Raw genomic sequence first — 144,179 nt, 5'->3', positions numbered from 1 at the left:
AGGCTAAACACTTTACTTTTACTTATTTAAGTCTTACAAAAACTCCACGGGGTAATATTTCTCATCCCCATCTTACAGATGAAGAAACTGAGGCTCAGAGAGGCCCGTGGTTCCACAGTTCACAGCTCAGGAGAACGCGATTAGGACTCAAGTCTATAAGACTCCATGGCCAGTACATTCTCTATCTTGACACAATGGTGTCAACTGGGATTTTAGTTGCATACAAGGAAGAAGTTTCTGGAAGCAAATTATGTTACTTTCAAAGAGCGTTTGCAACAAGGCACTGATGGAAGGGAGATATGGATGAGATGAAATTCGGTTGGTGTGACAGTGGAACTGGGGAGATCTCTGGAGCCCCCGTAGGGACTGCTCTCCTTTACTGTAATACAGCCTAGACCGCCCAGGTCTCGTTGGTGGCAGGTGGGAGGAGGGGTAGGAGACAAACTCTAAAAGCAGTGACAAAAGGCGTGTGTGTGCCACCTTTAACACTCAGACTCAATCATGGACAAAGGGCATGGTGGTGGTGCTGGAGCCTGGCTGAATAGAGGACCCAGGCTGCAGAGCCAGGCCAGCCTGGGATGGCGTCCCCAGCTGAACTACCCCTATCCTCTCTGCCTCTCATTTGCCACATTCGTGAAATAGGGTAATGCCAGTCCCTCCCCCATGGGGTCGTGTGCCCATGACGAGACTGACACACAGTGAGAGACCAGCAAATGCCAGCCCCCGTCCTTTTCCCTCTGCTGAGCAAGAGGCTAACATTTTCAGAAAGACTTGCTAAGGAAAAGGGGAAGGACAGAAAGGAAACAGAGAAAACACTTCTTTTTCAAGCCTCTTTAGTTGCAAGGGGAAAAAATCCACTCAAAAGGGATTGAGGCAAAAGGAGGAAGTGAGGGAGAAAAGGAACAGCTTACTGAGGACAAGGCGGTCTCTCACAGGATGCAGGACCCTGGGCCGGGTCTAGCAGAGCCTCACGGGCCAGAAGCACCGCTTCTCTCAATGTCTGCTTCTTCTCCAGAACTCCAATATCTCCTCTTCCTGTCCTTTCCTGCATTTCTTTCCCTCTCCTCTCTCTGAAAACCTGCTTTCTTGGCTTTTCTGTGGATAGAGTTGGACACTGCATGGCTCCCTGGTTTTCGAGCCCTTTTTCAAGGTCTCAGCAGCCTGATTGGCAACGCTTACGTCTCAATTCCAAATTCTGATTGGCCCTGCATACTGTCAGGTATACAATCTGATTGGCTGGGCCAATCAGATGTGGCCAGCAGGGAGGGTGTGGCTTAGTAGAAACATTGAGTCTGGGGCTTCTGTCCTTAGGGAACTTAAAACCAAACTAAGAATCCACTACACCCCCACCAGATTGTCTGAAATTAATGCCTTACAATACCAAATGGTGACAAGACTCTGCAGCAACGGGAGCTCACATACACTGCTAGTGGAGTGTAAAACGGCACATCCATTTGGGGAGATTTTTTGATAGTATCTGCCAAAGCTGAATATATCCCTACCCTTTGACCTGGCCATTCCACTCCTAGGTATATATCCAAGAGAAATGATTGCTACCTCCAGCAAAAGGAATGTACAAAATGACCATAGCTCCAACTGGAAAATGTTCGTAACTCCAAACTGGAAAAAAAAATCTCCACCAACAGTAAAATGGACAAATTGTGGCACATTCATATGATGGAATATTGTACAGCAGTGAAAAAAGAATGAATATTGCCACACATAACAACATCGATGAATCTCATAGGAATAACGTTTAGCAAAAGAAGCCATACACGAAAGAGTATATACTATAGGATTCTGTTTACAAAAAAGTTTATCCATGGTGATAGAGACCATAGTATGAGTTATCTTTGGGGAGTATCAACTGCAAGAGGGCACAAGGGAACCTCCTAGGGTGTTATAAATATTCTATATCTTTTTCTTGGTGGTGGTTATATTAAAAAAATATCACCAGGCTAAACATTTAAGATTTGTGCCCTTTACTACACATAATTCCTCAATAAAAAAAACAAAACTTGTGGGACTTCCCTGGTGGCACAGTGGTTAAGAATCCACCTGCCAATGCAGGGGACACGGGTTCGAGCCCTGGTCTGGGAAGATCCCACATGCCGTGGAGCAACTAAGCCTGTGCGCCACAACTACTGAGCCTGAGCTCTAGAACCCACGAGCCACAACTACTGAAGCCTGTGCACCTAGAGCCCTTGCTCCGCAACAAGAGAAGCCACTGCAATGAGAAGCCCACGCACCGCAACGAAGAGTAGCTCCCGCTCACCACAACTAGAGAAAGCCTGTGCGCAGCAACAAAGACCCAACACAGCCAAAAATTAATTAATTAATTAATTTTAAAAAAAACTTCTATAACACATAAATATAGAATCAACTACATAACCACCCCATCAGCAATACAGTCACCTTTGTCTGAAATAGAGATAAGCACAGGATATATAAACACACGTATACATATGTTGCATACATATATGTTTTCTATATTTCACTTGACAAAATATTGACACCAGTAGACTGCAAAATAAATGACATATATAGATAATGTATACCCAGAGAAACCACTAAAAAAAAGATACATCCTCAAAAACACTATAGATAGAATTCTAAAAATTGTTCAAGTAACCTACAGGAAGGCAGGAAAAAGAAAAGAGAGAAATGAAAAAAGAGAACAAACATAAAACAAAAGATGAAAAGACAAACTTAAGCCCTAACACAGCAGTAATTACATTAAATATAAGTAGCCTAAATACATCAATTAGAAGACAGAGTTTGTCAGAGTGACCTAAGTACACGCTCTCTACAAGAAACTCCCTTCAAATATAACAATTATAGGTAAGTTAAAAATAAAAGAATGGAAATATATGCATCCTGAAAATTTTAACTAAAAAATCAAGATAAAGTATAATTCAGAGCAAAAATAATTAACAGAGACAGAAGGGAACACCACACAAAGATAAAAGAATCTACCACGAAGACATAACAATCCTAAATATGTATGCACAAACAGAGCTACAAAATATATACAGCAAAACCTGATAGAATTGAAAGGAGAAATAGATACACGAGCACAATTGGAGACATCAACACCCCCTCTCAACAACTGATAAAACAACTATTCAGAAAATCAACAAAATCTTCTTCTAGTCAGAAGAACTCAACAATATCATCAACCAGCAGAATTTAGTTGACATTTATAGAACACTCCACCCAACATCAACATAATACACATTCAAGTGCTCACAAAACATATACCCAAATAGATCATATCCTAGGCGTCAAAACAAACCTCAATAAATTTAAAAGCATTAAATCATACAGAGTGTGTTCTCTGAGTGTAGTAGAATCAAACTAGAAATCAATAACAGAAGTAGAACAGCAAAATTCCTAAGCTTTTGAAAACTAAACAACGCACTTTTAAATAATCCATGAGTCAAAGTGGAAGTCTCAAGGGAAATTTAAAAATATATTGGACTGAATGAAAATGAAAACACAGTATGACAAAATTTGTGGACACAGATAAAGAAATGTTGAGAGAGAATTCATAGCACTAAATACTTACATGAAAAAAGAGTAAAACTCTCAGATCTAAGAACCTAGAAAAAAGAGCAAAATAAACCCAAAGAAAGCAGAAGAAATATAAAAACAGAAATCAAAACTGAAAACAAAAACAATAGGGAACATCAATAAAACAAAATTTGGTTCTTTAAAAAGATCAATAAAATTGATAAACTTCTAGGAAGACTGACAAAACAAAAAGTGAGAAGATACAAATTGCCAAATTCAGGAATGAAACAGCGATATCACTACAGACCCTGCAAACATCAAAAGGATAATAAAAAAGGAATAGTACAAACAACACATACAATCTACACCCAGAAAGCTGGTAACAAATAAAATGAACCAATTTCTTGAAAAACACAAACTACCTAAACTCACTCGAAATAGGTAGGAGGCTTCCGGGAAGATGGCGGAAGAGTAAGACGCGGAGATCACCTTCCTCCCCACAGATACACCAGAAATACATCTACACGTGGAACAACTCCTACAGAACACCCACTGAACGCTGGCAGAACACCTCAGACCTCCCAAAAGGTAAGAAACCCCCCACGTACCTGGGTAGGGCAAACAAAAAAATAAACAGAGACAAAAGAATAGGGACGGGACCTGCACCAGTGGGAGGGAGCTGTAAAGGAGGAAATGTTTCCACACACTAGGAAGGCCCTTTGCGGGCTGAGACTGCGGGTGGAAGAGGGGGAAAGCCTCGGAGCCGCGGAGGAGAGCGCAGCCACAGGGGTGTGGAAGGCAAAGCGGTGAGATTCCCACGCAGAGGATCAGGGCCGACCGGCTCTCACCAGCCCGAGAGGCTCGTCTGCTCACCCGCCGGGGCGGGCGGGGCTGGGAGTTAAGGCTCGGGCTTCGGTCGGAGCCCACGGAGAGGACTGGGGTTGGCGCCGTGAACACAGCCTGCAGGGCGTTAGTGCGCCGCGGCTAGCCGGGAGGGAGTCCGGGGAAAAGTCTGGACCTGCCGAAGAGGCAAGAGACTTTTTCTTACCTCTTTGTTTCCTGGTGCGCAAGGAGAGCGGATTAAGAGCGCTGCTTAAAGGAGCTCCAGAGACGGGCGCGAGCCGCGGCTAAAAGCGCGGGCCCCAGAGACGGGCATGAGACGCTAAGGCCGCTGCTGCCGCCACCAGGAAGCCTGTGTGCGAGCACAGGTCACTCTCCACATCCCCCTTCCGGGGAGCCTGTGCAGCCCGCCATTGCCAGGGTCCTGGGATCCAGGGACAACTCCTCCAGGAGAACACACGGCGCGCCTCACGCTGTTGCAACGTCACGCCGGCCTCTGCCGCCGCAGGCCCGCCCCACACTCCTTGCCCCTCCCTCCCCCCCGGCCTGAGTGAGTAAGCGCCCCCGAATCAGCGGCTCCTTTAACCCCGTCCTGCCTGAGCAAAGAACGCGCCCTCCGGCGACCTACACGCAGAGGCGGGGCCCAATCCAAAGCTGAGCCCATGTGAGCTGTGAGAACAAAGAGCAGAAAGGAAATCTCTCCCAGCAGCCTCAGGAGCAGTGGATTAAAGCTCCACAATCAACTTGATGTACCTGCATCTGTGGACTACATGAATAGACGACGAGTCATCCCAAATTGAGGAGGTGGACTTGAGAGCAAGATTTATGATTTTTTCCCCTTTTCCTCTTTTTGTGAGTGTGTATGTGTATGCTTCTGTGTGAGATTTTGTCTGTATAGCTTTGCTTCCACCATTTGTCCTAGGGTTCTATCCATCCGTTGTTTTTGTTTGTTTAATTTTTTTCTTTTTTTCTCTTAATAATTATTTTTTTATTTTAATAACTTTATTATATTTTATTTTATTTTACTTTATCTCTTCTTTTTTTCCTTCCTTCCCTCCTTCCTTCCTTCCTCCCTCCCTCCCTCCATTCTTTCTTTCTTTCTTTCTTTCTCTCTTTCTACTTCTACTAATTCTTTCTTTCTACTTTTTTCTCCCTTTTATTCTGAGCCGTGTGGATGAAAGGCTCTTGGTGCAGCAGCCAGGAGTCAGTGCTGTGCCTCTGAGGAGGGAGAGCCGAGTTCAGGACACTGGTCCACAAGAGACCTCCCAGCTCCATATAATATCAAACGGCGAAAATCTCCCAGAGATCTCCATCTCAACACCAGCACCCAGCTTCACTCAACGACCAGAAAGCTACAGTGCTGGACATGCTATGCCAAACAACTAGCAAGACAGGAACACAACCCCACCCATTAGCAGAGAGGCTGCCTAAAATCATAATAAGTCCACAGACACCCCAAAACACACCACCAGACGTGGACCTTCCCACCAGAAAGACAAGATCCAGCCTCATCCACCAGAACACAGGCACTAGTACCCTCCACCAGGAAGCCTACAACACACTGAACCAACTTTAGCCACTGGAGACAGACACCAAAAACAATGGGAACTACGAACCTGCAGCCTGCAAAAAGGAGACCCCAAACACAGTAAGATAAGCAAAATGAGAAGACAGAAAAACACACAGCAGATGAAGGAGCAAGATAAAAACCCACCAGACAGACCTAACAAATGAAGAGGAAATAGGTAGTCTACCTGAAAAAGAATTCAGAATAATGATAGTAAAGATGATCCAAAATCTTGGAAATAGAATAGACAAAGTGCAAGAAACATTTAACAAGGACCTATAAGAACTAAAGATGAAACAAACAACGATGAACAATACAATAAATGAAATTAAAAATACTCTAGATGGGATCAATAGCAGAATAACTGAGGCAGAAGAACGGATAAGTGACCTGGAAGATAAAATAGTGGAAATAACTACTGCAGAGCAGAATAAAGAAAAAAGAATGAAAAGAACTGAGCACAGTCTCAGAGACCACTGGGACAACATCAAACGCACCAACATTCGAATTATAGGGGTTCCAGAAGAAGAAGAGAAAAAGAAAGGGACTGAGAAAATATTTGAAGAGATTATAGTTGAAAACTTCCCTAATATGGGAAAGGAAATAGTTAATCAAGTCCAGGAAGCACAGAGAGTCCCATACAGGATAAATCCAAGGAGAAATACGCCAAGACACATATTAATCAAACTGTCAAAAATTAAATACAAAGAAAACATATTAAAAGCAGCAAGGGAAAAACAACAAATAACACACAAGGGAATCCCCATAAGGTTAACAGCTGATCTTTCAGCAGAAACTCTGCAAGCCAGAAGGGACTGGCAGGACATATTTAAAGTGATGAAGGAGAAAAACCTGCAACCAAGATTACTCCACCCAGCAAGGATCTCATTCAGATTTGATGGAGAAATTAAAACCTTTACAGACAAGCAAAAGCTGAGAGAGTTCAGCATCACCAAACCAGCCCTACAACAACTGTTAAAGGAACTTCTCTAGGCAAGAAACACAAGAGAAGGAAAAGACCTACAATAACCCAAAACAATTAAGAAAATGGGAATAGGAACATACATATCGATAATTACCTTAAATGTAAATGGACTAAATGCTCCCACCAAAAGATACAGATTGGCTGAATGGATACAAAAACAAGACCCATATATTTGCTGTCTACAAGAGACCCACTTCAGACCTAGAGACACATACAGACTGAAAGTAAGGGGATGGAAAAAGATATTTCATGCAAATGGAAACCAAAAGAAACCTGGAGTAGCAATTCTCATATCAGACAAAATAGACTTTAAAATAAAGACTATTAGAAGAGACAAAGAAGGACACTACATAATGATCAAAGGATCGATCCAAGAAGAAGATATAACAATTGTAAGTATTTATGCACCCAGCATAGAAGCACCTCAATACATAAGGCAAATACTAACAGCCATAAAAGGGGAAATCGACAGTAACACATTCATAGTAGGGGACTTTAACACCCCACTTTCACCAATGGACAGATCAGCCAAAATGAAAATAAATAAGGAAACACAAGCTTTAACTGATACATTAAACAAGATGGACTTAATTGATATTTATAGGACATTCCATCCAAAAACAACAGGATACACATTTTTCTCAAGTGCTCATGGAACATTCTCCAGGATAGATCATATCTTGGGTCACAAATCAAGCCTTGGTAAATTTAAGAAAATTGAAATTGTATCAAGTATTTTTTCCAACCACAATGCTATGAGACTAGATATCAATTACAGGAAAAGATCTGTAAAAAATACAAACACATGGAGGCTAAACAATACACTACTTAATAACGAAGTGATCACTGAAGAAATCAAAGAGGAAATTAAAAAATACCTAGAAACAAATGACAATGGAGACACGACGACCCAAAATCTATGGGATGCAGCAATAGCAGTTCTAAGAGGGAAGTTTATAGCAATACAATCCTACCTCAAGAAACAGGAAACATCTTGAGTAAACAACCTAACCTTGCACCTAAAGCAACTATAGAAAGAAGAACAAAAAAAACCCAAAGTTAGCAGAAGGAAAGAAATCATAAAAATCAGATCAGAAATAAATGAGAAAGAAATGAAGGAAATGATAGCAAAGATCAATAAAACTAAAAGCTGGTTCTTTGAGAAGATAAACAAAATTGATAAACCATTAGCCAGACTCATCAAGAAAGAAAGGGAGAAGACTCAAATCAATAGAATTAGAAATGAAAAAGGAGAAGTAACAACTGACACTGCAGAAATACAAAGGATCATGAGAGATTACTACAAGCAACTCTATGCCAATAAAATGGGCAACCTGGAAGAAATGGACAAATTCTTAGAAAAGCACAACCTTCCGAGACTGAACCAGGAAGAAATAGAAGATATAAATAGACCAATCACAAGCACTGAAATTGAAACTGTGATTAAAAATCTTCCAACAAACAAAAGCCCAGGACCAGATGGCTTCACAGGCGAATTCTATCAAACATTTAGAGAAGAGTTAACACCTATCCTTCTCAAACTGTTCCAAAATATAGCAGAGGGAGGAACACTCCCAAACTCCTTCTACAAGGCCACCATCACCCTGATACCAAAACCAGACAAGGATGTCACAAAGAAAGAAAACTACAGGCCAATATCACTGATGAACATAGATGCAAAAATCCTCAACAAAATACTAGCAAACAGAATCCAACAGCACATTAAGAGGATCATACACCATGATCAAGTGGGTTTATTCCAGGAATGCAAGGATTCTTCAATATACGCAAATCAATCAACGTGATACACCATATTAACAAATTGAAGGAGAAAAACCATATGATCATCTCAATAGATGCAGAGAAAGCTTTCGACAAAATTCAACACCCATTTATGATAAAAACCCTGCAGAAAGTAGGCATAGAGGGAACATTCCTCAACATAATAAAGGCCATATATGACAAACCCACAGCCAACATTGTCCTCAATGGTGAAAAACTGAAAGCATTTCCACTAAGATCAGGAACAAGACAAGGTTGCCCATTGTCACCACTCTTATTCAACATAGTTTTGGAAGTTTTAGCCACAGCAATCAGAGAAGAAAAGGAAATAAAAGGTATCCAAATCGGAAAAGAAGAAGTAAAGCTGTCACTGTTTGCAGATGACATGATACTATACATAGAGAATCCTAAAGATGCTACCAGAAAACTACTACAGCTAATCAATGAATTTGGTAAAGTAGCAGCATATAAAATTAATGCACAGAAATCTCTGGCATTCCTATACACTAATGATGAAAAATCTGAAAGTGAAATCAAGAAAACACTCCCATTTACCATTGCAACAAAAAGAATAAAATATCTAGGAATAAACCTACCTAAGGAGACAAAAGACCTGTATGCAGAAAATTATAAGACACTGATGAAAGAAATTAAAGATGATACAAATAGATGGAGAGATATACCATGTTCTTGGATTGGAAGAATCAACATTGTGAAAATGACTCTACTACCCAAAGCAATCTACAGATTCAATGCAATCCCTATCAAACTACCACTGGCATTTTTCACAGAACTAGAACAAAAACTTTCACAATTTGTATGGAAACACAAAAGACCCCGAATAGCCAAAGCAATCTTGAGAATGAAAAACAGAGCTGGAGGAATCAGGATCCCTGACTTCAGACTATACTACAAAGCTACAATAATCAAGACAGTATGGTACTGGCACAAAAACAGAAAGATCAATGGAACAGGATAGAAAGCCCAGAGATAAACCCACACACATATGGTCACCTTATCTTTGATAAAGGAGGCAGGAATGTACAGTGGAGAAAGGACAGCCTCTTCAATAAGTGGTGCTGGGAAAACTGGACAGGTACATGTAAAAGTATGAGATTAGATCACTCCCTAACCCCATACACAAAAATAAGCTCAAAATGGATTAAAGACCTAAATGTAAGGCCAGAAACTATCAAACTCTTAGAGGAAAACATGGGCAGAACACTCTATGACATAAATCACAGCAAGATCCTTTTTGACCCACCTCCTAGAGAAATGGAAATAAAAATAAACAAACGGGACCTAATGAAACTTCAAAGCTTTTGCACAGCAAAGGAAACCATAAACAAGACCAAAAGACAACCCTCAGAATGGGAGAAAATATTTGCAAATGAAGCAACTGACAAAGGATTAATCTCCAAAATTTATAAGCAGCTCATGCAGCTCAATAACAAAAAACCAAACAACCCAATCCAAAAATGGGCAGAAGACCTAAATAGACATTTCTCCAAAGAAGATATACAGACTGCCAACAAACACATGAAAGAATGCTCAACGTCATTAATCATTAGAGAAATGCAAATCAAAACTACAATTAGATATCATCTCACACCAGTCAGAATGGCCATCATCAAAAAATCTAGAAACAATAAATGCTGGAGAGGGTGTGGAGAAAAGGGAACACTCTTGCACTGCTGGTGGGAATGTAAATTGATACAGCCACTGTGAACAGTATGGAGGTTCCTTAAAAAACTATAAATCGAACTACCATATGACCCAGCAATCCCACTACTGGGCATATACCCTGAGAAAACCAGAATTCAAAAAGAGTCATGTACCAAAATGTTCATTGCAGCTCTATTTACAATAGCCCGGAGATGGAAACAACCTAAGTGTCCATCATCGGATGAATGGATAAAGAAGATGTGGCACATATATACAATGGAATATTACTCAGCCATAAAAAGAAACGAAATTGAGCTATTTGTAATGAGTTGGCTAGACCTAGAGTCTGTCATACAGAGTGAAGTAAGTCAGAAAGAGAAAGACAAATACCGTATGCTAACACATATATATGGAATTTAAGAAAAAAAATGTCATGAAGAACCTAGGGGTAAGACAGGAATAAAGAGACCTACTAGAGAATGGACTTGAGGATATGGGGAGGGGGAAGGGTAAGCTGTGACAAAGCGAGAGAGAGGCATGGACATATATACACTACCAAACGTAAGGTAGATAGCTAGTGGGAAGCAGCCACATAGCACAGGGAGATCAGCTTGGTGCTTTGTGACCGCCTGAAGGGGTGGGATAGGGAGGGTGGGAGGGAGGGAGATGCAAGAGGGAAGAGATATGGGAACATATGTATATGTATAACTGATTCACTTTGTTATAAAGCAGAAACTAACACAACATTGTAAAGCAATTGTACTCCAATAAAGATGTAAAAAATAAAAATAAAATATTTTTTTTAAAAAAAGGAACTGGTAATTTGAATAGACCTGGAACTGCTAAGAAAAGTGAATTTATAATTTTAAAATTCCCCAAAAGAAGTCTCCAGGCTTAGATGGTTTCACTGGAGAATTTTATCAAGTATTTAAAGAAAAAGTAATAATAATTCCACACAATCTCTTCTAGAAAATAGAAGAGAGGGCACTTCCAATTCATTTTATGAAGCTAGTATTTCATTGACACCAATACCAGACAAAAACAGTACAACAGAAAGAAAACTACAGATCATTATTACTCATGAATAGAGATGCAAAAACCCTTAATAAAGTATCAGCAGATAGAATTCAGCAATATATAAGAAAAAAGGACACACCTTGACCAAGTGTGGTTTATTCAAGTGACGCAAGGCTGATTCAATATTTGAAAATCAATCAACATAATCTGTGTTAACAAGCTAACAAATAGAAATCACATGGCCATATCAGTTGATAAAGAAAAGCATTTGACAAAATCCAACACTCGTTCATGATTTGAAAAAAAACCCTCTGAGAATACTATAAATAAATGGGAATTTCCTCAACTTCATAAAGAGCATCTACAAAAAAACTATAACTAATACTATACCTAATGATTCAAGACCTAATACTTTCTCCCTAAGTTCTGGAAAAAGTCAAGGATGTCCACTCTCACCACTCTTATTCAACATAGTGCTAAAATTTCTAACAAGTGCAATTAAGCAAGAAAAGGAAATAAAATGCATATAGATCAAAAAGAAGAAATAAAACAGTCCCTATTTGCAGATGACATGATTATCTACACAGAAAATGCCAAGGAGTCTTTAAAAAAAGAAGAAAGAAAAAGAAAACACTCCTAAGCCAATAAGGAAGTTTAGCTAAGTTTGCAGGACACACGGTAAACATACAAAAATGTTTAGCATTTCTGTATACTAGTAATGAACACAAAGACACTGAAATTTAAGATACTATACCATTTTCAATTGCCCTCTCCCCCTCAAAATGAAATACTTAAGTGTAAATATAATAAAATACATACAGTATGGACTCTTAACCTGAAAACTACAAAATACTGATGAAAGAAATCAAAGAGGGTGTAAATAAAAGGAGAGAAATACCATTTTCACAGATTGGAAGAACTCAACAAAGAAATGATATCAGTTCATCCCAATTTGATATTCAGTTTTAACACAATTCTTATCAAAATCACAGAAAGAGTTTTTGTAGATGTAGACAAGATTATGCTAAAATTTAAATGGCAAGACAAAGAACCAGAATAATTAAAACAATTTTGAAAAGGAAGAATGAAGTGGGAGGAATAAGTCTACCTAATTTCAAGCCTTATTATATAACTACAGAAATCAAGATCATTGACAATAATAGAGGAAAGACAGCACAATGCATAAAAAGAAAAAAGTGATACACTGAACATCATAAAAATTAAAAAACCTTTTCTCTGTGAAAGACTCTGTAAACAATGAAAAGACAAGCTACAGATTGGGAGAAAACATTTGCAAACCACATATGCAACAAAGGACTAGTATCTAAAATATGTAGGGTTTCCCTGGTGGCACAGTGGTTGAGAGTCTGCCTGCTGATGCAGGGGACACGGGTTTGTGCCCCGGTCTGGGAAGATCCCACATGCCGCAGAGTGTCTGGGCCCGTGAGCCATGGCCGCCGAGCCTGCGCGTCCGGAGCCTGTGCTCCGCAACGGGAGAGGCCACAACAGTGAGAGGCCCGCGTACCGAAAACAAAAAACAAAAAAAACCTAAAATATGTAAAGGATTATCAAATCCAATAATAAGAAAACAAACAATCTAATTAGAAAAAGGGCAAAAGACATAAACAAAAATTCCACCAAAGAGGATATACAGATGGCAGATAAGCACATCAAAAGATGTTCCAACATCATTAGCCATTAGGGAAATGCAAATTAAAATCACAAGACTACATACCTGTCTGAATGGCTAAAATAGAAATTAGTGACAAAACTAAATACTGGTGAGGATGTGGAGAATTTGGATCACTCATACCTGTGGGTGAAAATGTAAAATGGTACAGCCACTCTGGGAAACAGTCTGACAATTACTTATAAAAATACACATGTGACTACCAGATGACCCAGCAATTATACTCCTGGGCATTTATTCTAGAGAAATGAAAATGTGTGTTCCCACAAAACCCTGTATACAAATGTTCATAGCAGCTTTATTCATAATAGTGATACATTCCAGATGTCTTTCAATTGGTGAATGGATAAACAAACTGTGGTACATCCATACAGTGGAATACTACTCAGCAGCAAAAAGGAATAAACTATTGATACATGTAACAACTTGGATGAATCTCCAAAGTGTTACGTTAAGTGAAAAAAAAAAATCTCAAAAGTTACATACTGTGTGATTCCATTTACATAACATTCTTGAAATGATAAAATTATAGAACTAAAGAACAGATTAGTGGTAGCCAGAGAAAGGGCAATACAAGAGATCCTTGTGATGATGGAAATGTTCTGTATCTGGACCATAGCAATGTCAGTGTTCTGGTTGTGATTTGTACTGTGGTTAAGGAAGTCATTGCCATTGGAGGAACCAACCTGGGAAAGGGGTATACATGGGCCCTCTTTGTACTATTTCTTACACCTGCATGTGAATCTACAATTATCTCAAAATAAAAAGTTAATTTATTGTTCTTAACCGCAAGAAAAAAAAACCCTCTAAACTCCCCTACCTCACCCTAGTTCTGGCCCTAGTCTTAAACCTAGACTCAGTTTAAGGCTTTTCCTCACAATTTTGGCAAATTGACCATTAGAAGGATGACTAATTTGGGGCAAATTGTCTTTGATGACTTGGCTTTGGATGAACTAACCTACACTCCAGTTACTCAGGGTTAGGAAGAAAGAGGCTGAGGGTGTAAATTAGGACTGGATAATACCAGTCTTCAGAGCCGCTTTAAGGAATCTGGACACTGTCCTTGGGACAATGAGGGGTGTATTAGTCAGCTCATAATACCAAAACAAAGTGCCACAGACTGAGTGGCTTAAACAACAGAAATTTATGTTCTCACCATTCTTGAGGCTTAGAAGTGTGATATCAAGGTGTCAGCAGAGTTGGTTTCTTCTGAGGCCTCTCCCTTTGGTTTGTAGATGGCCCTCTTCTTGTGTCCTCACATGGTCCTTCCTCTGTGTATCTGTGTCCTAATCTCTTCTGATTGAAGACAGCAGTCATGCTGGATTAGGGCTCACTCCCAATGACCTCATGTTAACTTTACCTCTTTAAAGATGGTATCCCCAAGTACAGTCACATTCTGAGCTACTGGGGATTAGGATTTCAACACATGCATTTGGGGGGAGGGGATGTAATTCAGCGCATAACAAGGAGTTATTAAATGGTTGAAACACGGGGCTAGTGAAGTGATTCACATTTGTGTTATTTGTCTTGTCCTCTGGCTTCAGTGTGGAAAACTGATAGAAGGTAAGAAGGGAGGTGAGAAGACTGATAAGGAGGCTGTCACCATCGTCCAGATAAAAGAAGATGGGGATCTGCACTGAGGCAGATGCACTGGAAGTGGAGAGAAATTTACAAATCCAAGGTGTCATAGTCAGGGCTGCCCTAAAAGCAGACTACAGACATGGACCTGGATACAGGTAGTTTATTTGGGAGATGATCTCAGGAAGCACCATGAGGAAGGTGGGAAAGGGAGGCAAGAAAAGGAGATGAACCTATAAAGGGTATGCCAAGGAGCAAATTCCCCCTGTGGGCACCTGGAGCTCAGTCTCACTGGGAACCATCTGAAGAACCAAGTAAACTGCCCACTGGAGACAGAACTGGCCCACTGGAGGACAGGGAGCCTGAGTAATTTATCCACCAACTCTCATCCCCCATTGGTTGGAGACGGCCCCCAGGGGTCCGCACACGTCTGAGTAGTATATACACACAGCCGAGTGACCTTTGGAGGCTTTGAAGCACTGCTGTCTAATAGAACTTTCTGCAATAAGGGAAGTGTTCTACATTGATGCTGTCCAATATGGTAGCCACTAGCCAGCCACACGTGGCCACTCAGCACGTGAAGTGCAGCTGGTGTGACTGAGAAACTGAACTTTTCATTTTACTTAATTTTAATGAACTTGAATTTATATAGTCATATGTGGGAGTGGCCATCTTATTGCCCAGCACAGCTGTGGAGAACGCAGAGACCTCACAGAACACAGGACCTGGGGCAGGAGCAGGGAACTGTCCACCACAGCAGTTCTGAATCAGGCTGGCTGAGTGGGTCCGACAAAGAGAGGGAGAATCAACAGGACTTGGTATTTAGTTGGATATGGAGTTGGGGGCTGTGCTGGTGGCTCCAAGTAGGCTGTGCTACAATTGGCCAAAGGCTGTGCAGGTGGTGTTTCCAGGGGCTGAGCTAACCAGTGCCATGGGGCACACCTTGGACCCTTACTATGTCTGCTGCTAGAAAGGGTCCAGAGGGTCAAAATATGGTTCCCTCACTGCTCTTCCGAACAGGACTAAGCCTCCCTTACAAAGGACAGGGCAGTCAATCCTGAAGGAGGCAGTTTAAGGGGAGAAATATTAGTGTATTTGGGGTCTCTTGTGAATATTTTGTGGTGTTCTAAAAATGAACATAATTAAAAGCAGCATTTCTTTCAGAAAATCAAAACAAGGTCCCCACCTAAAGAAAGTGATGTGGGTAGATGCGCGTTGGTAATAGACTTGGCAGTGCTCTTGCAGTGCCTACGTGCTGACACGCTATAATTTTTTCTTGATGGTTAGACATACTCTGTTGTTATGCAATCTGACTCCTCTGAGACTGTTGCCAATAGTCCAATTAAATAGTTAGCTAAATATATTAGTGCACATTGCTGTGTATTTGGCCCTAAGGAGGTTTACAGGAAATGCATTTCCCAGGCCGCAAGGGCTCCAGAGGTGGGAATTGCTGATGGCTCTGCTCTCCTTGGCCATCGTTGCTGGCCCCAGGCCAGCTATCCCTGAGAAAGAGCCTCTGATAAACCAAGATGACAGAGCTAGAGCAAGGAGTTGGGGCGCGGCCCTTGGTTTCCTGAAGAGAAATAATCAGTCTTGGGCCTGCTCCAGCTGCCATAACAAAATACCACGGACTGGGTAGCTTAAACACAAAAATGCATTTTCTCACAGTTCTAGAGGGTAGAAGTCCAAGATCAAGGTATCAGAAATTTTGGTTTCTGTCTTCCTGGCTTGTAGATGGCCACCTTCTTCCTTGGCACGCACAGAAAGGGAGATAGAATTCTAATGTCCCTTCCTCTTCTTATAAGGACGTCAGTCCCATGGGATTAGGGCCTCACCCTTATGAACTCATTTAATTTAGTTATCTCCTTCAAGGCCCTATCTCCAAATACAGTCACATTGGGTGTTAGGGTTTCAACATATGAATTGGGTATGGGGCACAATTCAGTCCATAAAAGGGTGGTTGAAGACACCAGTTAGAACAAGCAGAAAGCAAACTGGATCTTGGTCACCTCTGCTTAGAAGGATGCATCCTGACAGAAACATCCCATGCTCACACAACCAATGTTTATTGAGCACCTACTATACACCAGACATCGAGTTGGTGCTGCAGCTACTGTGGTGAGCAAGAGGGGTTTACTTGTCTTGGAATCTAGTAGGTCCAAGAGAAAGTGCAGGACACCATGAGAACACACACATCAGAGCATCCCTAGTCCTGACCTGGAGAGCCCTAGCAGGCTTCTCCAAGGAAGCAACATTTAAGCTGAGACCCAGTAAATGATTATGGATCAGTTTTCCAGGGGAAGGAAGTGGGAATGGCAGTGGAGTGCTGTTCCTGACAGTGGGGACAAAACCTATGCAATGACCTTGAGGTAAGAGAGCACGGCTCATTAGAAGAACAGAGAAGTCAGGGTGTCTAGAGCAAAACCCTTCCTTCCCAGCCCACGACAGCACCAGGGCATCATGGGCACCCACCCTCATGGGTCGGATGCTGGATGTTGCTAAGATGTTCACTGGCCAAGATTCAGGCTTTACTTTCTAAAGTTCTCTCTGACCCTGAGAGGCTAAGACAGTTAGGGTGAGTGGTGTCCTCTCATATCAGCAAAGTTGGTGGAATCATTCCAAACAGACCCTTGCTAGCCTGAACCTGGGGAAGTGGCCTCTTGAAGCCCATAGTGACTCCCAAAACACCATCTGTGAGAGGCCAGATGTGGCCAGGTAGTTGGCTTTTATAAAGCCAGGTAAGAGGCAGCACTTTGACCTGACCACATCTTCGGTGGCATCCCAGAAAGCCAGGACACAGCCCCCAAGTCAGGGAGTTCCTATATAGTACAGTGAATGGGAACTGGGGCCCTAGAGTCAGAAGGACCAGGATTTGAGTCCTACTTCTGCCTCTTCTGGCAAGGTGACCTTGGGAAAGTTGCTCACCTCTCTGAGTCTCAGTTTCCCCAACTGAAAAATGGGAATTTATTCCACAAATATTGACTGGCTGCCTACTGCGTGGCAGATGCTGTGCTGGGTGTCTGTGATACAATGGTAAACCCAATAGACACAGGTCGCTTTTGGTCTAGCAGGGTAGCAATCAACCCACAGATGAGGATAACATGTGACCAGAACAATAATGGAAACCCACAGGGTGAGAGGATGAAGACAACAGGAATGAGGAGGAGGAGGGGCATCCATTCATACAAGGGGTCAGAGAAGGCTTCTCGGAGGAGGTGACATGTGAGCCAAGACCAGAAGATGAGCAACAGTCCCTAACTCCCAGGGCGGGTGTAAGAACTAAATGAAACACTGTCCACAAAGTGCCAAGCATGGTGCCTGCACATAGGCAGAGCTCAAAAAAATACTGACTTTATCATCAGCCACTAAACCATGAGCTCCTTTGTTTGCCAGAATACAACACATACAGAGCTGACTAAGTTAACAAGCTTCTTTTTTTCTTATGCTATCGTGTTGCTGGTAAAGTCTTTATCTGGCCTTCATTTTTGAAGGACAGTTCGCCAAGGGTTAAACTTATAGCCAACAATAATGTCTTGTACACTTAAAATTTGTTAAGAGGATAGATCTCACTTTAAGTGTTCTTATCACAATCAAATAAAATTTAAGAGTTTACCAAATTAATACATTTATAATAGTAATGGTACTAGTAGTAGGAAGAAGAAGAATTGCTAGTAGTTCTAAGAGTAGTAGTATTAACAGTGGTAGTAATAACAGTAGGAATATCAGCAACTCCTGCTACCGCTGACCCTTTCAACAGGGGCGCCATGTTGCAAGGGTAGGAATGTGAGATTTCAAGTCAGTCAAAGCCACACTTGAATAATCCTGGCCCCACTACATGGTTACTGTGAAGCACTGAAACTCACTTCCCTAAGCCTCAGTTTCCTCATCTATATATGGTAGGGATGACAGAGTGCATCTCTCAGGGCAGCTGTAGGGACTGGGGAGGTGTATGTATGGTGACTCAGACAGAGTAGGCCCACAATACGTGGTGATTCTCCACATGCCAAGCACGTCCTGCCCAGTAACTGAACTCCAGGCATCTGACACTCAACCACCATCCTTAGGGAGAGACGGGGAAGCCAGCTGGGCATGTGTGGGTCAGGCCTTGCAGCTGCCAGCAACTTATGCTCACCAGGCAGCCACTGCTAATCTGGGTTGGGGTAGCTCACTTCGCTAAACGCTCTCAGACTTATCTGGTCCGGGAACTAGACCCCTTGGAAAATTGCTAGATTGAACTAAACCAAGTAAAAGTTTTCCACTGGACTGAAATTCCAGTGGGCAGAGAAATGTTTTCTGACACATTTAACTGTCAAAATAATGCATATCTATCAATCAACAAGAAAAAGCAAAACTATAAAATAGAAAACTGACAGAGACCTACTACATAGCCCAGGAACTATACTCAATATTATATAATGACCTATAAGGGAAAAGAATCTTGAAAAGAATATATATATATAAATAATATATGTATGTATGTATAACTGAATCACTGTGCTGTACACCTGAAACTTACACGATATTGTAAATCAACTATACTTCAATTAAAAATGTTTTTAAAAATCCATTGACAGGGCTTCCCTGGTGGCGCAGTGGTTGAGAGTCCGCCTGCCGACGCAGGGGACACGGGTTTGTGCCCCGGTCTGGGAAGATCCCACATGCCGCGGAGCGGCTGGGCCCGTGAGCCATGGCCACTGGGCCTGCGCGTCCAGAGCCTGTGCTCTGCAACGGGAGAGGCCACAGCAGTGAGAGGCCCGCGTACCGCAAAAAAAAAAAAAAAAAAAAAAAAAAAATCCATTGACAAGTAAAAAAAAAGAGAGAGAAAAAAGAAAAACAACCCAAAATGGACAAAGTATATAAATAGGCAACTCACACATAACAGAGACTTTGGACCAACTAACACACAAAAAGATCCTCGGCCCAGCAAGGATCTATGAAAATTAAAGAGAAGCCCTTTCAGACCTATCAAAGGGACAAAAAAATTAGATCAAAAGTGGCCAGGGTTGGTGACAGGGTAGGGAAATGGGTACTTTCATGTACTGTTGCTAGAAATGAAAAACGGTAGCTTTGGGGAGGGCAATCTGACAGTGCCTGTTAAAATCTGAAATTAGGATATTATTTTAGCCACTGCTAAGTGAGTATCCTAGAGAAATACTCATATCCGGGCCCAAGGAGGCATAAAATAGGGATGGTCACCACAAGCATCATTTGTAAGAGCAAACAGTTGAAAACGGTGCAATGTCTATAGATATAGGAATGACTAAATTAAAATAATACAATCATATTATGGAATATAATGAAGCAGATAAAAAGAGATAGATCTAGACGAATGACCACAGACAGAAGATGTCCAAGACATAGTAAGTGAAATCAGAGTGCTATAGAATAATACATATAGTATAATCTCATTTGTATGGGAACAAACAGAAGAAAATAATGTATTCCTATAGGAATGTATGTGCATGTGTATTTGCACAAATACATAGAAGAAGGTTGAAAGAAAACACAGTTAAATGATAACAGTTGTTACTTCTGGGGAGAAAGGGGGATGGATTGAGGGGGACTTCAAGTGGAAGTTTAGTATTAGCCATATTTGAATTTTTTTCAAGAACGCATGCATGTAAGGGAAGATAGTTACAGCATACAAAACAAATCAACAAAGGATTGTTATTCAAACTGTATTAAGAATTCTTATGAATTGGTAAGAAGACAAAGCCCACTAAAAAAGTGGGGGGAAAAAGACATGAACAGGAATTTCCCAGAAGAGGAAACTCAAACAATAATATAAAAATAAATAAATAAACTAAACCCAACCAAACAAAAACAAACACACAAACACGTAGATACATAGAACAGAGTAGTGGCTACCAGAGGCGAAGGGTCAGCAGGGCAGGGGATGGGGGGGAGTGTGAAATGGGTAAAGGGGTTAGCTGTATGGTGACGGACAGAAACGAAACTTTCGATGGTGAGCACACTGTACTGTACAGGGAAGTAGAAATACAATGTTGTACATGTGAAACATATAATCTTATAAACTAATGTTACCTCAATAACTAATAATTTAAAAGATGCAAATCTGACACACAGAAAACTCTTGGTACAACCTAGCATCATTTCAACATTCAACAGATGTGTGTTGAGTGCTTACCATGTACCAGTATGGAACAAGGTCATGGCGGGTGGGGGAGGGGACTGATAATGGGGGAAGAAAGATACATTTAAGAAATACGGGGGAAAAAAAAGAAAAAACAGAAAAGAAATAGGAAATTTACAGATTAGGCTCAGCTCTGAAAATTTTTTAAAAGAAGAACTTGAACAGGAATGGAGAGTTGGCTGCCTTTAGATAGCCTTGGTCAGAAGAATGTCTGTGAGGACACGACATTCGAACCGAAGGATCCAGTCGTGTGCAGAGCTGAGGAGAGAGTGTTCTAGCCCAGGAAGTATCAGAAACAGAAAGGACAAGGCCCAGTGCAGTGAGAAGCCTGTGGAAGTTTCTCAGCAAAGTGAGACAGGATCTGAGCTGTGTTTTAAAAAAATCCCCCGGTCCAAACCCATGGGATGTACAACACAAAGAGTGAACCAAGAAATGTAAACTGTGGACTCTGGGTGGTAATGATGTGTCCATGTAGGTTCATCAGTTGTAACAAATGTACCATGTGGTGGGCAATGTTGATAACAGGGCAGGCTGTGCATGGTGCGGGGTGGTCTTTGGGAAATTGCTGGACCTTCCACTCAATTTTGCTGTGAACCTAAAACTGCTCTAAAAACATAAAATCTTCATTAAAAAACTAAACTACTGGGGCTTCCCTGGTGGCACAGTGGTTAAGAATCCGCCTGCCATTGCAGAGGACACGGGTTTGAGCCCTGGTCTGGGAAGATCCCACATGCCGCAGAGCAACTAAGCCCACACGCCACAACTACTGAGCCTGCATGCCTGGAGCCCGCGCTGTGCAACAAGAGAAGCCACCGCAAGGAGAAGCCCGTGCACCGCAACAAAGAGTAGCCCTGCTTGCCACAACTAGAGAAAGCCCACGCGCAGCAACGAAGACCCAACAAAAGCCAAATTAATTAATTAATTTAAAAAAAAACTAAACTACTGAATTGAAAACAAAATAATAAAAGTTGCAAATCATAAAAGCGCAAATTAAAACCACAACGAGATTTCAATTCCCACCAAACAGATGCACAAAATTGTTAAAGTAAAACATTCGCGGGCTTCCCTGGTGGCGCAGTGGTTGAGAGTCCGCCTGCCGATGCAGGGGGCACGGGTTCGTGCCCCGGTCCGGGAAGATCCCACATGCCGTGGAGCAGCTGGGCCCGTGAGCCATGGCCGCTGAGCCTGCGCGTCCGGAGCCTGTGCTCCGCAGCGGGAGAGGCCACAACAGTGAGAGGCCCGCGTACCGCAAAAAAACAAACAAACAAAAAATAACGTTCGCAAATGCTAGCAGGGATGTGGAATTACAGGAATACTCAGACACTCTTGGTGGGGTGTTTTGTATAACCACTTTTGAAAACAGGTTGGATTTACCTCCCAAGTTTTACATAAGAAAATCCCATGACCCAGCAGTCATACTCCCGGGCACATACCTAGATAAACCCTTCAACAAGTGTGCCAGGAGACATAAATAGGAATGTCCCGCCAAACTAGTCCCCCCAAACGAAACAATTCATGTGTCCATCACCAACAGAATGGATACATGGTCTGCAGTCATTCACGCAACAGTATACCAGACAGCAGTAAAAATGAATTAAACCTTAGCACAAAATTCAAGATGGCGCTAATTTTTGGAAAGGGAGGGAAATTGTCACTGGGGAAAAGCACCTAGGAGGTTCTGAGGTACTGAGGAATGTTCTACTTCTCAACCTGGGTCTTTATTTTACAGTTACTTTTTAAACTCTGTGTGTGCTTTATATACTATTTTTTTATTCTTTTTTAAATTTTTATTGTATATTGAAGTATAGTTGATTTACAATGTTGTGTTAGTTTCAGGTGTACAGCACAGTGATCCAGTTATACACATCCATTTATCTATTCTTTTTCAGATTCTTTTCCCTTATAGGTTATTACAGAGTGTTGAGTAGAGTTCCTTGTGCTATACAGTAGGTCCTTGTTGATTATTTTATATTTTATATAGTAGAGTTATACACTATTTTAATGTGTGTAATTGAAAATAAGAAAAAGTCATGAAGGAAAGAAGAAGAGAGACGACTCAGCCCAGTGGCACATCTGTTTCCCTCCACCCAGGAGAGACCACGAACTTACTTCTGGATCCACAGAGAAAAGTGCTCAGGTTAGCTGAACACCCCAAGAGCCAGCATGGTGATGACAGCGGAACAAGCATAGGACAGGCCCATGAGGACCCTAAGGCCAGTCTGCACCTTGCAGTCTCTTTCTCTGCTAAAGCTGTGGCCATTGTGGGTTTAGAGTAAAAAGGGAAGCCCACTTTCTTCCCCAAGTCATTGCTCTAGAAAGGCCTTCAGACATATCTGATCCAACCTCTTTGCCTCACAAAGACCCGAGAGAGGGGGTCACCAAATCAACATAGTCATTCAGTCTAGATCAGTGGTTCTCAAGCTCCCTGCCCTCACCATGACCCCCAGGGCAAATGACGTCCACAGGAGTATCCTGTCAGGGATATATCCAGCCTATGATCAGAGCATAGACAAGACAGACTCTGGGTTATGTGCAACGCCCCCAGGGAAACTTAAAGTCAGGAATGGGTCCATGTCCCCTGACAGACCCCATCTCATTCACAGAACTGGCATAGTTCCTGACACAGAGCTGAAGCTCAATAAATATTTGTTGACTGAATTTTTACTCCATCTAATTTATTTCAACTAAACTCCCTGTGCCTTTAAACTGAAGAAGAGAAAAGGAAATGCTTAAATCCACAGGGAGGTGTGGAAAGCATACCAGGGTTCGGGGAAGTGTAGGTACCATGTTTGAAATCAGAAAGCAGAGCTGAGAGGCAGCCACAGGCCACCTGGAAGCTACTCACCTTTGGAAAGTCACTTCTCTGTGGAACCTCTACTCTTCCTTACACGGCTGCCATGACCTCCTCTCTCCACTACCTGGCTTCCTCTCTGACTCAGGGGTCCAAAATGGCTGCTCCAACCCAGAATCCACTTTGCATTCAAGTTCAACTGCCACTACCAGCTGGGAATTCCCCTCTGAGTCTTGTTCAAATTCCAGGAAAGAATCCGATTGGCCAAGCCCATCCAGGCCACACAAGTGATAGGTGGTGAGCCAACCTATAGTCTGGCTGTCCTCAGGTCACATGGCCACTGCTGGTCCAATCAGCCATGACTGGGAAGAGAAAGGGTAGAGTCACTTACTATAGATGAGGGCAGTTTAAGGTGACCCAGGGCTGTGGGGAGGGAAGTTTCTTGCAGAAGGCGGGTGGATGCAGGAGAAAATTAGCATCTCTGGTCCTTTTAACCTGTGGTTCCTGAGGTCTGAAACGTTATCCTTCAGGGAACCTGCCTCCTGGGATCTGAGCGAGAGGGTCAGGGATATAGTGGTTGGCATGAGTGTCTTTTAGATTATTTATCTCAAGCTGGAAAAACGAATATGACAAGGATTAAGAGTATAGGCTGGGGCTTCCCTGATGGCACAGTGGTTGAGAGTCCGCCTGCCGATGCAGGGGACACGGGTTCGTGCCCCGGTCTGGGAGGATCCCACATGCCGCGGAGCGGCTGGGCCCGTGAGCCATGGCCACTGAGCCTGCGCGTCCGGAGCCTGCAACAGTGAGAGGCACGTGCACCAAAAAAAAAAAAAAAAAAAAAAAGAGTATAGGCTGTAGAGTCAGACAGATAGTGATCTAATCCTGGATCTGCCACTTACTCTCTGTGTGTACTTGGGCAAGTTACTAAATGTCTCTGAGCTTTTGTTTTCTCAGCTGCATAAAGTAATACTAGAACCTACTTCACAGGGTTGTGAGGATTAAAGGTGACAAAACATGATGCAAAGTGTTAGCACAGTTCCTAGAGCAAAGTAGATGCTCAATAAATGTCAGCTTGTTCTTCTGAATGGAAAGCCCTCATCCAGACACGTGGACAGACACCTGGCCACGTCACTTGAGCACCTGGATGCAGGTGTGCTTCAAGTCATTACCCTGGACTTTTTGGATAAATAAGCAAATAAACTCCCTTTTGTTTGCACAGTCCTGTTTTAACTGGTTCTGTATCACTTGCAGCCAAAAAAACGTCCTGACAATAACACTGTAAAAAATTACTCTCACTCACTTGCTTTCTGACCAGCTTTCTTTCACAGAGAAAGAAAGCAGTGGATTCACAGCCAGTCACTGAGGACTGCATATAGCCCAGAGGCTGTCTTACCTGTGCTTCAGATCATAGGCTAGGTGTGCCTATAACAAGATACTGCTGTGGATGTCATTTGCCCTGTGGGTCATGGCAGGGGGGCAGGGAGGTTGACAACCATTGGTCTAGACTGAACAGCTGTGTTGATGACACATGAAGGTCCAGCAACCCCAACCCACCTCCTGCCAGCCCAGCCACAGCACAGCCTCTGAGGGTGTGTCTGAAGTACGGGGGTCTCCACACACCCTCTACCTCCACCCACCCACCCCCCCCCCACACACACATGCACACTCGCCTTTCCTGGGCATTTCTGACAATGCCAGTCAATGGGCAGAGACTAGGGTCCTGGCTCAAGTGGTCTGGACTCCATGGGGTAAGAAGCGCTTCACTCTTCCAAAGACTCATTCTATCATTCACTTAAATACCCATTCTTCTCATGCACACTTCCTCTGTGCCAGGCTCTGTGCTGGGCGTGGGGGTGGAGGAAGTGCACAGAATGAATGACCACCATCCCGTGGAAAGAGCTCCCAGACCAGCAGGACTCTCAGCCGTGGATGGAAGTGGTACTGCGGACGGGACAGGTACCAGAGGAGAAGAACAGACACGGTTCTGCGTTTCCAGAAGCAAATGCCAGGACACACAGTCTCACAAATACAGTCTCACCCACGGGGACATGATCAGGGATGTGGAGACTTTGAGGGATGGAGTATGGCCGGTGATGAGAGTGGTTACAGACAAGGGCATGGCTAGAAAGGGGGACAAGGTCAGGCATGGGAATGTGGTCAATGGGAAGGTTCCCATGATTGTTCAGAGATGTTCAGTTTCTCTGCTTTATGTTATGTGGTAGGATTGCACTTCCTTTGACATTGGCTGTGGCTGTGTGACTTGCTTTGGCCATGATATGTCAGTGGGAGGGATATATGTCACTTGCGAATGGGCAACTTGGGACACCCCAGATGGTGGAGGCTCCGTCCACCAGGGTCCCGAGTGAGGAGAAACCCATGAGGGACACGAAGCATGAGGGAGGACGAAACCTCTGTGACTCGGAGCCACTGAGATGGAGATGGGAGATGTTTGTTACTGTAGCAGTACACAGTCTGCCCTGACTGATGTGGTCAGGGTAGGGCAATGAGGGCAGTGACAGCACTGAGCAGGGATGGGGGAGGGGAGGGACTGGGACCAGTAGATCCTGCCCCTCTTCTTTTCACCCTCCAGAGGAGTCTGGCCCCACAGACAGGGTTGCTCTCTGAGCACAGCCAGCTGTCTTTGTCTTCCTTCCAGAAATTTCACTTGATTTCCCTGGAAGGGACCTGGGGAGCTCTTTCTCTTTATTTCATTCCGAGGATTCCTCATCCCCTCTGTGGAGCCTGCGTTTATCCTGAACTCTGTCAGCTCCGCTGAGCAGCCATAAATCAGGAGCTGTTGCAAAGAGAATCTGCAGAGAAGAAAGTCAAAGCCAGGTTCCTCGGGCAGAGAAGGGGCGTTGAGAACAGAGCCCCCAGGATGATGCCAGCTCCTCCAACCCTAGCCGGCTCTGCAGGGGGTCCAGACACTGCCCCCACCCCACACACACCCAGGCAGCTAATGGTGGTAGCAAATTCTGCCTCCTGTGACCAACGGGGACCATATTTCAACAAATCTAAGATGCCATTGACTGTACGGTGCACCTTTATGTACCACTAAGAAAGAAAGAACACGGCCAATTAAACCAAGACATACTGCTTTATTAGCACTTAGAATTTTTATTTTATATGTATCCAAAGGGCTCTCTTAGACGTATTTAAATGTAGATTTTTATCATATATCACTATGGTGCCTATAAAAAATGGAAAACGTGAGCCAAATAAATTGGTCAAGTTATCCTACAACATCTTTGCCTTCAGAATTTGACTTCTGTGAGTCTCTTTTCAACTCAGAGTCATTGATTTTTGTGTTTTTCACACAATATCATCTTCTGGGACATCAAGAGCTTAGGTGATGCAACATCTCTTAAAAGAGTGTTCCACCTTTGTCCCTGAGATTTGATCTCAAGCAGACATTCATCCTTCAAGTTTTGATGCTGCCACTTTTTAAAAAATCTTGCCACAAGTTTCCAGGCAATGACAAGTGCATCACACTGCCATCAGGCTAACAACAATTGTGAAATGCCATTTCATAAGATGAAACCTGTTTTCATGGAGAGGAGAAAACACGTGTCTTTGAATCAGTGGAATCTGCACCCACCTTCCCTGATTCTGCTTCTAATGTAATAGACAAGAGTTGGGGGTCATAAAGGCATGGGTTCAACTCCCAGCCACTCTACGTCTTAGCTGTGTGATGTATACCTCATTTTACTGTGCTTCCCAGATATTGTGTTTTTTAACAAACTGAAGGTTTATGACCATCCTGAGTTGAGCAAGTCTATCAGCACCATTTTTCTAACAGCAGTTGCTCCCTTCGTGTCTCTGTGTCACATTCTGGTAATTCTCACACTATTTCTAACTTTTTCATTAGTATTATATTTGTATGGTGATCTGTGATCAGTGATCTTTGATGTTACTACTATGACTCACTGAAGGCTCAGATGATTGTTTAGCTTTTTTTAGCAAAAAAGTATTTTTAATTAAGGTATGTACATTTTTTAGACATAATGCTATTGCACACTTAGACTGCAGTATAGTGGAAACATCACTTGTATATGTACTGGGAAACAAAAAAATTTTGTGTGACTTTCTTTATTGCATATTCACTTTATTGCAGTGGTCTGGAATCAAACCTGAAATATCTTTGAGGTCTGCCTGTGTTAATCAGGGTAGGCTATGATCTGCTGCAGTAAAAAACAATCCCAAAATCTCAGTGGCTTAACACAATAAAGGGTTGTGTTCACACAAATCTACTCAAGGTCAGGACCACGTGTCAGGGCAATTGCCCTCCACATGCTAACTGCCTAGAACACATGGTTCCATCACCTGGAGTGATGGGGGCGGGGGGAAGGGAGAGACTCCATAATTATCGAAGGACATTTCCCTGCTTCAGCCAGGAAGTGACACCCATCACTTCCACCCACATTTCAATGGCCAGAACTAGTCCCATGACCCTGCCTAACGTAGGGGACTGGAAAATGTTCTTGTCTGTGTAGGCAGGAAGGAGAAAAGACCAAAATATTTGTGCCTGTAGTAAAGTCGAGCACAGTGATACTAGGCAATTTGCTAAATCTCTCTGAGCCTTTGTTTCATGTCAAAAGGAGGGTTATGAATGTGTCTATTCCTGTGGCATGGCTGAAGGATGATGCACGAGACACACACACTGCGTCCTGCCGGATGCAGGGTAAGCACTCAGTGAATACCAGCTGCGATGTATCGAGACCTCCTGCAGTCACACAGAACACCCTTCCCACCTGGAAACGACTATGCTTGCCCCACATCAACCCCTGAGGCATCTCTTCTCGCAGGTGAAACAGTCCCAGCCCCACCCCATCCCACCCCCAAGTCCTTCTCATGATTTTCTCCCCAGAAGAGACCCTCAGAATCACTCATCACCCCTTCTTTACGTCTCTGCTATCTGACAGCCCTGGTGCCTCCAAACACTTGCTTTGTGACCCTTGCCAAGTGCACAGGCCTCTCTGGACCTCTGCTTCCTCGTCCATAAAATGAAGAACGGCAGCAGAGCTCCCCGCCTCGAATGAGGGGAGGTAATGTCAGCAGGAACCTGGACCTGGAGTCTTGAGAACTCAGGGGCTCCCCCGCCCTTGTCTGGAGTCTTGAGAACTGCAGGAGCTCCCCCTAGTCTGATGGAAGGTCAGTCCTGCTCTAGCCCACGGGGAAGGAGGGGAGGATGTTAGCAGAGCTCTCCATTTTTCCCAAGAAGGTGTGAAATCTGCCAGTTTTTAAATGTCAGCAACTACTTCTTAGGAAAACAATTAACCCTAGGTATGCCAAACAACACATGTCAGTGGGGAGGGTTTGGCAAGCTTACAAGCTCTGGCTACACCTTAAGTCTTTGAGAAGCTAGAGGTGGGACGTTTTCCCTTTTAATAAATATTCCTGGACCCAAAGATCTTATTATTCCCCCTCTCAGGAGAAGAACCACAGGGGGTACAGGGAGAGAGGTCAGATTTGCTGGTGACGGTGATGTGTCTGCTTATAGGACTTGATCAAAACCAAATTCAATCAGCAGAAACATCCATGAATAAACCTATACCAGTGCCCACTCCACGCCAGGCCTGGGACACTCAGAGAAGAATCAGATCCAGACCTCACCCGTGAGAAGCTCCCACACACAGGAGAAGACAGATAGAAACACAGGCCACTGAAACGGCAGATGTGGGGATGTGTGAGCCTGGGGTGTGTGGCTGGGAAGGGGGCATCAGCCCAGGTGCTAAGCTGTTTTCCAGGTGCGGGGGTGGCGGCTGTGTATGCAAAGGCCTGGAGATGTGAATGTGCCTGTTCCTTGAAGAAAGAAGGAGCATTGCAGGGAGGCTGGAGCCTGGGGCTACGAGGGGAGTGGGAGGAAGGGAGACAGGTGGCTGGGGGAGGGCAAGATAAGTCCCCGCCCCACCCAGCTCCCTGGGGGTTCACCTGGCACAGAGCCTGGCACTAGCAGGCATCAATCAAAAAGTCTTCCCAGTTGGTTTCCACCCTAGCAGCCCATTAGAATCGCCCACAGAGCTGTCAAAAATTACCAGGGTAGGGGCCCCACCATAATTTCTGGAGAAGACCAGGTAATCGATTCAAAAGGTTCCCCAGGTGATTGTAATGAGCAGCCTAAGTGGAGAACGAGGGAACGGGAGGCGACGCTCCGAGAATCCAGCGCTCACCAGGTGCCAAACCTTGGGCAAGGCTCCTCTGTGGACCGTCACTCCATCCTCACAGCAGGCCCGTGAAGCTGGTGCTGGTGTCCTCGCTGCCCAGATACGGAAGGGGCGATGCAGAAACGTTGACAACTTGCCCAGACACGTTTGGCCAGAGGTGGAATTTGTAGTCCAACTGCAGAATCCAGAAGGAAGGAAGGAAGTGAGAAAGAAAAGAGGGAAGGAGGAAGTTGAAAAGATGGATGGATGGAGGAATGGATGGAGAGAACGAATGGACGGTGGGCGGGCGGTGAAAGAATGAGAGGGAAGAAGGAAGGGAGGAATGAGCGGAAAAGGGAAGAAGGAAGGCCGGGAAGGGAGAGAGTGAAGAAAAGTAGTATGCAGGGGTTGAAGCAATGAAGGAAGAAAGAATGCGTCAATTAATGAAGTACAGTCAGGCCCTCCGTATCCGCAGGTTCCGCATGCGCGGATTCAACCAACCGCGGATCAAATTTTGGTTGAACCAGGGGATACTGAGGGCCAGCTGTATTACCTCACTGCATACAAGGGACTCGAGTGAGCATCCGCAGATTTTGGTATCCGCGGAGGTCCTGGAAGCAATCCCCCGCGGAAACCCGCTAGGGTAACAGAAGCAGCCCGAGGTCTCAGGCCGGCGCCTTCCGCGGCCCCTGCAACCCTGAGCCAACTCGGGTCACCGCCCCGCCGCCGCCTTTTGCATCCCTTCGCCCCTTCCGGGACGTGGTCTGCGTACGCGACGCCGATCGGGCGGCCGCGCATCCGCAGGGCCCTGCTGCACCCTAGCGGCGGCGCGGGGCGCTGCAGCGCGGGGCGGCGACGGAACGCCGCGAGGACCACCCTCCCCAGGGACCCTCCGAGCCGCCCGCGTTCCCTAGCAACTGGCCCTAAATGCTAAGTCCTTCGCTCCGGCAAGCCGCGCGCCGGCTGCAAACTTTAGCATCTCTAGACCTGGCATCCGCTGGAGGGAAGAGAGAGAGAAGCGTCTCCCGTAGCTTTTTCCCGAAAAGGTTTTCTCTTCTCTCCTCCTGAAAAAGGATAATGAGGTGGGGGTGGGAGAAGGAAATGGTTTAAGTTTTAAACTGTGTCTGCCGCAGGCAACAATCCAGGAAAGGTTTTTCCCTGTTTTTAAAGAGTCACGTTTGAAGCATTGAGGGAAGCTCTTTGCTGCAGCCCAGCGGCCACTGCTAGACCTTGGAAAGTCTCTGCAGAGAACCTGCTGAGTTAGAGAGGGTCCCACGGAGGAACAGCACCGAGGTTTGGCGGTGGCCGAGGTCAGTGGAATCGCCAAGACTAGCCCAGAACCCTTGAAAGGCCGCGGCTAATGTTGACTGAGGGCTTCCTCTTTGCCAGGCATTTTTCATATGTGAGCTCATTTTAAACGCAGGGAGCCATGAGGTTGGTTTTATCCCCACTTCGCCGAGAGGAAACTGAGGCCCAGAGGAGTTAAGGGCCCAGAGCCAGTTAGTGGCAACACCCGGGTTTTAAGCCATGAAGTTCCACCCAGGGCTCACAGGCTTAAGGGCTCTACGGTAATTGCTAAAAATGGATGCTATCACCCCTCTCACCCAACAAATACACTGAGACCTCCAGAGGCTTATTCAAGGCCACTTGTGTACAGTCTGCTGCCCAGACCCTCCCTCCCACCTTCACACCCGAAATGTCCCCCTTGAACACGAGGAGCTAACCTCAGACAGCCCCCGGGGCTGGTGGAAGAGTGTTGGCAGCCGGCCTCCAAGGTGGTCCGAGGCTGTAGTCCCCGACAGCATCCCTGATGACACAAGCTGTGTGCAGGGGTCAAGGGAGCTCAGGGGCTGAGCCACATACTCTTCCCCACCTGTCTCTTGCCTCCTCCACCGTGTCCAGAGGCAGAGAACTGACACATGAGGCTTCATTTCACCCAACGACTCGTTCATACAATCAGCTGATATTCATTGAGCATCTGCAGATGCCAGGCCCAGTGCTGGACAGTGCGGGGGGCGGGGCAGCGGGGGGGGCAGCGGGGGGCGGGGTACTTCGTGATAAAGACAGGAAACAAACTAATCAACCAAGGAATGCACGAGATGATTTTGGATGCTAAGTGCTGAGAAATGAATGAAACAAGTGATGCACTAGGAAGAGGCTGGGGGAGAGGGGAGCGGAACACTGCTATCAGTACCCTTGTTTGAATCCAGCTTTGCAGTTGCACCTCTTGGATTCTGAGGTGCATGCCTCTGTCTGCACCTGTCCCCCTCACCACGTGATGGCTTGAAGGCAGAGCCTGTCCTCCCATCCCTGTGCCCCTACCCCAGGGCTGGTGCTGGGCAGCACCTCAGGGAAGGGAGCAGAGCTGATCTGGTACTTGCTGAGTGAGGGAGCCCAGAGATGGCTGAAGAGTTTACCTCATGGCATTGAACTTGACACTAGTTTTGGGAAGAGAGATCCCAGTGACAGTCAGTGTTCTGAGCCCTTGCTCTGCTCAGTCATTTGCATGCCTCATCCCCATCAATCCTTGCAATAGCCTTTCAGATAGATACCATTACTAACCCCATTTTACAGATGTGGAAACTGAGGTCACATCTCTAAAGAAGGAGAGCCAAGATTTGAATGAAGACAGCCTGGGTTCAATACCATGATTCTAACCACTGCACCCTACATTCTGCCACCCAGCAGGCCTTACACTCAGTGGGAAATGTCTTGGGGGTGGAGGTGTTACCTTGAGCGAGTCACTTCCCCTCTCTGAGCCTCCGTTTCCTCAGGTCTGTGAAACAGGGGTGAAGCAGGGGGCCTACCCTGGCTGGGTTCATTTTGGGGATTCAATAAATAATGCAAGAAACCTGCCCAGCAAGAAGCCTGGAATTCAGGAATAGGTTTTTTTTAATTAAAGGATGAAGAAATAAATGAATGAGCATGTAAATGTTAGTTCCCTTCCTTGTTCTTCAATTCTGTAATAATGGAAAAAAAAAAAAAAAAAAAACTAAAAAGCTTCTGCTGGGTCTGCTGCTCTGCCCAAATTCCTGCACACAGCAGACAGTCACATATCCCCTCAGGCGTCCCTAACAACGTGCACACGTTGCTGATGGGCTTGCAACCTCTCTCTGGTTTGTGGCTAAAGTGTAAGGCAAGAGACCCCAACCAATTCCTTCTGCACAGCGTGTTCTTGAATCAGACAGACCCGGGTCTCCAAATCCCCATCTATCACCTACTTGCTGTGTGATCTTGGGCCGATGTCTTAACCTCTCTGATGTCTGAATTCTTCACTTGTTAAGAAGATACTGCCACATTGGGCTGTCCTAAGGAGGTCATCTAAATCCCCTTTCCCTGTGAAGCGGTGAGGGTAGGCAAAGGGAACAAATCCAGAAGGTGATGTTTCCACACACACATAGCTGTGGGCTTCCTGAGCTTTAAGTGAGGTTGAAATTGAGTCGTCCATTATTCTCTTCTTCACGCTCCTTTCTCATGTGGCCTTACCCCTCCCCCACACCCAATCCATCCCATGGGTTTCACCTCAAAATATAACCCTGAGCCCATGCTCTTCTCTGCATCCTCACCACTCCGTCCCTGGTCCAATCTACTGTCATCAGCCACCTGGACAACTAGAAGAGCCTCCCAAACTGTGCTCCCCACCCTGGCCCTCCCCACCCAATCCACTCCCCAGAACTTGAGCCAGAGAGGTCAAGTTCATCCCAAATCAGATCACTCCTCATCTTAGACCCCGCAGTGGCCCCTCATTGAACTCAGAATAAAATGCACACTGGACCACCCCTTCCACGACTGGACTAGATCTTCTCTGTTTGTCCCCAGGTCACTCTCCAACCTTCCCCACACTGTTTAGTGACCCAGAGGCTGACCTGAGGGGTCAACATCAACCTTTGCCCTCTGGCTTCTGGAGGTGCCAGCAGGAGATGGGGGCGGGAAGGAGGGAGGGGGTATCATTCCCAGCTTCCTCTCTGCTTGGCCGTGGGCTGGCATGGCTGGGTCCGTCTGATGAGAGCCACTGGTGGTCTCCTACAGCCATGACTCTTTCTGGGTTCCCCTCACTGCTCCTCCCTGGCCCCGTCAGGGCTAGGGTGGCAACAAGGGCCCCACTGCTACTGGTGCCCAGGTGCCTCATGCCTCCTAATTAGTCTCCCTCAACCCCACCCAACCTCCATAAATAGTCCCCTCATTAAACTTTCATCGCTTACCTCCCTGAGTGTGCCGTCTGTTTCCTGTCTGGACAGCAACCGATGCTAAGACCCTCAAGATCTACCCCCTACCTGGCTCTCCATCCTCTTCTCACTCTTCACTGCACTCTGGCCACACCTGGCTTCTTCCTGTCCCTCCACCACAGCAAGCTTGGAACCTCCTTGGTGCCGCTGCATTTGCCATTCTGTCCAGCCTGGGACACTGTTCCAGGTCTTCACACAGCTGGTCTCAGCCCAAATGTCACTCTTCAGGGAGACTTTTCTTAACCACCTATCACACACGCCCTAAAGTGTTTTTTTCTCCAAACACCTCAGACACCAAGATGTGTTGGGTTTTTTCACACCAACAATCAATTCTGCAACTCTCCACTCACCAGCTGGGTGTCCTACAATTCAACACCATCTGACACTAAGCGCCCGATGTTAGCACAGACCCCACAGGTTAAGGGTCCTGTCCCACAAGACAGCCCCCACTTCAGACCCCAGCTGCAAGCCACGGGCCTCCTGTACTCCTGACAGACTGGCTGTAAGTCAGGGGCTCCCACAAACCCCGCGCTGGGTTTGGCTAATTGTCAAATTGCTCACAGAACTCAGGAAAACTGTTTACTTACGATTACTGGTTTATTATAAAGGATACAACTCAGGAACAGCCCGTGGAAGAGATGCACAGGGCAAGGCGTGGTGGAGGGGTGGTCCACGGACTTCCATGCCCTCTTCAGGCACATCGCCACCCCTGCACCTTGATGTGTGACCAACCTGGAAGCTCTCCAAACCCCATCATTAGGATTTTTATGAAGGTTCCATTACACAGGCATGATGGATTAAATCACTGGCGCTGGGTGACTGCACTCAAACTCCAGCCCCATCCTCTTCCTAGAGGTCAAGGGGTGGGGCTCAAAGTTCCAACCCTCTAATCATGCCTTGGTCTTTCTGGCAACCAGCCCCAATTCTGAAGGTATCTAGGCCACCCCCCCCCCCCCGCCAGTCATTCTTAGCATATAAAACAACACTCTTATCATAAGTCCCAAGGGTCTTAGAAGCTCTTGAATCAGGAACCAGGGACTAAGACCAAATATTACAACAAAAGATGCACCTATCACCCCCCATCACTCAGAAAATTATAAGGATTTTAAGAGCTCTGTGCTAGGAAGTGAAGACAAAGACCAAATATATATATATTCATATTTCTCGTTATCGCACAATATCACACATCCTAATCCATTTCCTTCACTGGATTTATACCAGTCCAAAATTAGCCCCCTCATTTATTTGTTGGCTTAGGTTTTTGACTATTTCCACCTATAAAAATGTTAGTTCCACAAGGCAGTCTTTTTGTTTACTGCTGGAGCCCCAGCGCCTAGTGCCACACCTGGAACATTGGAGGGACTCGGTAAATATTTATGGAATTAATACAAGAGGTATATGTTCACTTAGAAGAAGAGATGGAGGACACCCACTTGGGACCCTGGAAGGCAGTGGGAGCACTTGGGTATCTTTTCCAAGCCTCAAACCTTTTAGTGAATCCTCTGAGGGCCCCGCATCCCTTGTAGTTCAGTTACAATCCCAGGTGTGTTTTCTGAGAAGCAGGTGGATGTTGATAAAAGAGCCTAACTCAGGAGTCAGCCATATCTGAGCCTCAAGCCTGGCTCTGCTATACCCTGCACTTCCCTGAACCTCAGTCTGGAATAAAAGCACTGAAGGAATGTGAGCTACTGAAATCATTATGCAAGTTTGACTGCACACTGGGATCACCAAAGGAGCTTTAGAAAACACTGATGTAACGAGAGAGTAAAACCTATACTCTGAAAATTACAAAACATTGTTGAATGAAATTCAGGAAGACCTAAATAAAGGAAAAGACATCCCATGTTCATAGATCAGAAGATTAAGTGTTGCCATTTTGGCCAGACTTCCCAAACTGATCTATAGCCTCAGTGCAATCCCCATCAATATCCCAGCTGGCTGCTTCCTTAGAAATGGATAAGCTTATACTAAAATTCATACGGAAAGTCAAAAAATCAGCAATACAATCTTACAGTCTTGGAAAAAAAAGAGAAAGTTGGAGGATTCACAGTTCCCAATTTCAAAACTTACAACAGTACTACAGTAGTTGAGACAGTGTGGCATTGGCATAAATATCAATGGAATAAAATTGGGAGTTCAGAAATACACCCATATATCCATGGGCAGTTGATTTTTGGCAAGGGAGAAAGAACAGTCTTTCCAACAAATATTGCTGGGACAACTAGATATCCACACGTAAAAGAGTAAATGAAGTTGAACCCCTACCTCACACCACATAAAAAATTACTCAAACTGGATCAAAGACCTAAAGGTAAGACTATCAAATGTAAGACTATATAGTTGTTGTAAAACTATCACATTCTTTGAAGAAAACATAAGATGAAATCTTTGTGACCTTGAGTTTGGATCTTAGATATGACACCCAAATCACAAGCAACAAAAGAAAAACTAGATGAATTGGACTTAATCAAAATTAAAAACTTTGTACTTCAAATGACATCATCAAAAGAGTGAAAAGACAACCCATAGAATGAGAAAAAGGTTTTTCAAATTATATGTCTGACTTGTATGTAAACTAAATAAAGAATTATTACAACTCAACAATAAAAACATAACTCAATTTTTAAATGAGTAAAGAATCTGAGTAGATATTTGTCCAAAGGAGATATACAAAAGGCCAATAAGCACATGAAAAGTTGCTTAACACCATTATCCATCAGAGAAATTCATATTGAAACCACAGTAAGATACTACTTTACACCTGATAGGAAGGCTATAATCAAAAAGACAGAAACCAATAAGTTCTGGTGGTTGTGTGAAACAAAGTGTAAGAAACCCTCTTGCCCTTCTGGTATGAATGGTGCAGCTGCTTTGGAAAACAGTCTGGCAGTTCCTCAAAAGGTTAAACATAAAGACATCATGTGACCCAGCAATTCCATTCCTAGTATATACCTAGGAGAAATGAAAACATAGATCCACACAAAATCTTGTACAGCAATATTTATAGTGGCATTATTCATAATAGCCAAAAAGTGGAAACAATCCCAATTTGCAACAGCTGATGAATGGACAAATAAAATGTGGTATATCTATATAATGGAATATTACTCAGCAATGAAAAGAAATGAAGTACTGATACATGCATGAGCCTTGAAAACATTATGCTGAGTGAAAGAAGCCAGCCTCAAAGGACCACATATTATATGATTCTATTTATAAGAAATGTCCAGAATAGACAAATCTATAGAGACAGAAAGTAGATTAATGACTACAGCTAGGGTGGAGGGTGGAGGAAGGTGGGGGGATTTGGGAGTGACAGCGAAGGGGTGCATTGATATCTTCTTGGAGTAATGAAAGTGCTTTTCAGTTGATGGTGGTGATGGAGGCACAAGTCTGTAAATACAGTAAAAGGCATTAAATTGTAAGAGAGGAAGGAAGGAAGGAAGGAGGAGGGGGCGAAGGTGGGAAAGGGGGAAGCAGGGAAGCGGGGAAGGGGGGAAGGGGGGAAGGGGGAAGGAGGGAGGGAGGGGGAAAGGAAAGGAGAGGAAAGGAGAGGAAAGGAAAGGAAGGAAAGGAAAGGAAAGATGCTGACATTTAGACAATCTGCTTTAACTGGTCCGGAGGGCAAGTGTCTGCATCCATGCAGGCTCTGCTTACCAAGCCCTGAGCTCACAGGGCTGATCCTGCCCACAGGCATCGCCTTCTTCTAACTCACACTAAGGTCCTGTGGTGATGCTCTGGTAGCTGACTCAGTCCTGCCCTGAGGAAGGGATGGGATACTAACCTCCCCGTCTCGCTCCATGAGACTCTGGCGAGCCTGACCCTCCCTGGTCCAGGGATAAGCACATGACCCAAGCCTGGCCAGTCAGGGTGCTCCATGCACCTGGATACAGTGATTGGCTCAAGGATAAGCATGTGACCTAAAATGATCCAATAAGATTCTCTCTCCCAAGAATTTGACTCTTGAATGAAGTGACACAGGATGGAAAGTGGTCACAGCTAATCATCCTGATGGGGAAGCTGCCCAGGCTCTGCCTCCCAGACCCCCAAGCAGCTATGACGGTTCAGCAGTTCCACACCCTTCTGACGAAGCATGTGTTTTCTGCATATATCGTTCTCTTTTGCTTGCAACCGCAGACTGGACCCTGATGCTCTGATCTGGTACAGGATCTCCCCAGCCAGACACCCCTAGGCTCAGCCTACCGAAGCTTCCTCTCCACATTCTAGGAGGTATTTGTCTCTATGTGCTTCTTGGTACAAGGTCAATTACAACTTTTCAGCAGTAACGCTGTCAACTGACCAAGAAGCACTTTCTGGTCTTCCTCCCCAGAATCCCAAAGTTGACCTGATCCACAGTGGGTACAGGGAAGGGACCCCAATGGATGTCAGGACACTAGCAGACTGTGGGACTTTGGGCAGGTTGTCACCCCTCTTAGGTCCTCCATTTCCAATTCAGAAAAATGAGAGGCTTGGACTGGACCCGACAGCTCCTATTACAGAGGCAGAGAGGGGTGGGATGGCAGAGTGGCTAGGAGGCTGGAGGCTGCCTGCTTAGAATCCTAGCTCTGCCCCCTCCCTTGCCATGCAGCCCTAGCCGGTAACTTCCCCTCTCTGTGCTTCAGCTTCTTCTGTAAATCAGTTTAGAAATAGGACTTGCCTCATTGGGTTGTTCTGAGGGTCAAATGATTTAATATTTGTGCTTAGAACAGTGACAGGCACGTAAGTAAGGAGAGTAAAAAGCAGCCGTCCTGCACCTCTCATGACCCCTGCCAGCTATGGGCTCCTCTGGTCCAGAATGGGGCGAGGGAACAGGACCTCACAGGACGTGTCACCCAGATGGCTATCTGTGTTCCGTTGACTCACGTGGTCCTCTGTCCTCAGGTCGTAGGTGTTTATGATGGGGGTGGGGAAAAGGAAGCTCTGGGTCTCTGAGCTTCCAAGGAAAGAGCAGTCTTTGACCTTCCGGATTTGCCTCTTCCTCTGCACCCATCTTCAAGGGCTGTAGGATGGCAGGGTGGGACGAGCTTTTATAGCATGGTAAGTGAGACTCCTGGAAAAAGGAAGAAGGCTTCAGGAGGTAGTTAGGTTATACCATGGAAAGAGGAAGCGTTTCGGAGTCAGAGAGGCCCGAGTTGGACGTTCTGCTTCTGCCACTTTCTAGCTGTGTGACCTCGGGCAATTTCAGTTCTCTCATCTATAAACCTGGGCGACTAATGCCCTCCTGACAAGTGCAATGGCTGTCTTCATGGCTTTAAACTTCATTCAGTAGGAGGTATCTTCCCCTGCCCTGTTTGAAAACTACCCCAGGTCCCGTGGCTCTTCTGACCATGACTGTCCTTCTCCAAGGAAGCAACACTAGAATTGCAGCCTAACAAGACCAGTCATTGGTGCTCTGTTCATGGATGTAACCCAGCACCTAGAACAGAGGTCTCCCCCGCTTGGCTAGTCCATTGGAAACAGCCACACATCCATTGCCCTGAAACACTCTGGGAGTGCAGGCTAAACCCCTTCAAGCTCTCCTAGAGGAAGAGCTCCTAGGAAATGGTAGTACTCACCAAACATCCAGGTGCTCCTATGTTTCCCAGACTTCCTTGCAGTTGGATTAAAGCCATGTGACAAGTTCTGGCCAATGAAGTGAACAGGATTGCCATGTGTCCCTTCTGGACTGAGATGGTTAAGAACCTCAGAGGCTTCCACCCTCTAGCTCTCCTCCCTTGAGGGCCAAGTATTCTAGACAGCACTGCTATAAGATGGAAGAGAACAGCATCGGACTTCAACCTGAGCAGGAAATAAATCTTAGTTTGATTAAGCCACTGAGACTTCTGGGTTTATTTGTTACTGCATCAAAGACTGTCCTATCCTGACTAATACTCTCCACATACTTATCTCTAGCTTTACAATGTTGTACTCCATACACCTATCTCTAGCTTTACAATGAAGAGAACAGCGCCTTTAACTCCTTAAGACAGGGAAAGAATAAGGCTCTCAGGATAGCTTTTTGTAAAGATATCTTCCTCACAAATTGTTTGCCTTCCTCTTCATTTTCAGTTCTTTTCTATTTCTGAAGTAGGTAAAAGGGGGTTGAGAGTTGAGGTACATGTTTCCAACTATTTTATTTGTAAGTCTGCATACAGAGAATTGGCACCTCACTTTAAAATTGCTAATCTGTCTTATCCTGGTGCCTAATTGAAACCTCAGTTTTAACATCTAATTACACAAGCCTGTTGTAAGATAACAAGATTGAATAATATTACCATTCTATGAGTGAAGTTATGCTGAACAAGTAATATTTATTATCACATTTAATCCTTCCAGCAACTCTGAGAGACAAGTTACTACTGTTATGAACTCCATGTTACAGATGAAGAAGCAGGTTTGGCGAGGTAAGTGACTTGCCCAAAGACACTAGGAAGTGTCACTAGGAAGTGTCAGAACAGGGATTGAACCCAAGTCAGATTGATACCAAAGCACCTGCTGTTAAGACATATAACCCTCCCTGCCCCCAATTCCTCAGCAACAAGCCAGGGGACTGAAGTCTCCTGGTGACAAATGTCTATCTGCTGGTCAACAGTGGTAGTGACAAAACCAGCATCTGTACCCAGGTTCCTGTCCCCAAAGCTGGTGATTACACTGCCTCCATGTTTGTGAGGTACCCAGTAGATGGTAGGGACATAGTGATGTCAGCATCCCCTTCCATCCACAAGGAAATTAACCCAGTTAACTAACCTGGCAACTTTCCTTTGGAGGAGCCCCACCTCTCTGGAAGATGCAGCAGGCATACCCAAGGTTTCCTAGGATGTATACGCACACACACCCATTGCCATGACCATCCCTTAAGAAGCCCCATCTCTTTTAAGCCTCACTATCCTCAGAGAGATCTAATCCTATTCTCCCTCCTCCCATTGCCCCACGCTGCTATCCTCCATTGGCGCTCACTCCAGACATATTATTCATGGTGAATTCATTTGTCCTAAATGCAGATGTAAGATGTAATTCCTCAAGAATTCAGATGTAATTTGAAGTTATTTTCCAATATCTAATTTGCCTTTTATTTATTTAGGGCAATATTTCAGCAGGCGCCTCCCAGCCAAAGTACCAGGGCTTATTTACAGTGCCAGGCCCAGCAACAGAGGGAAGCCATGCACCCGAGACACAGACGTGACCAATTTAAAAAGTAATTACAACATCGAACACAGCCTTAAATAAAAGCAAAAAGGCAGGAGACAGGAGGGGAAGCAAAAACATAAATTGGGAACAATACTGTTTTCCCCAGACGTTCTGTAATATTTGCAGCCTGCCTGGTGCTGGCACCCTGCCCTGGCTGCCTCAGACACAAGCAAAGCAACCAGCAAGGAGGGATGGCGTGGCTCTGCCCTGTAAAGAGGTGAAGAGAAGTTTCTAATTATGATAGATTATCTATCTGCCTGTTTGCCTGTCTGTCTTAATATCTTTCACTAGTGAGACCCCTCTTAAACTGGTTCTCAGGAGACGAATTAGTAAGCTATATTATGACAAGTAACCAAACCTCAGCCCAACTCAGACAGACCTAACTAGAAAATGAGTATCTTCTGGCTCATGAAAAAACCATCAGTCATGTTAGCTTCAGGTACAGTTAGATCTAGGTACTCAAAATCTTCAAGAATCTCTCCATCTCTATGTCTTGGCTCTGCTACCTGCAGAGTTGACTTCATTCTCAGTCAGGCTTTCTCCACCTGGTGGCTACGATAGAATCCCAACAGCTTCAAGCCTACATCCTACCAGCTTAGCATTCTCAACAGGAAGGCAGTGCTTCTCTTCCCATCGTTCTAGCAAAAAATCTCAGGTCAGGCTTTCATTGGCCCTACCTGAGTCACGGCTGATCCCTGAACCAATCACTGTAGCTGGCGAGTTTCAGTCCTGTGATTGGCCAGGCCTCGGTCAGATTCTCACCCCTTGAGAACAGAGGTAAGACCAGTCTTGCCCAAACCACAGGGACTGACAGTGGGGGGAAGGGTGATTCCTGAAAAGAAAATTGAGGTTCTGTGAGAGTTGAAGAAGCAATGGGATGCTGGGCAGGCAAATGCAGCTGATTTCCACCACAGATACGAATGATTTCTGTCTGTTTCCAATCCTGTACTCTTCCTACATCATCTCTAGACCATGTTTAAAGATGTGTGAGCAGGACTTCCCTGGTGGCGCAGTGGGTAAGTATCCGCCTACCAATGCAGGGGACATGGGTTTGATCCCTGGTCCGGGAAGATCCCACATGCCGCGGAGCAACTAAGCCCATGCACCACAGCTACTGAAGTCCATGCACCTAGAGCCCGCGAGCCACAACTACTGAAGCCCACATGCCCCAGGGCCCATGCTCCGCAACAACAGAAGCCACCACAATGAGAAGCCCACACACATCAACAAAGACCCAATGCAGCCAAAAATAAATTTAAAAAAAAGAAAGAAAAGATGTGTGAGCAGAGTGTACTCTATGCTCCACTGTCAGGAGTATAATAGGACCGTCCTGAAGAACATCAAACCTTTGGGTTCCTCCCTCAACTTTACTTAAAGAGGCTGTCAATTACAGATAGCATGACTAGGAATAGAAGGCATTTTTCATCACTGAGGGTAGCCTGCAGCATAAGGATAGGTACAAAGCAAGTTGCCCTTCAAGTGGACTTCTTTCAAGATGTAACAAGAGCTTTGAGGTTTGAATGAGTCACATAATAGATAATTGTCTAATAATTAGGTCAGAGGGCAAGCGTGAGGTAATACTTATGAACTGACTCCAAACCAGTGCCCCTGGGTCCAGCTTTTACCCAAAGAGTGACTGTGTATGTGAAGTGACAACATTGACCATAGAGATGTAACCCTGGGGCCTTGGCCAAGCATAGCACTGAAGGACTCAAAACACCTTCTCTTGACAGATACCCAGAAACTAAACCCAGTGTAACCACAGAACAAATCATCCACAAGACTGTGCAGAATTTATCTTCAACGGTGACCCCTGTGGTAAGAAGAAGCAGCTGCAGCAGTGGACCTACCAGGCTCCTGCTCTTGCTTCGTCTGGGTTGGAGGAAGACATATCTCCTTGTGAACTAAAAAAATTTTTGAGGTTCAGAGAGCATTCCAGGGAGGGGTGGGGGCAAGGAAAGAAACTTAAGAGGACAGTGATAAGTGTCCTACTAATAAGGCAAGTGAGTGCTGCTGAAGCAATTGGTCAGAAAGATACAAGCACTCTCTCTTATTTATGCCGCACTTTGGTGTGGGGTCCATAGAATGTTTTCCACAAAAACAGTTTATATAGTAGAGTTGAAGTATCGCGGATAACAATGAAGCAATGAGAAAAAGTTTTAATCACAGAAGTCCGATTTCCATATTAAGACACCCTGGCACTACGTTGGATAGAAATAGGGAGACCATTTTTGCAGGAGATCAGCTGAGAAATTATGAGGACCTAGACTGAAGAAATATAAGGAAAGATGAGGACACAACTTGAAGAGGTATGAAGGAGGGAGAATCAATCGGATTTAGTGATTGATTAGATGTGGAAGGGTGAGGATGTGTGGAGAGGGAAAGAGGAGAACCAGGATCCAAGGAAGGGAGGGAATAGCATCCCCAGGGTACAGAAAGGTAATGAATGTTGAGCTGGTGTGCTTACGGTAGTAATGATGCTGATACTGACGGTGGTGTTGAAGGCTCTGGTGATGATGTGGCGGTGACTGTGATGATGATAGTGATGATGGAGATGATAGAAGTGGTGATGTGACAGCGGTGATGGTGTGGTATTGATAAAACTGGTTTAAGGAGTGATGATGGTGATGATGGAGGTGATGGTGGTGCTGATGTTAATGGTGATGATGGAGGTGATGGTGGTGGTGATGGTGATAAAACTGGTTAGAGAGGAGATCATGGTCATAGTGGTAGTGGTAGTGGCAGCCGTGATTATGATGATGATGACTATAATAGAATTATAATCAAGATGTTATAACCAGAAAACCTAGACGTGAAAGTGGCCACATTCAGCATTGGCCACTCCGGCTGCCCCATCTTGACACCAAGCACTTACTAGGGAAGATCCTACCTTCTCCCGGCCTCATCCATGAAACAAAAATCACACCTCTCTTCTCCCATCACGATGGTAGGTATCACTCTCACGCTGTAATCACTCAATGGGAAATAAACTATAAGTGAGCACTGGAACCAGCGATTCCCCCCACAGCAGGGAATATCCATTATTTACCCATAAAAATATTTCAAGGGTTATTAGCATGTAAACTGTGATTAATTAAATTCACAAAAATTGTTTCTGATGCATGCAAATGCGGCGGTTCCTGCTGGGTGAGGCTGAGACTTTACTCTCTCCGTGGCTGCTTGGGGGAAGTTGCTCAGCTTGTCCCTGACTCCAAAACTTCAGAAAAAGGAAAACTATAGGGTCCATATTAAATGAGGTTCTGCCCTGAGCTCTTCCAGACTCATCTCTCTTCCAGACTCATCTCTCTAGATCAGGTCTACACAATTAAGGGGATACGTTGGGTTGCTGGTTTCCCCATTTAGGAATTTATTCACACCCATGAGTTTTGATGGGGCCTGAAGGTCATGGAGCTTGAAGGAACCAGAAGGGAGAAAATCAGTTATCAGTGGTCCACTCTGACCACTGAGTCCAGGAAAGGGCCAAGACTAGCTCCCAGTTCTTCTTTTCTAGGGCTTTCTGTATGCCTCCTTAAATTCTTACAGGGTTTTCCTGAGGTCAGCAAGACCCTAGATTGCATACCCAAAGGAAGATGGCCCAGAATTTGTGGCCAGAAGAAAAGGGCGAAGGAAGACGGAGGGATCAGACTGAGTGGTGTTGCAGTGACCTTCAGCATCGAAAAGGTTTGTCCATTGTCTCTGTCTTTTAAGCCTCCAAAGATCCACCTGGCTGACTCTCTAGGAATTTGGTGCTACAAAGGGTCCACAAGAATTTCAGTTATCCGAGAACCCATACAGGTCCCCAGCACCCACCCTGGTACAGCCAGTCCCCAACAAGGGTTGTTCTCCCTGCAGCCTCCACGAGTTCAGTCATTGTTTCTCCAATCCCGGCAGGGCCCACCTCAGCCCAGATGTCTGCCCAGGTCAGGATGTTTGGAGAAGAAACAGACTGTGTGCCTGGGTGGAGTCCCTGCGAGGTCTGCAGCTCAGGGACACGCCCTCTCCTGCTAGGACCCGCCCACATCCAGATGCAACGAACACTTGCCCGCACCATCTATGGGCGGCCAGATGCTCTGTTGTGCGTTTTCACTCACAGCTGTGTAAGTGGTGGCGTTACTCAGGTTTTCCTGATGAGGAAATGGGGTCAGCCATGCCTTGAGGACACCACCCATACCAGGTGCCTTTGACAAGACAGGCAAACTTCCCAACACAGACCCCGATGCCCCACCCTGCGGCCAGCTATGTACACAGCAAGACAAAGTCAGATAGTTTCACTGTCCCCCAGAACACTTCCCTGATTCTTTTCTTTTAATTGAAGTATAGTTGATTTACAATGTTGTATTAATTAGTGCTGTACAGCAAAGTGACTCAGTTATACATATATATACATTCTTTTTCATTATGGTTTATCACAGGATATTGAATATAGTTCCCTGTGCTATACAGTAGGACCTTGTTGTTTATATAAATGTCTCTTTTTTTCTTTTGGCCGTGCCACATGGCTTGTGAGATCTCAGTTCCCCCGACCAGGGATTGAACCCAGGACACGGCACTGAAAGCCCAGAATCCTAACCACTAGGCCACCAGGGAACTAACTACCTTAATTCTTGAGGGCAGGTTTTGGCCCAATGTCCTGGGGCCTGATTGCCAATCCTGAATCTTCTGCACCATTTCTCCCAGAGGCTCAGGAGGCTGCTTTGAGTGAGGCAACGTGGAAGTTCTCAGATGCAACTCCCTTGGAGAACGGGGAAAGGGCTTTCTGAAGGAATGGAGTCTCAGGAAGGGTCAGGACAGGAAGATGAAAAGACTGACCCCCAAAGTCAGGACGAAGGAGTCAAGGGGAGCACAGCCCGGCACATAAAAGGGGTCATGAAGACATAACTGTCCCCGAGCCCCTGGCCTCAAGCAATCCCAACTCCACTGCCACCGCAGCCGGCCTAAGATCTGGGCGCCCAAATACCAGGGGCCTCTGGGCACCAAGGGACCCACCTGGATCCACATCCGCACAGCTGCAGGGTCTGTGAAGGGGAGTTCTGACACGTTAGGGTCTCGGGGGCCCAATGATAACACTGGGGCGACCTAATAGTTGACAGAATTGGAAAAAAACAAGGCAGAACTCAGTAGGGAAACTCTCAAGTCTCCTGTGTCTTAACAACCCACTGCAGTCCTTGCCATACAGAATGAGCCCGAAAAATTCTACACTTGCACTGTCAGGTTCCTTTTGTCCTTCTGGTGTGCAACCAATCTCTTTGAAAGACTTGACCTCTGCTGTTTATCCAGGTCATTCCTGTCCATAGTGTTTTGGAGTCCTCTTACAGGGACCCAGCCCCACTACCTCATAAATAACTTCTAGGTCACCTGGGGTCTTCACAGACTCAATACTGACATTGCACTTGACTGGGCTGGTGTCTTGGACGATGGTGGTTCCAAAACCTGGTCGGGTATCCAAATTTCCCAGGGATTTTTTTTTCTCTGCTATTAACAAATAAAGGGAGAAGTACGAGATATAAATGGTAATCAAGTGAAACAGTATCGGAGGGCACAGAGTCAAAAGGTAACTTTCCCACCTAATTCAGTCAACCAGTCCCCATTTTCAATCCCCACAGGTGATCACTGGAACAGTTTCAGGGGTATCCCTTCTAGAGAGAGCCACGAATATACAAGCATCCAGCTCCCCCAGCTTCTCCTCCCACCTCCAGAGGGAGACACACCATCAAGACTCTCACCATCTTGCTTTTTCCTCTTAATATTTATTGGAGAATATGCCATAACAACATGTGTAAATCTGTCTCATAATTATAAATAGCTATGGATACCATAATTTACTTAATGAGTCCCCGTCTGACGGACCTTTAATAAGTTATTAAATGCATCACATTTAATCCTCACAATCTCCTCTGAGACATGTTATTCCTGTTGAATAATCCAGTGCAGTTCAAAGGTGATCCGTGTACCAACTAAAATGATTAGGAATCCTGTGATATTGTGATTTATAATAAGATATATATATATATATTTGACTTTTGTCCCTATTTCTGGCACAGAGCTCCTAAAACCCTTGGAATTTCCTAGGTGATAAGAGCAATAAATGTATCTTGATATTTATAACAACCCCCTTTTGACCACACCTGAATTTATGTTAATGAGATAATGGAGCGCACCCAAGAATGGGGGCTGGTTGTCAGGGGAACCAACCTCGCGATTGGAGGGTTGGACCGTTCAGTCCCACCTCCTGACCTTCGGGGAAGGGAGAGGGGCTGGCCGTTGGGTCAATCCCCAGTGGCCAATGATTTAATCAATCATGCTTACGTAGGGAAGCCTCCATAAAAACCCAGAAAGACTGGATTCGGAGAGCTTCCGGGTTGGGGAACACACGGAGGTTTGGAGAGAGTGGTGCGTTCAGAAAGCATGGAAATTCTGTAGCCCCTTCCCCATGATTTGCCCTGAGCATCTCTTCCATCTGGCTGTTGTTGCGTTACATCCTTTTACAATAAACCAGCAATCTAATAAGTAAAATGTTTCTCTGAGTTCTGTAAGAGGTCCAGCAAATTAATGGAACCTAAGGAGGGGGTCTTGGGAACCTCTGGCTTATGGCCAGTCTGAAGCACAGGTGACGACCTGGATTGTGATTGGTGTCTGCGGTGGGGCAGTCTTGTAGGACTGAACCCTGCACCTGTGGGATCTGATGCTATCTCCAGGTAGATAGTGTCAGAATTGAGTTGAATTGTAGGACACCCAGCTGGTGTTCAATAATTGCTTGGTGTGAAGTTGGCCTCCGAATCAGAAGTCCTCAATCCTGGCCGCACAGCAGAATTACCCAGAGAGCCAGGCTGTCCCTCACAGCTTCTGGGCTGAGGTCTACGCTCCACCCCGTCCTCTGCCTTAGCTGCTGGAGGCTATGTGAGGTCCAGCCAGGCTTTGTAGTGATCAATCCATCCGTTTTTATTTTATGTTAAAGTTGTTCTTCCTGCCGACCACCACTGCCTCCGAGCTATTTCAGGACATTAACCTTTATGGCTGGCCCTCCTCTGCCACTGTTTCTTGGGGTGGCATTTTACTCCACTCAGAAGACCCGGGGACAAAGCACCTGCAGCGACAGTAACTGTGCAGTTAACACTCCAGGGCCCCTGAAGTGCCGCCTTCCCAGCTGGGACTGGTGGCCTTCGATTCTGTCCCCTAGATGGTGATGGAGCCAGACACAACTGCAGAGAAAGACACCAAGAGGGGTCGAGAGGATGGAGACAGATACCGAGAGAAGCAGAGAGACAGAAAGCTGTACCCTCGTCCCACCTATCCAAAGACGACTTGTATGAATTGGCTCAAGCACATCTTAAATCAGATAAATAATCATTTATTAAGACACTACTATCAATAAAAAGCACTACCCAGAGTGCCTACTGGATGCCAAAGGTAATACAGACCTCACCTCTGGTTCTCTCTGAAATCCTACAAGGAGGTATTATTGTGAAGAAACTAAACTGCAGCCCAGAGAATTAAGCGCCTAACCCAAGTATATCAGTCAGCGTAGGCTAGGTCATGCTGTGTAAAAAACAGTCCCCCAAATCCCAGTCATAAAGCATCAGAGAGCAGTAAACTATCTCCTTCTCAAGCTGCGCGTCCAACAAGGCACGGCAGCGACTCTGCTCCATGTCACCTTCTTTCATGGACACTGTACTTCATCCCCAAGATAGCCCCTTAGAGGATGAAGGACCTAGTCCCCAGTGATGTGTTGGTAAATGTTTAATAATAATTCTCTGGGAGAAAAAAATATAAATACACACATTTATTACAAATTTTGCTGATATGAAGAATGTATAGTGTACTGTTTATATATGATAATAAAATAGGTAACACTTTTTATTGTCAATTCCATATAGCCCAATAATTCTCACAGAATGCTTTTATTGATCTTTATTGAACTCATACATCCACAGCCACCTATAGTTGCAATTCAACTATTATTTGACTTTTTTTTTTTTTACTATTCACAATGTAACAGCTACCAGTGACATTTAGTTTAGTCTGTCTTTTTTCCATCACTTTCTCCAGTCTAGACAATCAACCAAACAAAGGAAAAAGCCCTGATGTGTAGCATTTGCCAGTTTCTGTGGTATAAATACTCCCACTAGGGTGGATCTCAAGCTGCCGAGGTCACTGAATGCAGAGCTGGAGTTGTGTGATAGCACACGCTGTGTAGTATTTCCACCATACAATGATGGAAATCAGCTCAAGAGCTCAGGTAAAATAAAATAAAACAATTAGGAAGTGATGAGTCTTGAGTATTTATTACCTTTGTTTTTAATAAAATGTGTTTATACATTTATGTAATTTAATTTTTAATGATGACTATGGTTGGCAGCTGGCTCGCCAAATTCCTGAACATTTAATAATTGGTTCTCACAGGTTGTAGAAGCTGGCTCCTTGGGGATTGCCCGGTGGTCCAGTGGTTAGAACTCCACGCTTCCATTGCAGGGGGCACGGGGTCAATCCCTGGTGGGGGAACTAAGATTCCACATGCCATGTGGCGCTCCCCCCAGAAAAGAAGCGGGCACCACTGCTATTCTACAGCTGCTGGAAGCGCTGCCCTCAGCCCGCAGCTGTGCTCCCTCTGCGGGAATTGCTCTCAGCTGAAGAGCTCCACCGCCTTCAAGGTTGCATTCCCTTCCTAGTGTGTGTTTTGCAAGGACAGGTTCATATTTTAGCCCATTTTGTGAGCCCCACTGTGCTTTATTCTGTTGTTCTATGCAGTTTGACTACTAATGAAAACAATACGAAGGCATTGTTGCTGCATTGGTATAATGGGTGGTTTTGCACTTAATAGAGGTATTCGGATGATCTAGTTATAAATGTGCACGAAAAGCCTCCTCTACTAGTCTAACTGCTTTCGGTGAGTCTCACCAGTGGCTTTACATCTGCAGAGCATTGTGGACTAGGCCGACTTTTTTTTTTATTATTATATGTGTTCATTTATTTATACTGTGTTGGGTCTTCGTTTCTGCGCGAGGGCTTTCTCTAGTTGTGGCAAGCGGGGGCCACTCTTCATCGCGGTGTGCAGGCCTCTCACTATCGCGGCCTCTGTTGTTGCGGAGCGCAGGCTCCAGACGCACGGCTCAGTAATTGTGGCTCACGGGCCCAGTTGCTCCGCGGCATGTGGGATCCTCCCAGACCAGGTCTCGAACCCGTGTCCCCTGCATTGGCAGGCAGATTCTGAACCACTGTGCCACCAGGGAAGCCCTAGGCTGACTTTTTGAGAGGATTGAAATTGCTTCATATTGTGATCCTAAATTTTATATTCACTATATTCCCTAAAGTATGCCTTTATAAATATTTTATGACCAGGAAAAACAAAAGTTCCTGGGGGTAACTTACATTCAGTGAGTGATAGATATGAAGGTATAAAAGCTCAGACCATTGCCCCAACTTGGGACATCTCTGAAGGACCACCCCAGCTTGAGAGCTCCTGCTTTCCTCCCTTCATCCATGAGTGTGGATCCCAAGAGCATTACCTGGTAAACTTCATGTGTGCTCATCTCCATCTCAGACTCAGCTTCCCAGGGAGACCAGCCTTCACTCTGGGGTCCAGGTTGATGGCTAAGCACATCTGGAACATTTTTGTTGGTCATCATGGAAAAAGGAAAGAAACGTTTCTGAGGGATCTCACTTCTGCTCACAGCCCATTGGTCAGAGCTAATCACATGATCCTACAACCATACTATCTAGTTCCCCCCAAATGGGAGCTCCAGAATACTTGGCAAACAGCACTGGTGATTACCACTGCACAGAAACACGGCTGGGAAATAGCAGCTCTGGGATAGAACTCCAGGTTTCTCTGACCACAGAGTCTATGGTCTTTCCTCCAGGCCATTTGAGGAGTGAACCTCCTCGCTAGGTCCTAAGAATATGAAGATGAGTAATATTCATTCCCTACCCCGAGCTCCACTCTGAAGCACCCACAACATGAAAGCTGATATATAGACTTGTCAGGTCAGAAATCCACACAGTGACTGAATCTTAGTACTCTCAAGAGACGCCTAAGAGACTACTAGTCTAGGTCGGCAGATACACTCCATCCTCCCACATCACATACATTGCAGACATCACTAATCCATCATGACACTTCTTCCTGATAGGCCAGGATGTGGTGAGATCTCCATTCATGGTTCCAGACAGACATTACCAATCGGTCATAGGAAGCACAAAGTTTAAAACCATTTGCCTCTCTGAAATCCTCCGATTTAAATATAAGGAAATTGAGGTCAGAGAAGAAAAGATCATAACCCACATACATGGTAAGTCAGTTTGACCACATTGTCGCTCCAGCAAAGACATATGTCCTGGGAGGACAGCTACCTAAAGCACCCTGGGTGCTCATTGCTAGGAGGTAGAAAGCCAGCCTCAGCCCAGAGCTTTCCCCCTTGCTTGGTTGATAATAACTAAGAGCAAAAAACAATGATATTTGCCATCTATAGGGCACATTCCATGTGTGACCCCAGTGGTAAATCCTTGAAATGCATTCATCATTTCTCATCCTTACACCATCCTCAGGTGGTTGTTAGCAATAGGTAGCGTGATGTCTGCCCATTTCAAGATGGAGAACCAGAGACTCAGAGAGCGATGGTAGGAAGTCTCTCCTGCAGTGAGTGTTTATTACGTGGCAGGTTCTATCTCTTTTGATCCTCACAACAGCCCTATGAATGGGGTAGTATCATCTCTCATTTTGCAGATAGAGAACCTAGAGCCCAGTGAGGTTGTGTCTGTGACCTAATGTCACAGAGGTGGGATTGGAATCCAGACAGTCTGACTCTACCATCCAGCTCATGACAGTAGATGGTGGTTAATAGAGAAGTTAGGACTTGAACCTCCTGTTAGTCTGATGCCCTCAACCACTAAGCTTTACTGGCAGTGCCCACTGCCCATCTGAGGGTGGCGCTAAGGAGAGACTTGGAGCTGGGTCTGGAATGCAGAGACCTTGCAGTCTGCAGAGCAGGGCAGAGCAAGAGAGTCGGATGGTTCACCCCAGGCAAGAGGTAACCGGCCAATAGGAAGCTGTGATCAGAGGAATGGCGTGTTCTGATTGGCCAAATCTCAAGCCCACCCCCGGGCTATACATCCCCACGGCTGAGTGCAACGCCTGGCAAAGATTAGGCGCCAGACAAATGATTGCTGAGTGATTGTTTCAGTTTACGTTTACTGCATAGAGAACCACCCCTAAATGTAGTGGCTCAAAACAACAGTCACTGTATTTAGCTCATGGATTCAGTAGATTTACTGGGCTGGCTCATTGGAGCTGGGTGGTCGAAGGGGGTTCACCCACGTGTTAGCAAGCTGGTTACCATCAGCTGGGCGGCTCAACCGTGTTCCACGTCGTCTCTGCTCATCCAGCAGGCTAGCCCAGGCTTTTCCACGTGGAGTTTCAGGGCAGCACGAGGGGACTAACCTCAGCTGGCACCGCATTTACTAACATCCCATTGGCCAAAGGCCATCCCATAACTAAGCTCAAATCCGCAATTTGGAGTAGACTTCACTTCTTAGTGGAAGAAGTGCATCACAGAGGGACTGGATACAGGGATAGGAAGAATTTGTGCCCGTTTTTGTTGCAACCTCCCACAGTGATTGAATAAACGAGTAGATGAATAAATAGAAAGGCAGAAAGGAACTAATGAGAAGGTTATGTCCACGTTGAGCCCCTGAACTCCGTCCGACCTCGGAACCTCTTATGTTCCTCTGTCCTTGGCAAGGAGCAGGGGACGGAGCACAGACGTGCGTCAGATGGGATGAAGTGGCTGGGGAGAGGCCAGCAGGAGCGAGGGGCTGAGCAGATCCACGTGCCCAGGCCCCAGCTAGCCCAGGGAGGAGAAGCAGGCTTGTGTGGTCTGCAGGTTCCTGCGTACCACCCTCCCCCCCCTCCCCCAAAGCTGCATCCCTGCCTCTTGCCCCAGCCATCCCTCTGCCCACCTGAGCATTCTTCCAAACCCCCTGTGCCCCTTATGACGCACAGTGCTGGGGTTTGTAATTGCTGTAGTGATTACTTACAGCCATTACATTAAGTTTTAAAATGCTCCCTTCAAATGGAACAATGTTTTTTCAAAGTCAACAGCTGGTTCACAGCTTGAATGCAACCATTAGGATAAATTAAATAAAAAGGGTAATAAAATCACGGTCTAAATTTAATTTCTGAAGAGTGCATAGGCTCAAAAAAGAAAGAGCATTTAAATAATGCCTGTAAAATGCAGCCAGAAAAGCTGATGTTAATTCACTCCCTGATTATGTCAGCTAATGGGCACGCTGGCACAATTACCCACATAATTGCCCTGGTGTGGACAAAGCCCGGAGCTCACTCCCAGGGTTCCTTTGTACAGCCCACAAGGTCCACAATGGGAAGGGGTTCTCAGACAGGTGGCTGTATATGCAGACATCCCCACAAACTGGCTAACACACACACGCACACACACACACACGTGCACATCTGCTATAAGAGACCAATTGTCCCTTGAAGCAAAATAACAGCAAAGATAATGTACAGGGCAGGCCCCCATCCCAAAGCATCTTCTCATTACCTGCAGCCACCTGAGGCTACCTGCTGTTACCTGGCAGGCTGGCTGGAACTTCTTTGAACTTGCTTGTATGCAAGTTGCAACATTCAGCCACTAAAACACTTTGCCTCTGAAGGGTGGCAGAATATGCCACCCCAAAATATGCCATTTTGGCATAAGGATTCTTTTGAGCTGAAGGCAACTGAAAAAAAAAAAGATACAAGAAAATCTCTCCATCCTTCTCCTACTTGCCTAAAAACAGAACATAAATTTGTAAAGGTGTCCCTACTCTCTACCGGGAAGGACAGAAGTTAATCACTGGAGACAACTCTAGAATCTTATGAGCATGGAGATGACACTAGAGGAATCTACACAACAAACCTTACTAACTAGCTCTCATCTTCCATTAGTTTCCCCATAGTTACCTCCCCACAGTTTGCTGCCCTAGAAACTCAAAGTCCTTTTCCTTCTCATGTCACTCTAGCACTATATTGTGCCTGTGTTAAGATGCTGTGTAAGCCCAAGTCCTGACCACTCCTTTGAGTTACTCAGCACTGGACACTCCCATGAGCATGCTAGACGTACATGTTAATAAACTTCTGTTTATCTCTTGTGGGTCTAATTCACAGGGCCCCAGACAATGAATCTAAGATGGGTAGAGGAAGAAAGCATTTTCTTCCTCCCCTACACCTCAAGGGCAACTTGCCTCATAACCCACCTAAAAAGACCCATCCAGCACTTCCTCCGGGATCAAGCCCTACATTCCAATTTGGAGCCAGCCTGGACTTGAATCCCACTTCTGCCACCTACTTGCCACGTGGACTTGAACAGTGATCAGCTCATTTTCCAAAGCCTCAAGTTCCTCCTCTGTAAAAAGGAAACTCATCCATTCTTTCATACAGTCAGTAAATACGTACTGAGCACCTAGTCTGAGCTGGTACCTGGGACACAGCAATGAATCAGTCGGACAGAAATCTCTGCCTGAAGGAATGTAGATCCTAGTGGACCAGACAAACAATGAACACAATCAGGAAGAATATGTATAGACTGGGAGAAAGTAATTCATGTTTGGGGGAAAATAATGTAGGGGAAGGAGGGAGGGGGTGTTGTAATTTTAAATAAGGTGTTTGGGGGAAGGCCCTGCTGAGATGGAGCAATTGGAGTAAAGCCTGAAGGAGGGCAGGGATCCAGACACATGGATATTGAGTGAAGAGCATCTGGGTAGAGGAACAAAAATGCAAAGGCCCTGAGGCAGGAAGGAGGCCAGTGTGTCTGGAACAGAGTGAGCAGGAGAGTGGTAGGAAACAAGGTGAGAGAGCCACCAGGGGAATAATAAGATCCAATTCAAAGGGCTAATCCCTTCATTCAACCAGTATTTACTGAGTATTCAGAACACACATTAGACAGGTTTGTTGTGAGAGTTAAATCAGATCCAGTGAGGGCAGTTCCTGGCACCTACTAAGCTCTCGATACACGGGAACCACTATTACTGCAGAGGGGTGGACCCCCCTGCATCCTGGGCAGGTGGAGGTGGACACACTGTTCAGGAGAGCCTGAGTCCTGGCTCTGCTTTCTGCCCCTGGCTGAGGGTGCCAGTGAGCCTGGCTCCAAAGCCAGAGCCTGAAGGTGTAAACAGCCCTTTAACAGGGTGCCCGGGTTTTTGGGGGATTTCTCCCCAGCTGTCGGTCCAGGTATGGAAGGTCTGCATCACAGCAGAACTCTGCTGTCTCCTCATCCCTTAAAAGAACCATCCTGTGTGGAGAGGGACACAGGAACTGGTCCCATGGAGGGAACCAGGGGAGGGCATGAGAAATCAAGAGAAGATGCTCCCACTCTGGGGACTGCCTTGTGCAGCCTTGGTTAAAGAAACCGGTCCCTTGTAGCAGGTGCGCACACACGTGTGTGTGCAGGCAGTGGTCTCTTTCTCCAAATCTGTAGTCTACCTACTACCCGGCAATTCCTCCTTTCCTTGTTAGCACCCAGCCTGGGCCCCGGGGTTCATTCACCACTTGAGTCGGCCACAAGCGGGCTCTCAAGGCTCCCCTTTCCTCTCCCTCCTCCCATTAATGTATCAGGCCAAGGCCCCACATCACACACACAGGCGTGTGTGCGCACACACCTCCTTCTCCATCTTCTCTCAATTCTTACTCTTGAAAGTACTGCTCCCAGGGCTGTCGTGGTAAGAGGTAACCTGGGGTCTCCCCTGGCTTTTTAAGGATGGCCACCCTGGGCTGGTCTGGTGGGTCATACAGACCACTTCTACAGAAGCACTCAGGTAGATGCTTCCTTTTTCCACTACTATGCCTTAAGGTAGTCTCTCCTCCCCTGAGTGATATAAGACCTTAAAGAAAGAGTAGCTGGGCTTCCCTGGTGGCGCAGTGGTTGAGAGTCCGCCTGCCGATGTAGGGGACGCGGGTTCGTGCCCCGGTCCGGGAAGATCCCACATGCCCCGGGGCGGCTGGGCCCGTGAGCCATGGCCGCTGGGCCTGCGCGTCCGGAGCCTGTGCTCTGCAACAGGAGAGGCCACAGCAGTGAGAGGCCCGCGTACCGCAAAAAAAAAAAAAAAGGCAAGCGTATGATTGTGACATTCTTATTGGGGCCATAGGTATGAATTGTTCTATAACTCCTGAAATAGAAGATATGTCCCATTTCTTTAGATGTCTAAATCAAGTCATACCCCCATTGGTTAGATAATAAATTCAATAGTAGTCAATTTCTGCAGTCTTCTCCTTTCTGTGGATCATACAAGGATTCCAGGATTTGGTCCAAAATAATTAGAAAGGATTCAGTTTTCAGGTCTTGTGATCATCATCCCCTCAGTTACTGCTTGTGGCTGTAGAGCACAGGGACTAAGAATAGACTCTATGGCTTATGGCCTCTATTTAAATCCCAGTTCTCCCTTTCACTGGCAGTGTGACCTTGGGCAAGTTGTGCCTCAGTGTCCTCATCTGTAAAATGGGAGTAATACTGAGACCTATAACTTAGCGTATTTAATACAATGAGACCTGGCACTAGTGAACGATCGATAAATGTTTGCTACTGACGTTGTCACCATCATGCACTATGCCCCCACCAACAACTGCTCTTTGGGATGGGTGACAGATGCCCATCAAGGGTTCTCTTCACTGATGCAGGCCTGTTTCGGGCCCCAGGGACCCCATTCCCAAAATTGCAGGACTGAGAGTCCAGCTTCCACAGCCCTCATGGAGCCACCCCACTGACGACCTACCACCTGGAGGGCCCTTTGCAAGGGCCACCACCTTCAGAACCTCAGCATCTCCTCACCCAGTCCCAGAGGCCAAAATATCTCTTTCCCCTGCAACCACCAGCCCCTTGCACCTCTGCATCCCAGATGCAGCTAAACTCCACTCCAGGGAGCCTCAGACACCCAGGGTTCCTATCACCCACATCAGAGTCTCCTGAAGTGTCTGCTTAAAATGCAGAGTCCTGGGCCCACCCCAGAACTGGGGCCCAGGAATCTGTGTTTTCAGCCAACCCTCTACCTTCTGCCCTTCTGCTCTCAGGGGGTGTGGAACCTCTGATTTTGCAGCAGGTCCTGGGGAAATGGGAAGGAACATTCCTCTCATTCCTTTCTGATGAGCCTAAAGCAGTTGAGGAAAAAGAGGAAAAAAGACACCAATTAATTTTTCAGTAATTCACACTGCTCCCTAGGAATAACTTTGAATCAGCTCTCATTTTGTTGAACTTAATCATTCTTTGACCTCGGTACTTTAATGGCTTTTAATATCAAAGGTTTGTGATCAGCCTCCCCTCTAGTTACAGCCCCCGCCCACACATTTGGGAGGCCAGGAAGAGAGTATCACTGTTTAACCCTCGGAAAACTTCCTGCCCACCGAATCTTGTCCAGAACCCTGAAACAGCGCGTCCCATTTTATGAAAATTTGCATTACGTGACTTGGAAAACGGCGATTTAAAAATATTAATAAAGACTTGCCGTATGTTCAGATTTTGAAATAATGCAGATCTTGCTTTGCATTTATCCCTCTGGGAAATTTAGTCTTGAATAATGCATGGCTTCAGGAATGAATCCCTTGCATAAATCTGATCAGAGCCAATCTGCTCTAACGTTGGGGGAGGGACCCCAACACTTAACCCTTTCTTCCCCTCCCCTGCCCTCCCCGTGTCCCCCACAGGAACCTGTAGCCCAGAGGTGGCCTGGGTGTCCATTCAGTTTTTTAGATAAGATTTCCTGACCAATCATTCTGCTGAGACCCGCCCTCTCAGCCACTCAATCCCAATATGTTAAGCACCTACTGTGTGCCCATCCTGTCATGTGGGCATATCATCTTCGTGGAGTTTATACCCTGGACCAGCCCTCCCAACAGCCTGAGATGCCAGCGTTGTTCCCAGTGCAAGAGGAGGAAACTGAGGCTCAGTCAGAGGTCACCCAATGATTATGTTATGCAGAAGCCACATTTGAAAGCAGTTTGTCTGATTCCAAAATCATCATTCCATCTGCTGGTTGAGAGGCAGGGTGCTGAAGTATCCCAGATCCTGGCCAAACACCACCACATCTCAACTACGGATCTGCAGGGGACGTCACTGAGACTGTGATCATGCTTCTGTGGACAACACTGGAGAGGGGAGCAATGCCTACGTCACAGGACTGGCCTCCTGCAAGGGAGGTCGGGAAGGCGTTTCGGCCGGGAGCATCCTGTTGATATATATATATGGGTTCTGTTATCAGAAGGGGGAATGGATATTGGGAAGGCAACCCAGAGTGTCTCGTGCAGAGAGGAAGCTTGAGGAGAGGTCTGGAAGAATGATAGGAATGTTCCAGTTGAACAAAGGCAGGGAAAAGGCTCAGCAAAGTTCAACATTCAGAGGCAGGAGAAGGCAACTGTTGACTTGGAGACCCAGAGACAGAAGAGGGGGCCTGGTGGGCAAAGAACAGGACGGAAGACAAGGCTGGAGCAGCTGCTGTGAGGAGACATCTCCACACTCTCCCATTCCAGCAGGTAGGACCCCAGGTGGGAAGGGAAAGGGGTGGGTGCTTCTCGTCACACCTGTATGGCCCATACGGACGGGCCGTCTCCATATGGGCGTGTTATGAGCTCCCACAAGTTAAGCCTCTTCTTCATAACAGTGTTGTATTTTCTCCCTCAGAAAGTCTAGATTCTGTGAAACACTACATCTCACTTTGTTTCTGTAAAACCAACCCAAGGTCCTCCGTTCCTCTCACTTTGAATTCTGCATATATTTCTGCATATAAAGAGAAATGGCTGCATGGGGTGGGAAGGGGTGCTGGTGCCTGAGAGGGTGCTGAGCTAATGACCATCTAACCTGGGGGTCTCCAGGCCCACCTGCCTGATTAACGGCAGTGATGGGGATTTACCTGCTTTGACAAGAATTTTGGCCTCCAGAGCCCTGTTTCTCCATCAGCAGTATTTATGGGATTACCCAAGGTACTCACATATACTCACAAATAGATCTGAGCCCAGCCTAGCTGCTGCCTTGCCAGGCACCAATGTCCCCACCATCCCCAGCCCTCCAGATGTCACCGCTCTGTGCCCTGTGTTGGGGAGGGGGAAGCAGGGGAGGCAAATGGATTTTTTTGTTAATTCACTGTTACAGCAGCCTCCTGTCTGAGCCCCTTGGGCCCCAGTGTATTCCAGAATGAAAGAGCTTTCTGTTTTGAGTTACAGCCATCTCCAACCCCACAGGGCGGAGCCCCCCAAAAGTCTCAGTGGCCTCTTTCGCTCCAGCCATAGAAACTTCTTGACTACAGTTAGATCCTTGGGGATACGTGCACAGCTCCCCCCAAAGTCTCCTTCCCGAGGAGACTTCCCGCCAAAGGGAGCGGATCCAGCAAGAGCGTTTGTTTCATGTAACCGCACTCCCTGGACACAGCAACGGGACAGGGCAGCTGACCCAAGCTGGGCCGTTCAGATGAATTGCTCCCAAAAAATTCAATGCTGAGGCCAAGAGACATTGGGTCTATTTTCTGTGAGGTCTGGAACTTGCAAAAATGAACCAAAACTTTGAGAAACCTCATCTGTGCTCGGGGCCAGAGAGAAACAGAGATTAGAGGCACGAGAAAAAGCACGTGGACGTCTGCCCTCTTCCCAGCTCCAGGCCTTTCCAGCCCATGACTTCCTTGCAGACTCCGTATGTCAACGCTGGTCAGCGCTTTGGGGTGCCTGCAACAGGCTCCACTCTAGTTGGTTGAGGAAGTAAAGGCATTTAACAGCAACATTCACTGAGTCTCCAGAGAAGCTAGGGAATTAAGCCCACCAAGCCAGGGAGGGTCCTCAGATGACACTGCAAAGATATTTTAGCAAAGACCCTACAGTGACCCCTCATGCTGCTGGAGCTGGACCCATGGCGCCCCTGCCAGGACCTTCCTCCTGCTATCCTGAGACCATCCCTGGTCCGCACCCAGGTTGCAAGGGGGGCTGCCAGATGGCATCCCTTGACTTCTATCTTGAGGAGGCAGGGCTACGAAGAAAGACAATTTCCCAAAGATGTTCAAAAGAAATCACAGAGCAAGACAAATGTCCACTGCCTCACTGTAGTAATGTCTCTCTCTCTCTCTCTCTCTCTCTCTCTCTCTCTTTTTTTGCTCTTGCTAGTGGCTGTTATAAGATCTTATGATGAAAGTCTGGGCTCAGCATCCTGGCCTTGCTCTGATCACTGCAGCAGCTGGACCAGTCTAGCTTCTTACCAGAATCAGGAGGGGTGAGACAAGTATAGGGCTCAGGATGCAAAATTTAAGGAGGCGCTTACTCTCAGGCTCGTGGAAGTGTGGGACCAGCGCCTGGGAGTGAGGGTCTCCTTAAATTGGATGCCGTGGGGGCAGGCCCTGCTTCTTGCTGCTTCCGAGGGGTTTGCTCTCCAGCTGTCTCAGGCCTCATGTAAACACAGATGGGGGATCCACCCCCACCAGCGTTCCTGACACATTTCAACATGCCTGAATCCACTTAGAAACCACTGGAAACAGGGACACATTTGTTTGGTTGACTGATTCACAATGATAACAACAAAAAACACTAATCACACACTGACCTTGTGCCAAGCACTTGGGTATTTCATCAACACCACAGCTCTATGAGGCTGTCATTTGATCATCCCCATTTTACAACTTCTGAGGCACAGAGAGGTTAAGGGACTTGCCCAAGGTCACACAGCTAGTAAGTAGCAGAACCAGGAATCAAACCCAAATCTCTGCACTGCCTCTTCCAAGCCCCCTTCAAGAAAATCAGCTGCCTGCCTGTGAGAACCACAGACACAGTGGAAATGACCATTTTTAACTCACTCAAACTGTTTAGAATGGCCACAGGGCTATTGAGTCATCAGCCCCTAAACCCACTAGTTATTGTTATAATTAGTAGCATGAGTGTCAGGGCCAGTACTATTACTATTACCATGACCGTGACTACGGATCAATTCTTTGTGTTGGATTTAGGCGGGTGATCTCATAAAACCTTCACTACAAGTAGATGTATTATTATCCCAATTTTACAGTTGGGGAAACTGAAGCACAAAAAAAGTCAAGTTAGTTGCCCACAATCACACAGCTGGGAAGTAGTATCAGAGTACAACGCGGGTGGAGTGACGGGGTGGGTGAGTGCGCAGAGGGTCAAGAAGAGTCCATGAAGCATATCCAACCCATCAACCCCAGACTCTTGAAATGGATTGAAATCTACCTCCTTCTGACTGGTCATTTAGGGCCAAAATCAGGCCTGCAGGCGCCTCTTCCCTCTCCGTGGCCTGTTCAGAGGAAAGATCATTTTCCTCAGAACCCCCACACAGTCTCCAAAAGACAACAGCCTTCCAGCAGCCTCACACGAACTTGGTGATGGAAACAGATTTCTCCCATCTTCTGCTTTCAGCCAAGTGACATTTAATTCAAGCTTATAAAACCCACATAACATGTGGTAATACTTATATCACCATATTGAGGCTGAGAAGTATTAAAGTCCAGTATTAAATTAGTCAGACAGGCACAAAGAGGCCTGGAAAAGGATGGCAGCAGGGGAAGTGTCCTATCTGTTGGGCCCCAGGCAAAGCCAACAAGAAATCCATGGGCTGGACTGGGCTGGGGGAGCGGGAGCTGGGTTCTGGGACAATGTTCTGGTGTTGGGTGAGCGCACAAATTTTACAAGATGCTGTTCTGTTCAAAGCAACTGTTTAGCCAGGGATAGAGGTTAATATGGCATTAATGAGGTTCCACTCAAAATTAATGATGATAACGATGGTGGACATGAGTCACACTCCCCTTCTTAGTCATGTTTACCCCTTGGCATTTAACACAAGCTTAAAATACAGGAGAGATTCATAAAGTATCTGTAACTTGTATTGCACTGTGTTGGTGGTGACGAAAATATGAGTGATGGTGACAATGAAAGCAGTGGTGGTGGTGGCAGTGATTTGGTGACAAGTAGAGTCAAGTGGTAGTGACAGTGGTGGACTGTGGTGAATGATAATGGCAAATAAGCTCACAGTATAAGGATGGTGATGGGGGCAGTGTTGGTGGGATTAATAATGGTGATAGCAATGGTGATGAAGGTGTCATATTGAGGCAGACATGGTAGCACTGATAGTTTGGTGATGGTTGGAGTGGTTGATAGATGGTTGGAGATGGTGATATGCCATGGGTGATGGTCACTGCTGTGGTCATAATGTAACCAGGACAGTGGGCCGCCGGTGGTGAGAGTGGTGGAGCATCGTGAAGAGGGATGGTTACAATAGGATGGTGGTGGTGATGGAGGTTGTGACAACGATAAGTGAAGGAAGATAAAGGAGGATGGAGAAGGGAGAAAAGGGAAAAAGTATCCTGGGGCATTGATGTCATCAGCCTTGCTGACAGGAGCTTAGCTCCATTCCCTTTGGTCGCTGGAGGTCAAAAGGCTCATTGTCCCCCAGGCTAGGGACCCCTCCCACCACCACCACTTCAGCGGGAATGTACAATCTCAACACAGGCCCTGCGGAAATCCCTTCCTAGGGGGAAGATTGGCCCAGACCAGGTTTCATAAATGCATAGATGCCCTCCCTCCATTGTCTAAATCACCAAGTAGGTTTCCAGGAGAGTGAAGACAGCAAGATGATGTGGCAGTCAAAAATCTGGGCTCCGGAGTTCACTTGGATTTGAATTCTCCATTGTGCTGTGTGACCTTGGATCCGTTACTTAACCTCTCTGAGCCTGGGGACTTCATATGTAAAATGAAGCGCATAACAGCACCTATCTCCCAGGATTGTTGTGAAGATGATGGGAAACAATGCTGTAAACACATGACTCATTGTTTGGTGTCCCGTGGGAATTCAATAATGTCAGTTGTCAGTATTATTATCCACCATTGCTGTTAGATAAATAGAAGGGGCTTCAATAAAGGGTCAGGTCCCCAGAATTCTTTGGGGCAGGGAGATTGGCATCAAGAAGCTCTCTCACAGGGGCTTCCCTGTTGGCGCAGTGGTTGAGAGTCCACCTGCTGATGGAGGGGATACGGGTTCGTGCCCCGGTCCGGGAACATCCCACATGCCGCGGAGCGGCTGGGCCCGTGAGCCATGGCTGCTGGGCCTGCGCGTCCAGAGCCTGTGCTCCGCAACGGGAGAGGCCACAACAGCGAGAGGCCCGTACTGCAAAAAAAAAAAAAAGAAGCTCTCTCACAGACTCTGTGCGCTCTCCAGTGCCATCTGTCCGTGGAAACACACAGGAGAGGCATCCTGCTTTCAGAGCAGCCATGCAGAAGTTAGAGTGGGACCCCTGTATGACCGGGTGGCTTCTGGCTGGGGATGGCAGGAATAGGGTCCCCATCAGAGCAGCCTGGTGGTGTAATTTAAGTGTTCCTCCTGTCTGCATAGCCTTCAAGTCTGGTGGTAGCCCTCTGGAAATTCTGTGCTCTATTAAATCATTTGTTATTCCTCTTCAACTTAAGATTGCTGCAGTGGCTTCTGTGGTCTTACAACAAAGAGCCTTAACAGCTGTGTTCCATGGCTTATAGCCCATCTCCTCTGACCACACACTGCCCTTGCTCAGGACACACGGCTTCACTTAGTCCCTCACCCTCTCCCAGGCACTGCCCAGGGCAGCTTTGCCTGAAAAACCTATACTCCAAGCCCCAGAGGACTGGGCACCAGCCACCATTTCCCTCCTTCATCCAATCACAACGTTTTGAGAGCCTGCTAACCCTCAGGTTATCTCAGAGTCCTGTGGAAAAGCGTCATCACAGGAGGAGTGTGGGACCCTTGCTCCGGTAGAGGCTGCAATAAGAATGGTGGTAATACCATCATCTAACACGCACTCTGCCCCGGCAAGGTAGCAAATGTTTTTCTAAGCACTTTACTTCATTTAATTCCCACAACAACACGATGAGATAGATCGTATTATTTCCGTTTTACAGATAAGGAAATTGAGATACAGACAGGTTAAGCCACTTGCCCAGAGTCTTATGGCTTTAAGTGGCAGGCCAGGACCTGAAGTCCAGCGGCCGAACCCGATCTCAGCTCATAACCACTCTGCTATCCTGTTTCTCTAAGGTTTTTTAGGAGCATATAACAGAGGCACCCAACCGAGTCCTGGGGGGCACAGGAGGAAGGGATGGTGCCTGGAAGCAGTGGTGCTACCTCAGGGCCTGAAAGGTTCGTAGGAGACCGTGAGGTGAAGAAATGGGGAAAGAATGTTCTTGGCAGAAGGGTTAGGACCAGCTTGTGCAAAGGCTCAGAGGTGAAAGAAGGCCTAAAGGAAGCCCAACTCATTTTTCTGAGCTATTCCAAATACAATAGTATACGGAGAGTTGTAAAACGATGGAGAATGGGAGGAAGATATCATTTGTTGTTTGCTTTCTGTGTACCAAGCATTGCAGTAGTTAGGATAAGTAATTCCAGATGTTTTAACAAACAATCCACAAAATATTAGAGGTCTACACAATAAACAGTTATTTCTTGCTCATTGAGAATCAGTCCAACATGGCAACTTCTGGCAGACACGAGGCCTTCTATGTGGTTACTCAGGGATCCCAGCTCCTCCTATCTTATGGCTCTGCCGTCTTCTAGGGCAAGGGTCAGCAAACTTTTCTATAAAGGGCTAGACAGTAAATACTTTTGGCTTTGTGAGTCATAGAGTCTCTATCACGATTACTTAACTCTGCCATGAGAGCACATATGCACGGCAATAGACGATACATAAATGAATGGACATGGGCATGTTCTAATAAAACTTTATTTACAAAAACAGGCAGCACGTGAGATCTAACTCAGGGGGCATCATTTGCCAACCCCTGTTCTAAGGTATCAGAGCCTTCCGCTGGAGCTTCACACCCAGCCAGCAGACAGGGGAAGAGTAAGAAGGATCTTGAGGGGGGAGGTTATAATAGTCCTGGCTTGGAAGTAAGGACATCGCTTATGCCCACATTCCACTGGCCAGAACACAGTCACATGGCCACATGGCCACATTTAACAGCAAGTGGGACTAGGAAATACAGGCTACGTGCCCAGAGGAAAAAAGAAAGGGATTTTTGTGGATGTACAGCCGTCTCTGCCACACACACTTTACATGCATCCTCTCACTCACTAAGTGGCAGGTAGGTAGCAAGAAGGTATCAGTGGTCCCAATATACAGCTGAGTATACTGAGGCTCAAAGAGGGCTAGAAACTGGCTGAGATCACAGTCAGTAGAAAAGGCCTGTCTGCATGAAACTTCCAAAAGCAGTCTTGAAGGAGAAGAAAAAAAAGTAAGAAACTCAGCCTTGGGGGAGGGGAGTATAAGTAAAAATCTGCCACAGTGGAGGATGAATTTGGAATAAAATTTGCTCAAGCCAAAACCCCAGGCATCATCCCTGATGTGTCCCTTTCTATAACCCAGCAAAAAAGGAGCCCACACCTTGGAGGTCACTGCCCCAGTCTCCCATGGCCACCACATTCTGGCACAGAACCCCAAGAAGTCGCAGAAGTCCTGATGTAAACTTGGCTTCCAGGTGCCTACAGAGAAGGTATTTCCCAGGACTGGAGAGCAGGATATATTTCACTTAATAATGGTGCTAGCTTGACTTCTAAATATTAGACATGTATGGGGGTCCGCATTTGTGCTCTTGCCCCGGTCCTGCCAACAGTAGGGGTGGGGGCCTGTCTTTACCCTCCAACTCCGCTTCTTAACCATGGCAAATATCACCTCTCCATGTCTAAAATAGTTCCCGAATCCACCCATTTCACTCTGACTCCATTGCTTCCACCTTAGCCCACGCCATCTTCACCTCTGCCTGGACTGGGGAGACAAATGTCCTCCTAATGCACTTCCCTGCTTCCCCTCGATTCTCTCTCTGTCCTTTCTCCATACAGCAGCCAGAGCCACTACTGCAAAATGAAACTCAAATCCAGCTCCTTCTCTGCTTAACATCCCCCAGTGGCTGCCTGTTGGTAATATATTATCCAGATTCCTCATCACCAACAGCCATGTCTCACGCTCATCTCTTGCCCACTGCCTGCTGTTCCCCAAGCTTTTGCCACTCCTTCAGCAAGCCAAGCCTGTTCCTACCTCAGGGCCTTTGCACTTGCTATCCCCTTTGCCAGGATCGTTCTTCCCCTGGATAGCCACGTCTTGTTACAGGATTCCCCTGCTATCTGAAAGCAGAGCATTCCTATGAAACCTTTGGTAAGCCGAAATGGCATAAAGCAAAGAAGCAATTACCTTAGGACACATCTTGCTCACGGATGCACACAATAAAACAAGGTAAAGCACAGAGGCTCACAGGCCCAGTTCAGAGCTATGGTGGCTTGATGCCGAGATGCTGAGTGTGGTTCCCAGGAAGGAGCTTGACAGGGCTGCATGACTGTATCATGAATGGCTCGCTGCAAAGCAAACACTGAATGCTAGTTTCACTTTTCACCTTTTTTTCATAAAAGAGAAAGCCCTCCTTGGATTTTTGTCGGTTAGCAAATAGAGGTCCTAATATAGGTCTTTCATAAGAGCAAAGTGGCATAAAGCAAACTTTCAAAAAATGGGGGATACCTGTACTTCCAAGGCCACCTGCTCAGGGATGCTCTCCCTAACTCTTCTCTCTAAAGATGTCTGTCTCTCACTCCATTCCCTTCGAAGCACCATTACAATCTGAAAGTAGCCAATATATTATTTGTCTCATTGTCACAATTCTCCCAGAGGAGAGTCAGCTCCAGAAATACAGGGCCATGTTTGCCCTTTCTACCCCCCAACACAGCGCCTGGCATAGTTTATTTACAAGACTGGGGAAAACCTATAAATAGAGGTTGGTGAGAAGGGGGCTTCCATCTTCACCATCAACCACCTTCCATCTTCGAGAAGCAGCCTAGCTAGGATGACCAACTGTCCCATTTTGCCCAGGACTGTCCTAAGTTTAGCACTCAAAGTCCCACATCCATCCTGGGACAGACCTCCTCGGTCCCAGGAAAACCAAGACAGCTGGTCACCCTAAGCACAGGACAGTGGTTAGAAGCACAGATGTTAAAGCCAGGCCACCGCATCCCAGCTCTGTCACTCACCAGCTGTGGGACCTTGAGCAATTTATTTAGAGGTTTGTGCCTCAGTTTCCCCACTGTGCAACGAGGATAACAATAGCTCCAACCTCATAGGGTTGTGGTGGGGATTTAATTGAGTTGACATTTGCAAAGCACTGTTGAAGCAGTAAGTAAAGGGTGCTGTGCCTAGCACTTAACAAGTGCCCTGTTAAATAAATAACCTACCTCTCCCTTCACCTGGAGGGAAATACCAGTTGAATAACGGAAGTCACAAGCTTGCAGCGATTCCTGAGAGTTGATAGCTCTCTGAGAGTTGATAGCTCCGAGGTGGCGCTTACGGTCTCTTACTGGTCCTGAGAAGCAGCTTGTTCAAACGCCAACTGCCGCGTGTCACCTTAGCTGGCGGAAAAAGTTGTTCCCCTTGGTCATAACCCAGAAGTTATGATGCTTTGCTGTTCTACATGGAAGTACAGGTCGGGACTGTTTGTAAGTTTTGGCACCTGCCAGTCTCAGCAGAGCAGATGAGGGAGAGAAAAGCCCAGGGCCAGGAGCAGCTGACGAAGAGCGGCTTTTGCACGTGGCTCGACCAAGATGCATGAAATGAGTCAGGCCTTTCCTACTCTTCTAGACCTGCCTGCCCAGCGGGCATGATAACTCCCTAAAAGGGTCGCAAGGTCAACTCCAGCCCAGCCCTAAAGGCTTTCTCCCAATAAGAGACCCTGGAGCCCTTCCCTCCTTAAGTAAAGAGGAGATAAGAATTGGTCCGTTCTGACTGAAAGTCAATGTCATAGAAGGGGGGGATAATCTGGAGCCTGAAGGAGGGTGACAGCAGCCCTGCATCTCATCCACAAACACGGTTCCTCGAGAAATATATTGGTTTTTTAAATTCTTCTGCAACCCATTGAATCTCTGACGCTTGCCCTCCGTTTTGCCGTGCCAGCATTCGAGTAAACTTCAGTCTGCTTGACTTGCCCCCTCCCTTCTGGGACAGGGCCTCGGCTCTGGGGTTCCGCAGTGCCAAGATGTTACAGTCAGTTTTGGTCAGTCACTGTCTATGTGGGTTTCCATCTTTCCTGACCACACAACCCCTTCAGAAGCAGAAACTCTCTGTAGCTTCCAGAACATGCCCCAGAAACTTCGCTCAAGCTGTCTCTGGCACCATCATCCGGAACCTGAGAACTCAGATGCCCCCAGGGACCAGACTAGTCATCGAAAGAAGAAGCCAGGTAGACTGGCTGTGACACAGCGGCAAGAGGTAGGGGCTTCGGGAAGTAGCAAGATGGTGTCAGGCTCACCCATGGGGAGGGGCAGCCTCACAGGAGCACAGGCCCAGGGCTACTGGATCTCTTTTTCACGAGAAACTGCAAATCTGAACCTGAATTTTCAAGAGAATTTTGAAATATCCAATCTCTTATGGACAAATAACTAAAAAAAAAAAAAAATTAAGACAATCCACGGGCCAAACGAAGCACAGTTGTGGGTAGGATTCAACCCAAGGGGAGGCCTTAGAGGAAGCCTCCTCTCCGGGACCTGGCCGGGGAGGTACTCAGGCCCCAGCCCTTCACCTCTCACCCCTCCCCTGCGTCAGCCAAGGGAAGTCTCTCTGCAGCCTGGGGAGGGGGTCCGTCCTCCCCACCGTGATTCCAAGACGGTTCCGAGGTGCCTCAAATCCCCAGCAGCCTCTTGGTTCCTCCGAGAGCACTCTAAATTCTCCTGAAAGAGAAGAAAAGCCAAGAAAGACTTATGGGCTATTTCTTCCTCCCCTTCTCCTGTATCCCTCCCCTGAGGCAACAGCTGCCTGATCTGATGAGAAGGGAAAGGGGAAACTGGAGGCAGGTGGAACAACAAAAAAGATAAAGTAATAGATCCAAATAAGATGCCGCTTCGTATACAAAAGCAGATGGGAGGAGGTGGGGGGAGGGGACGGAGCAGAGAGGACCGAAGTCCCTGGGACCTCAAGGGATTCAGGCCATTCCTCCCCGTGAGGCAGGGGGAGGGGATGGGTGACTGGTTGAGATGGGGTAGTCCCGGAAGGCCTCTCCGAGGAGGTGACATCTGAGCTGAAACCTGAAGGCTAAAGGAGCCGGCAGCATGGAACCAACCAGAGAGGAGGCATTCCAGGAAGAGGGAAGTACAAAGGCTCTGAGGGATATTCAAAAGAAGCCAGGGGGCAAGTGTGGCCTCGCCGTGAGGGAGGGCAGAAGAACCGGACACGTGTGCAGGACCACGGTGGCCGCAGCTTGGATTTCGGTATTAGCCCCTTTGGGAGGGTGGCGAGCATGCGAAGGGTGAGATCTGATTGACAGTTTTATGAGCTCACTCTGGCTGCTGTTTGGAGAACAAACAGTAGGGGGCGCAAGAGTAGCAGCGGGGATGGGTCCCCTGGGTGGGAGGTGACGGTGGCCCAGGCCGCGGCACTCAGGGAGGATCAGGAGACTGGTGCTTGCAGGAAAGGTATATTTCAGAGGTGCTGCTGGTCAGACTCTCTGGTGTTGGGCAAAGGAATCAAATAATAATAATAAAAAATAACAACAGCAACAACAATAAAATAGAAGAAAGACTCTGGATGATGCCTTAGTTTTTGCCCGAGCACTGATGAGTGTCAACCTGGGCCATTCAGTCATCTCTCAATAACTATTTATAGAACAACAATTTATTAAACACCTACTGTGTGCCAAGCTCTGGGCTAGGCCCTGGGGAGCTACAGAGCTGGAGAATACAGGGTTGGTGTCCCCAGGGCGCCACCCTAGGTGACCTGGGCTTTCTGTGACACCTCCCCCTGAAATTGCAGAGGAGGAGAGTGAAAAGGGCAATGTGTCCCTCCAAAGTAAATCCTTTCATCGAGTCGAAAATATTTTCTGAGCACCTACTATGTGCCAAGCACAGTTCAGCAGGAAACAAGACAGGCAAGGTCCCTGCCATTGTGAAGCTTCTACAGAGCAGACAGAAAATAAACGTTTATTTAAAATGTATGTCACGTTAGAAAAGCTGTGAGTGCTGGGGAGGAAGTCAAACCAGCGGAGAGAGGAGAGGAAGGCTAGAGCTGCAGTGTTAACTAGTAGGTTCTGAGAAGGGACATCGGAGCACAGATGCGAAAGCAGAGAGCCCTGGAGACTGGAGATGGAGTTGGAGAGCTCCAGGCAGGGGAAGCTGGAGCCTCAGAGGCCCTGAGGACAGGGAGACCCTGGAATGTTCTAGAAGCAGCAAGGAGCCAGAGTGGCTGAACAGACCAAGTGAGGCAGGTAGGAGTGAGAGAGAGTAGGGCCACATCAGCAGGGCTATGTGGACCATGGTAAGGACTTTGGGTTTTCCCCTGAGTGAAATGGGAACTCAGCAGAGGGTCCAACTTGCCGAGGTCCACTCCCCTCAGCTACGCTGCTACCCTCCCCCATATACCCATCAACCCCCTTGAGTCCCAGGGAAGGCCAGACAGAGCCCCCTACTCTCATGGGCTTTTCCAGCTCAGCTGCCATCTCTGGGGCCAGCAGTGACGTGATTTACAAGTCCCTCCCCGGGATGGTGTATTTTGAGGCATCTGTTCATTTTTATTGCTTCTGTCCAGGGCTTTGGTACTCCTTCACAGATCAAATCACTGCCTGCCTTCCCGCTAATTCAAACAGCTGGTTACCGCTCACCGGTTCCCCCGCTCTAATTGCCAAGGGAAGAATTATAAATAAATGTGTACAAGCAAACAGATGCTGTCATTTAAAAAAATCAATCCATCTAGCAAAAACGCCCCACTTAGGACTGAAGTGGCAGACTGCAGAGCATGTGTCTTGGTGGCATTTTGAATGAAATCAGAAAAACAATGACAGAGCTTCCTAATGGATTCCCAAGGAGGAAATGACCAAGGACGGAAGGAGGGATGAGGGGGTATGGACACAGTTTACAGCTCCAACATGTGGGACTCAGAGCCATAGCAGAGACGCGGGGCTCCATTGCTGTTCTGAATGTGATTCTCTCCTTTCCCCTCCTTCCAACCTTCCTCTGCCTGTTCAACTTGTTGTGACATCAAGTCAGATCATTTGTTATTACATTGTGAGTCTCAGACGCAGTTGGCGGTCCTCACTTTGTGGTTTCTAGGACCCTTAATCCGGAGTGAGGTGTCACCCTCTCTGCTGTCCTGGGCACATAGCTAGACCACCTCCCACCCTTCCTTGTGGCCAGCTTTGTACTGAGAGGCCACTGGAAGCAGAACAGAAGTGACCATTGTCAGGCCTGGCCCATAAAAGTCTCCCACATGAGATCTGCCACCATCTTTCCCATCCATGGATGGAAGGAAGAGGACTTTGAGGCCCCTGCGGAGGGTACAGCCTCAGCTGGAGGGACTGTGGGTCCCCAAATGACTGTACGGCGCAGAGCCTCCTTGTGCCTCTACACTGGGATGCAGTGAGAGGGAGAAATAAACTGACTGTGTCTGGCCAAAATGTTGGGGTAGTTTGTTACTGTTGGGATCCTACTCTGACTAATACATGAGTCCCAAAATTCCTTCCTTCCTTCCTTCATTCACTGAGCACATAATAAAAATAATATCTAATTATCTCCACCAGACATCACAGCAATCTGGAGTAATGAATGGAGAAACTGAGGTTCGGAAAGGTTAAGTAACCTGCTAAGAGACACACAGCTGATAATAACAATAATAATGGGGGCTTCCCTGGTGGCGCAGTGGTTAAGAATCTGCCTGCCAATCCAGGGGACACGGGTTTGAGCCCTGGTCCAGGAAGATCCCACATGTCACGGGGCAACTAAGCCCGTGCGCCACAACTACTGAGCCTGTGCTCTAGAATCCGTGAGCCACAACTACTGAGCCCACGTGCCACAACTACTGAAGCCCGTGCGCCTAGAGGCCGTGCTCTGCAACAACAGAAGCCACCGCAATGAGAAGCCTGCGCACCGCAACGAAGAGTAGCCCCAGCTCACCGCAACTAGAGAAAGCCCACACGCAGCAATGGAGACCCAAAGCAGCCAAAAATAAATAAATAAATTTATTTAAAAAAATAAATAATGGCTATCATTTATTGAACACTTTGTATGTGCCAAACACTGTACTATATGCCTCATCTGCAGGAAAGATATTTTTTATTCCTCATAAAAATTCTCATAGGTAGGGCTTCCCTGGTGGCGCAGTGGTTGAGAGTCCGCCTGCCGATGCAGGGGACACGGGTTCGTGCCCCGGTTCGGGAAGATCCCACATGCCGCGGAGCGGCTGGGCCCGTGAGCCATGGCCGCTGAGCCTGCGAGTCCAGAGCCTGTGCTCCGCAATGGGAGAGGCCACAAGAGTGAGAGGCCCGCGTACCACAAAAAAAAAAAAAAAAAAAAAAATTCTCATAGGTATTGTTATTATCCCTATTTTACAGATGAGGAAACTGAGGCTTAGAGAGACTAATCAAAGGGAGGAAGGGAGAAAGGAAGGAAGGAAGGGAGGGACGGAGGGAATAAATAAAAGCAGAAGGATTCAAACTTTCTAGTTTGAACAGGCTAACACTACCTGTTCTTACAATCCCAAGGAGTCTCTAATAAGTGAATCACATTGCATCTTAAAATACCAGCTTATCTCAAATCAGGCAGCCCTAGACACACACACACACACACACACACACACACACACACACACACGCACACACACTCCATAAAGGTTAAAATCATTACATCAAAATAAAACATATGGCCACGCAAATCTGCATTTATTACATCTAATTGGAAGAGACACAGTCAAGTACTTGAATATTTTAGCAGTTTCCAACATGCAAATCACTGTGCCAAGACCCAATTACTCTCTAATCAGCACATGGCTGGCTGCTGGTGGCACTGAGTTGGAAAGGGCTCCATCCTTCCCCTCTCCGCAGCAGTGTTTGGGTGGTCTCTCATTCTGAGTCAGTTTGCATTTTTTTCTGCCTTTAAAGAGCACCCCATGAACAGAAAGACTTGAAAAGCTCCCTCTCACCAGGTTTATACCCTTGATTAGAGTCTGGGGAACACAATAGTCAAGGTATTTGGCTCTAAAACGAAATTGAAAATTCAGATCTTTTCATGTAATCTCTGACTAATCAGTTTTAATGAAGAGATTCTAGTGATTGTTGTTTAAGCCCTAGGACACACAGGGAACAAATGGGAATTAACAGAGATTTATTTTTTCTGGCCAATCCCAATAAAGGTCAGAGGTCCCGTGCAGAGAGCAAGCTGAGAAAACAATGGCAGTATTTCCCCAAATGCTACTCATTTGAGTCCTTGCCCTGAGGATTTTCACCATATCTGGGTATCATCTAGCAAATGATTCACTTATTTTTCTTTGAACAAATTCACTTTTTACTTTGGTGAATTTTGCATCATTATGTAAATGAAAATCCGGTATCACTCACTCTATTTAACATTTATTAGTCTGGAAAGGTTAGGCAATGCAGCAATAACAGTTGATCCCAAGGGCCAAGTTTCACACGACACATGTTGCATCTCCACAGTGGGTTGGCAGGAGGCCCGCTTTACTCACTCAATGAGTGTCAGGCAGAAGCAGCAATGCCATCTTAGAACAGGCGACGAGAGAACAGGAGGGTCGCTCACAGGCTTTTAAATCTTCCACACACAGCCCATTAGCCACAGAGAGTCACAAGGCCCTGCCAGAGTGCAGGGGACTGAGACATAGGGGGGCGGGGGAGGAGGGGGGCGCATGCAGACTGGTAAGTAGTGACTGTCTCTGCTGCAAAGAGTGACTGCCAGAGTAAAATAAATAAATACGCTTAAGTTCTACCCAGAAGGCTGTGTTGTAAGAACGCTCTGAGCCAGAACATTAAAACAGAGAAGAAATGAGCAAGTGTTACAAGTGCTCCATTTGTAGCACCAAACTGAGACCTTCCCCTTGACCCCAACAAGAGGACTAGGAGAGTAACGAGAAGGCAGTGATTGTCTCGCACGTGGCTCAACGTTATTGAATGTGTGTCCCTCTACCAACTAAAACCATTGTCAAGAAAAACCACACCATGGGAAGAGTTTCTTTGAAGCAAAATAGAAACCAAACAGGGGTGAAAGATGTTTTAAATCAAATAAGAATCCTTGGGCGGGTAGCAGAATCACTGTCGTGACAGATGGTGTTTTCCAAAAACGATGGCACCAGTATATCCCGTCTCATAAGCTCTTACGATGTGACGGTAACAGACCTTCAACCAACAAGCGGGAAATCTGCGTTCTCTCCCCTTGATTCTGAGCAAGGCTGTGATTATGAAAGAAGAGAAATCCATGACTTCGGAGGCTATGTTTAAAAAGGCGATACACCCCAGTAGCAATGAGCCCACCTAACACCCAGATCTTGGTTTCTAGTACCATTCTCCAATAAAAGGAACCAGGGCTCCTTGGAGAAATGGCTGATTCTAGACAAAGGCAGGAAATAAACACGGTAAGTCTGGAGCATCTTGTAGTGCCTAAAGGTAAGGAAGTGCGCGTGTGCACGCACGCTCACACACGCACGAGGAGGGGAATGAAAGGGACACAATAGTCAACCTGAAAGAGCTCCCAATGGCCAAAGCTAGAACAATTCAAGCAACAAAAAAAGAACGTACCCTAGCACAAAATAAATAAGTGAGTCAATACTGATATAAATAAATGATTGCATACATAAACAAATATGGGAAACTAGACAAATCTCCCATGCAGAAGAATTTCAAATAATTTATGTTAGATACTCTGCCCTCAAGAAGGTGGAGCCCAACTCCCCACTCCTTAAGTGTGGGCTGTGCATATTTAGTGACTTCCTTCCCAAAAATACAGTATGAAAAAGGGGGGAAAGAGTAATTTTACAGTGGAGAAAACTAATAATCACCACCTCACCACATGATCAAAATTAACATCAACAGTGATCAGTCATGCTGACGGTATATACCCTTGGTATAATGTGATAAGAAGGGCATTTCACCAGTGTGGTTTTCTCCCCCCAAACCCATAACCCCAGCCTAATCATGACGAAAACATCAGACAGATCCCAGCTGAGGGACTCAAAATTGTCACCGTCATCAAAAACAAGGAAAGTATGAGAAACTGTCACAGCCCCAGGGCACTAAGGACACTAAATGTAATGTCGTATCCTAGATGGAATCCTAGGACAGAAAAAGGATATTCAGTAAAAACTAAGGAAATCTGAATAAAGTATGAGCTTTAATTATATAAAGGTATCAATATCGGTTCATTAATTGTGATACACGTACAACACTAACCTAAGAGAATAGGAGAAACTGGGTGTTGGGTACATGAAAACTGTCTATATCATCTCGGCAATTTTTCTGTAAATCTAGAGCACTTCTAAAACTGTTTTGATTTTTTTTTTTTAAGTGATACAGCTTCCTTCTGGTACTCTTTTTCTTGGGTCGTACAACTTAGATGTCCTGCACTGACATGGAGAAGTCCATCTCCCTGACACCATCCCGTTGCAGCGACTGTGTAGCGGCTGCCTGAATCCTCCCAGCCCAGGGACCAGATATGTCGGTGAGCAGCCTTTCAGATGTCTCCAGTCCTTGGCCTTCTAGCTGCCCCAGCTGCCACCAAGTGGAAGACAGGCAAGCTGTCCCCACCATGCCCAGCTCAAGTTGTAGATTTGGGCACAAAATAAATGTTGTTCTAAGTCGATTGTGGTGGTTTGTTAGGCAGCGTTAGATAAATGGAACCACTGGTCTGCAAAACCAACTTTGGTGATTGGTTGGTTGACTGATTGATTGATTTTTTTACGCATATGTATTGACCTTTGCTAGGTGCTGGGCAGTGAACAGCGATTCGCAAGACCTGGTCCCTGCTCCTGAAGAACTCACATTCCAGAGGAAGAAACTGAGCTCCATGAGAGTAAGAACAAATGATGACAATACTGGATTTGAGCAAAGGGATGGATGCAATATTTCAGAGACACAGAGAAGAGAGTGAATGACTCTGGGGGAATCCTGGGGATGTGAGCAAAGAGGAGCACCCAATGTTACGCTGTTCTAAATGTGTTACAACAGTCATATGAATTAATCCTTCCAATTAACCCCATATACATACATATACGTATATATACATACACATATATATATATACATACACACATATATATATATATAAGCAATGCCACGCAGCATGCGGGGTCTTAGTTCCCCAACCAGGGATCAAACCTGTGCCTGCAGTGGGAGCGCAGAGTCTTAACCACCGGACCGCCAGGGAAGTCCCTCCAATTAACCCTATGATGTCATTATTCTAGCCAGTTTAGAGATGAGGAAACTGAGGCACAGGGAAGTAAAGAAATTTCTCAGAGCCTGCCCAGTGGCAGAGATGGGATTTGAAGGGTCTCCCAGTTTTCCCATCTATAAAGTGAGGGTATTGGATAAGGCACACCGAGGCCATTTCTACCTCTGAGGTTGTGTTATGCATGGGTTTTGCCTGCCCAGCATCTGCTCTCCTTCTTCCAGTAACAGCACCCCAATTTTTGAGAGCTGAACTGCTCAACCTCCACTCTCAATTAAGGGGGAACTCATACCTAGCCATGGCCAATCACAGTATCACAACGACTTTACACTGTGATTGGCCCAGGCATATATATAGGGATACAAGCCAGACCAATGGAAGTCTTCTCTAGGACTTTTGCTACAACTCTTAGGAAAAAGCACTCTATTTCCCCTGGAGTTGCTAATACTAGGATGTAAACGTGGAACTGCCAGGGGCCACTATAAGAAGAGAGTCTGCCTAGAAATAAAACCAACCAGTTCAGAGGAAAAAAGAGAGGCCAAAAGATGAGGCAACACCATCTGAGCACCTAGGTCCAGCCTTGCCTGAAGCCAAAACAATCCCTGGGATTATCTGTCATGTGATTCAGGAAATGTGACCATCTGAGTTGGATTTCTATAATTTATAACCAAAATATGTCTGATACAAATCAATGATGATGATATGTGCTAGGGTTTGTCCTTATTTTTATTCTCCCTATTAATGTTTAAGTTCCCAAGAACATAAAATATGCCTTTTCATCTTTGTAGCTTCATCCCCACCACCCCTGCCAGAGCCTCACAGTGCCTGGTTCGAGGACTCAGGAAAATATTCGTGGAATTGCCCTAATGGGCATCACTGATCACTTTCACCCCAAGCTTCTCCAGCTCCTTCACTAGATGTAAGCCTTCTGAAGGTCTGGGGTACCCAAGCTTTGGTCTGCTTCTTTAAAGAACACGAGGCTCTGAGCAATTAAAGTGTCTTCCTGCAGTTTCTGTAACCAGCCAGGACTAGAGGATTGGGGCACAACTGTGCCCCAGCAATTGTGCGACCTTGGGAGGGTTACTGCCTCAAGCTTCCCTTTTCTCATCTTTAAAATGGAGTTTTAGGGAATTCCCTGGCAGTCCAGTGGTCAGGAGTCCGAGCTTCCCCTGCAGGGAGCACAAGTTTCATTCTTGGTCGGGGAACTAAGATCCCTGAAGCCACGTGGCATGGCCAGTAGCTAAATTAATTAATTAATTAAAAAATAAAATGGAGTTTTAGTATCAACGTCTCCAGAACCACCACTGTTGAAAACAATGGTAATCGCAATCCTGATGATGATGACGATGATGATGTTAAATGGCCCTTCGAGTCCCCCTGGGGAAAATCAACTAAGCTCTTTGTGTATATTTGCCCCCTCTCTGCTCGCGGATGATGGTCTCTCCCCATGGACACAGGGATGGACACAGGGCGAGGACAGGACATCCTGACTCTTCCTTCTGCTTCATCCTCAGAGGCGTCATCACACCAGGCTGGGCGCAGCTCCCAGAAACCTCCTGCAGCGGGGGCACAGCAGGGCAAAGAGGGATCCAAGCCGAGACGTCTTGGTGGCGGCAACTGCAACATTCTGTGAGGAGCAGAGCCCAGGCTGCTCCCTCTCAAGGCAGCCCAGAGACCTCCCTGGCGGTCCGGCAGTTAAGACTCCACGCTTCCAATGCAGGGGGCGCGGGTTCAACCCCTGGTCGGGGAACTAAGATCCCACATGCCCCGCGGTGCATGCCCCCCCCCCCCCCAGAAAGAAGACAGCCCAGAATCTCAAGCTTCTTCCCCACCCCACCCCGTTTTCAGTCTGCACTGAAATTGCTAGAGGAAGACAGTGCAGGAAGACCCCAGGCCTCTTCAGGTTATCGGATGGGATACCTGGGCTACTGGAGATGTAAAAAGCCAGGGGCTGGGCCTGGAGGCAGCAAGACCTGGTTCGGGCGGGTACTGACTACAGAGCCGAATGTAAAGATGGCCAGAAAGGGCCACCCCCCCGCCACATCCCTGGCCCCCTGCCACACGCTCACCCAAGCCGCGCATCGTGAGTTCTTCCCAAGAGGCTCCCATTCGCGAAAGGCCTTTGCCAGTTTTCCCATATTCTGCCAACCCCTAATGATCGTACTGTTTTCTTATCCCTCTTTATCTATTCTAAGATGCATATTCTTTTTCACATTTAACGTCTGAAGCCAGGATGCCTCTTGCAGACAATGTCATCATGTAATCGCCGTAGAGCCGGTGGTGGTTGTGACCAAGATGTCATTGCCTATACATGTGCAAACTGGGAGGACATTCCTGATGAAATGACTGCCACGATGACACTTCACTGTTCCCGGGCGTGGGAGAAAATGCCTCCCCAGGCAGCCCTTGCATCACCGGTAGGAGCGCCCATACTTTGGGGATCTTTGCTCTAAATCACCCCTATGGTCTCTCCTGCCCTGCCCCCCGCAGCCAGGCTGTTTTCTCTTCCTGGAACACCCCCTCTGCATGGAAGGTATCTGGGTTACTCCCCTTCCCTTTATTTAATCCTGAGCGACTCTAAAGCTCGTACATGTAATAACCATTCTATCTGCTTGCACATTCGATGGGGTGGGAAATGGCACGGCAGAGGCAGCTTGTCTCTGCTCCATCACATCCAGGATTCAGCTGGGAAGACTTGTATGGTTGGGGGTAGAACCTTCTGAAGGCTCATTCACTCAAGTACCCGGTACCTGGGCTTCAGGGGGGTCAGACGTCTTACATGGGTGCTCCAGGCTCCTGAGAGTTCCAGGGAACAAAGCAGAAGCGGCATTATTTTCTAAATCCCAGCCCCAGAAGTCCCATAGCGTCACTCCTGCCATATTCCATCGGTCAAAGTAGTCACAAGCCTGACAGAAACAAGGAACAGGAACTGGGGCCTGGACCAGTAGGCAAATGGGAAGTTGGAACGTATGGATTCTGGGACAAACAAGAGAATAGGGGGTATAGTTTGAGATGTACAGCTGTCTTATGAATACTCACCACCACTTTGGGATGTAGGTTCTCTTACCCATTTCCTGGAGAACGCTAGGGCTCAGAGAGGCAATACGTGGACCAGTCTGTCTGACTTGACGTCAGAGACTTTTTGCCTCCATCCCAGTGGAGTCCACTCAACAAAACACCATGTTTTTTCCTGCCCAGACTTTTAAGATCATCTTAGACTCACTAACTGAGGCAGCGAGGATAACATACCAAAGTGGAAGGAAGGCACAGAATAGGTAATTGACCAGCCCTAGGTCACTCAACCAATCAGTGGAAGAGCCAGTATGTGGGCGGTTTTCACATCATCTTTAAACAATTGGAGTAAACTAAACATCTCTTCCGTTGCCAAGCTAAATGTTGTTTTCCAGTTTGGAGTTTTGTTTGTGTGTATTTTAAATAAATGTGATAATTAAGCCGCAAACGTTCCCAGCACACTTGGATATATTAAAGTTACAGGCTGTTGATCAAATGGAGAAAAATCACAAACACGGACATAAATGACTCCTTTTGTTTGTTCAGTGCCTCTTGCAGCACTCAGATGGGTCTGTCAGCTTGATGGCGGGGGAGTGAGGGGAGGTGGTGGATTGGCAAGGAGACTACAGAAAGTGAAACCCCATGGTGAAAGATTGTCGTTCTTTTCTTTTCTAAAAACATTTCATCTGTGCCTGTATTTCATCTCAACCAGCCAGTTTTGAAAACACAAACGAGCTGGCAAAGGGCTGTTTCTCTCTGCCTGGCTGGCAGCACTTCACACTCAATGTTAAAGGCCAGAACCCCTTTCCTGATTGTGGAAGAGAATCAGAGTGTCCTTCTAGAATCAGGGGGTCCTGGTTTCGAATCTCCTTTGGTCTTTGCAGTGGGGCCTGTCTGGGCTCTTAGAGGCCAAGTGCCCCCCCCACACACACACACTGTAGTCTCTGTCCATTCACTGCCAAATAAAAAAACAAAATCAGACTTAGTAAGGGGAGACTTTGATTTGAAAGGATGATTGCAAAGGGGGAAAGGGGCTATTGTAACAGAGACAGTGCTGTGACCATAGTTCTGCAAGCATCTCAAGGATTAGGCAAAAGAATTTTCCTTTTATAGGAGGAGAAAAAGAGGCAAGAAGGAACTGGGAGGTTGGATGAAAGGGAGGCATGATGGGACAGGAGGTCAGGGAGTGTTTTATCCTGAGGCCGGTCTATTCTCAGGAGGGGCTGTCTGCAGGCTCAGGCTGAGAGTGGGCCAAAGTTCAGGGGCCTGGAGGAAGGAGAGAATTTAACCAAAATTTAGTCAACAAGTGTCAACAGGGAATTCCCTGGCGGTCCAGTGGTTAGGACTCCATGCTTTCGCTGCTGACGTTGCGGGTTCAATCCCTGGTCGGGGCACTAAGATCCTGTAAGCCAAAAAAAAAAAGTGTCAACCGACAAAAAAATGCGCAACCTAAACACTGAGAGTTATGTTTTATTCGGGGACATTACTGAGGACTCCAGCCCAGCGTATAGCCTCTCAGATAGGAACTGTTCCAAAGAAGTAAGGGAGTAGCCTAGACATATAGGAGTCTTTGTAAACAAACAAAACCTATGTAGTCAAACAGCAAAAGATTACTGCTAATCACAAATATCAGACATCTCACGTTAATGATTTTACTGCTTTTCCATGTTTGGGAAGATGCAAGAATCTGGGCTCATTAAAACGATTCCTTTGATATGCATCTTAACTATCAAGGGCCAGTATCCTGTTTTTCTCCATCCTGAACTCTCCTCAGGGTGCACCGGTAGGTGTGGCTACGGTGGCTGACGGCTTGCTGACAGGCAACACTTTTCTTATCCACACAGGAATTTTGCTCAGAATGATTGGTGGAGACAAGCAGTTCAGCTAGTTACTTACGAGGCAAAGAACAGGGATTTGGAGGCTCTGTGGCTGGCCCTGTCCTAGGTAAACGAAGTGGGCATCCATGAGTTCCCCTAAGTCACAGGAGGAATGGTGGTTCATTGCAGCAAGTACCTTTCCAGAACAGAAAAGGGTAAGGGGTCTTCCTCTAACCTTCACTGTTTCCAGGAGCACAGGGCTCAGGTAAACGTCAACGCTGTCATCACCCAACTGGGGATGATAATTATGACAGCACTATCTACAATTTTCATATTTTAAAAGTGCCTCGGAAGTGCTTGGTGCGTAGTAGATGCTCAATAAATATTTGTGAATCTCACCCGTGAGATCTGTGAGGCCTGGGTAAGTTGATTCAGTGTGTTTTCTTTGGTACCAGCACAGTACCCAAGATCCACTGATCAGCCGAATTGGCCTTGAGCAAGCCTCAGTCTCCCTGACAGTACAGTTACTTTTTTTTTGGCTACACCACGCAGCTTGCAGGATCTTAGTTCCCCAACCAGGGATTGAACCTGGACCCTCAGCAGTAAAAGCACAGAGTCCTAACCCCTGGACCATCAGGGAATTCCCACAGTTTCCCTGACTGTAAATAAGACATGATAATCTCCACCTCACAGGCTTGTGAAGAGAATTACATAATTTGGAGGAGTCTAGGGGGCCCAGACAATGCCTGACACATCTCTGGTAACCAGTGACAAAGACTCTCTCCTCAACTTAACTCTGGTCGGACTCTTCTGAGACCTCTTTGTAACTACACCTTGCCCTTGGGCTCTGTCTTTGATCTGCTTTGTCTAGTTTTAGCAAGAATTCTGCTGGGTCAGTTTAGCAAAAATCCCTTACCCTTCATATCTGATCAAAATCCTTATCCTTCACCCTTGATATCTTATCACCCTGGCCTGCCATCAGCAAAAAACCTGGGACCTTGGTTTAGCCAGAATTCCCCTTACCCATTATGTTTCCTCTTAATAAGTTTCCATCCACTGACCCAGACCCTGCTCCTTGGCTATCAATCTCCACTTGTCCTTGCTGTATTCAGAGCTGTGCCCCATCGCTCTCCCCTATCACAACACTTCCACCCCTCCCATCGCAGCAGTCCCAGTGAATAAAGTCGGACAAATAAACTTTTCTTTAACACCAGTAAATAAATTTCCCTCCTATTTCCACGTGGATTCCAAACGCAGTATGAGCAGAACTTTCTATCGCCTCTGTTCAATGCTTCAAAGGGCCTAGTCCTTGGAGACCATGGGGAGCGCGCTCAAAACCAAAACCCCCAGCGACGCCCACACCACTCAGCACCAGGCTAGCAGGGGCAGAAGGACGGACTCTGACCCCTAGCCCGCCACTCCGTACTGAAACCCTGAGTCCTCCTCACTCCCACAGGCCGTGGATGCAGCACTTGGGGGTGAACTTCGAAAAGCCAGGATCTGCGACTTTCCGAAAGTACGAGTATTTGACCACTTTATCTCCCTGAGCCTCGATTTACCGCTCTCTAAAACAGAGAGAAAAATCCGAGCTGTACGATTAGATAAAATGGTAGATGCGAAGCTGCCTTGTACACGAAGTTATCGTTACAGAGGCAATCGCAGGTGTTACCCACTTGGAAAGAGAAACCGAGGCGAAAGCCCAAGCCTAGGCCGTCGCTCCACCCTCCGGCTTTTAAACGGGGCGGGGCGGGGCCCCGGCATCGATCACTCGGCGCTCCTCTAGGCACGCCTTGGTGATCGATACTCCTCGGGCAAGCCTCTGACTACTCGGAGACGGCCGGAGTATTCGGTCCAGAAGGAAAAGTCGTCGCCGGCCTCCGACGACTCGACACTGTCCAAACTCGAGACAGGTGAGTTTGAGCAACTCGAGAGGGCGGGCAGCTCTGGCTCCGTAGAAGCGGGGAGGCCGGGCTGAGAGGGGAGGACTGCGCAGGCGTAGCGTGAAGGGGTGAAGCAGGAAAGGACGGTCTCGCGCGTGCGCTTTGGAAAGCCCAGGGCGGCCTTTCAAAGCAGCGAAACTGAGCCGGGTTTTGGGGGGGTGGGGGGGGGTGGGGGGCAAGAACCTAGGGTAGCGCGTGCGCTCTGAGAACGCAGTTTAGCCGTTCAACTCCAGCGCCTCCAGGAGGAAGGCCCTGCGCGTGCGTGGTGCACTTTTTACGCCAGTCGTTTCTTTTTGCGCGTGCGTGAGACTAGGCTGTCGTGTCCCTGCGCCGTTCTTGGTGTCGCGTTGATGCGACTCTAATGCACTTGCGAGGCTTCCGATTTCCGACGTGTTTGTAGTGGCAGGTGGTTGCCGGCTGACCCTCCCGGGCCAGTCGTCTTTTGTCGGTCTGGAGCTAGGCCGACTGGGCACGCTTAAACCATTGGGCCCCGAATGTGGACCAAGGGAAATGAAGCCCCGGGGGAGGCGCCGGGGAGGGAAAAGGTGTGAGACCTCGGGGTGGAGGGTTGGTGGGTTACGTAGAGCCCGCCCAGCCCGCTCGTCGTGGGGGACCCAGTGGGCCCTGTGCATGTGGCCGCCTGGAGGACGGGGGTGTCTAACTCGATAGGGGTTAATTCTGAGCAGAGATGGGTCACCGTGCTCAACAAGTTTGGAGTAAATCCAGGGGCAGGAGGTGGGCAGGTGTTGGGGCCACACCGACGGCCCAAGCCCGATCCTGTCTGCTCGTTACAAGACTGGGCAGCCTGGTCCCAGAAAGCCAGATTGAGGCCGACGTATTCTGGGAGGCGCTTTAGAGTTTTAAAGGTAACTTGAGAGAATTCTGGGATGACTGCGGTGGCTTCCTAGAAGGCTTTATTTTATAAACGTCAGGAACCCACTTAACTAACAGCCAACCAAAGGCCAGCTTACATAATGCCCTCTATCTGGATGGTGAATTCATGAAGTCAGGACCTGAGTCGGGCTGTTGTCTACAGCCTGTAGTTGGCTTCTTGGTGTTTAACGTGACCAGCAAGAAGCCGTTTATGAAATTCAGATTAGGCTGGTTTATAAAGCCAAGACAAAAGCCACTCTGAGAGGTTAGCTCATACAACCTTGGTCTGACCCCGTTTTCAAGATGATTTCCTGTGCCAACAAACAGTCCACTGAGAAGAGCAATTCTATGCAGCCTGTGCCTGAGCTTCCTGTGGAAGCTGTCTCATGTCATGAGACCAGTACAGACAGGTGGCACTCCAGAAGGTCAGTTTACAAAGCCAGGACACACGACCACTCAGGACACAAGACCTTCCTCTGGAAGGTTTGTTCATTTAATACAACCTTTTATAAAAGGCAATTCACCTCTACCCTCACCCCCTTCAAAAAAGCCTTATGTAACCAACAAGAAGTCTTTTAAGACCAATACCTGTCTAGCCCTAGGAGACTGACTTTAAAGTGAGGATACAAGGCCACTCAGGCTTTTTCATATGGCCTGTGATTATGGGGACCATGGGTCTCAATGTGCCTGGACTAATGCCAGTTTATGATTTGTCCCTGAAAGCTACTATCAGTACTTCCAGTATTCAACTTGTGTAAGATGAAATTCCTACGTGCAGAAATGGCAGTTCCAAACAGTGAAAAAAAAAACTTTGGCAAAAATGATGAGAGTAAAAAATTTTGCAAAAGAAAAACGTATATTTTACCAAGCTAAATAAATAAAAGCCTTATATATAGCATCCTGGTTTGTATGATAAATTCCGTAGTTAATCCACCTATACCTACTAGAAGGCTGTTTATGCAACTTGCTTATCCCTTTTACGTGGAGCTCTGGGAAGCCAATGTAAAGGCCAGTTTGCAGTCCCACTCTGAAAGACTGTTCACACAGTTTACCCTTGATTCCCTTCTCTGGAAACCTCATTCGTTTAATACAACCTTTTATTAAAAAAAGGCAATTTATTGAGGAACTCTGGGAAGCAAATCAGTAAAGCCAGGCCATGAGGCTACTCAGGCTGGTACCTTACTCCAGAAAATTGCTTGATACAATTGTCAAGAAACCTTTCTATCAGACTAATGTGTGGGGAATGCTGGAAGCCTGATTTGTAAAGCCTGGGCGTGAGGCCATTGAGAAAGGCAGCGTAATGTAGCCTCTGCTTGACCTTCAGTGGAAGGCCGTATCAACTGGTTGGTTGTTTGAAGGCTGCTGGTTACAGCCCACGTGAGGCCAGCTCCTCTGGAAGATTGTTTCACACAGCTGACAAGAAGGTGTTTCACCCAGCCAGGGAAGGACCTTGCTCCTATAAGGCCATTTCAGATGGCTAACAGGAATCATGGAACATAGGTTTGTACAACTAAGACAAAGTCCAGCCTTCACCTGGCCCTCAGACGAGGGCCCAATATGTAATGAAGCCAGTTTTTAAAACAGGTCATGAGGCCACTTTGGAAGACTTTTATGTAACACGCTGTGGCTCCTCCTCGGAAGGCTGTGTGATTCGGCAACTAAAAGGCCAAATCATGAAAGATTCTGGGAGGCCGACGGAACCAAGCCATACGTAAGACTACTCAGGTGGATGGTGGCCAGCATGGCAGCTCACCAGGTTGCTACAGGCTGCAGTTGTAAGCCCCCCCAGGGAGACTAGTGTTTAAGATCAATCGTGAGATGCGCAGGGCCATTGCAGGTGGCTAACACAGAGGCAACCTGTAAAAGCATTTTGAAAATGAACTCACAGCCATCCCGAAGCTCTCACCTCTGAAAGGCCGTGTCGTACAGCATCGGCGTAAGTCTCTCTGAAGGCTTTGTTGTAAGATGTTCACTGAGGAACTCTGGATTCAAAATAAATTACTCAGGCTATTTTATGTGGCCACGAAGAGGCTGTTCTGTACAGCCAGCTTGAGGCCCTCTCTCCCAGAGGGCTGGTCCGCATGGCCATCAACCTGAGGCCCTCCCCTCAGCCAGCTGGCGAAGCAGCACATCAGCCACCTTACCAGGCCAGTTTATGAAAACCAAACAGAGACCACCTTGGGAGGTCATTTTACAAAGCAGCACGTGGGGCCACCTTAGAAGCTGGCTTTGTAAGGCCTTTGCGAGGGACTATGTTGTAAGGTCACCCTGGGAGGCCAGTTTACAAAGGTTAAAATCTGCATCCCAGGGAACTAGTTTATAGCCCATTTGAAACCCTCCAGGAGGCTATTTTCTAAGGCCACCAAGAGACCAATTTACAAAGTTGGTACATAGGCCCCAGCAGAAGCCATTTTTATATTAAAGCAAACAAGTCGTCTTCTGGGAGGCCTTTTTGTAGACCTTTGTGAGAAGCCAGGATATGAGGCCTCTGAGGCCTTTTGCACGCTCAAGGTGAGATTTTTCGAAATTGCTTTATGAGACTCATGTGGGACACTCAGGGGATGAGCATTGAGGCCACCCAGGAAGGCCAGTTGGTGGGTCCACGTGCTGTTTTGCGTGTGGCTAGTGGATAAGACCATGCTGGAAGGCTGCACTGTGAACCTTTTTTTAAAAAATATTTATTGATATTAGTATAGTATTTTTTAATAAATTTTTTAATTTTTATTTATTACTTTTGGCTGTGTTGGGTCTTCATTGCTGCACACAGGCATTCTCTAGTTGTGGCGAGCGAGGGCTACTCTTCGTTGCGGTGCGTGGGCTTCTCGTTGCAGAGCACAGGCTCTAGAGTGCGTGGGCTTCAGTAGATGCAATACATGGGCTCAGTAGTTGTGGCTCGTGGGCTCTAGAGCACAGGCTCAGTAGTTGTGGTGCACGGGCTTAGTTGCTCTGCGGCATGTGGGATCTTCCCGGAGCAGGGCTCGAACCCGTGTCCCCTGCATTGGCAGGCAGATTCTTAGCTGCTGCGCCACCAGGGAAGCCCTGCACTGTGAAGCTCTTAACGAGACCAACACAAGACATTTATGAATCTTCTAGGAGGCTGGAGATAGAAATCATCCTGGCGGGCTTGGGCCAGGCCGCTCAGGCTCTCTGAGTCCTGTCATGCAGTAAGCCAGCTGGGAAGGATATCCATTGGGAACCAGGGACTGAGCTGGGATCTAAAGCTCCAAAAGCGGATGCAGTCCTCATGCCCGAACATGAAGAGTGTCTGAGTGGACACTGCCACTTACTGTAAAGTTTTGGACAAATTGCTTAATCTCCCAACTCTCACTTCATTCATCTGTAAAACCTCACACTGTAGAATTGTGAGGGATATGTTAGATAATGTACATAAAACATGGAGCATTGGGATTTCCCTGGCTGTCCAGTGGTTAGAACTCCGTGCTTTCACTGCAAGGCCCCGGTTCTGATCCCTGTTCTGGGAACTAAGATCCCACAAACCGCGTGGCACAGGAAAAAAAAAAAAAAAAAACCAAAAAACATGGAGCATTGACATGGCACATACGGAAGGGCACTGAGGTTGAGCTTAATCTCAGTTCTGTCTCTGCACAATCGATTGACTGTGGCCTGGACTTTTTTTTTCTGGACTTTAGTTTTCTCATCAGCAAAATCGGAGGGTGGGGTTGCAGGGGAAATGATCACATACACCCCTGTCCTCTTCACAGTATGTGAGGAACAAATACAATTCGAAAGCGGTGCTGGGGATAGACTGCAGAACTGAGAAAAACTCTGAATTACTGCACTTACTTTAGGACAGGCCCAGGAAGAGGCACCTCAAAAATAATAACAAGCGAGAAAGGTACACCCTTCTCTTATGTGAAGTGATAGGATTTTCTCATCTGTAGAATGGGGAGAATAATAATTCCTTCCTCAGAGTTTTCTTGAGAGTTAACCGAGATGTGCAGCTTCATCATGTGCTGGCTTGTGATCTTGTGGCTCTGGTCCCTCATTTATAAGATCATGGATTTGTGAGCTAGACTGCCTGAGTTTTAAATTTCTGCTCCACCTCTTATTAGCTGAATTGCTTTGGGACATCATTAACTTCTCTGCTTTAGCTTCCTTATCTGTAAGATGGAGATGATAATACAGAGTTTCTGTAAGAATTAAGAGTATACATAAAGCGCTTGGAGCACTCCTGGCTTTACAGCAAACGCTTTGTGAGCACTTTCTCAGCTTCGTAGGGTCATTGTGGGGGTGAAATGAGGCAAGTATTCTGTCTGCTGAAATGGAGCCCAGCAATAGGAATGGCTTGTCCGAAGCACCCTCAGGGACCATATCTCTAGCATCCTTCACACATCTTTGTTTCTCTATCTACTGCTAACGTCTTCACACACATTAGAGCTAAAGGGAACCATGCTTTCTCCTCCTGTTCTTTGGTGTGAGTTATAGATGGAGTCCCAGCATGTCCGGGAAATCTGGTAGGAGTGTTTATTATCTGTTGCTGCGCAACACATCACCATAAATTTAGTGACTGTAAAACAACACACATGGATTATCTCTGCTTCTGTGGGTTGGGCGTCTGGACAGGGTTTAGCTGGGTCATCTACTCAGGGTCTCTCACAAGGCTCCAGTTATGGTGTCAGGGCTGAGCTCTCATCTGAAGGCTCAGCTGGACAAGGATCTAAGTGCCTGTGGTTGTTGGCAAAATTCAGTTCCTGGAGGGCTGCTGGACTGAGGCCCTCAGTTCCTAGCTTGCTGTTGGCTCTAAGCCACCCTCAGTTCTTTGCCACATGGGCCCCTCCAACAGGGCCACTTGCTTCATTGATGCGTGCAAACCAAGAAGGCAGTAGAGAAAGTCTGCCAGCAAGATGGAAGGTCCAGTCTTATGTGACCTGATCCCAGGAGTGGCATCTCGTCACTTTTGCCATCTTAGACCAAAAAGTAAATAGCTACACATACCAAACCTACACACCTGTTGGTTAGAGGCAAGTGATAATAGTTTCCTATTGCTGATATAACAAATTATCTCAAACGTGATGGCTTAAAACAATAAAAATTTGCTAGCTTACAGTTCTATAGGTTAGAAGTTAAACACAGAACTAAAATCAAGGTCTCAGCAGGGCTGCATTCCCTTCTGGAAGCTCTAGGGGGGAATCCATTTCCTTACCTTTTCCAGCTTCTAGAGACCACCCACATTCCTTGGTTTGGGACCCCCTTCCTCCATCTTCAGAGCTGGCAACATTGCATTGTCTAACAATTCTGTAATCACGTCTCCCTCTGACTCTGACTTTAGCCAGGAAGGATCCTTTCAAGGACTCCTGTGTTAGGTTGGGGCCAGCCAGGTAATCCAGTATAATCCTATCTCACAGCCCTTATTCTTCATCACATCTGCAAAGTCCCTTTTGCCATGTTAGGTAACAGACTCACAGGTTCTGGGGATTAGGATGTGGACATCTTTGGGGGACGTTATTCTGCCGACCACTCAAGTCACAGGCCCTGCCCGTACTTAAGGGGGTTAGATAAGCGTGTTCGTAACAGCAAGCAGGGATCATTGGGCTCTCTTGCGCCTTAGGGTGACTTTCTTCCCTCACGAGAAGCGGAGCACGTGATGGGGCTTTATCACAGCAAGTCTTCGTTCTTGCCTTCACCGTCCACCAGTGGCTCTTGAGTGTCAGTTACTTTTAAGGGTCAAATAAGGTCCTTTTATTATTAACCACAGAAACCCTGGTTGACATAAGCAAGAAGAAATTTCTTGGGAGACTGTGGGGCCCACAGAATCGACGGAAAGCTGGAGACCTGGGCTTGGAAAGGACAAGAACTAAAGTGCATCCTAGGAATTGCGGACAATAATTGTGAGGCCCTAGCAAGAATAGTCTGGTCCAGAAACTGCCACTAGGACAAAATGAAATGCCAGCTATCTCTGGTCAAGTTGACCTACTTAAAGTTCACATTCAAAGGAGGCAACTCATTGTCTAGCTTGGGTCACATACCCACCCCTTGGCAACATCCCACCAGACTGATCTCAGTGGGTATGATGGAATTTCTCAAAAGGAGATGGAGGTATGTTGTCAAGAAAGTGAAGAGGATTCTGAGCCACCAGAACTCAACAAATACCCTCTACTATGTTCTCTGCCATCTGTTTCCTCAATAATAGAAGGAAGTTACTGCTTCATTCAGGGCAGGAACACTGCTGCAACAAGCATCAACACCGTAGTGGCTAAGCACAACACCAGTTTAGCTTTTGCTCCGGAAGCATTCCAGTGTGGATATTCCTAGTTGGGGGGCTGTCTTATGGCTCTGCCATCCCCTAAGGCCTCAGAGTCTTTAGCTTCCAGCCAGTGGATAGGGAAAGTGTGGAGGATCATACAGGAAGTGTTTATGGACCAGGCCTGGAAGGGGCATACATCACTTCCATTCATTAACTGGAACAAGGTGCCGTGGTCACATCTAATTACAAGTGAGAAATGGAGTCTAACTGTGTGCCCAGGAAGGAGATGGAATGGGCTTTGGCGAGCTTAAGGCAAGAGTTTGTTTTTGTAGATAAAGTTTTATTGGGACACACCGTGCCCATTTGTTTACATACCGTATAAAGCTGCTTTCACACTACAGTGACAGAGTAGTACCAACAGTGACTGTGTGGCCTGCAAAGCCTAAAATATTTGATATCTGGCCCTTTACAGATAAAGTTCGTTGACCCCCAGCATAGAGCAGTCTCTGCAAAAAGCGTGGTGGTCCCTGTTTCTTAGTATCAGATGAGATGGGGCATATGGCAGCTGTTAGTATAATACCTACAACATTGTAGTGCAGGTAAATCACCGTAAGTTGTGAGCAGTAGAACCTATTCACATGTTAGTACTTATTCCTGGAGACTGGCCTGCCATCTTATATAATGTGCAGGCTAAAGTCACTAAAGGCACCAACTGTGATAAACCTTTTCGTACAGGATTTATGTATTTCCAGGTTTCCTCCAGAGACGTTAAGATCTCATTCTTTCAGTAGTCCTAATTGAGTGCCTGCTATGAGCTTGACTCTGCAAGAAGCTCAAGGGCTGTTCAAACCCAAAACACTCTCAGAGAATCTTGGCAGGCTTCACATAGGGGATCATTTAAGTTGGGCCTTAAAGGTTGGATAGGAGTTTGCCAGAGAAGAGGGGTGTTGGAGGCATTTCAGACAAGAATAATACATGTTACTCTCTGAACAAATATGGGTCCGGTGCCCACTGTGTGCCTAGTGTTACGCCAGGCCCTGAAGATGCAGTGGTGACACCAGACAGATAGGGACCCTGCCCTCACAGGTGCCCTCACAGGGCGGAGAAGACCATTGTTGAAGAATCAGTGCAGATGAGATGTGTGTTACATGGGACAAGTCCGGAAGCCTTGGTAACCTATAGGGGTCCAGGTCTGTGCGTGGTCTCTCTCTCAGTCTCTCTCTTTTTTTAGGAAAATAGTTTATATATTTTTAAAATTTCAGTGGTTGACATTTTGGCCACTGGATGTCATCACAGATCTAGCTTGTTTTCCCCCAGTCTTATTTTATGAAAATGTAGAACTGTAAATATGTAGGCATACAACGTGGTGTTTTGCTGTAACTTATCTTTCCCCCCAGCACTCATCGGACTGAGCCGGCTGGGCTGATGGCGGGGCCGGGCGCGCTCTGGGAGGCCCTCTGGGCACTCCTGCCCCGCACGAAAGAGGAGCTGAAGCTGGAGCTGGGAGAGAAGGTGGAGGGCAGCGTGGTGACGCTGCTGCAGGAAGCCGCTGAGCTCTTCTACGGGGACAGGAGGCAAGAGTGTCTGCAGACCTGCGAGGCGCTGCTCGACTACTCCTGGGAGAAGCTCAACACAGGGCCCTGGCAGCACGTGGACAAGGGCTGGCGGCAGGTGTACTCCTTCAGCTGCCTCCTGAAAGCCGTGTGTCTGTGCGCGCCGCCGGGGGATGCTGCCTCCGTGGCCGCCGCCCTGAAAGCCTGCGACATGGGCCTGCTGATGGGGGCGGCCATCCTTGGGGACATCCTCCTTAAAGTCACTGCCGTCCTCCAGAAGCACCTGCTCTCTGGAAAAAGGCCCGCCCCCGGCCCGAGCCAGGAGCCGCTCGGCATAAAGGTATCCGGGGGCGGGGGGGTGGGCAACCGCCACTGACCGCACCCAACAAAATCCATCAGCCCTGTTTTCCTAGAAGTCACAGGTCAGCTCTCCCCTGGGCTGAAGCCCCTGGCATGCTGACCCCTCTGGTTGAAAAATGGCATCTCCATTGATCTGGAAATGGAACAGCCTCTTGTCTCAATTTTTTTTTTTCCCCAGTTTGTGCAAAAGCCGTGCCCCTTGGGGAGAGCAGGAGGGTGAAAGCTTTGTGGTTCCTGAGAGAAATGGCTCAGAGGGATTGTGTGGCCGAGCCCTGCAGCCAGCGGGAGCCCTTCTCGTTCAGCTTCTTCCTGGCCCCTTGGTTGAGGTGTCACCCACTTTCCTGGCTGCCTCTGTCTTTGTGCTGCTGAGTTTGGATGAGATACTACAACTCACGTGACTGGTCGGTCCTGCCCTTTAGATACTTGACCGTGTCCTCACTGGTGTTTAAGTGCATGTGAGTCACTGAGGGTGGTTTCCTCAGGCTTCGCATCCCAGCACTGACACGCGGACCCACTCACAGCACCTCTGGGCAATTCAGTCACCTCCTCTGAGCCTCAGTTTCCTTATCTGTAAAGTAGCAGAGTGCTGACCCCTGGAAAAAAAGGACCGAGACTGTACTGGACACTGGGTGAGGGAGTTACGGGGTGTTTTCGACATTTTTCTAAATATTTTCTTGTTTTCAGAATTCCCTACAGTGAGCATTATTTTTCTATAAGAATAATGCAAATGGATGTCATAAATACACCATACATGTAACTGAAATAAAAAGTGAGCCTGTAAACAGGGAAGAGAAATTTGCAGCAAAGCTGTCAGAGAGGAGATATCTTTATTGTATAAGAATTATACAAATCAACAGGGGAACAGAAAAAACTGGGCCCCAGGAGGTAGAGAGACCAGACACACGAACAGACTGTTCACAAGGAGGAAACAGATCTGTTAAACATGTGGGAAATGTCCAACGTCACCTCTGGTTTAAACAAACAAACAAACAAAGCAGCCGTTCTTGGCTCTGAAACTATCAAATGAGATTTTATACAACACCCAGTGCTGCCAGGGGTGCCACAGGGCCAAGGGCATGGGGTGTTGGTGGACCTTTCAGAGGGTCGGGCAGACATGCGGATCAAGGGACAAACATCTGTCCCCTTGGACCCAGGGGTTGCACCCACCCTTGCCCCGGCCAGGGCTGTCCCAAGGGATATGGCGGTGGCTTCATGGCCAAGGTGGTGTTCGCGGTCTGGAGCAGTGTATACGGTCAAGGGGGTGGGAGCTCAGGCTCTGAAGGCAGCTGCCTGGGTTCACATTCCTGCGCCACCCCCGCTGCCTGTGCCGCCTCCATTCCCCTGCCTGTAGGAGGGGCTTTGCTCAGCAGCCTTACTGAGCCCCAGCGGTGGCCCAGCTGTGCCGGGAACCAAGGGCGTGGTCCAGACGCCCGTCCTGGAGCTGACATTCTGGTGAGGCTGTGAAAGAATGTCTTCTCCCAGGTGGTGAGAAAGGTGGGGAGGCTGCTTCCGACAGGGTGGCGGGGGAAGGCCGGTCTGACGAGGGAGTACAGGGAAGTCAAAGTCTACACTGGGGACAGTGAGAAAAGAAGAGGCAAATACAAGGCCTCGCACATCGCCCGCAGGGAAGAATGTTAGCTGTCGCTGCCGCCACTGCATGAGTGTTGAGAACGGGCTTGGGGTCCAGCAGGGGGAGCAGGGGGAGGTGACAGGTGCCAGGCGGCAGTGCTGGGTGCTTTACGTGTGAGGTCTCGTCACCCAGTGGGGTTTAACGTGTGGGGAAACGGGCTCAGAGACAGTAACTTGCTCAGGTCCCTCAGCTGGGAGATGGTTAAGTAAATGATGAGGCAGCCACTCAAGACATTGCAAGGACTGAGTGGCAGCATGGAAACTACTTTAGAGAAATTATTGGACAGAAGAGGCAGAGTTGCTTATTCATCGTGAATCTTAGAGTGGATCAGAGATGCATATGTGTGGACAAAGTGGGAAAGGAACATACAGTAATGAGAAGAATCCTTGTATGTTAGATGGTGGAGTTTGGGATAGTAAGTTTTCCTCTATGAAAGCAATATATTAGTTTTATAATTAAACAAACATTTTAAATGAACCGGTAGGGAAGAAAACATCTTGGTATCGTGAAACGTCAGTAGTCGCAGTAGCAGCAGTAAAACTGACAATAAATGTTAACTGTTATTATTGTTACTAATGACACCTCAGCTGTCTTACTACCATTGATGCAAATTCCTAGTGGAATGCCTCGAATTTTGGCCTTTCTGCAGTTGTTGCCATCTTGTTTTGTCTTAATTTTGAACAGAAAGCAAGGAATGACCACGTTCCGATTCCAGATATGACGTCAGAAAGCACGGTGCCCCGGCTTCACTGTCCATCCCTCCAGTATTTCAGGAAGCATTTTCTGGATCCAGGGAGGCCTGTGGTCTTGGAAGGTGTGGCCAACCACTGGCCGTGCATGAGGAAGTGGAGGTGGGTGTCTGCTGGGGGCGGGGTGGTTCCTCTTCCCAATTTAGCATCCCCAGAGACCCCCAAATTCCTCCTCCCATCCCCAAGTGAATACAGCCCCACAGACACTTCACTGGCAGTGAAGTGAGATGGATGGCCGAGGGGTTAAACAGGCATTAAAGGCACAGTGCTCTGAAGCGATGCCAGAGGTTATAAGATTCTTAGCTTCTACAGCTTGCCGGCCCTAAGCAGTTTTTAAGGAGTGCATCGTGGAAGTCCAATGTTAAGTCCATTATGCAGTTTTGCAGGATCTCAGGAATTCTGTGGAGTTTCTTAGGGGTTCCTGAGCCTTGAGAGTAGAAATAAGAACCCAAGGGCTTCCCTGGTGGCGCAGTGGTTAAGAGTCTGCCTGCCAGTGCAGGGGACATGGGTTCGATCCCTGGTCCGGGAGGATCCCACATGTCGCGGAGCAACTGGGCCCGTGGGCCACAACTACTAGAGCCCACTCAACTAGAGCCCGTGCTCCGCAGCAGGAGAGGCCACCGCAATGAGAAGCCTGTGCACCCCAACGAAGAGTAGCCCCCGCTCTCTGCAACTAGAGAAAGACCGCAAGCAGCAATGAAGACCCAATGCAGCCAAAAATAAATAAATAATTTAAAAAAAAAAAAAAAGAACCCAATACAGCCCCACCCACTCTGCGTGGGCTCCAAGGGCTCCTGTGTTTATTCTCTCCTCATGTCTGTTTCCAGTCCCTCCTCAGATTCATGGTGGAGAGGTCAGATCAGGCAGCTGGACAGTAGCCTAATTTTGAAATGAGGAGGCGTGTCTCAGGCAGGTGGATGGAGCCTGGCTGTCTCGTGGCAGTGGTTTTGCGGAGGGAGTGGTTCCCGCTGACACTTGTGTGCTTGACCACGCAAGGCGGGCACATGCCATGTCTTCCCTCATTGTCCCCTCCCTGGTTCCTGTGCGACGGGCACTGTCATCACCCACAGTTTGCAAACGGGGAACAAGGGCTCAGAGAGGTGAAGGGACTTGCCACAGGTCCCCTGGTGGGTGACAGGCAGGGCTGGACTCGGCACCAGGCCACCAGAGCTGAGGACCCAGGCCCCTAACCACCCCGCACTGTCCTCCACTGGCCCAAAGAAGATCTCTGCTTGTGACAGGGCGAGCAAAGAGCGAAGTTGAAAGGCGCTAGGCAAGCAGGGAAATAGAGCTGCCCAGCAAGAACCAGATTCATTGGTTGTATCTGCAAAGCTGCCCAGCGCCAGGTGGGCAGGTGACCTCGCCTCTCTTGCACCTGTGTCTCCTCAGCAGTGAATTGGGTCTTCCTCCACCTCGTTTGTGCCAATGAAAGGAGACCAGCGTAGCACATTTAGCAGGGCACCCAATGGGTGTTAGCATACGATGGCAATGCCAATCCCTGTTTTCCAAATAGTCTGGAGTACATCCAAGAAATCGCTGGCTGCCGCACTGTCCCAGTAGAGGTCGGATCCAGGTACACGGACGAGGAGTGGTCCCAGACGCTCATGACTGTCGATGAGTTCATCAGCAAGTACATCAGGAATGAGGTGTGTCGTTTGACTCCTGCCCCCTAATACTTAGGAGGGAGGGGACGCGTTACATTTGGACAAATAACTTCCATGTGTCGCCAGGGGAGGTTTTGGAGGAGTCAAGGAGCTATTCTTTAAGGGCCTGTGGTCAGTAGGCTGGCCAGCACGAGAAAGGCAGGCGGGACATAAGGTTCCCATTTCAGGCCCTTTGTTTTTTGGAGGTTTTTTTGTTTGTTTGGGTTTTTTTGGTTACAATTTAGTGGGTTTTGGTATATTCACAAGATTGCGCAACCATCACCACTATCTAATTCTAGAACATTCTCGTCACCCCAAGGAAACCCCGTACTCATTAGTAGTCACTTCCCATATCCCCTTCCCCAGCATCCCCAGGCAACCGCGAATCTGCTTTCTGTTTCTATGGATTTGCCAATTCTGGACATTTCACATCATTGGAATCATATAATATGTGACGACCTGTGTCTTGCTTCTTCTATTTAGCATAACGTTTTCAGGGTTCATCTCTGTCGTAGCACGTACCAGTGCTCCGTGCCTTTTTATGGCCGAATACTGTCCCTTTGATGGATAGACCACATCTTGTTTGTCCATTCCTCAGTGGATGGCCATTTGGGTTGTGTCCACTTTTTGGCTGGTATGAAAAATGCTGCTGTGAACATTCACGTACACATTTTTGTGCGGACATGTGATTCTGTTTCTCTTCGGTGCATACGAGGAGCGGAATTGCTGGGTCAGATGGTAACTCTGTGTGTAGCCTTTTGAGGAACTGCCAGATTGTCTTCCAAAGCAGCTGCACCATTTTGTCATTTCTTACAGTGAGGGCCTTGGGTGTCTTCCTCTTCCTGATACCTGTTGGCCACTCTAGCTGCAGTTTGGGTCAGTGGTGCCCAGCATCCCATCTGCCCCGCCCCCATCTGACCCTTGCAGAGGCCCTTGGGCATCTTCAAAGAACCCCTGAGCGTCGGGGAGCCCGGTTTGTAAAGCACTGATATTTCAACTCATCTGATTGGTAGAAATTTTCACAAAATGATCATCTCCAGTGCAGGCAGTTGTAGGAAAGTGGACTCTCACATTAACTGCTGGTGAGATTGTAAATGATGTAACGCTTGGGAAAACAACGTGGCAGAAGCTATTGAGATTTAAAATCCACGTACTCCCTGACTGCATTGTTCTCCTCTTGGAAGCATGTAAACGTCAGGACCAGAGCATTCGGCTGTTTATTGAAGCACCGCGGCAGAAGCATCTTAATGTCCACCAGCAGGGGGATGGTTGAATGAATAATGATGCATCCTGTCTATAAACACGCATGCATCAAAGGAGTGAGTCACATATGCGTGTACTGACCTGAAGAGGTCGTCATGATATATCATTAGATGAAGAAAGCAGACGTCACAGTAATACATATTGTATGATTCCATTTTTATTTAAAAAAAATCCTTATGTGTGTACAGCCCCTTCACGTTTCATGTGAGAAACCTGAGCCCCGGGGCTCAGGGTGACTTACTCAGGGCGGAGGCAGGGCCAGATCCTGAGTCCCCCCATCAGCCCAGTCTTGCTGGCTGGCAAGGGATCACATTCGCCCCCGGGTCGGAGAAGGGGGTACCAAGCAGGCCGGAGACGAGGGCCCTCCAGGTGACGCCTAGGACAGGGTGCTGAGAGCCAGCCACACGGGCAGCTCTGAGGAGGTGTCCCACGACTAACGGGGCTTTTCTGTGTCGCCTCTGGTCTTTCTCCCATGGAGTAGCCGAAGGACATCGGGTACCTTGCTCAGCACCAGCTCTTTGACCAGGTAAGTCCGAGCCCCTCTACCCTTCGCCCTCTCACCTCCTCCCACCTCCCTTCCTAGGCACTGGCCCCGGAGGGTTGGAAAGGGGTGGCAGCCTCGTTTGCTCCCCAGTGGTACTGCCCCCTGCGGTGAGCAGGGAGGCCCCTGTGCCGCTACCCGTGCCCTACTCGCCAGCGGACAGCAGGGGAGCAGAGCAGGCCCTAGGATGGCCCCCAGGGGATGGAGTCTAAAGCCCAGGTGTGGTCAGACCGAGGAACAGGTCCCCCAGGTGAGGGTGGCAGGCTGTGACCTGACCCAGAACGAGCGAGTGGCCGCTGACCTGGACTCACAGAGTTCCCTGGGCAGGGCCTGGAGCCGCCCTGACCACCTTTCGGTCGTCTGCTTACGAGGCAGGCTCCCCGCACCTGGGCCTGTGCGCTGTGGCAGGGCCCAGGTTCCACTCCTCTGGGTACCCTGACTGGCTGGATGGAGGACCCTCAGGACGAACTGGTGGAGACTGAAAGAGGAGGGGGCCGTGGGCTGGAGCTGAGGAGAGGAGCAGGGCTCGAGGCCGAGGCCAGTCCCAGGGAGAGGCGCCTCATGAGCCAGGGTCAGAGGGCAGAACGAACCCCACGTGCTGGGCGCGTCCACCAGCGTGAGAGGGTTTGGTCAGAAAAGCAGAGCGGGAAGCCGAAGAGGGAGGCTGGGGCCAAGCTGGCAGGGCCTTGAAGGCCAGGCCAAGACGGCGAGGAGCCTGGGACGTTTGTGAGCTGGAGGGTTCCCACTCCGAGGTGGTATTCCCAGGAGAATCCAACAGGGGCGCCGGGGGATGCAAGGAGAGCGCCCAGGGGAAGAAGAGGGACGGTGGCAGGCTGCGCTAGCTCTGTCTCCGTCACACATCCTCCCCTGAGACCGTCCAGGTGTGGCCCAGACAGCGCCAGCGTCCTGGCTTTTAGAGGTGCAGGGTCCATCCTGGGCCGCACCCAGATCAATGGCACCAGCATCACCCGTCACCTGGACCTGCGTCAGGTGGGGCCCGTAGCCGCCAAATGCAGAGCTGGGGAAGTGCTGGCAGGAACCAGGACCGTCTGGCTCGTGGGGAGTGAGGAAATGGGGCTGTGCAGTGCTGTGCAGGATGGCCATAGCTGAGTTGGCAAAGGACAGGAAGAAAGGCCGCAGAAGGTGAACAGGGATTGTCTGCGGGGGGCGAGAGGGCGAGGGGGTCCCTCCCTCTCTTTTCTGCGGTTTCCAAATCATCTATAATGAGTATGTATAGTCCTCATAACGAGAAGAACAGAGACTTTGTTTTCAAATGCAAACAAAACAGAACAAAGTGAAGTGTCGCGTGAATCAGCTTCATCCTGTGCTTTCAAAGCCGTCCAGTTAGGATGCCGAAACGCTCAGAGGAGGGCTCACCCTGGGGAGCCCTCCGTCCACCCCTTGCCTCATCCCCCGCTCTCCTCTTCGCTCTGTACTTGGGGGGTGGCCCAGGCTGTGACCCTGGTGGCGGGCGGCAGATGGCTGCTTTGTAGGCCCCTGTGCACCGGCGCTGAACCCTGCCCTGGGGACGCAGGGACGAAGGAGACAGTCACTCTCCTGCCCCGTGGACCTGAAAAACACACGTATCTGATGGTAATGAGCGCCTTGAAGGAAAGGAGAAATGTACCCTACAAAGGAGGCTGGGCGGGGCAAGGGCTCTTTCCATCTGATGGTCAGGGAAGGGGTCTTGGGGAGGTAATGTCTGAGCAGCAGCCCAAAAGATGAGCAGTAGGTACCCAGCCACATGGCACATATTTTGCCCATTTCTTTTTTATTGGGTTGTTGATCTTCTTATTTTGAATTTTAGGAATCCTTTATATATGTTCTGGATGGAAGCTAGTTGTCAACCGTAAGCATTGTGGGTATTTTATCCCTGTCATCAACTTGCATTTTATTTTCTTCTCGTGTCTAAAAGGACATGACAAGCGCCATGCCAGCTGGGAGAGCAGCAGGTGTGAACTTTCACCTTCAAGGGGCAGGAGAGTTCAGCGTGGCCAGAGCCGAGCGCATGAAGGGGAGGGAAGTGGCAGATGGGGCCTGAGAGGGAGATCAGGGCTGGAAGAAGGATGGTTTTCTTACTGTGAAGGGAAGTATTTCCAGGATGGCTGTGGCACTGTCTGGGGAGGAGTTGAGGTGACAGGTGTGGAAGCAGGGAGACCACTAGAAGGCTGCTGCAGCGGTCTAGGGAGAGCTGACGCCATGCGTGGAGAGACGGGGTTAGGACGTGTGTGAGCTGCCAGCACCTGACGTGGTGGGCGTGCAGAGATCGAAGGAAAGGGAGCAGCCCAGGAAGACTCCTAGGTTTGGGACCCGAACCACTCGTTAGATGGAGCTGAGGCATCCGGGGGGACTCGGCAGATGCGGTCTTGGCCAGGCCTTACGCCACAGCTGCCCAGAACGGGCAGTGCTGGGCGGGAGGCGAGGTCAGGGGCTGGGTGTGTGCCCTGAACAGGGAAGACTTGGGTCATTCGGGGTCAGGACCACAGCCAGTGGGAAGCTGGGGTCCCTGTCCTGACCGGGGGGCCCCAGTTGGGGATGTGCCAGCCTTCAGGAGCTGCAGGTCCAAAGTTACAGGGGGACAGGAGGTGATGGGGCCAGGTGGGCTGTGTCCTCTTGCCCAGGCTTCCCCATGTGAGGACTCGTGGGTCCTGAGTCCTGTCCTCTCTTGCTAAGTAAAGAAAAGGGGGATTCAAGTTGATCAGGCCCCTACCACGTGATCTCAAGAGACCGGCCTGTCCCATCCCCTGGTCTCAGTCATAGTGGGGCTTGGCCTCCCAGGGCCCCTGGAAGCCACAGGTCAGCTTAGCTCCGTGTCCTGGAGCAGCTTCCCCGGGAGCCCTAACTTCACAGCCTCCCGGAGGCCCCTGATGCCGCCACGCGAAGGAGCAGCACAAGCTCACTTCCAACTGGGTCAAAGTCCATGAATGGTTTTAAGACTTCCACACTTGACCACGTCGCTTTTTTTTTTTTAACCCAATTTTTATTGTTTGTTTGTTTGTTTGTTTTTGGCTGCATTGAGTCTTCGTTGCTGCCTGTGGGCTTTCTCTAGTTGCGGCAAGTGGGGGCTACTCTTTGCTGTGGTGCACGGGCTTCTCACTGCAGTGGCTTCTCTTGTGGCAGAGCACGGACTCCAGGCGCGTGGGCTTCAGTGGTTGTGGCTCGCGGGCTCTAGAGCGCAGGCTTAGTAGTTGTGGCGCACGGGCTTAGTTGCTCCGCGGCATGTGAGATCTTCCTGGACCAGGGCTCGAACCCATGTCCCCTGCATTGGCAGGCGGATTCTTAACCACTGTGCCACCAGGGAAGTCCTGACCACATTGCTTGATGCCACCAGCAGCCTGGCATGAGGGTGCTCCCTTTACCACATCCTCACCACCACCGTGTGTTACCACTTTTTCAACTTCTGCTAATTTGATCAGTGGGAAAGGATGACAATGTTTATTGCTAATGAGACCGAAACCCTTCTTTATATCTAATTCGTCTTTATGTGTGATCTGCTTTTTGTCCTTTTCTTATTTGTATACCTTATGTATCGGGATCCTTATTATTTTTCCTTATTATTTTGTGTGCACGCTCTACATTAGCCTTCCTTTACCACAGTTCAAATGGTTCCCATTTTACTCCCATCTTTGTATTAAGTACAAAAAACTTAAATGTACCAATTGTGACTGCTTTACCATTAGGAAATTTTGGAAAATCTTCCCTTCCAGAGATTTCATTAACTGCTCAGTCCCATTTTCTTTTTGTTTTTCTTTAATTTGATGTTCTAAAATTAGAAAATTGCAAGCTGGTTTATTTTTAGGTACAAAGCAGTGGTATCAGGTTTTTAAGAAAAGGAAACAAAGTTAAAATGCATATGACATGGAAAGAAATCTGAAAATAAAATTATAACCCTTCCCTAGCAATTATGTATTTACTTTTTAAAATTGATTTTTAAACTCCTATACAGTAAAATGTGGCTACAGTCATATTATTACACAAGAAGAGAGCGTGTATCGGCCTTCTGGGAGAGTCAGTGGACTTCTAGGCTGCTGTGTCCCACAGGCCTGGTCTTGAACCTCCACGTCTGCTCTGACCCTACAGATCCCGGAGCTGAAGCAGGACATCAGCATCCCCGATTACTGCTGCCTGGGCGCCGGGGAGGAAGAGGAGATCACCATCAACGCCTGGTTCGGTCCCCAAGGCACCATCTCCCCGCTTCACCAGGATCCCCAGCAGAACTTCCTAGCCCAGGTTGGAGCTGCTCAGAATATCGGCCTTCCCCCTCCTCCTGGCCCAGCCACACGCGGCCTGGCCCAGCCACATGCGGCCTGGCCACATTGTCCACATTTAAACATTAAAGAGATGAACCACTGACAGGGACGTGGACAGAAGTGAAAACAGAGAAAGAAAGGTACCAGGCCTCAGCGGGGGGCCCTCTGCCTGGTCGAGGCGGCTTCCAGACATGGCTCCTGCATCGTCTGGGTTCCCAGGCGCCTCCTGAGGGCAGAGTGGGGCCGGGCGCCATCTCCGGATGGAGCAAGTGCCCCGACGGCTGCCTCTCCCCTGCCGTCCATCAGAACCAGGCCAGCTTCTCCTGCCAGAACCCTCCAAATACGGGGAACCTGCTCAGCCAGTGGGTGGTTTTATGGAGACCCAGATAGAGCAGCGCGCGCACGTGCGAGCGTGTATGTTGTAAGGGGAGGGGCACCTGTTATAAAACCACCTTCCGTCGCAGGCAGAGAGGTTTGACAAGTGAGAGTGTTCTTCCAGCCCGGGGACCAGTCCCCAGAGGCAGCAGAGGGGCCGGGAGCCAGACCGCCTCTCAGCCTTGCGAACGTGGCCATTCACTTAACCTCTCTGTGCCTCCATATCCTCACCTGTAAAATGCGGGGAAAGGATAAACCACCTGGGAGGGGTGTGCTAAGGCTCAGAGTTAACAAACATGCAGCACTGAGACCGCGGTGCCGCCGTCGAGGGCCTGTTAGCAACAGTAGCGCAGGCAGTGACTCCTAACCTGACGCGTGTGCTGGGCGCGGGGCGGCCGGGCACCTGCTGAGGAGGGCGGCTCTCTTCCTTGCAGGTGATGGGCAGGAAATACATCCGGCTGTACTCCCCGCAGGAGTCAGAGGCCCTGTATCCTCACGACACGCACCTTCTTCACAACACGAGCCAGGTGGGCCTGGAGGACCCGGTGGGACCCACCGTTTCCCCTCCTCCACACCCCGTCTCTGAGAGCAGGCCAGTGACTTCCTTCGCTTTCCTCAGGTTGACGTGGAGAATCCCGACATGGAGAAGTTTCCCAGGTTTGCCGAGGCCCCATTCCTGTCCTGCATCCTGTCTCCGGGAGAGATCCTCTTCATCCCGGTGAAGTACTGGCATTACGTGCGGGCTCTGGACTTGAGCTTCTCGGTCAGCTTCTGGTGGTCGTAGCCCGAGAGGAGGGTGCCCGGCAAGCAGACGCGCTCGTGGTCACACATCCTCCGCCCTGTGCCCGGCCCGGCCTGCGCCTAAGGACTCCCTCGCCTTGGCACATGCAGGGCAAGGGGTGCCCAGGCCAGTGTGGGCAGCAGAGGCAGGCGGGGGGGACCCCAAAGGGACATTCCCGGCCCACAACCTGCACAGAAGCTCCAGGGCTCTGAGGTTGGCTGCCTGGATTCAAGCCTGGCCCTGTCGCTTAACCGCTGCGTGATGTGGGGCAAGGAACTCCAGTGTGTGTGTCTCCATCTGGGGAACAGGGCGGCGCTAGTCCTCACCACAGAGGGCTCTGGGGACGCGGTGTGGGCAGAGCTGCGCTACAGACCTCAGCCACTGTCACCAGCCTTCCCGATTATTACTGTTGTAAATACTGGCCTGTCGGGACAGCCATGGCCCGCAGGCTCTGGAGCAGGGTGGCCATGGCCTGGTCACTCAGGGGGTGCTCAGCTCAGGCCTCTGCTGGGCAGTGGGGAGCCTGGGGCAGTTTCTGGCTTGGTTACTGAAGTGTAACCTGCCTTCAGGGAAGCGCACAGCCCTGCCAGCTTGGCGAATTTCCCACTCCACACGCTCCCAGCAGCCAGGAACCACCTGGCGGCCCTCCTGCCCCTTGCTGCCGCCATCGCCCGGGACCACTCCTCTCTGAAAGAGGGTTTTAGGCCAGGAGAGAGGCCCAGGCTTCAGACTTTCCATAAACACGTTTGTTTTGTTTGTATAAAACATGGGTGGTTCTGTTTGAATTTTGACCAGGTAAGGATGCTGGGGGCAGGGGTGTCACAGACCTGCAGGAACAGCTGCAGAGGCGGCCCAAGGCCATGCCTCTATCCACCAGGCCTCTCCCTCCGTGGCCACCTCACGTCTGCTGGTCTGACCTTGGCCTCGGTCTCTTCCCTCTTGTAGGTAGCCTTCTTCCCGGGGGGAGAAGATGGCCCCAGCAGGTCAACTCCAGATCCCAGCACCTCTACCCACAGCTCAGAAACCTCAGGGAAGGTTCTGACCATTGGGCCTGGGACCTTTGCCCATTCTGGGGCAATGCCGTGGGGCAGGGAGTGGCTGCTCTGATTGGCGGGGCCTGGCTCACAGGCCCCCCCCTGAGTTACTGTGAGAAGGGGGGTGGGAAGCATTGATGGGCAGCTAAAACTAGCTACTAATGTCCTCTGTAACCAGGCCAAGGAATTTGAACCTTATCATGTAGGTCTTGGGGCTTCAGCATTTTGAGCAGAGAGATCATCAGAACATACGTTTGATTCTCGGCAGGGAAGAGGAGGGGCTGATGGGCAAAGCTGCAGGGAGGCCGTGGGTCTGACGCCGTGGGTGAGCCCGGGCAAATATGAGAGCTGTTTAGAAAGGAATCGAGGGCTCTGTGAGCAGTTGCTTGTGAGGTCGTTTATTCCCCTACCCAGCATTATTGATAGTTATTTACCTCATTTTTCATATGAAGAATTTATAGCAAATATCAACGCCACTGAAGGCAGTCAGGCATAAAATAGGGATGCCACCATGCCCACAGGCTCACCATCAGTGAGGAGACGGGCTGCAGACGAGCCATAACTCCAGGGCTGCCTGCATAACCCCCACTCCTTCCCTGGCTCCAGCTCCCACGGTGGCCCAGCCTTTAGGACCCCATCCATCCCAGCTGGCAGGTCCCACTCCTGACGAAAAGCGGTTCTCCTGTAATGTCATGGTTCTGAAGTTAGGGACTAGAGGAAGCGTTCATTAAAACATATTGAGGCCTGGCCGCCTCGAGCAAGTGTCCCTTGTCAGATGGGAAGATGAAATCTTCATCTGCTCTCTGGGCAAGGCTCCCGTCTTGCTAGTATCCCCGCTGGAGGGCTGGCTTCAGCTCTGAGGGGTGTGGACTGAAGGCGGCTTAGAAGAAAGGTGCCAACCAGCTGCTCGCAGGGCCAAGGGGAGGTACAGGCACCCACCCACTGGAGCTGCAGAGGCCTGCTCAACACCGGAGTCCTGTGCCAGGCAGGGCGCGGCATCGAGCAGGATGGGGGCCCTGCCCTCCTTGTGTTTCATGCTCTTGGGGGGGTCCGGAGAGGAGACGGACAATAAAATAAGTAGTGCGGATAGTGATAAGTGCCATGAAGGCAAGAGAACAGGGTGACGGTGGGATGTGGCAGCAGGGGAGGGATTGGGGACGTGACTTTCATAGCTGACGTCTGAGTAGAACCTTGAAGGATCTGGAGTCCAGAACTGACACTGAGATTAGAGGACGGTGCTCCCAGCAGCAGGTGCAGCAGCCCCGAGGCAGGAAAGCCTTGGCCTTGGGAGAGAGGAAGGGGCTGGTGCAGCACGAGCAGAGGGCGCTGAGGGAATGGGGAGGGCAGGGCCTGGACTGTGGCAGCGGGGGGAGGGATGAAGGTGCTAAGCAAGGAGAGACGAGGGCTGATCACATTGCCGTGTGAGAAGAGCCCAAAGGGGGAGACTGGAGGCCGGAAGAGCGGTCAGTGTCCCCGGTCCAGTAATCCCTGGAGTGACACGCTTGGGGCACCAGTGGGAGGGCAGAGTGGTGGGAGACAGGCTGTGCCCGGGGGCGGCAGGGCCGGATCACCAAGGCCTTGAGTGCCAGGCAAGTGCTCTGGAACTTGGGGTTAGGGCTTTGGTTGGGCCGTGCCAAGAGGTCCTCAGGAAGTTCATGCTGGCGTCACCGCAGGGGAGACTGGCAGCAGGAGGGTAGTGTCCCAGCGGCAGGTGCTCAGAGCTTCCTTGACACCTGCGTGGTGTGACCCTGCCTGGCCTTGACCACCCAGCCACCTGCCCGGACAGGCAGGAGGGCCACGGCGTGCTGCTCTGCTTTTGGGCCCTGGCCTCCATTCCCCCTTGTCCGGAACAGCATTGTGGAGGATGCCCTTCCTCCCAGGAATGCAGCCTTGGAGGGTGTGTCAACCCGGAGCCCTTCCTGCACCTGCATCTTGAGGGCGCATTGGGAGGACGAACAGAACAGCTGGAGCTGCTGTGCAGTGGCTGCAGTCCCCGCCGTGACCGGGGAGTGGGTCTTCCCCGCCGGAATCCCCGAGCCCAGGGTCCATGTTTTCTCAGACCCTCCCAAGAAACCCCCTTTCTGGGTAAGCTGGCTGGGGCTGGTTTCGGTGGCACAGCTGCGCCCACCCGCCCGCCCGCCAGTCGGGGCTCCCGCAGGGCTTCACCCAGGCTTGTGTTTGCCTTCAGAAGGCTGGCCCAGGGGCCGGGCCAGCGCACAGCTGAGTGCCTCTCGCTGCCTGGGGGTGGGCCTCAGGGCCCAGGCCGGACCCGGGTCCCGCCCCACAGCGGGTTGATGCAGGTGACTCGGGCAGAGGGTCCTTGCCGCACGGGTGGAGGACACCCCACCCTTTGGGCGCCCACATTCATTCCCTCTCTCCCTGGTAACAGTGTCTTCAGTTTGCTTAGAGAACCTCCTCCTCACTCAGCCACGTGGCTCGGGAGGGGCTGCCCTACTCACGGCTCAGAGGTGGCCCAGGCCGAGAGTGCCCATTGGACTATCCCACCCTCCCGCACAGGTATCCAGATTGGATGTTTGCTGGGATGGGGGAGCCACTAAATGAGGCCCGCCCTCCTCCTCCTGACGGCGGGGCCTGGGTGAGCGAGGCCTGCAAGTATGGAAGCCATTTTGCTACCCTGAAGAAAGAGGCTGGATTTGCTGGAAGACCGTGTTTTAGGCGCCAGCGTGAGGCCAACACTCATGATAACAGGGCAGAGAGAGAAATAGGATGCCTGGTGACATCACTGGAACCACTAAGTCAAGCCTCTCCTAAAGGACCCCCTCTGGCCAAGTCCTTCCTTGTTTAAGCCACTCTGAGTTGGGTTTGCTGTCATGACTGAAGGGGTCCTGATTGATTCTGGGGTCGAAGGGAGGCGAGACAGGGAGTCAAAATAGTGCGGCAAGTGTGATGGTCAGAGACACGCGGGGAGGTGGGGGACTGGAGTGGAGGTGGTGACAGCCTAACCAAGATCTAAAGGGTGGACAGGTGTTGCCCGCAAGGGCGGGACACACGAGGGGAGGGCAGGCAGGCGGGGGAGACGTGTGTGCAGAGGCCTGGCGGTGAGGAACACGATGGTTCGTTCAGGGACAGAAAGAAATGCCATGCCCTGGAAGGTAGGAGGGGAGAGGGGCTGCGGTACATGGGGCCCCATCGCGTGGCCCGGGCCCGCGGGCAAGGGCAGTCAGCAGGGGCGTGCCAGGCCGCCTGGCACAGCGGGAAGGTGACTCCGCGGGAGAAGCCTGGAGCCGGTGGGTGACGCCGTTCAGGCCGGTGCGTCTTGGGCCAAGGAGGGTGCAGCCCGGGGGGCGTCAGGGGGCCAAGGCCAAGGCCCCCACAAGCCCAAGTCGGGCCGGCCAGTGTGGGTGAGATGGGTGACCACAGCTGGGGACCGAAGGCAAGGCCGCCCTGAGCAAGTGGCCTCGGACGGTGCTGGGCAGGAGGAGCTCTGCCAGCCTCACTCCGGAGCCCAAGCCGGGGGGCTCCCAACTCTCAGTGAGCTCCAGGAAAGGGGGGCACCCAACCACAGACGAGGCCGAGGTGGCTGCTTAGTAAGTTTATTCCAAACCTGTTAACAAGTGAACGTAAAAGATAAAGGAGGTGAATCACGGGAAACACGAAACTGATGCCTCTCTTCCAAACGGGGAGTGCCGGTCACTGCCCTGAAGGCGGTGGCCGGCTAGTGCTGCCTGGATCGCAAGGACCTTTTGTTCGATTTGGAGATGCTGGCCTCCCTCTCCTTCTCGGGGTCAAAGACTTCTGTACGCAGAAAAGCCAGAAAATACTGTGAATGGTGCGGCCGGCTGCCATCCACAGCCACGGCTGTGTGCCAAGGACTCTGTCCTATGTAACATTCTACTCTCCAGGAAGGCAGAATTAGCCCCAGTTGACAGATAAACAGAGGGAGCTGGGGACACCGCTTATACCTCCGCTCCCGAGACAGCTGCCGGGGAGAGAGCCTCGTCTACACCAGACCCTCACATGCCTCAGGATGTCTACCAGGGTCTAGGGAGCCCTGTGGAACAGGGCAAGCAAAAGCTGGCCTCAGCTTACAGCAGAAGCTGCTTCAGCGTGTGCAGCTCGGGTCCTGCGCACACATGGCGGCTCTGTTGGCGCACCCTGCCTCCCTGCCCCCCGTGGCCCCTCAGGGCCACGCACCACAACTCGGGCACGCTCGCAGCCCTGCCAGCCCAGCCGCCCAGAGGCCAGGAGGAGACAGCGGCTTAGGGACACGAACCTGGTATCTCGTGGGGCCAGTAGTCGTTACAATGGGGGCAGCGCGGCTCCGAATGGGACTGGAAGTACTTGGCCACACAAGGCAAGTGCATCCTGATTCCACAGGTCTCGCAGCTTTGACCCTGAAATGAGAAAGGTGATGGCCGTGGAGCCCGCCGTGTTCATAAACCTTCAGGAAACTGCAAGGAAAATGTCCCGCAGGCTCAGTATTTTTGTCTTCTAGGCCCCAGATTAATAATAAGAACAACCCGTAAGTCTAACTTAGTGCAGTGAGTTTTAGTAAAGAATCTGACGAATGAGCATACTGGGAGGAAGCTCAAGGCTCCAAAGGCCGGAGCGCGGCAGCGAGGGCGGCAGGCCAGGCCCTTGGAGCAGCAAGGCTAGTCCCAGGCTCCCAGCACGTGTGGGTCCTGCAGTGGGCGTGAGGACGGCCGCTTTGCAGAAGGCACTTTAGCAACGTGGAGCAAAGCTTTCAACAGTCGTGTGTGCACTCTGTTCCAGAAACTCCACTCCTAGTAATTCAACCCAAGAAAACAACCAGGTGCCCAAGGATGGACGTGCAAAGAGGCCTATCCCGGTGTAGGTGACGATCGCAAAAAGATAAAAAGGAAACATAAACATCCAGCACCGGTCCAGCTGCTCTGCTCTGCAGCCCTACAAAGTACACAGGGGAAAACAGATGACGGGGAAACCATGGTTGAGACAGAAAGGTGTTCACCACACAGCTGCTGAGATAATATGGACCACACAGAAGACCTCTGAGAGCCTTATCTGGAAAAAAGTAGAAAGAGCCCTGGGACGAGAACAGAGGGACCAGGGAGGAGAGGCGGGCCTTCGTGTGCTCATCCTCGGACACTTCTGCGGAGACGCCCATCTTCTGCTCACGCTGGAGGAAGGCCTGGGGCCCAGAGAGAGAGTTCTAGAAAGTGCCCGTCCCCGGCCCTGCGGTACCTGGATGAGGAGGCTGTGACAGATGGTGCAGACCTTCACGGCGTCGGGGTACGTCTCCCGGATGTACTGCTCCATCTCCAGGATGGCCCGGCCGTGCAGGGTGAACTCCCCTTCCTTCTGCAGGGACACAACAGGAAGAGGCATCTTTTATGAAACTGGCACACCTGGCCCTCTTCCCACCCTGTATCTCTGCTCCCATGGCCCGAGGCCCAGAAACGGGGAGAGGTCCACACACCCCTCGCCGCACACGCTTTTCACCAACCCCAGTCAACAGGCATCCACGCCAGCCTCTTGCAGAACCTCTAGTGGGGAAAACTTAGGTAAGACCTAAAAGGAAACCGAGGCAAGGACCCCCGCCCCCGCATCTTCTTGGCGCCTTCCTTGTGCCTTCACAGACGGGAATCATGGATCTTGCACGGCAGCCCCACGTGTGAGGCCTGCCCAGCCCCCCAGATGAGGACAGAGGCCGGGAAAGGGAGGCAGTGATCCCACAGCATGAACTCCACCCCCTACCCAAGCGCCCACTTCTTCCTCTCCTCCCCAGAGCCCCCCAGCCCCACCCCCAGGGAGCAGCACAGCAGGTGCCCCCAGCCCTGCTGCCTGGAGCCTCCGAGGGGACCATCCGTGATCACTTCCAGCCGCGCCACTTTACGGGCAGCGCTGGAGACGGTCCAGGGAGGCCCCCGGCGTGGCTGGGTGGCATGGCTGGTGGGGCCTCCCGGTTCCCCCAACCAGACACGGTGGAAAGCCAGGACGTACAGAAAACCTGGCTGCGGTAACTACCCTACGGCCAGCTCACAGGTCAGAGGCAGGGGTCACAGAGGCCCACGGACGTTTATTCATGAAAGCCGACTAGTGAAGCAGGAGATGAACCTCTTAACCGTGTTCGTTCCCCTCCGCTGTCCGCGCTGGGGGAGGAGGAGCTGCCGGTGGGGCTCCTGGGCAAAGGGCGCTGGAGGGCCGGTGGGGCCGGTGGGCAGGCCGACGTTGCAGGCCTCAGGAGAAGCCACTACCGGAACCTGCGGCTGCTGGGTCAGCCCAGCACTCCTTCGTGTCTCCGCTCTTCTCCACCTGACGCCTGCAACGAGCGGGGCCCACTTCACACCCCCTCCCCACCGTAAGCCAGCCAGGAAGTGCATTCACTCTGGGCCTCCAGTGGCAGGTGGGCCACCACCCAGAGGGAGACACGGCAAATGGGCGCAGTCAGAGAGCAGGAGCGCTGACCGTGGAGAGCAGGGCGGGCAGGCAGGACGCAGCCCGGGGACTCAAACAAGTGGACGGGGGCCCGGCACGAGGCGCTGGTGTCCCGTGCCGCAGGCTGTCGGGCCAGCCAGGAAGCGGACAGGAGCTCTGTGCCCCTCAGGTGCTAGGCACGGGAGGGCGGGCCTCCCAGGCTGCCCTGGGTCCTGTGGCTGCTACCTTCTCAAAAGCTCCCCAGTCCGTCACAATGCTCCATGTCCACGGCCACCCTCACCCTCCTAACCGCCCTCTGGGCCCACCCTTGCCCCTCTGCAACCCTGTCCAGCGACCTGAGCTCTGCGAGGCCCAGCCCTGTGATGCTCCGCCGTTCTTAGGCTGAAGAACCAAACCCCTTACTGCCCACCTCCAGGCGCACCTTGTCCCCTCTTCCAGAGCGCCCAGCCGCAGCTCCTTGCGCCCACCATGCCCACTCGGGCACAGGCTGCTCCTTCTGCCCTGGACCATGGTCCCCACCCCCAGTCCAGGTGCCTTCTATCCAGCCTTCACCTGAGTGTCACTTCCTCTGCAGAGGGAAGGTTCCTCTGTTAGCGCTGTCATAAAACCCTGTTTCCTCTCTATCTGTAATTCTACTTCAGCGAGATGCGGGGCTGACCTCCGGCTCCCTCCCCAGACCGTGGGCCGGCCCAGTTTTGCTCACTCTGTGTCCCCAGCACGTGATGCGAGGCCCAGCGCTCGGCAGTGCTGTGATAAACGTCTAAGGGAAGAGTTAAGTAGCCCTTGCATCGATCCCAAGGAGGAACGCCCGAGGCTGGGGTGAGCAAGTTCAAGTTCAGAGTCAGGCTCGAGCTGCAGTTACTAAACGTCTTCTAGCTGCCTGAGACTGTGCCCGCTGCTTACTGTTCATGACCCCACTCATCCTCGGGGCCCCGTAACCGGGACAGGCGGCCTGCCCTGGATTTCCAAGGAAGACCCAAACCCAGGTTATCTCCCAGGCCTCACACCCATCCTTTGAGCTGGGATCCTGCAGTGGGGACTGGTCCCTAGGGTGTGCAGAGATGCAGCTGCCAGCAGACACCCAAGCTCCAAGGATCAGTGCTTTCTCTGAGGCCTCCTCCATATCTTGGGGCTCGCCTGCTGACCCTGACCACCCCCTACTCCGCGGCCCCCTGAGGGGCTGCACAGGTGCCTCAGCACCTCCGTACCCTGTGCAAGGCCAGGGCGGACGGAGCCTTGCGCAGGGTACCGGGCGCAGGGTACCGGGCAGGGCTGTCCAGGTACTTTGTAACAAAGTGCCGCCAGGTGACATTCCCCCACAGCGTGGCTTCTGAGGAAAGTCCCGTTTATCAGAGGCTAAGACTCAGACATGGTCCCTCCGGTCAAGGTGCTGCCCCAGGAAGACTGGTCGGGGAACTGGCCAGCACTCACCTCGCAGCCCCTCAGCTGTTCCTCGAAAAGTGCCACAGAACTCACCACCACGCCCATGCCGACCACTTCAGAAAGCACTCCGCCCTCGCTACACAAACACTTGCGTGCCACCACCGTGCTCATCCTTCAGACGGGAAACAGGCTCAGAGGCGAGAAGCCACTGCCAGAGGTACTGGCAAGGCCAGAGGAGGACCCTGGGGGTGTCTCACCACCATGCCCTCCCCCTCCTCCCGGGTCTGTTCCTTTGTCCACACGAGGCCGAAGGGGTCAGTCAGCACAGGGGGTCCCCGGAGGCCATCGGGGCTGCGGAGGCCAGCGCTCAGGGAACCTCCAGCCCTGGAAGGACGCACCAGCACCTCCACTTCACTGAGGAAGAAGCAAAGAGCACAGGAGGCAGGGCCCAAGGCAAGTCCAGCGGACCCCCAGCGGCGTCCTTTCCTTCTGTCGTCCCTGCTCTGGGCAGCAAAGCATCAGTGCCGGTAAAGTCGGGCGCACAGCCCTGCACCGTGGTGGGACAGCACCTGCATGTGCGAGACACACATGACCACCCTGGGGCCCAGAGCCGGGCACAGAGGCTGCGCCTGGGCAGCAGAGGGCGAGCTTCGGGGGATACGACGGGTGTTCGTACCCACACAGTCCTGTATGAATACTGCTATTTCCTAATCTACGAGGATTTCTTGTATTATTTTGGGGGTAAGTTTTAGATAAATGCTGTTCCCCTGGAACTTCATCTACCCACCCGGTCGCCGTTCAGGAAGTAGTACCTCCAGGAGTGATGAAGTACAACGATGAGGTCACAGTCCCCAGCCTTAGAAAGCCTGGCCCGAGGACACAGCATGGTCAGTTATGACCCGAGCTGCCCGAGAACATTCTGTATCGCCAAATCCACCCCAGAAAGGAAGAAGAACTGTGACAAAGCAATTGATGGGGACCTGCAGTCACCCAAGCTGGGGCCTGAACGTGGCTCTAACACTTGCCGGGTGTGGGACTTCACCCTGATCACAGAGCTGCAGTGGGTTTAGCTACAAAACAGAGCTAAGGGGCTCCCCGCCCTCACAGGGCGGCTGCGAGGACCCAAGCGGACCCAAGCACGTGCTGCGCAGACACGCCCAGAGATGCTGGCAGCTCCCCCTCGCCCCGCCCTCGCGGCTGTGGCCTCTTCAGACATTTCCTCCCATCAGGCAAGTACCTCAGGCACTGAACGTTTCTGGTCAGGCTACCAGGGCCTGCCCACCCTCTGAGATCAGTAACTCAGAACACTGTCGCCAGGACTCCAGAGGTGAGCTCCACCCCAAAAGGAAGTGAAGCATCGTGTCACCACAGCAGCGGCCTCCCACCAAATGAGGAAGTTGAGGGACTGTCTTGGCACGTCCTGCCCAGATACAGGCCCCCGAGGGGCAGGGCTGTGGTGCACGAGGCAGTGCGGAGCCTGTCTGACTCGCGTTTCTTGGAAATGGTGGTGCGTTTGTGGAAAAAGAACTGAAACATCTGACTGCTCCAGCCAACAGAATTAGACACGGGGCGTCGAGAAACTTGAACCTCTCAGATTCCTACAGCTCCTCTCCAAACGCTTATCTACACGTCCCCTTTGCTGTTTAAGGGCCACCATCTAACTGAAAGAACCCCACAGCGCTGGCCCTGGGTAACATGACGCTGGCAACGATAACCAGGATGGGGACGGCGATTCCCGGGAGGGCCCAGCACTGGCACCCAACACGGCGGCTCGCCCCGCCCCCAGGGGTGCACGCCACCCCCACAGGAACACGGGGGCACCCGCGCCAGGGTTCAGGCCCAGGGCTGATGCCAGCGCCGTGCTCCTGCGCGCCACACTACGTGGCCTGCCTGGGAGCAGAGTCTGGGGCCCACGGCTCTGCCGCTTCCAGCTGGGGCTCCCCCGGGTCACGTGAGTGAACAGGAGGTTCCAGTCCTCCTCGCAGGGTCACTGTGGGCCTCAAAGCAGAGAAGGGACCCAAATGGGCCTGGCTCAACAGACGTCCGTTAGATACAATATGGTTTTGGAGGAAAAACTGTGATTCATTCTAAAAAGTGAGCGAAGCTGGAAAATCCACGGCACGAAGTACCTCAATCAGCCATTTGTTTTGTACGAACTTCTGCAGCACATGCTCGGCTTCCTTCTTCCTCATCTTCTTGCCCTTAAGCTGATCAACCAGGTTCAAAATATTTGTGGAAGATGCAAAGCCAGTTTCTGAGTCAATAATCAGTTCCAACTGGAAGAAACAGATACCACATTCATCTATTAAACTGGCAAAAACAACTTTCAAGCAATAATACCAATTCTGGCAGGGGTGCAGTTAAACTATTCATATCACAGACAGAACTGTAGGACTCTTCAGGAAAATAACTTAATAATATGCATCCAAAGCCATAAACAGTTTTGACCCAAAAGTCTCTCCTGTAACACCATCCCAAATGAACGACCTTAATGCCCCCCCAAACCAAGAAGGGTCACTTCACCTCCCTGAAGATGGAGAAGCTGAGGAATGAATGAATAAGCAAACGGGGCAGCACCCCTCCTACTCAAAGGTGGGCAGGCCATCAGGGCTGGTCTGAGTGGCAGGCTGGAGTCGGGAAGGGCAGGAGAGCAGGGTGGGCCGCGAGAGCATGCTCGGGAGCTGCAGAGGCACTGTGGACCCAGGGCCGCGAGAGGCCGGCCGGCCGGCCAACTGCCCTAACACTTCTGCCCACAGCAGGGCACAGCCACTGGGAAGACAGCTTTCCTGCACACACAGGTGTGTCTGGCATCTTAGAGCCCAGTTCTCAACCCTGGCTGCTGATCGTCCCCAGGGGAGGCTTAGGAAGGAATGATTCTAGGACTCGGTCAGTCCTCAGAGACTTGGACTCGACAGACCTGAGGCCAGAATGTCTGCGTTGTTTTTACCTCCCCAGTTATTACGTTGCATCCAGAGCTGAGAACCACTGTCTTGACCGGGTGCTCAGCCAGGTGCGTGACAAGGTGGCTGAGGGAACAGCTCCAAAGCCAGGCAGGCAGAGCAGCGCTTCACAAATGTGCCTGTGCAAACGGGTCGGGGGCACCTTCTTAGAATGCAGGGTCACATTCAGCAGCCTGGGTGGGGGCTGGGATTCGGCCTTTCTAGCAAAAGCTCCCGGGCGATGCTGCCACAGTACCAGGCAGTGACACCTGCTCACCTGCATCACACACCCAGGAGGCCCACTGCTGCTCAACCAGCTGGGGTCAAACCCGGACCAGCCTTTCTTTCCTAGGCAGCCGTGGCAACCTCCCCAGCAATCACCTGGCAGCTGTGAATTCTGGGCGAGGCGCTTGGTGACATCCCCCTGCAAAGGGCTTTCTCGGGCAGCAGTGGTGACCCTCTAAGATTGCAGTTTCCATTTCCAGTGAAAGACAGGTATTCCTTTAAGAAGCCCAGCTGCTGGGCAATGGGAGTTACTGTACTTACAGCCTTTCTAAACAGATCCAGCTCATTCTCTGCAAAATCTGAGGCCATTTTAGAAATTGAAGTTGTTGCAAGATTCACCTAAAAAATAAGTCAGCGTGAGGGTCAGGCTGTGCCCTTCACTTGTCAGTTAATTCACTTGTTGGCGCTCTCTCCCTCCCTGCCTCCCTCCCTGCCTTGCCAGTCACGGAGCACCTGTGTCCCGGTACTGTGGGCCACAGGGATAAATTTGTAACCGGTCTTATGTTACAGGCTTAAACCTATAGCTCAGTCAGTATGTCTAATTTTCAGAGATTTTAGAATTCCCAAGATCGTGCGATATCTTCCAAACTCAGATAAATTCAGGAAACTTGTCTGCATGCTAATGGAGCTTCAAATGCAAAAGGCACTGGGAAGTCTGGCAGTAAATAAATCTGATTTACCGATTTGACCCAGCATTTCCATGTTATTTGATTCTATAACCCTTTCTTCCATGGACAACGTTTGGGAAACCCTGGGCGAGAGCCCCTTTCTGTGTGGGCCCGGTGGGTAGGAGCCTGATCTCCCTTGACAGCCTAAGGTGGTTCCCGAGCCAAGGATGGGGGTTTGTATTTCACCTCCTCCCCTAGCTGGGAGGGAAAACCTGAAAACAACAGGAGGCCCCAAATATGTCTCAGTCCTTAGCGGCCATGCACGTTGTTGCTTTTCCCAGCTTCTATGTCTTGTTCTAAATAAAAAGGCATCTTATCCCTTTCTCCCTCCAAGCCCTTGGTGAGGCGGGTGCACCTGCATTCGCCCCAGTAAGGAGGGCACGGGGCTGTCTCCACCGCGGTCCCTCACACATCCACCAGGGGGCTCTGTCTGCACTCACCAGCGCATAAATGGGTCTCCCGTCATCTTCCGTGACGCCTTTCTTTATCTCGATGTACAAAGACTCCAAGACACTGTTAATGTTGTTGATGAAGTCCTCCAATTTCTCTACGGTAGCAGTGCCTGGAAATAAACAGGCAAAAGCGAAAAAGGGGGAGGGTGCTCCATCAAAAAAAGTGCAGCTTGTTTCGACCCCGCCATCACCCTGAACACGGGACAGCAAAGCCAGAAATGGGTGGAGGCCCTGGCCCTGTTGGGTGAGCGCCAACGCCTGTGGCTTCTTTCTTCCTGGAGATTCTTTCTTCCCGGAGCTGTGAAGTACAAACGCCTGGGAAATGGCATCTGAGCCTGCTGAGGTCTTCCTGTCTTGGCTGGCAGCCCTCGGCCTCCTCCCCAGCCCCAGTTCCCTGCCGCCCTGTCACTGTCCCCACTCAGCACCTCAGTGCAGTGGGCATCACAGCCTGACTCCTCCGTAGAGCCTCTGCCCCTGCCTGTCCTCATGCACGCGTCAGGTCCACCTCTATCCTTCCTCCCTTTATTCGACATCCAAACACACATCGAACACTGGCACACCTGTGCTGGCCCGGGGCTGCGACAGTGAAGAATAACGACGACAGGGTAAGAACAGCAGCTCACACGGAGCACCCACCCCGGGGAAGGCCCTGATCTGAGCACTTTTCACGCAGTAATGAACCCATCCTGCCTGCAGAGGGGGGCTCTCTCACCCAGCGTTACACCGCCAGGCACAGCGAGCAGCGGGGAGCCCTGACAGCACGGCCACAGCCCCTGACCTGTATGCCAGCCACCTCGTGCGGCCCCTGGTGACGCACAAGGCAGCAGCACCCTTTCCAGGGCCACCAGCCTGTCAGAGGAGGGGGTACGGACAGAGCCCGGGGAGCACCGCAGGGGGCTGGGGTAGATGGACAGCAGACTGGCAGGGGAAAGAAGGACGGCTGGGAAGGCTGCGGCGGCAGCAGCAGGAAGCAGATGGCCCAGGGCCCCACGGGCTAGGGGGCGTGTGCCCTTCCTCCTGTGGGACATGGGAGCCTCTCAGAGCTAGAAGCACAGGAGAGACATGGTCAGCCTTGGGTCCTGGAATCACCCTGTTGTACTGTGAGACTTTTTTAAACCAAACGTATGTATTACTGTTTTCACTTATTAAAATAATTAATTTCAAAAGATTTGTGCCTTAGAAAAATCACTGTAAGAAAAAAATAGCGGGAAAACAGACAATATATAACATTATGTTAAAAACAATAATAAAACCAACAAAACAATATGCAGGAAAAAGGCCAGGAAGGTTACCCACAAAACTGATGAACAAGGCCATTGCTAGGAAGGGAACTAAAATGAGGAGGTCATCCCAGGGCACTTGAACTTTATCTGTTTGGCTTCTTAGAAAGGTACTTGTAAGCTCCTTGTATAGCTAAATATTATGAAAGTTTAAAAAACTAAAAGATCACACTGGTGGCAATGGCGGTTGCAGCCACGTAAAGTCGGCAGCTGTGACACAGGCACGGCGTCTGCTGAGGAGGCCCAGAAAAGCTAATGACAAAGACCCGGACAGAAATACTAATATGTGAATCACAGGCAGGATCTAATCTTCCTTTACAACTAGAGTTGCTTAAGTTAAAGAAAAGAAAAAAAAGCAATTTAGGGAATTCCCTGGCACTCCAGTGGTCAGGACTCTGAGCTTTCACTGCCGTGGCCCGGGTTCAGTCCCTGGTCAGGGAATTAAGATCCCTCAAGCTACGTGGCGTAACCAAAAAAACAAAAAACGATGAGGAAGAAAGCAATTTAAAGAAAAAATTCGTATTAATAAACAGGTGGTACTCGGACGTGGCAAAAATCCTAACGGTAGCGTGATGATGAAATCTGGCCACAGCTGCTGAAACACCATGATCAGAGGAGTGAAACACGGTCACATTTCCTGCCTCCGTGCCCTGCTCATGCACCCTCCTCCTCACTCCCATCGACCAGTTACGAAAGCCAACTTGCAGGGCACTTTTTTCCACGAGCTGTTCTCTGCTGCCCCGGCACGAAGTGCTCCTGTGCTTTCCTCCGCTCCCACACCATGCAAAGCATCTCGCCCCGGTGTGTGGGGCCAGCTACCACGGACGAGCCACGCGCCCGGCTTGCTGGAGACCCTTCGGCCCCCGGCAAGCACCCGACTCAAGCCTGGGAAACTCAGGCGCGGGGCCCCCAGGCACAAGGAACCATCTCCTGCCCACCAACAGGGCCTCTGCTTCGGGAGCCAGCCTGTCCGTCCCACGTGACGCAGTGGCAAGTCTCACATCCCCCTGAAAGCAACAATTCACATTTTCCACTGAAAAGGCCTCTCCTGGGTGTCGTTCAGAAGAACGTACTCTGTGGGCAGATCAAAAGCATTCTGCTACCTCGGACTTTCCTCGTCAGCACGGAGATGAGCTAATAGCCGCCCTGAGCTTTCCCCTCTCCTACCACCTCCAGTTTGCTGTCCAGCCTCACTTTTCAGAAACATGAATGTTCTCAATTTAAGAAAAAAAAGCCCTTCCTACCACTGACCTTGCAGCAGCCGGCCGCCTACTCAGGGGCTCCCGTGGGCTCCAGCGCACAGCGGCCCTCTCGGGGGCTCAGCCACAGCCCTCTGCTGGGCGGACCTGCCTGTGCTGCCCACAGATGCCCTGCGCTGCACCATTACCTGGGAATAAGCTGCTCTCCTGTTCAGCCACACCCCCGCCCTAACTGGACTTCTTGGGGCCACAGAGGCAGCAGCACGGCCGGCCCAGTTCCGCCCCGCCCCTCTGTGGGCCCCCAGGCCAGCCTCTCCGTTTCTCTCATCCCTGAAGGCCACCTCACATCCAACCTCACACATTGAGAACACTTCCCCGCAACCCTCTCTCCACCACGCCTGCTCCAACCGGCCAGGCTTCTGACCGTCTGGCGTCCCAGACACGTCCCTTCCTGTGCAGGCCTCCCCTGACCACAAAGGATCAGGGTTCCGCGCTCTGTCTCTGTCCTCCCACGGTCCTCAAGCACTTCCTTCCCCATCACACTTTGTTCCAGTTACCAATTCTGGCTGCCCCACTCCCTAAATAGACTCTACCAAAGAGTCTTTCTTTACCCCATCTGTGTGATTCTGGTGGGAAAACAAATCCCATAGGCAGAAAACCAGAGTGCAGGAACCTGCAGGGGCCAGGTCCCAGGTCAGCCAACAGTGGGCCAGAACCCGTGCTCAGCCTGTCAGACACCCTCTCAGTCTGAGCAAGGGACAAAGGGATGGCGGAAGGTGGTTCCAGCCCAGTCGCTGCAGGGGGAGGGTGGCTTTGGCCGTGAGGTGCTGCTGTGCTTTCCTGTGCCTGGTGCCCTGGGGCTTCGGCCCATTCCCCAGTCTGGCCACCAGCCAACGGTCAGTCCCGTGTGTTCCTTTCCCAACAGCCTCCCAACACGTTCCTTTTCAGGTTGGCCAGAATTGGGAACTCTTGCTTGCTACCAAGATCCCTGACGTGCCCGTTAAGTGTCAAGGTAACACCAGATCAGTGCTTCCCAAAATCAAGTCTTCAAACAAGCTAATTTTCACTGCTCTGCCCCCTCTCCCTCCCCTCTTCCTGGAGCCCATGGTGGAAAAGCTACAGTTGGCAAATCTGTAGGAACAAAGTGGGCCTAAAGCAGTGTCCGAGGATCCATTTGGCCCCAATATCCTATGAGTCCACGGCCATGATGCCGTGCGTGAGATAAAGACCACATCACATGATTCTGAGACAACTATTTCCAGTCTTGGTTCTACCACTTCAAGGGACTTCAGAGAACTAACGAATAACCTACTCCTCCCTTCAGATCCCGAACCAATTGAGAAAAAAAGATAGGCTTCAGGTAAGTATCAAAATACCAAGTTTTTACAGGTAGAACTGGATCAGAGGCTGGGTCCCTCCACACCAATGACCAGCAGTCAGCAACATGGGATGACCAGCTATAAGAGGTAAAGAACAAGGCCCTGGACCTACCACAGCTGCCTCTTCTCAGAGAGACACCTTCTCAAAGAGACACCCTAACCAGGACGATTAGCACCATGGCTGAAGCAAGCAAGGGTCTGTAGATCTTTGGTGCCACCTGTGCTCTCTCTCCATGTAAGCAGGGTGTACCTGTGCCTTTCTTACGGGGTGTGGTGAGGTTGCTACTGTTGGGCTGAGCACAACAGGCCTGTAAATGTGGGGCTGTCATCACCTTAGGATGTGCTGGGCACTGCTCATTAGCTTGGCTCATTGCATCACTGCAAGAACACTAACTCCATAAGGTGAGCTGTTATTATCACCTTTACATACCAGAGGTTAAACAACTCGCCCAACGTTGGAAATGGAGCCCAGGCCAAGCTCCTGGGCAAGAAGCCACACAGCCTCTGTGGAGCAGAGCAAGTGTCCTCTGGGAACATTCCCTACCCCAGACCCCACCAAGGTCACACCTACATTCCTCCAGAACTTGGCACTGTGCCTTCAGGGTCACAAAGAGGGACTCGGCCAATACAGAAAGACAGAAAGTATCTGAGCAGTGCCTGGGAAAGATGCCAGAGGCGGTGCTGACGCCACAGGGCTGTGCCCGGCCAACATCCATCATTCCTCCAGCCCTGACTACTCAGCCAGGTCACGGGGGTCACATGAGCTGCTGCGGGAGGAGCTAAACTAAAGGCCAAGGACTCAGGAGAGGACAGAACAGCTCTTTCTTCAGCAGGAAATGCCCTTCTTCTGTTGGGGCAATTAAAAAATGGGACTCAGGGCAGTGGACTGGCTGGGGTAGCACTGAGCAAACGGGACACTTCTCTGAGGAGTGAGAGCTGGTTCAATTCATTTTGAGAGGTCATTTTTTTCTGGCCACCACTGTTACCTCCTCTTCTTTTAAAATAAATTTTAATTTAACCAACAAACCTCTTCTTGTTAATCAGAGTCTCTGCTTCCCGGAAGCCTACTGGAACCCAGGGTTCACTGCATACTTGGGCAGCAGGAAGTCTGCCGCCCTAACTTCTGAGCAACAGATAGTTTTGTTCCAAACCAGGCACCACAGATAGAAAACTTTTAGGCAGAGGAAATACTATTTTAGGCAGAGGAAATAATAGCAAAAAATAAGACCCCAGGGGACCAAACCACTCATGGGCCAACGTGCCCCATGAGAGCTCTCTCATCTGATGGGGCCAGCCGGGCTGTGCTCCTGAGCACTGAGGACGGGGCAGCCCAGGCCCTGGACCAGACGTGGGCACTAGGCCACATCAGGCCCGAGAGCAGACCCCTGGGCTGGGAGAGGCTGGCAGGCGGGCACACTGGGCCAGAGAGGTGTGTGTGGGGTTGCGTCCCAGCCTAGGGCTTTCACCTCAGTTGCCTGGGGAAGATGGTCCCCTCGACACTCAGGTATGTGAGCTGACAACGGCACTCCCACAGTGCAGCTAGTGAGCAGCGCTGGGAAGCGCAGGGACAGAAGGACAGCGGTCTCTCATGCGGCAGACAGATTAGACAAAGAGTTCTCTCCATCTGTATGTCACGTCACTACGTGCTAAAGTTCTGCTCCCTCAGGATCTCATCAGACCCTCACGAATGACCGCCAAGGGGAGCCAGTATGTGGTACAGTCTGTTTTCCAAAAGAGGAAACCAAGGGTCAGAGAGCGTAAGGACTTATCCAAGACCACAGGGCCGGTAAGTGACAAAGTCCAGGTCAGAAAACAAACATCTGGCCTTCAGTCTGGCACAGTGACAAAAGGACCTGAGCATTCATTTAAAAAAAAATTCTTACTCAGATATGCAATGAGGTCTGAGAATTGTGTCAAAATGATATGGGGGTAAGTAATCAGGAGCACAGATAAAACAAGGTTAGTCATGAGTTATCATTTTAACTGGGTGACGATGTGTACATGAGGCTGCGTTGTATTATTCTCTCTACCTTTCTTTCTCCATAATAAAGGGTTAAAAAAATATTTCGACACTCAACAACATAACTCGATGCCTTAACCCCCAGGAGTCTGAATCAAAAAAGAGAAAAATGGTAGCGTCTTGTGACAACAGACATTAGCTCAGGGCTCTGACTGTAAGCTAGATCCCAATGACACGCCACCAGTTTTCAAATTCTGGTGTAGGCTGGAGCCCTGCCATAAAGAGACACGGTGACTGCAGAGGCCACTCCGTCCCCTAACCCACCGGATAAACGGTTGTGGTTTCTCAGAAGCTGGACTGCAAACAACTCAAAGGAGCAGACTGTGTCACACACATTCTTCTGAGAGGCTGAATGTACGAACGGACAATAAACGTTATAGAAACAGGGCTCTGATCCGCAATCTGCAGCACCCAGCCCAGGGAACCAACCCACCACCTAGAGTAACCAGCCCAGGAAGCCAGCCTGCTACCTGTAAGTTAGACCTGTAGGAGGTCAGACCACTATCTCTAGCAACCAGCTCAGGAAGCCAGCCATAAGCTCTGTAATAATTGGCTCAAAATGACCAGGTCTTGGGCTTCCCTGGTGGTGCAGTGGTTAAGAATCTGCCTGCCAATGCAGGGGACACGGGTTCGAGCCCCGGTCCGGGAAGATCCCAGATGCTACGGAGCAACTAAGCCCATGCACCACAACTACTGAGCCTGTGCTCTAGAGTCTGGGAGCCACAACTACTGAGCCCGAGTGCCGCAACTACTGAAGCCCACACGCCTAGAGCCTGTGCTCCACAACAAGAGAAGTCACTGCAATGAGAAGCCCGCACACCACAATGGAGAGTAGCCCCTGCTCGCCACAACTAGAGAAAGCCCGCGCACAGCAATGAAGACCCAAAGTGGCCAAAAATAAATAAAATAATCTATATTAAAAAAAAATGAACAGGTCTTGATTAATAACTGACAGCTTCCCTAATTTCTGTCCCTGCTTCCAACTTAGGACCAACCTGAGAAAGCCAGGTGTGCTCCCGCAACCAATCACAGCCTGTCCTGCTTCTAGACTGTCCGCCTCCAGCTTCCTGAGCCCACAGCCTCCTATCAGGGCACAGCTGAAGCCTTCCCTTTGTTCCTCTATACAGCTTTCCCACTCCTCTGCCTGCCAGCAAGTCTCCAAAACACAAGTCCCCCTGTCAGAGCAAGCTCTGAATAAACAGCCATTGCCTGTTCTCATCTGAGTGGCCTTCACTGATGTCCACACTCTGTACACGTGGGACTTGGCTCAGCACCCCGTTCCCGGCAGGGGTGAGGAAGGTGGCTGAAAGGCACGGGCAGGCCTGTGGTGCCATCGGAAGGATGACTCCGGCCGCTTTCGTCCGGCTCACTGCAGCCCTCCTCTGAGTCCCCAGCGCCTCGCCCCTGGAGTGCGACACAGCCTCCTCCAGCTTCCCAGCGTCCACCCTAGCCCCCCACCCGTCCTCCACATGCAGCCAGGGTGAAGCCAGATACCCGCACCATCACTGCCAACCTGGAAGCCACCAGTGGCTCCCGTGTGCCCCCTCGTTCTACTCTCAGCCGCGCTGGCCTTCCTGTCACTCACACCCCCACTCAGCACCTGCACTCGTGATCTCCTTCCACGAGTATTTCTGAGAAAATCCCAGCGCGAGAAATGCAGCCTATGGTCTACATAACAATTCCTATCACCCTACTTACCAACATCCTGGATCTTCTGAGGTGAGTTCCCACCCCCACCCCCAGCCCCGGGACCTGAGAGTAGATGGTAGGGGGAGGGACATACAGGAAGGAAGGGGCAGCAAGGCGCATGCACTGGACATGGAGCAGGAAGTACTCTGTGCCAGGCACTTCACCTAAGTTCCTGTTTAACACTCATGACTTTTCCATGAGGTAGGTAAGATCTCCTCTATAAAACAGAAAGCAGAGACTCAGAAAGTGAAGGAAAACACACTTTCCCAAGTCCCTGATTTGAACCTGTGTCTTCAAGAAATGGCTTCCCTATTCCTGCCAGTGGTGTGTGTGGTAATCCTGCTGAAGAATCCACTCCCAGCCCTCCCACACACCCACACACCCTCCCTTGTGGCTGGGAGCCAGTATGAAACACTTCCTGGAGCAAATGAAGGCCACGCTTTGGGAGAGCGTGGAGCACACAGAGGCCCCGGCTCAGCAGATCTGCACTGGCCCGGAAGGACTGCTGGGGACCATCTCCCCGCTGGGTTCCTGCGCCGCAGTCATCAAGGGCCGGCTGGAACTTGGACACAGTGAGTCCTTCAAGAGCCAGAGATGTGAAAGCCACAAGAGTTTGTTTCCTCGTGGCTGCAGAGCTTCCAGAACCCAAAGACTCTGGTCTGAGCATATCACAACTGCCTATTATGAAATTCTGTATGTTGAAAAATTCATCAAGTTGCGTTTGAGATGTTACTTTTCATGCTAATTTTATGCCACTTTTCAGTTATGGTCACAAGCCTAATCCCCCTTGATTAACTGAAAAGGCAAGCAGGCTGACAGCGGTATGCTTATTAACTGTTCATCACGGCCAAAGGGGAGAAATGGACAATGAAATCATTAAAAGCAGGAGGAAAACTTATTTGGAGCCAGCATCTAATCATCGCTGAGTCCTCTGTGGAAAGAGAAGGTGCGTATAAACGTGACTGCAGATACAGGATAGAATACTAAACTGAAAGGTGGACAGCATCACTGCCTCACCACTAACACGTGCCACCCAACGATGAGTCTGAGCCCTGAAGCCTGCAGAGACAACAGCACAGATGCGGTCATGTAAATCCGCAGGAGGAAAACAAAGCTAGGATGAGGGCAGATGAGAGGTTTGACAAGAACGGAAAATATCTATCATCCATAATGTTCCTCTGACACTGTGTTCCCTAATCTATTTTTGGTACATGCACTTCAGTTCACTGGTGTTTTGCCTGAACGTCATATTACTTATTCTGCTCGCTGAAATAATGTTAAGTCTTAATTTTTTAATCTAAGATTTCAGATATTCTACCTAATTTGTCCTGAGGACAAATTGTATGTGACAACTAAATGTGACACATGACTCTGGGGTGGATCCTTTGCTAAAAAAGACAATATTGGGACAACTGGAGAAACACCAATGGGGTCTGTGGACTAGATGATAGTGATGGATCACTGTTAATGTCAGATTTAATGGTTATCCTGCGGTTATTCAGGAGAATGTCTTTGCTAGAAGGAAACACACCCTAAAGAATGTAGGGGTGATGGAATTTCAGATTGGTAACCTACTCTTAAATGATTCAGGGGGGAAAAAGTTCTTTGTACTATTCTTACAACTCTCCTGTGAGCTTGGAACTATTTCAAATTAAAAAAATTAATTTAGGGCTTCCCTGGTGGCGCAGTGGTTGAGAGTCCGCCTGCCGATGCAGGGGACACAAGTTCATGCCCCGGTCCGGGAAGATCCCACATGCCGCAGAGCGGCTGGGCCCGTGAGCCATGGCCGCTGAGCCTGCGTGTCCGGAGCCTGTGCTCCGCAACGGGAGAGGCCACAACAGTGAGAGGCCCGCGTACCGCAATCAATCAATCAATCAATCAATCAATAAATTTAAAAACCCTAGGAGCTTCAGGCAAGGCAGGCCCTCAAAGAATCGGGCACTGACTCAGAAGGCAGCACTGGGCAGTGCTGGGGCCCAGAGTCATTGTGTGAGAAGGGGCTACACAGCACACCAGACTCCCAGGGGTTTCTGCTTCCTGCTTTGTAAGACGAGGAGGCTGGACCCAATGATCCCCTAAAACCCAACTTGTTCAACCAAACAGAACCAGAAAGACCAGCCCCAAAATAGTTTAACAAGGCGAGTAACTCTGAAAGACTCGTTGCTATCAAGCTGTGGGCTGTGGCAACTTTCTGCTTCTGCCCAGTAAAACCACATAATCAATGACACACATTCCAACCCAGAGTCAGGTTCAGGTTCAGGGCCCCCTCAGACCCCGAGCTGGGCAACACCATTCCCCGACAACATCATCAGGAATACCTACTTTCCAAGGGGACGTGGGCCTCCTTCAAAGGCTTCAAAATTCAGGCTTCCATGTTTGTTTTGTTTTTAGGAAATTGAACTAATGAATCTTCCCATAACTACTTGCCAACTCTCTTGGGAGTCAGACTTCACGGTACACGAAGGTTCAACAGCCGTTCAGAATGAAATCCAGTGCTACCGTGTCATCTATGACAAGAAAAAAGGACCTACTACCCAGACATCACTGGATCAGTTTTTCAGGAGGGTAGATAGAATTGAACCCAGCAAGGAACCAGACCCTGTGCCATCAGCGTCAGGCATGAGTGACACTGCAGCCTGCCCTCCATCTCCTATTGCTGACGATCCTTCAGCTCTACCGTCTCCCACCTCCTCTCCCTCCTCCAGTCAGTAACTCTTCTTGCCTGTTCACTCAACGCCAGCGCCTGTGTGGCAGGTGTTGTACTGCACGGCTGTACTTTTCAAGGTACTGTACTGTAAGATTATAAATGTTTTCTTTATTTTTTGTTTGTTTTTTATGTATTATTTTTGTGAAAAGTATTACAAACCTATTACAGTACAGTACTATATAGCCGATTGTGTTAGTTGGGTACCTAGGCTAACTTTGCTGGACTTATGAACAAACTGGACTTAAGAACGCGCTCTTGGAATGGAACTTGTTTGTATGTAGGGGACTTACTGTAATTAAACAGTTAATCCCGCTAGGGGATTGTAAGTAAAGAAAAAGGTACTGGCGACCTCTGGAAGTTAATGATGACTCAAGAAAGCAGACTTGCTTAGCAACAAAACAATGCAACAGAAGTATGAGACACACCCCAAAACAATAAAACAATGGTGGCATGAGACCCACATCCTACCCGTATCCTGACTCAGTAAGTTAATGATTCCTAGGACACACTCCTCTGCATGTACTAAAAACAAAAATATAAGGAAAAGGTGACATTATACCAAAACCTGAGATGATTTAGCATTTTTAGCATATGTTACCGCCTTTTTGCTCATTTCCATAGTGCCACGACAGTCCTGGCTTGACCAAGTAGGGACAAGAAAACTCCCCTGGCCAACCTGTAGGAGAAGCTGATGATGGAAGCCTGACGTCTACTCTAGAATGAGGAAGAGGGTGGCCTTTACCCCCTCCCCACTTTTCCTTTGATTATAAAACTGTGGCCCACTAAGTTCTCGGCACACGGCACCCTCTTGCCCGTCCGCTACTTGTAACCTCACAAGCGTCCTATTCTAATAAATCACTTCTATCTATCACTTTGCCTCTCACTGAATTCTTTCTGCACTGAGACATAAAGAACCAGAGCTCCTAGGAGACCTCCCTGAAACGCCACCTAGTGCTTTCAATTTGACTGAAACTGAGTTGAATCTATGTATCATTTGGGGAAAACTGATATCTTAGCGATACTGAATTTTCCAGCCCATGAACATGGCATGTCTCTCCATCTATTTAGATCTTCCTTAATTTCTCTCAGCAATATTTTGTGGTTTTCAGTTTACAGACCTTACAAATTTTTGTCAGATTTATTCCTAAGTACTTCATATTTTTGATGCTATTATAAATGGTGCTTTAAAAAATTTTTCAGTTTCTGATGATTCACTGCTAACACACAGAAATGCAACTGATTTTTGTATATCTTGTATCCTGCAACTTTACTAAACCCACTTATTAGTTCTAGTAGCTTTTTCAAAGATTCCATCACATTTTCTACGATGATCATGTCTGTGAATAGACACTTTTACGTCTTCCTTTCCAATGTGGGTTTTTTTTTTTTCCCTTGCCTGAGTGCACTGGCTAGAACCTCTAGTACAATGGTGAACAGAAATGATGAGAATGGACGTTCCTGTCTTGCTCCTGATATTAGGGGAAAAGTATTCAGTTTCTCACAATTAAATATGTTAGCAGTAGTTTTATATAGATCCCCTTTATTGGGTTAAGGAAGTTCCCTTCTTTTCCTACTTGCTGAGGGGTTTTTTTTTTTTTTTTTGCGGTACGCAGGCCTCTCACTGTTGTGGCCTCTCCCGCTGCGGAGCACAGGCTCCGGACGCGCAGCCTCAGCAGCCATGGCTCATAGGCCTAGCCGCTCCGTGGCAAGTGGGATCTTCCCGGACCGGGGCACAAACCCATGTCCCCTGCATCGGCAGGCGGACTCTCAACCACTGCGCCACCAGGGAAGCCCGTTTTTTTTTTTAAATCAGAAATAGATGTTGGATTTTTCAACTCTGTGCAGACAGTTGTTGATTCCTCTCTCCTGCTCTAATGCCTGAGGTCCTGTTTATCTTGCTTACACCCTGCTCCTGAGGATCGCTTTCATTTTCTGTAAGAAACTTCTGCTTCATCATGCCAGGGTAGATGTTGGATTTTGTCAAATGCTTCTTCTGCACCTACTGAGATGATCATATGGTTTTGCTTTTTTAGTTTGTTAATGTGGTGAATTACATTGATTGATTTTCAAATGCTAAACCAACCCTGCATTCTTGGGGTAAACCCCACTTGGTCATATTACATCAGCCTTTTTATATATTGCTGAATGAGATTGACAAAAACTGTGTTTAGAATTTTAGCATCTACATTCATGAGGGATCTTGGTCTTTAGTCTTCTCTCCTTGCGATGTCTTTGGTTTTAGTATCAGGATAACGCAAGCCTAACAGAATGAGTTGGGAAGCGTTCCCTTCTCTTCAATTTTCTGGAAGAGTGAGGGTGGAATTGGTATTACTTCTTCCTTGAATGTTTGGTAGAATTCACCAGGGAAGCCACTTTGGGCCTGCAATAGGCACTATTCCCAGCCCCGTGTGAACATGCCACATTGTTTCCCTAATTATTTCTTTCAACTGGTTCTTTCCTCAGCCTCAGGTAGTTCCCGTGCTGATCAGTTCTCAGCTGGATCCTTGATGGGGGTGGAGGGGCACTCTATAGATCTCTACTTTTCTCTCTGTGCATCTCTCTTCTCCAGTACAGTTCTCTGTCCTACAAACCCTAGCTGCTTTCATCTCCTTGAACTCTCAGCTCCATCTCAACTCAGAGTGTCTGTCTAGCTCTGCCTGGTTTCCCCTGTGCCATGGTCTGAAAGTGCTCTCACAGCAGTGAGCGGAGGCAACTGTAGGGCGCAACCCAATTCTCCCTGTGGTATAAGAAAGATATTTGCAGGTGGGAGGGAGGGAGACGCAAGAGGGAGGCGATATGGGGACATATGTATAGCTGATTCACTTTGTTATAAAGCAGAAACTAACACACCATTGTAAAGCAATTATACCCCAATAAAGATGTTAAAAAAAAAAAGAAAGAAAGAAAGATACTTGCTCTTTGTCCCTGGTTCCTGGCACAGAGCTCCTAAAACACTTGAAATTTCCTAAGTGATAAGGTGATAGGCATGTCTTTTGTTCTAATGAGATGACTCTTGGCAGGTCCCTAAACAACTTCAGGATGGGGGCTGGCTGCCAGAAAGACCAAGCCTTGATTACATGCCTGGAACTTTCGGCCCCATCCCACAACTCTGGGCAGAGGAGACTGAGCTAATCACCAACGGCCAATGATTTAATCAATCATGACTACGTGATAAAACCCCCATTAAAAAAATCCCTAAATGTTGAGATCTGGAGAGCTTCCGGGATGGTGAACACATCCAGGTGCTAGGAGGGCAGAACACCCAGAGAGGGCACGGAGGCTCCAAACCACCCCTGCCCCATGCATCTTATCCATATGGCTGTTCTTGAGTTGTATCCTTTATAGTAAACCAGCAAATGCAAGTGAAGTGTCTTCCTGAGTTCCATGAGCCATTCTACCAATGTATTGAACCTGAGGAGGGCATCATGAGAACCCTGATTTATAGCCAGTCAGAAGTATGGGTGGCCCAGGACTTGAGACTGGCATCGTAAGTAGGGGCAGTCTTGTGGGACTAAGCCCCTCACTGGTGGGATCTGACTCTAACTCCAGGTAGGTAGTGTCAGAACTGAACTGAGTTCTTGGACACTCAAGTTGGTGTTCAGAGAACTGGGGAGGTAGTGCTGGGAAAAAAAAATGCATATTTGGTGTCAAGAGGGAAAAACCCTCATGCCTACCTCTCAAGAGATCACTGTCCTTCACTGACTAATGACCGGTGTTGCATGTTTTTGTCCATTTTTTGATTGTTTCAGACAGGAAGGTAAATTAGTCCCTGTTACCCTATCTTGGTCTAAAGTGGAAATCCTCAAATCCAAGTCTTCTTAACCACCACTCCCCAGGCCTCCTGTACTTACTCCCATCAAGGGGGCTTATACTGGAATCGTCTGATTCCATGTCTGATTCCAGGTCTGACTCACGAAACCCAAGGCGAAGCAAAAGTTTATCTCTGTGTCAAGTTTATCTCTTGCACAGAGGCCTGGCCCACTGGAGAGTCTCAGGAAATGGTGCTGGATGGCCACATGCTTGTACACAAGCCCTGGTTCAAAATCTAAGGTGCTCCAATGCCAGGAAGAAAGGCCAAGGCTTTATACCAGGAGATCAGAAAAAAATTGAAATTCTTCACTAGCCAGAGATGTGGGAAGTTGGTCTTCCCCTAATGACAGTAAAAGGAGAGCCCAAGCAAGAGCCCAGAATAGGAAGTGCTTTGACAAAAGGGACAAATGCTCTGGGAAACTGAAACTTGCAGTTTCAAATACTCCTTTGTTTCATCATTCTCCGGGAACCTAAATATTTTTCTAGTTGGTAAAAGGGGAATTTCCTAGGAATCTCTTCAAAAGATAGGAGATTAATAATATTGGTCTTACAAGTTTTTACTTAATTTTAGATAATTTCATTCCATCATCCCTCAGTTTAAAAAGCTCTCAAATAACATTAACACTTGGAAACAAGCTTTTCTCTCTCTCTCTTTTTTTTTTAATGAACGATGGGAGAAAACACCTATAGTTCTATCCTGACTACCCTAGCCATAACCATATCTTGATGCACAGAAATGGTACATAAAGTGTGAAGAATAAATCAATTCCTAGACACATTTTACAGGACTTTCCTAAATTAGGTCATGACAACTTTAAAGGTCAAATAAAGGCAAAACCACTTTCATTCTTAGTGCCCAGGCATCATACAGCTCCTTCCAGTGAGCTCTGAAACTTCCCCTCAACAATAAAGCTCACACTCAGGACTCAGATGAGAAACTAAAAGGGAAAAGGAACTGTCACGTAGGTAAAATTAAGAAAAGCATGATTCTGCCCATCACTAAAGGACATTGAGGGCCAAGTTTAAAGTCCTGCTGTGTTTTTTTAAAGAGCAAGAGAAGGTAGCTTGACAGATGTAATATTCCCTTTCCATAAAGGAGGCTCTCACCAAAGACCCCAATCCACCACAGTACAGGCAGTTAGAGCAAACATATTTTCACCAGAAGGAGAGTCTCAAACACAGCAATAATTATGTCACTCTCCTGCTTCAAATCCTTCTAGAAGTCTGCAATATCCACAGAATTAAATTAAAAAAAAAAAACCATTACTATGGTGTACAATTATGAGTTCTTCATAACCTGTAAACCTACGTACCACAAGAACCTGTTCTCTTCCCACACGGCATATGTTCTTGTCCAGAGTTTCCCAAGGTTTGTAGGTCAATTAAGTTTGGAGACAGAAGATTAAACAGAGTTTAAAAGGATTCCTTACTGTAGGGCCCCTCCACGCTTTTAATTTGTTGATGCGCGCCATCCAGCTCCCAGAATTTCCCGTGAACACCTCACTGGAGCAGCCGCTTCAAACCCTGCCTCTTCTCTACATGCCACCCGCTTAAGTCTTCCTTCTTCTGCACATCAGGAAGATACTGCTTCTCTCCTCACTGTCTACCCTCTTACTGCCCTCCCCCCTCAGCTCCTAGGGATCTGGCTTCTGCCTCTGTCAGGCCACAGACTGCAGTTCTCGAAATGTGTCACCTCGTCTTGGGTCCCTTCACCGGTGCACCCAGGGCCCCTCCCACACCTTTCCCCACCCCTCTCGACTTAGCTGACTACTTCTTTTGAAAATTAAAAATACAGAAAGACAAAAACATAGAATAAAAAACAAATACTTAAATTCCTGTTAATCAGTCAGAAGGACAACCATTAGACTATGCTGACAATGCCATGTTTGTCTTTTTTTTAATAAAAGAACAAAACAGGGTAATGATGAAGTATCCTTTGATTTCTAGTGACAAAACGATCCCACGCCTCCTCTCCCCAAAGGCAAGCACACTTATGGTGTACTGCACATCCTTCTAGAATCCACTTTTATATTTTTACACACAGATGTATGCATTCATGAACAATAAAGATCGTGAAGTTTTACAAAAACACTTAGCACAATGACATCATACAATAGGTATAATTTATCAACTTTCTTTTTCACTCAACAAGATCTACCCATACTGACACTCAGTCAGTAAGATCTACCAACATTGATTTCACTGATCTATCAAAATGGATCCTCTTGCTTCTACTGCTACCTCCAGTTATTGAAACCAGGTCCTGTCTCTAAGTGCTCCGCATGTGTTATCTTACTTACCCCTCCCGACAACCCACTGAGAAGATGCTCCCAATGCCCACAGCTGGCACAGGGCAGGGATGGCACTTCACCGATCTGGCCAAGTCCAAGGCTGTGCCCTTCACCCCTGTGCTAAGGTGCCCTCTTCCTATCAATAGCCAATGCAGCACCTTCCGTGCCAGGTGTTTTGTATGTATTATGTCTCTTAATCCTCTGAACCACCCCAGGTATGAAGTACAAATGATTATCCTCATTATAGAGATGAAGCAACTTGGACTGGAGAAGGTGCTAGAGCTTTGGTGTGAACCATGACTATCCAGCTTCAGAGTCCAAGTTCTTAGCCACTGGGCTAAATTTCAGATTTACTTTAAAAAAATAAAAAGTTGAAGATGAGATGAGAAAGGTGGGCTGGCATGAGATGGTGAGAGACTTGAACGCCCAGGTCGGCAGTATTGGTTGACTGGGTACATGGTGTTAGTCCAGTGTCACTAGTCCCTGATCACACGGTGGCAGAGCAGCCTGGGAACAGGGAAACGATACTCACGGTCATGGACCTTATAGCAGTGCTTCTGCAAGCGCTGGACGTCCCACTCCTCCAGCACGCCGTGAGTCATCAGCAGCTGCAGGAACCGCCGGTGGACATCAGTCATGACGCCCATTCTCCTCGTGCTGCCCTGCATGGATGGAGGAACTAAAAAAGAAGCAAAGGCAATCCAGTCATGTCTGAGCACCAAAAGCAACGTTCCACGGTCCGTTCCAATTTACATTAACAGATGAAAGTTTGTTATGGTTTTTAAAATCTAGTTCATCACGCTGAATAGTACAAAGATGAAAAGGACACGAGTCAGGGGTGAGGCAAATTAGTACTGGGCAGTGGTGAGAAGTATGGACTCTGGAAGCAGCCAGAAAGCCTGGATTCACAGGCCGCTCCACCACGGAGGTGTGTGAAACGGGGACACTTAACCTCCACGTGCTTCAGTTTCTGATTTGTTAAGTGAGAATAGTGATAGAAACGTCTTCACTAGAATTACTATGAGGATTAAATGAGTAAATACACATAAAAGCCTATAACACTATAAGTGGAGTATAACCTTTAAAAATTGTGAATCACTCTGTTGTACACCTGAAACTTACATAATATTGTGTATCAACTATACCTCAATAAAAAAATACATATAAGAGCCTGGTAACAGACTAGACACTAAAAAAAAATTTGAGCTATTTTTACTAGTAGACACTTCTGGGTCTGAAACTTGTCTCAGCCTCCTACCAGATCTATGGCCTGGGATAAATTTAGCTGAGGCCCCATTTCTCACTATAAAATCAGAATAACTTTCACTGCTTAGAGAACTACTAGTAAACACTTAATAAATGCTAGTTTCCTTCTCCTTTCCCAAACCACTAATAAAACAACTGTCATGCTAGGACTGCAAGGTGTTTTTCAACATCTCCTGCTCTCTACTAAAACACTAACTTTCCACAAAGATCAGAGCTGATAAAAGGACTGCACAAGCCCTGATCAAAAAGCCTTCCCCAGGCTTCCCTGGTGGCACAGTGGTTGAGAGTCCGCCTGCCGATGCAGCGGACGCGGGTTCGTGCCCCGGTCCGGGAAGATTCCACATGCCGTGGAGCGGCTGGGCCCGTGAGCCATGGCCGCTGAGCCTGCGCGTCCGGAGCCTGTGCTCCGCAGCGGGAGAGGCCACAACAGTGAGAGGCCCGCGTACCGCAAAAAAAAAAAAAAAAAAAAAAAGCCTGCCCCTGCCACAGAGAGGTGGCGCAGTGCAGCAGCTAAGACCTGAGGGCGAGAACTAGACAGGTAGCTTTGAGACCTGTGCCTGCCAGACCCGCCTGATCTTAAGAATCACCTAACCTGCGTATTAAAAATGCAGACCCCCAGGTCTTTTCTGGAGGTTCTGACTGCAGAGGGGCTTGAAATTCTGAGGTTTTAACATCCACTTCAGGTGATGCCATGATCTTATAAGAAAGTCGCTGTTACCTTAAGCAAATATAACACAGACACATTTTTAGCTAATATGCTTAATCTCAGTCTTTTCTTCTATAAAATGGGGATAATACAATCTTTAAAGAATAAAATGCAGTTTAAATGAGATATGACTACCAAGGATTTGCCAAGAACTAGCTCTAGGAGATACGCAAAAAGGCTAGTTACTGCTCTTTTTAAATGGCATCATCAGCTGGGCCTCAGAGCTGGGAAGATGCACCATCTCATGACCGGTTTCTCTGACTGCCTGCTAGCTCTCCTCGAGAATATCTCACCAGCATCTCAACCTCAACCAATCCTAAACCAGACTCATCTCCTCCTTCCTCAACCCCTTCCTCCCTCTGAGTCCTCTTCGAGAATCATCTGGTTTGGGTGTTACAGTCCACGCAGACATACAGACACCACAGACCTGAGCATCAAACCCTGATCATCCTCTCCTCTGAGGCTGACTAGATCCAGCCAGTCCCCAAGTCCTGCCAAGTCTATTTCCTGTCACTAGGATCAGGTACCTTCATTCATCCATTCTATTTTTAGGTATTGAGTACCCCTTATTTGCCAGTGATTGTTCCAGACACAAGAACAGAATACGCTGGGCTGAGGAATTTGGACTTTTACCCTAGAACCTCTGGAGATTCAGGCTTTCCAAACTAAGGGTCTTTAAGTAGATGACAGAGCCAGGCTGTTAAACCAGATCAAAAACTTGTCAAATTGAATAATTAATAAAACCTAGCTATATGACATAGAAGTTACTTCTAAAACATAAGAATGCCAAAAAATTTACAGTAAAAGGATAGGAAAATATACACTCTGTGAACTAACCAAAAGACAGCTGATGTGGCTATATCAATATGACACAAAATAGACAAAGGCAGAAAGCATTACTAGAGATAAGGATGGTCCCCATAAAATGATAAGAAGGTTCAGTCCCAAAGAAGCCATAACAATTTTAAATATTTAAGCACAAAATAACAGAACCTCAAAACAGTTAACAGACCTACAAAAATAAACATACAAATCCATAACCATAGTGGGAGATTCTAAGATATCCCTCTCCATCATTGATAAATGAACAAAAAAATGTGTGTAGAGAGAAGATTTGTAAAACACAACAAAAAACTTAATCTGATGGACATGTATAAAACATTGTACTCAACAGCTACAGAATACACAATCTTCAAGCATACCTGCCTGGAACAATTTTGCAAATTGCCACATATGGGTCAGAAAGCAAGTCTTAGCGAACTGTAAAAGACTGGTCTCATACAGAACATGTTCTCTGACTGCAATGCAATAAAGGTGGGAAGCAGAAAACAGAAAGAAAAGTAGAAAAACTGTTTAAAATTTAAGAAACACACTCTTAATCCTTTATCAAAGAGGAATTGTTAATGGAAATCAGAAAATATTTTGAAGTGAAAATAAAATATTACACATAGAAATTGGTGGGAGGCAACTAAAACAGTAGAGAGAAATTAATAGCCTTAAATGTTTATATATAAATATATATTTTGGGGGGGGGGAGGCGTGAAAATTAGTGAGTTAGACATCCATCTGAAGCTATAAAAATAATAACAGCAAATTAAATCCAAAGAATGCTAAAGAAAGAAAATAATAAAGACCAGAAATTAATGAAATAGAAAATAAGTGCATAGCTGAAAAGATCAATAAAACCAAAATTATTCTTTGAAGGCACTTAGTAAAAGTGACAAACCTCTGACAAGATTTTCCGACAGAAAACTTATAAATAAATAATATTTGGAATGAAAAAGGGTAACTAATTGCAGACACAAACATTTTAAAAAGATATTATAGACAACTTAAAATAAGCTGTATTTTAAATATGTACAAAGTCATAGGAAATTCATTCAAAACTGACTAAAGATAATTTAAAAACCTAAACAATTTCACAACCATTCAAGACATTTTATGGGAAATTTATCTTCCCACAAAGAACACTTCAGGTCCCAATGGATTTATCAAGAAATCCTATCAAACATTCTAGAAACAAATCATTTCAAATGTTACATAAACTATCCCAGAGCCAAAAAAAGAACAAACCATCCCCAAAGCATCTGATGAAGCTGACATAAGTTGGGCACTGAAACCTAATAAAGACTGCAAAAGAAGGTAAAATGAAAATCCGTTATCTTTCATGAACAAAGCAAAAATGTTAACATACCGAACCTAGCAATATAAAAAGGACAATATATTGTGATCGTGTGGTTTATCCCAGCAAAGGTTAAACATCTGAAAGTCCATCAAATGTCATAAAAAGAAACAAAATTGAGTTATTTACAGTGAGCAGGATGGACCTAGAGTCTGTCATACAGAGTGAAGTAAGTCAGAAAGAGAAAAACAAATACCGTATGCTAACACATATATATGGAATCTAAAAAACAAACAAAAAAATGGTTATGAAGAACCTAGGGGCAAGATGGGAATACTAGAGAATGGACTTGAGGACAAGGGGAGGGGGAAGGGTAAGCTGGGAGAAAGTGAGAGAATGGCATGTACATACATACACTACCAAATGTAAAATAGATAGCTAGTGGGAAGCAGCTGCATAGCACAGGGAGATGAGCTCAGTGCTTTGTGACCACCTAGAGGGGTGGGATAGAGAGGGTGGGAGGGAGACGTAAGAGGGAGGGGATATGGGGATATATGTATATGTATAACAGATTCACTCTGTTATAAAGCAGAAACTAACACACCATTGTAAAGCAATTACACGCCAATAAAGATGTTAAAAAGGGCTTCCCTGGTGGCGCAGTGGTTGGGAGTCCGCCTGCCTATGCAGGGGACACGGGTTAGTGCCCCGGTCCGGGGGGATCCCACGTGCCGCGGAGCAGCTGGGCCCGTGGGCCGTGGCCGCTGGGCCGGCGCGTCCGGAGCCTGTGCTCCGCGGCGGGAGAGGCCACGGCAGTAAGAGGCCCGCGTACCGCAAAAAAAAAAAAAAGATGTTAAAAAAAAAAATGTCATATGTCAATAATATCTCAATAAAGCTGTGGCGGGAGAGAAAAACCAATCAGTGTGAGCCACCACATTAATAGAAAGGAGAAAAAGCATACAATCATCTTAATAGATGCAGAAAATATAGTTGATAAAATCCAACATTTGTTCATACTAAAAATTCTTTAACAAACTTGGAATAGAAGGAAACTTCTACAAAAACCCACAGCACACATAACACTTAAGGATGAAATGTTCAAAGCAATCACTTTAAAATCCAAACTGATCCAATGCAATTGAATCAATACAATTCCAATCAAAATCCTCACAGGCTTTGTGTACATGTCTGTGTGTGACTTGACAAGATGGTTCTAAAATTTACATAGAAAATGTAAAGGCAAAGCAGCAAAGACATTCTTAGAGAAGATAAAGGCAAGAGGACTTGTCCTACCAGGTACCATGACTTATTATACAGGTAGAGTAATGAATAATGGGTGATAATGGTACAGAAATGGACAAATAAGGCCAATGGAACAGAATAGACAACTAAGAAATAGAAATGGGGCCCCGCATACCACAAAAAAAAAAAAAAGAAATAGAAATGTATACATATATGGATACTTGGTATGTTGAAGAAATGGAACTCCAGATCAAAGCAGACTTTTCAATGAAAGGTGCCAGAACAACCCATTATTCATATGTGAAAAAAAATAAAACTAGACCCTTCCTTCACATTATGCACAAAACTCAATTCTTGAGGATTAAGGTCATAAGAAAGGAAACACAATAAAACTTTTAGACAACAATATAGGAGTATATCCTTATGACCCAAAGGTAGGGAAAGCAGAATTTCTTTAAAAGATATGAAAAGTACAAACCATAAAAGAATATACTGATAAATCCGATTTGTTAAAATTAAGAACTTCTGTTCATCAAAAATACAGAAAGTGGGGGAGAGAGAGACAGAGACAGAGAGACAAAAGACAAGCTCAAACTGGAAGGTATCTGAAACACATTTAAGCCACACACAAAAGATTCAGAATATATAAAGAAATCTTACAAATCAGTAAGGGGAAGGCAATGTAAGAGAAAAATGAGCAAGAGAAAATTTATGAAAAGAATGCACAAATGACTAATAAATACATAAAGAAATGTTCAATGTCATCAGGCAAATGAGTATTAAAACCATAGTGATTAATATCTTACCCGTCACCAGAAAGGCATAAATTCTTAAGAATGGCTGAGGCTGAAACTTTCATCCACTGCTGGTAGAGTATAAGCCCTTATAACCACTTCAGACATTGATTTGATATCACTAAAAATCTGATATCCCCAGAAATCTACTATTAGGTATATACCTTACAGAAACTTCCACATTTACCCCAGGAAGTATGTTTATGAAGCATGATGTAATAGCAAAAATCTGGCAACAGTGTAAGTGCCAGTCAACTGAAGAACACCTACATAAAGCCTTTCTAATCATACCATGGAATTCAAAACAGCAATGAAGTAGAGCTACTCATAGTAACATGGATGCATCTCATAAATGTAATGTTATGTGCAAAACTCAAGTCACACAAAATATATATTTGGATCCCATTTATATAAAATCTAAAAACTAGCAAAACCGTACACTGCATTCATGAGCGATACATAGATACTAAAAAGTACAAGGAAAAACAAGGGAATGATAACACAATACTTAGGGCAGTAGTTATCTGTAGGGAGGGAAGAAAATGATTCAGTGGCGGCTTTGAGGATATGACAATGTACTATTTCTTAACTTGGTGGTGTGTGGATGGTGTTCACTGTACTTTTGTTCTTCAAACTTATATCACACATTTTTATAGGTGGGTAACTTATCTTAATAAAAAAAAGAAAATTATATAAGTATGTTAAGGAACAGCCAAAATAAATATTATAAGAAGGAGGTATAGAACAGTATACAATGCTATAATTTGGGGGAAAGGGGTGAGAAAATGAGGGTGAAAGATACATATAGGCTTGTTTATGCAGAGAAGTCAGTAGTCTCTATGAAAGGGGGGGTGTATCACCATTCAAATAATTTAAAAATAGAAATGTTTGTGGAATAAGCAAATCTCAAACATAACTATCTGTGCCAAGTGCTAGACACAGTATTAATGTTCCACATCCACAGTCTCATTTCATCCTCCCCAGAACCTTATGAGGAAAGCATTACTGACCCCATTTTACAGATGAGGAAACTGAGGCTGAGAGGGCACAAGGCGACACAGCGTTAGTGATGGAGACAGGGAAGTGACCATACAAAAGCAGGGTGAGGAACTGTGGCAGCCTCAGTCCGAATTAGTGAGAAACATGAGTGAACGATAAAATTATGATCCAGGTCCCTTATCTGCAATTTTCAAATCTCGAAAGATCTCAAAACTAATCTTTTAAGTTTCAAAACCTGACCTGACCTAAGGTGAGACTATTTATGGTTGTTGTTTACCCCTTTCGCGTAAATATGCACATATTTAGCTGTGAGAAAAGTAATGTATTTGATCACAAGACATTGCCCCAGACCCCGCTGAAGATACGACAGAACATATAATATATGCGCCATATTACCTTTCGAAAATCCGAGAAATTCGGGATTCTGAACACATCCAGCCTCAGGGCTTTAAAATAAGGGGCTGTGGACTTGTACAAAGTAAGAAGTTCTGTACCCAAAATAGAGGGGAAGCACAGAGGCCGGCGAGACTAAGAGGGTGGTCAGTGAAGGCCCTATTTTACATATTCAGTTTAGACAGAATTTTGTATTTTGCTTTTTCAACTAATATTATGATTTAAAGTATTTTTTCACCTCATATTACGTTTTTAAAATGTCTGCGTGTGATGGACGAGCTTCCGGTCTACCTAGCTCTGCCGCCCCTCACGGGGCCTCAGTTTCCCCATCAGGAATTGAGAAGCCCCAGTCCCCGGGCCTCGGAGCCACACTGTGACACAGCACGCGGACCGACCCCCGGGGCCTGACCCCCACCGGCCGTCCGCCCCTCGCCTTCCTGAGCGACACTCCTCCTTCCCTGTCAGCCTCGCGCCCCCGCGCCCCGATTACCCACCACAGCGCTCAAGCACAGCCCACACTGCCGGCGGCGAAGGCGAAAAGGCGGGCTCGGCCCCTCCCTCGGGGCGGGGCTAACGCGGACGCGGCGCTCCCATTGGTGACTGTAGCAGATTTGTCCCTCCCACCGGGTGACTCACTTCCTGTTCTCCAGCCCGCGCCGTTGCCTTGGAATCGCGGGATCCGTCCGTGAGGGCGGGAGTTAGCGCATCTAAGCGGCTCTCGGTACCTTACAGGAAAGGGCTTCCGCTTCTCGTCCTCCGCCTCCCGCTCCGCAGTGGCACTCCGCGGCCCAAAAGGGGGAGGAGCAAGAATGCAGTATGCCCTCTTCAATGGGCGCGATTCCGTGGGCACAAGTTAGTGCCCCGTCCGGGCCTCAGTTTTTCCATCTGTAGAACTGACAGTGTGGCCTCATGGTCAAGAAAGAGGCCTCTGTTGTCTTACAGCGTGCGCTAGAATCCTGACTGTCACTTACTAGTTGCCAGATCTTGGGCAAGTCATGGAGCTGCACTGAGCCTCAGGTTCTTCTTCTGTCTAGTAGGGATAATAACAGTCCCTATGAAATAGTGTGTTTGTGAGGTTTTAAGAGATAATGGCACATGGAAGTGCTGATTAAATGTTAGCTACTGTCCTACCTGGGCATTGTTGTGAGAAGTAAATGAAGTTATTAACAAAGGTGAATGGACTGTTTTGCGTCTCCAGGGCACTCATTTTGCAAACGTTTGTATTCCAGTCCCTGGTCTGAGAGCTGGTCGTGCAGTCTAGCAGGGGCAACAGGTAACAGGTAACTAATTATAGACCAGTAGAAAGTGCAAGTGTCAATCCCTGTGATGATATCTTCAAGTCCCTACTTGGCCGGTTACCACTCCTGTGGTCTTGGGCAACTTCTCAGTCTCTCTGGACCTCAGTTTTCTCATCTACTGCGGGAGGAAACCAGCAGAGTACTGTGGTTAAAAACTTGAGCTCTGGAGCTGGACTGTCTGGACTTCAAACCTGGTTCTTAAACTCAGAATCTCTGAGACCCAGGGCAAAGTACTGAAGCTCTCTGCCTCAGTTTGCTGCCTCTATAAAGCAGGATAATAATAGCACTTTGTTGATAGGATTGTTGTGAAGATTGAATGAGTTAATACATGCAAACCACTCAGAGGTGTGTCTGGCACATAGTAAATCCTCAATAAATGTGAACGTCCATTACTAATACAGTACCTTGTAAATTGTCCTAGGGGCAGTCGAATAAGAAAAGAACAGCCCTAATGAGACCATCCATGTTTTATTTACTCTGCACAGTTTTGGCAAACTTTCAATTCATAACCTATATTTAAAGTTGAGGCATTTCACGTAAAACCCTAGGGTATCTGACAGCTCTTGAAAAATGGGGCACTGTAGTGACAATCAGCCAGCATTCTCCCATGGCAGTGCTTGTTCGGAGCTTGGTAGAGACTGCACCCCTTCGTAATGAATTGTGTGTTTTCCTGGTGTGTGGAGGGATAAAAACTGAGGACCACGAGTAGAAAACGCTGGGGACATTTCAGGATCAAAGGGACAAGAAAGAAGGTAGAAAGACCAGAAAGAGATTCAAAACAGAGTGGTATCAGGGGCAAAATAGGTAGGAGAGAGTTTTGAGAAGCAGGGAGTGGTCGGGATCTTCAGCGCTCTGGACAGGGCAAGAAAGATGTGACCCGAGTTTAGAATTTGATGGCCAGTTAGAGCCCATAGAGAGAGGAAGAAGCTAGCTTGGCCTCCAATAGGAGTGGATGCACGGAAGCTGAGTTCGGGGGTGCTGACTACTTTTCGGAAGGATGGTTTAGGAAGGGGAGACACAGGAGCAGAGGGGAAAAGTAGAATAAAAACAGGGGAGACAGGAGAGGATGGGGTCAAGGACATACGGAGACAGGATTACTTTTAAGGAGGAAGAGGGACGCTCTGAAACAGAAGGAAAGGAAGTGAAAATGTTTAAATAAAGGCTCACCCCTGATGTCTTCTATTTTCTCCATAAATTAGCAAACTATCATTCTGCTGAATAAAGGGGCTGGGGAGATGCTAGGGGACTTGAGGGGAGTCAAAAGGTTTGGAACAGAGGCCGAAGTGAGTGCAAAAGTGAGGTTCCAGCGAAGGTTGAAACCTTAAATGTGTAGACGGGACAGTCGCTTACCCGATTCCCCTCCCCCCCATTCCCCCCCCCCCCGCCCCCACACACACACAATCTCCCGTTCGCGTGTCAGGGGCCTCAGAGCGGAAGCTAAGTGTGGATTCATCCTGGGGTGGGTCTTGGTTGGGCACATGCCACTGATTCTAGAAGGCAAAGCAACTGGAGGCGTTGGTGGGAGGGCCTTTGAAGTGATCCACCATGGTGGGCAGGCAGAGGGAGGGAGGAGGGAAAGTGCTGAGAAATTGACGTGGAGGGTACTGCAACCAGAGGCCTCAGTGTGGCACGCTGGGTTCAGGAGGAACAAGTAGTGAGTGAGGATTAGAGTTCATGATGAGGGAGTGAGTAACCCGCCACTGGGTGACTGTCCTGTCTCAGCATAACTCCATCCTCAGAACACAGCCCATTCTCTGGTTGACTCAGTGAGTATCGATCTAATAGGACCTTTGCGTTGTCAGGCATTGGACTGTCTGCTACAGGACAACTCTGACAGTTCAAGCATTTCTTCTGAAAGTTGACCCTAAAAGATACAAGAGCTACATGTCTGTAAATGTGTTGTATCAAAGGAGGGTAACTGAGGGCTTGGCTAAAGAGGAAGCTTGGGACCACATCATAGGCTAAGGCAGTGGGTCTTTAACCCGAAGACCACAGAAGCTATCAGAGAGGAAGTGATGAAATCAATTTTGTACTTTAGACAAAGAACATTAGCACATCTGTTCGTTTCAAACACAGTTGAAACATTTACAGAAATTGACTATGCACTGGCCCAGCAAAGGAAGCTTAAATTCCAAAGAATCTACAGACTGTATTCACAAACCGCAACAAAGTAAAATGAAAAATCAACAACAAAAAGAGAGCCAAAAAGAAACCTATTCAACTCACAAGAATACACCTTAAATTAGTAACTGCAGTTGCTTCTCAGGAGGGGGCCAGCAAGACAAAGTGATTTGTTTTTTATCACCTGCATCTTTTACTTATGAAAAGTAAAATTGAAAATTATCAGCATACATTTGAGTTTTACTTCTTAAGCTGGGTATTCATTATATTATTTTTTTATATCTTTTGGTATTTTGAAAGATTTTATAATACATTTTTAAAACAAAAACCACAGGGACTTCCCTGGTGGCGCAGTGGTTAAGAATCCACCTGCCAATGCAGGGGACACGGGTTTGAGCCCTGGTCCAGAAGATCCCACATGCTGCAGAGCAACTAAGCCC

At 48.2% G+C, this 144,179-nt stretch overlaps 2 protein-coding genes across 3 annotated transcripts; one reads left to right on the top strand and one right to left on the bottom strand.

The window, feature by feature from the left end:
- Window positions 1–82,943: 82,943 nt before the first annotated feature.
- On the top strand, window positions 82,944–104,133 carry KDM8 (lysine demethylase 8). The gene is made up of 8 exons (XM_082856404.1): window positions 82,944–83,031; window positions 91,537–92,032; window positions 94,367–94,533; window positions 95,945–96,077; window positions 97,819–97,863; window positions 101,959–102,108; window positions 102,938–103,030; window positions 103,123–104,133. The coding sequence occupies exons 2-8, from the start codon at window positions 91,565–91,567 to the stop codon at window positions 103,285–103,287; spliced, it is 1,221 nt and encodes a 406-aa protein (XP_082712530.1). The 5' UTR covers window positions 82,944–83,031; window positions 91,537–91,564; the 3' UTR covers window positions 103,288–104,133.
- Window positions 104,134–107,863: 3,730 nt separating this feature from the next.
- NSMCE1 (NSE1 homolog, SMC5-SMC6 complex component) lies at window positions 107,864–140,878 on the bottom strand. 2 transcript variants are annotated; one of them, XM_082856943.1, is made up of 8 exons: window positions 140,815–140,878; window positions 133,331–133,477; window positions 116,412–116,533; window positions 115,565–115,642; window positions 114,209–114,355; window positions 109,503–109,619; window positions 108,553–108,673; window positions 107,864–108,074 (listed from the first exon to the last, which is right to left on the bottom strand). In XM_082856943.1, exons 2-8 carry the CDS (start codon window positions 133,464–133,466, stop codon window positions 107,995–107,997), a joined length of 801 nt encoding a protein of 266 aa, XP_082713069.1. In that variant the 5' UTR covers window positions 133,467–133,477; window positions 140,815–140,878; the 3' UTR covers window positions 107,864–107,994. The 2 variants fall into 2 exon arrangements, with proteins under 2 accessions (XP_082713069.1, XP_082713070.1); XM_082856944.1 differs by lacking the exon at window positions 140,815–140,878 and adding an exon at window positions 140,324–140,660.
- Window positions 140,879–144,179: the final 3,301 nt, after the last annotated feature.

The sequence above is a fragment of the Leucopleurus acutus genome (assembly GCF_964270905.1).
Source record: "Leucopleurus acutus genome assembly, chromosome: 16".
NCBI lineage: Eukaryota > Metazoa > Chordata > Mammalia > Artiodactyla > Delphinidae > Leucopleurus > Leucopleurus acutus.
This window is presented reverse-complemented; position numbering and strand designations above follow the sequence as displayed.

Excerpts from the sequence above, each read along its gene's own strand:
- NSMCE1 (XM_082856943.1), bottom strand. The coding sequence starts at position 133,466 with ATGCAGGGCAGCACGAGGAGAATGGGCGTCATGACTGATGTCCACCGG. Across the intron at positions 116,534-133,330 it reads CTGCTATAAGGTCCATGACC|GCACTGCTACCGTAGAGAAA; the intron begins GTGAGTATCGTT and ends GTTTATTTCCAG. Across the intron at positions 108,674-109,502 it reads GTCACAGCCTCCTCATCCAG|GGTCAAAGCTGCGAGACCTG; the intron begins GTACCGCAGGGC and ends TTCTCATTTCAG.
- KDM8 (XM_082856404.1), top strand. The coding sequence starts at position 91,565 with ATGGCGGGGCCGGGCGCGCTCTGGGAGGCCCTCTGGGCACTCCTGCCC. Across the intron at positions 96,078-97,818 it reads GCAAGTACATCAGGAATGAG|CCGAAGGACATCGGGTACCT; the intron begins GTGTGTCGTTTG and ends CCCATGGAGTAG. Across the intron at positions 103,031-103,122 it reads TTCTTCACAACACGAGCCAG|GTTGACGTGGAGAATCCCGA; the intron begins GTGGGCCTGGAG and ends CGCTTTCCTCAG.